General features: G+C 38.5%; 3 protein-coding genes across 3 annotated transcripts in view; 1 reads left to right on the top strand and 2 right to left on the bottom strand.

Annotated features, from left to right (window-relative positions):
- The window catches only part of LOC137240136 (uncharacterized), a 6,269-nt gene extending 101 nt beyond the window's left edge, over nucleotides 1–6,168 (top strand). The window contains exons 1-2 of the mRNA XM_067766079.1: nucleotides 1–1,340; nucleotides 1,645–6,168. The exon at nucleotides 1–1,340 is cut by the window's left edge and continues 101 nt beyond it. Coding sequence (XP_067622180.1) covers nucleotides 2,920–3,825 — 906 coding nt within the window. The 5' untranslated portion in view covers nucleotides 1–1,340; nucleotides 1,645–2,919 and the 3' untranslated portion in view covers nucleotides 3,826–6,168. The remainder of the gene's footprint in view (nucleotides 1,341–1,644) is intronic.
- Nucleotides 6,169–64,320: 58,152 nt separating this feature from the next.
- LOC137241593 (uncharacterized) lies at nucleotides 64,321–65,534 on the bottom strand. The gene is made up of 2 exons (XM_067769145.1): nucleotides 65,010–65,534; nucleotides 64,321–64,953 (listed from the first exon to the last, which is right to left on the bottom strand). The coding sequence occupies exons 1-2, from the start codon at nucleotides 65,532–65,534 to the stop codon at nucleotides 64,321–64,323; spliced, it is 1,158 nt and encodes a 385-aa protein (XP_067625246.1).
- Nucleotides 65,535–91,744: 26,210 nt separating this feature from the next.
- LOC137241592 (uncharacterized) lies at nucleotides 91,745–96,020 on the bottom strand. The gene is made up of 4 exons (XM_067769144.1): nucleotides 95,924–96,020; nucleotides 95,496–95,869; nucleotides 94,823–95,439; nucleotides 91,745–91,823 (listed from the first exon to the last, which is right to left on the bottom strand). Exons 1-4 carry the CDS (start codon nucleotides 96,018–96,020, stop codon nucleotides 91,745–91,747), a joined length of 1,167 nt encoding a protein of 388 aa, XP_067625245.1.
- Between the last annotated feature and the right edge of the window lie 48,159 nt (nucleotides 96,021–144,179).

Genomic DNA, 144,179 nt, shown 5'->3' with positions numbered 1-144,179 from the left:
GAGTCGAGCAATTTGGAGAGTTTCTGATTGGTTGAAACTGCCGTTGTTCGACGCCATGATTTTATTTTGGATGCCATCATTAATTTCGTTGCTAAGCAACGAAGAGAAAACTGCCGAGCTACAGGTTGGCGTTAGCGGCAGTTTTCAGTTTGAAGTCAACCGGCCGACCCATCAGTCGCGAGAAATAAAATCCGCAACCAACAAAGCACAAGCGGTATCATTAGAAACTTGTGAAAAAAAGTAGAACCGCATTGGTGAACTAAAGTATGCAAATAAAGTTTTATTAGAACTAAAAGTCTATAAGTAAAACTAAGAACTAAAAGTTTATAAACATTAAAAATATAAATTCAGTTTTAAATACATGCTAAAAAAAAACAATTTTGATTTCATTTTTTGAATTTGGAAAATAAAACTAAACAAAACTAGGTAAGTGCTGGTGTGCTACGGGCCGTGAGTGCGGAGAACATTTTTGGCGGATCCATAAGATGGATCCTCGATATGGCGACCGTGGGCCGAAGCCCTGTAAATGCGGCGAGTGGCCGGAAGGAGGCAAGCCTCCTAACAGGCGTGGGAATTGAAGAAAAAAAACCCCACTTAAAATTTAAAATTTAAAAAAAAAAAAAAATTTATAATTAACAAAATACACATACATACAAAGTTATAAAATCAAAAAAATATCACAAAAAAAAAGTTTAAAACCAAAAAAAATTTTACAAAAAAATTATAAAACATTAAAAACTATTACAAAAAAATATAAAAATTTGAAAAAGTCTACAAAAAAAAATACAAAATATACAAAAAAATTTAAAAACGTCAAAAATCTACAAAAAAAAACTACAAAAATGTAAAAGCCGTTTACAAAAAAAATTACAAAATATTTAAAAAATCTCTACAAAAAGTATAAAATCAAAAAGTTACAAAAAAAAATTTAAAATAACTACAAAAATTACAAAACTTAAAAATTTTTTACAAAAAATACAAAGACAAAACTATGAATTACCAAACTATTAAAACATGTAAAACATTTAAACATTTTCAACAAAAAAATCTACAATAAAAATTATTAAAACGTTGAGTCCACCAAAAAAAAAAAAAAAAAAAAAAAAATTTTTTTTCAAAAATCAGCACAAATGAAAACTGTACCAAAATTTTTGTAAAACGGCACTAGCCAGGTCACTTATAACGGCACGTAAAATAGCGGCTCGGAAAAAACCACAGATAGCGGCAAATCCATACCAACAAAAAGTGAAGCCACTAAGCAGAAGCAGAAGCAGCAGCCGAACAGTAAGCGCAGCGGCAGACCAGCAGCAGCAAAACAGCAAGCGGTAGGAGCGGCAGTGGTATGCGAAACATTTTTTCATTATATATGTACATTTTATAAGTTACGCTTTTAAATTTTCATCATTATATAAACTAAATTACAAATTTCAAATTTTTATTGAAGAAATAAACATAAACAAAAAAAAAAGGATTTTTATATTATATCAAATTTTCCAACATTCTAAAAAAAATTTTTTTTTCAAAAAATTACTTACCATACTAATTACAAAATTTGTTTCATTAAATTCAAAGTAGTAAATTAAACTAAATTATTTCCTACAAAAAAAAAAAAAAAAACAACAATAATTTTTCACATACATATAGGTATATGCGTAAGCTTCCAGGTAGGCACTGTGGGACAGGGTCGGACAAAAACGGAAAATTTTAAAGCTTTATTCGGTATTTTCAAAAATTGCCATAATTAATAATTAACAATAAAAATTGTTGGTTTTAGTCCCACTCTGCCCTACAGTGGGCTCCATCACAAAAGAATACAAACAAAAATTTAGTTACTTTTTCAAAAGCGGTGCGTCCGCATATAAGCAGTTAAAAATATGATTACAATTTTTCTTTAAAGCGGTGCGTCCGTGTATAACGACATAAATTTTTTTTACATCCCGGTGTGTCCGAGGACATTTATATTACAATTTTGGAAAGATGCGGTGCGCCCGTATCTATAAAAACAAAAACAATACAATTTTGATAAAAGCGGTGCGTCCGTTTAAAGCCTGTACAAAAATATTTGCCATTCTATAATCTTTGCATTTAAATTCAAACAAATTTATAACTTTGCCATACATTTCTGATTCAAAAAATTTTTTTTTCACATTCTGTACAATTAAAAATTCGTACATTTCAATAAATATATTCGTAAACAATCAACATCTTTTAAATTGCATGTGAATCCCAATTCCCATTCCCGTTTTACATGAAAAATTTTCAGCTAATTTCAATCATTGGATTTAGATTTGCGGACAACAAAAACGTAAAGTATTTCTTTAATCTTTCTTTTCATTAACTAATCACTAACTTTAATATTTCAATAAAATTCACTAACTAACGTTTTTGCTATAAGTATTCGCTAACAAATTGTATAATTATAACTATAATCTAAAAGCTTTCAACAATACATACTTCCACAAACTTCTTTTAAAATATTTTCATAAATTTCCTTTAAGAATACTTTCATAATTTTCTTTTGAGCTCAACTCAACTCGTTCCAATTTAATTTCCTTTAAATTTCTATTCAATCTTCATAAACAAATACCACATATCTTGCAACAAAATTTTTTAATATTTCGTCCATTCGTTTCAACACGTATGGACCTAAGAAGCGGAAAGGTTATTTCTAAAAATTCCAATCCAGATTCAAATCCCGAAAATTCAGAGCAAAATTTAGATTCCACAAACTTAGAGCAAGATATAGATTCCAATAACTAAGATTCTGATTCATCTTCGAGTTCATCGTCAACTAATACCTTAACAAGTGAACATAATTATAAATTATCCCTGAGTGCAGACTTTTTAGGTTTTGCTGATCAGCCTGTAACTCCAAATTCTAGTTTCTCTATTCTAACTCCGATTCTTAACGTTACAACCATGGCCACAATCGAGGAGAAAAAATCGTTTATTAGTACTTGTGCCTCGATTATGCGAGACAACTACAGTGGAGACCCGTTAGCACTTGGCTCATTTATAAATAAAGTTGAATTAATGGAAGTATTCTCTACCGAAAATTTAACCCCTACTTTTATTGCATTTTTAAAATCCAAGCTCGAGGGCAAAGCTCGCGAAGCACTACCAACGCATATAGAATCAGTCAGCCAAATTAAAGAAGCGCTATGTAATGAAATTAGGCCAGACAACTCGAAAGTTGTCGCGGGAAAAATTGCAGCCTTAAGAGTAACCAATAACAACTTTTCAGAATTTTCAAAGCAGGTAGAAGAGCTTTCTGACTCGTTAGAGCGATGTCTAATCATTGAAGGTATGACGAAGGCAAAAGCCCATGAGATGGCAGTTGAACAAACCATTAGCGTTTGTAGATTAAATAGTAGGTCAGATATGGTGAAATCAATCCTTGCGTCAACAACCTTCAAAGACTCAAAGGACGTAGTAGCAAAAATGATTATAGAGCGAGATCAGGAAGTTAAAGAGCGGCAAGTGTTAGCGTTTCGGTCACGTCCAATAAGATATAATAATTTCCGTGGGAATTATAGAGGCAACAGTAATTTCAGGTACAACAATAATAGTAATTTTCGATTTAACAATAACGCAAATAGGCAACACAATAATACAAATTTCCGAAATAACAATTATAACAGAGGCAATAATCGCAATTACAATAGAGGCAATAGCAATTCCAACCATAACAATAATAATCGGTCCGGAAATAACAGAAATTCCAATAATCAGGGTTCAAATTCTAGAAATTCAGCCAATGTTCGTTCTTTAAATGCCGAAGCCCCTCAGGCGCGAACACTGAGGGAGCAGGAGCAATTCGACTAAATATTTCTCAGTCAATATATTGTCTAAATTTAAATTTTTCCGATTTCGTCGAAGTCGCTTGTAGCGATTCACATAAAATATGTTCTTTTCTAGTAGATTCACAGGCAGACATTTCATTAATAAAAATTTCCAGTTTGGCAAACGATGTAGAAGTAGACGATAGTAACGTAATAAATATTACAGGCGTAACAACAGACACGGTAACGACAATAGGAACAGTTAATACAAGTATAATCGCATCAAATAAATTTTTTCCTCTGACTCTTCATGTTGTCAACGACAACTTTAATATCCCTTCGGACGGCATAATAGGGAAAGACTTTCTAAAAACGAACAAATGCATAATCAATTATGCTAATGACACAATTACATTCGGACAAGGGACAGAAAAGGTAAATGTTTCAATTTTGCATAGCACTTCAACAAATACTCTTGTAATTCCACCAAGATGCGAAGTTTTTCGTGTTTTTAGTTTGGAAAATTCGACAAGTCCAGTTTTTGTCGATTCTCAGGAACTTAGTAACGGTGTTTTCACAGCAAAATGTATCGTTGATACAAAAAACCCAATAATAAAAGTTATCAACACCACCGACGAGGTCAAGTATGTAAAAGATTTCAATATTCAAACTGAAGACATTAAAAACTTCAATGTCTATCGAATAAATGATACACCTATCGATTCAAAACGTATAGAAGAGCTTAAATCAATTTTGGCAAAACAAATGCCTTCTTACGCTAAAAAGAAATTACTTGATTTATGTTTGAAATATTCTGATATTTTTGCATTAAAAACCGACTTAATGACGCTTAATAATTTCTACGAACAAAAACTTAGACTAACTGACAAAACTCCTGTCTATATTAAAAATTACCGTTTGCCATACACACAACGCGAAGAAATCAATAAACAAGTCGAAAACCTATTACAGAATGATTTAATCGAACCTAGTTTTTCAAATTATAACAGTCCTTTAATTCTGGTACCGAAAAAAGATCCAACAGGCAAAAAGTCGTATCGTATGTGCGTAGATTTCAGAGCAGTCAATAAAAAGCTCATAGCCGACAAATTTCCACTAGCACGCGTTGATGACATACTCGATAATCTTGGCAGAGCCAAATACTTTTCAACTTTAGATCTTTTTTCTGGTTTTCACCACATACCCCTTCACCCTAAATCTAGAGACGTAACTTCTTTCAGTACAGATCGAGGAGCTTTTCGGTGGAAAGTTTTACCTTTCGGGTTAAACATTGCACCAAACTCATTTTCTCGTATGATGTCAATAGCATTTTCAGGCATTTCGCCAAATCAGGCTTTTATGTATATTGACGATGTTATCGTCATTGGTTGTAGTGAGACACACCACCTTAAAAATTTGGAAAAAGTTTTCGAAACCTGTAGAAAGTTTAATTTAAAGCTGAACCCAATCAAATGCAATTTCCTTCGTTCTGAAGTAACTTTTCTAGGCCATAAATGTACGTCAAAAGGTTTGCTGCCAGACGATTCAAAAATAGACGCTATTAAAAGGTATACTAAGCCAAAAGACAAAGATGCGGTTAGGCGATTTGTCGCCTTTGCAAATTATTACAGGCGATTTATACCGAATTTTGCGTCACTGGCAGCGCCTTTAAATCGTTTAAATAGGAAAAAAGTTGAATTTGTTTGGGACGAAGCGTGCGAAAACGCTTTCGAAAAACTAAAACAAGCATTAATGTCTCCTCAACTACTACAATACCCTGACTTCACAAAAGAATTTATAATTACAGTAGATGCTTCTAAGAGTGGGTGTGGCGCTATATTAAGCCAAAAGCACGGTGATAACGATTTACCAATTTGTTTCGCGTCAAAATCTTTTAATAAAGCAGAACAGAAAAAAGCAATTATCGAATTAGAACTCCTAGCAATACATTTCGCTATAAAGCATTTTCGTCCATATGTTTACGGTACAAATTTCACAGTAAAATCTGATCATAGACCACTAGTTTATCTTTTTAACATGAAAGACCCTTCGTCTAAACTTTCTAGAATTCGATTAGAACTATCAGAATATAAATTTACGATTGAATATATAAAAGGAAAATCTAACGTTGTGGCTGATGCTCTTTCACGCATTAGTATAGACGAAATAAAAGAATCTACAAAGCATGTTTTAGCAGTCCAAACGCGATCACAAACCAAACAAAAGGATTTACAAAATAAAGACGATAATTTTACTGATACTTTTTGCGAAACGCCTAAAGTACAAGTTTACGACAAATTTTCATACAATTTTTCAAAAAAGATACCGCGAATAAAGTCGACTATACAATTTAATAAAAATAATGAGATCTCTAATATACAAATTTATGCGCATTTAAAACATAAATATAAATGTAGATGGCAACCCTCTTTAGAAATGTGCAAGATGCAACCATACATCAGATGCACTTGGCATCACTAAAATTGTTAGAGTCGAGCAATTTGGAGAGTTTCTGATTGGTTGAAACTGCCGTTGTTCGACGCCATGATTTTATTTTGGATGCCATCATTAATTTCGTTGCTAAGCAACGAAGAGAAAACTGCCGAGCTACAGGTTGGCGTTAGCGGCAGTTTTCAGTTTGAAGTCAACCGGCCGACCCATCAGTCGCGAGAAATAAAATCCGCAACCAACAAAGCACAAGCGGTATCATTAGAAACTTGTGAAAAAAAGTAGAACCGCATTGGTGAACTAAAGTATGCAAATAAAGTTTTATTAGAACTAAAAGTCTATAAGTAAAACTAAGAACTAAAAGTTTATAAACATTAAAAATATAAATTCAGTTTTAAATACATGCTAAAAAAAAACAATTTTGATTTCATTTTTTGAATTTGGAAAATAAAACTAAACAAAACTAGGTAAGTGCTGGTGTGCTACGGGCCGTGAGTGCGGAGAACATTTTTGGCGGATCCATAAGATGGATCCTCGATATCTGCATGGCGGAACGATACAAGGTGGCCGCATCGAACAGGATTATAACCTTTTTTATTTGATTTGATACATCAACTACCGGCGCGGTACGATTTTGACATTTGTCCATCGAATTTACAAGTAAATGGAATTTTTTTTGTTTGTAGGTATGTCACCATTCTCCCACCTTGTATCGTTCCGCCATGATTGTCTGTCTCATCCTTCATACTAATCGAGCAGTTACTTCTGTGTGAAAGCAAAAAATTTACGATTTCATTAGCAGGTGAAATGAGATCATTAAGTTTCTGTGTGAAAACAGTATAAGGGTCGTTAAATTCTTTTGACCACCGTTTAACAAATGCAAAAACACCTTTGCCTTTATTCACTGTAGCATTAATATGAAGATTGAAACTAAGTTTGGAATCCATCATGACTCCCAAGTCAATAAAATTATTTACAGTTTCTAGACTATAGTTGTTAATTGTATATGAAGCTGGTGGCGAAACTCTCCGAGAAAAACACATGAATTTACATTTTTTGAGATTGAGCGGCATATAATTTACTCTCCGAGAAAAACACATGAATTTACATTTTTTGAGATTGAGCGGCATATAATTTACATTGCACCAGGTAACCAAGTGATTTAAATCCATTTGAAGCAAGGAATGTTCCTCAACCGAGGCACATGATTTGAAAAGTTTTATATCGTCTGCGTACATCAAGATTTTTGAGTATTTAATTGTACCAGATATATCGTTTATGAACAACAAGGACAGAATCGGACCAAGATGGCTGCCCTGAGGAACATCAGAAGAAACATTGATGACCCCAGAAAGTGTATTTTTAAAGATTACTTTTTGCGTACGATAACCAAGATACGAAGAAATCCAACATATAAGACGGGGTTGAAAACCGAGTTGACTGAGCTTATGAATAAGTAATGGGTGTGATACTTTGTCGAAAGCTTTACTGAAATCGGTGTAAATTACATCAGTGTGAAGGCCTTTTCTAAATCCATTAGAAACGTGGGTGGTAAATTCTATTAAATTGGTGATAGGTGATTTGCCATTACAGAACCCATGCTGCGAGCTTGCAATTATGGGGGAAATAGAGAATGTTAGGTGGTAGGTAACAATAGCCTCAAATAACTTTGGGATAGCGGATAACTTTGCTATGCCCCGGTAGTTTTCTATTGAAGACCTGTTTCCATTTTTATGAAGCGGAATAAGAAAAGATTCCTTCCATATTGTTGGGAAAACGCCATAATTGAAAGATAAATTAAATAAATCTGTTAGCGGCTGATAGATGTTTGCAGCACATTTTTTAAGAAAGTGTGTCGGGATCCTGTCGGGGCCGTATGAATATGATACTTTTAAAGTTTTTAAATAAGATAATACATCTTCTGAAGATATAAATGGAGCTCTGATTGAATAACATGAATCAATATGGTATGGGTATTCATTAGATGAAACGTTGGTCTCAATAGAGTAATTTGATTTGAAAAATTCCGCAAAGAAGTCGGCGATCTCTTGATCATCGCTGGAAATATTATCCTGGAATTTCATGGATGATGGAAACCCTTTCACCCTGCGTTTAGAGTTTACGAATCAGTAAAATGCCTTCGGGTTGGAAGTTATATTTCTTTTCATTTTACAAAGATAAGCTTTGTAACACTTTTTGTTCAATTGAAAATACTTGCAGCGTAGAATCGAGTACTGTAAGTAATGGTTATGTAAACCCGTCTTTTTGAACAACTTGAAAGATCGAGAATTTTTATTCTTTAAAATTTTCAGCTCTTTAGTGAACCATACTTGGCTTGTATCGGAATGTACACAAATCCGCTTAGGTACGTATTTTTCAAAAAGACAGTAAATGGTATTGTAAAAGTGAGAAACGCTTTGCTCCACATCAGCATTAAATATTGGCCACACTATTCGAGATAGATCACGATTTAATTTTTTAAAATTGGCCTTCGCAAAGTCGAAGCGATAACTGGAGTTGTATCGTTTATTTCCACTGTTACAAGCATAATTTACAACTTCGTAAACTATTTTGAGGGAAGGGTGGTAAGCATCTTCAGGTTCAATAATGGGTTCGCATCGACTAATGGAATATTTAGATTCATCATCCACAAAGGCTAAATCTAACGCTCTTCCGAATTTATTCGATTGGATGTTGATTTGTTGAAGGCACAGCTCAGACATTCCGTCTAGAAATTCATTGTTGGAAGACTTTGACGAAACTGGTACGATATTAAAGTCAGAGATGCACCATGATATGTGTGGCATATTGAAGTCACCCAAGACAATAATGGAATCGGAAGGCTTTAGCATCGAATTAACAGTTCTTAGCAAGGAAATGTGATGCATATAAACGGACAGTTCAGAAGATGGCGGGATATAACAGATGGCCAAATAAATGTGGATATTTGCTAGTTGTGTGCGTATGCACAAGAACTCAGTTGTATCGGTGGCGGTTACGCAAATCTCTTCAGATGGTATTGAAGAGTGTACAGCAAGCAGAACCCCACCTCCAACCCTGTTCAGACGGTCATTTCGATATATCTGGTAGTCATTACAGAGGATCTCTGAGTTAAAAACATGAGGTTTCAGCCAGGTTTCGGTTAAAGCAATTATATCGTAGCTTGAGTTAAATGATTTTAAAAACAGTTCTGTTAACTTGGTGTTTAAGCCTCTAAAATTTCGGTAAAGTATATCTAAAGCAGATTTTTCGATCAGTTTTTTGACTCAGTGTTACTAACAGGGATCTTTGCTAAGTTTGGAACACTCTTATTCCGCCTATATTCAAATTCCCGCACAAGTGCCCCAGAGGGCCAAAAATCGTTACTCAAGATAGTGTCAAAATGGTCAATAGGTAAATCTAATCTAAAGGAAGATACGTTTCTTTCATAACTAAAATTAAATTTCCGAATTGTTACGTCATGGGTTTTCCTTTTTGAGAAGATATACGATTTCAGATCCTCCTCAGTAGTATCCCTCTCGAATCTTGACACGAATATCGATTTTTTAGGAGGGACTACAACCAACTTCCTAGTTCCAGGCTCAGTCGCCAGAGAACGGTTTGCAGGTTCAGTATTTTTTCTAGCTGCTAGTTTTGTTGGAGGTGCCTTTGATGTTGAAGGCTCTACTGTAAGAGGACTTGGAGATGCTAAGTTTATTAATTCTATCGTGCTAGGTGTAGGAACGATTGGGTTCTGGATGTTTTGAACGGGGTCTAGGGTCAATACGCCAGCCGAGACATCAGTTCGTTTTCGTTTGCTGTCACGACTGTCGCTGTTAGCATTAGCAGCTGAATCGGTAATACATTTGAAAGTTTTAAACAAGTTTTCATAATACTTGAATTTATCCCCTAATGTAGAAAGTTCCTTACCGATTTCGGGGAATGCGTTTCGGGTATGTTTGAAAAGCTTAAAAAGATCCACTTCCGTGGATCTGCATTTCAAGCACGACCAACGCACACCCTTGTTATCGTTGATCGCATCACACACCCTTGCTGTCAAACTAGCGCACCTCATATGAGCAAGCTCATCACAAAGCCAGCACGACACGAAACGCTCGGTATCACCTTTCAATTGGCAGTTAACAAAATTGCAAGACATTATAAGTTAAAGTAAAATTGATTAAACAGACGGAGGCAGTGAAAATAGTTTGGAGATCACAGTAAGAAAATCACTGTTTGAGCAGTTTGAAGATCACTGTATGAGCAGTTTAAGATCGCTATTAACTGACGCTTAACAACACACAATGCAAACAGCTGTGGCAGTGAAAAGAAAATGAAGTAAATGTGCACGAGCAAATAACAATTGAAAACTGAAAATATATCAATGCCAATCAAATGCAACAACAAATATGCAAAGTGACTCGGCAAATATGTATGTATGTATGGATATACACACTTTATCAATTATTTTTAAGATACAATTTATTTTAGTAAAGAAAAGCAGAACTTTAAAATTGCCAATGCAGTACACAACGTGTTTACACTTATTTTAGCACAATAATTATTTAAACAAACAAATTTATTGATTTAAGACAAAATAAGGCACAGTAGAAATCAAAACACAACTTCACAGCTTGACGTTCGCACTTTGTTTGTGTATACAGAAAATCAGACTACATATTAAAATTCATTTCTAAAATCTAGTTAATAGATTAAATGTGAGCAGCCAGTTAAGCAAACACTTTAAAATAAGTAATTAATGCAATATACCAGTAGTCTACAAAAATGTTTGAAAAACACTATTGAGCAAAAGATTTAAGTAATCGAACAGCGATTGAACAGGTGATCGAGGTTGTTTACTATTGAAAGGTTTGTATCAAAAATTCGCCACTTATATGAATTCACAATGTTTCCTCCATTGCCTACCTGTCAAATAATAGCTGAATGGGAGAACGGCTGTCGCGAATTTCCAGCGAATGTAATGTAATATATAATGTATTTATTTATTACGGTTTTCCTAAGCCTAACTTAAATCTATTTTACATGTTTATAATTGTCTTCTGGACTATGCAATCTAGAATAGTTACATCTATGTCCTACCTTGGAGTACTATGGATGGGAGACTTCCAGATCATGCGAACAAAGCGTTGTGATTATGTAGTATGTAGGCATTTTAGGCATGTTAGTAAAGCGCGAAGGCAACATCTGCACGGCGATGCACTGAGTTAATCGAGTGATGCGTTTCAGTATGTGCTTCGGCAGCCTTTTTTGTATGCGCACAAGAGCTTGGAAGTCTTGGCGCTACATAGCAGTATAGTTTCGCTGCAATTCTATCGATGCTATGGAAGTCCGCCTGTCCAGCACTAAATTGGTAGTGTTCTGCTATAATTGTATAATTTTTGTTTAAATTTATTGGAATGACATGATTTAATATCATTAGTTCATTATAGGATTTAAGACCTTTATAATACAGATTCAGTTTTATAAGTCGGCAGATTAAAATCATTTTTATTACGAGTATTTACAGAGTGCACATCTTTTACATATTTTATATTAGTCCTCAAATACGCAGGCAAAGTTCCTTCTATTATGTTTTTAATAAATTTTATGGTATAATAAAAAAGTTGCTGTCTAATGCTAAGCCAATTAAGAGAGCATAGCATGTCTCTGATAGGTGTGTCATACCGTTTTTTGAGAATGAATCTCATAGCGCGGTTCTGTTGCTTTTGTAGCTTGTATATCTGACTATCTCGCAAGATGAAAAATATAGTTGGGCAATAAATAAAATTAGGTTCGATTATAGATCTGTAGACGATGATTTTATACCTTCTATTTAAATATTTGCAGGTTCGTTGTGTGAAATATAACTTTTTCGCTATTTTTCCTACCGTATAATCCACGTGCTCGTTGAAATTCAGCTTATCATCTATTTTTATTCCCAAGTATTTTATAATGCTGACTTTTTCAATTAGTTCGTTATTTATATTTAAGTTTTGTAGCTCACTGTTTTGAAAATTGCGTCTAGATATAACCATAAATTTCGTTTTATTGACATTCACTTTTAGTCTGTTTACGCATAACCAACCATATACGCTGTTAAGATCTTCTTGTAGCTTAGCATATATTTCAGTAATATTGTTCCCACTTATCATCAGCAATGTATCATCAGCAAACAATTTTATTTCACAGTGCTTAATGGAGCTAGTTATATCATTAATATATATATTGAATATTATGGGTGCCAGCACAGACCCTTGAGGTAGAGCAACAGGTACCTCCCTTTTATCCGATACGGACGTTCCAATCACTGTTCTTTGGTATCTGTTAATTAGGAAGTCTTGAAACCATTTTAGTTCTATACCAGAAACGCCAATGCAAGAACGCTCTTTCAGCATTAAGTTTTGGTCGATCGTCTCGAATGCACGCTTTAAATCCAAAAACACAGCTAATATGTGTTTTTTCCTGCTTAAGTCTTCTTTCCAGTTAGCTACAACCAAATTCAAAGCACTTTCACATGAATGTTTCTTTCGAAAACCAGATTGTTGAGGTATAATAATTACATTATCTTCTAAATATTTTACCAGCTGATTTTTTACCACTGTTTCCAAAATTTTTTCATCACATTGTAACGTGCTAATAGGTCTTATCTCCTCAGCTTTGATGGTATTTTTCACTTTTTCTAATGTCACAACTATAGAAGATTTCCATAAACTAGGAACGAGACCTTTATCTAAGCTCTCATTAACAAGTTGAGAATAGAAAAAACCCATATACGTTATGGAATCTTTAACGACTCCTTCCGACACAAGTTTCTTCCCTCCAATTTTATTTTTAAACTTACTTACTATATCAACTATCTCTGAAGTATATACTTTCTGAAACTTAAAAACATTACGGCCATTTTGCTCATCTATAGTACCTTCATTACTAAAAGAAGTAGGAATATTCATGCTAATCTCCAATATACTATCAATGAAATAGTCATTCAAAGACTGCGCTATTTCATTTTCCTCTGTGTAGAGTTGGTCGTTTATTTAAATTTTTTTAATACCATTATTTTCTTTAGCCATGCTTATGGAATTTTTCAAGTTTTTCCACATGACCTTACTATCACCAGCACTATGGTTGATTTTGTTTTCCATGTACTTGGCTTTTTTTATCTTAATTAGCCGTTTATATTGGCGTTTCGCAATATAATATTCACTCCATTCTCCAGTGGATAGGCTGATCTTGTAAAGATTTAGCTTACGTTTATTTAAGTTAGCCAGCTCAAAATCATACCACTTGTTCATAAGTTTGACACTGACTTCTTTAGAGTATGTCAGGGTGCTCACTGCGCTTGATAGCGTATTATATAGGAATGTTGCCTTATTTTCGATGCTCAGATTTTCAAAGTCAGTGTAGTTAAGCTGTCGTAATTCATTAACAAGGCTGTCGCTTGTATAATTTTCCCAGGAAATTATTGTTCTCTTCGTTCTCATCTGAAATAGCTTATGTAATTTGATTTTGAATTTAATCGTTTCATGATCTAAAATCTGAAACTCTTCTAATTTTAAACATGATATAGAGCTACTATCTGTAAATAACAAGTCGATCAATGTTGTTATTGAAACGCATTTACCGTGGAAGCAGTAAGGAAGGCGGTCGGCATGATGTGTTGGTGCACAGTGGCTAGTCATTGTCGGCTGGGGCGGGTCCTTGCCAACCTTACTGTTCCTGCGCCATAAACAGAAAAAAGTTCCTATCATGCCTTTAAAAAAAAGAGCTGTCAAATTCAAAAAAAACCGACAGAAGCGCAGAGACCGACTCAAAACGCTTATAATTCAAACTAAAACAACATCCGGCTGAACCGGATGTCACGGACAGACCGTTAACACTCAAAAAAATTCAAAAATCTAAAATTCAAAAAAAAAAAAAAACTGGCGCAAAAAAAAATTACCGAACCGGACATGACCGGTTACTAACTCTAAAAACCAAATTCAAAAAAAACTGCTGAAATTAAAATAAAATAACCAAAGGGAAAATAAACATAAAGGGCCGAATATATATAGGGGGCGCCGCGGGTGGTGTTGCGACGCCCGGTGCTTGTCCCACCCTCAATAACCATGGCCACCGACGCACCTGTATTTCGGTGGCCCCTTACCTGTGTGCCCTAAGCGCCTTCTAAACAAGTAAGGAAGTCAGCATTCCCATATTGTCAACAAATTTATTCAATGCTCATTATTACTACTAACATAGATTTCTCTTTTGTTTTCTCTTACTTTCTACTACAAGGGTTTTGGAACCTATTTAAGCTTATAAACAAATTTTTTTGAAAAAATTTTATAGCAATCAAAAAGGCTATATATGTACTAAGATAAAAATATACTATATATGTAATGAAAGAAAATCTTTTTTTTTGTAGAACTTTGGTCAAATGCCCTTTTTTCTCCTATTTTTTTTTTACAAATCTATCTTAGGGCTGTACAGTTTGGATACAACTTCTGCTAATTGGGGCCCCCTTACAAAATTAATAGTTGTTGTATTAAAATTACTTTGAGTTTAACTAAACATCAATTCGGTATTACACATAGTATAATGACAGTAATATGTACTATGCGCTGAGAAATTAGTCATAAACGCAACTAGGACTAAACTTGGGGTAAATCCTACATCTCAAAAAATATTGTTTCACAAGCTCAAGCAAAACGTAAGCTTTTAGATTCATGGAAGAATTACCGAAGTCATTCACCTGTTCAGGTAAAACATGAACCTTTTAAACTTATAGTACAATTACTGAAATCGTTTTACTTGTTCAAGTGAAACGTAAACTGTTTTACAAGTAAGTGTTAGGGTTGGTATTGTTTCGGGTTCAGTTCGACTCAGTCACCCAAAAAAAATGTATACAACAAAAAGTTTTGTTTTGCTAACGCAAGCCAACCCGCATTACTTGTTATTTGCGTCTCTTAATATAGAGTTAATGCATTTTACTGATAATGCAACTGAGCTTGAATCACCAATAAAACTTTATTCCTTACCGAAACAATATCAACACTTTTGCTCACTCCAAAATCATATTCGCCACGATGGCATCAATAAAAAAAATGTATTAGTAAAATTTTACCACAACGCAAAGCAGATTTTAATACCTGAAACACCTTTTTCTTTGTTTCACAGGCAGTATAAATTGCACACCCATGACCATTAAAATATGCTTTGTTTTTTTGTTGGTTAAAATTTTTTTCTTGTAGAAAAAAGGCAATTTACTATGACTTAAACATTACATAGATATATACTCGAATATGGTTTTTTTTTCTTTTAATTAACTTTATACCCTTTTTTGCAACACTAAATAGTTACGTTAAATTGATCTCCGTGGTTTTTAGTTATAGGACATAAACTTTACATTACTATCAATCTTGAGTTGTTTTTATGCTTTTTTAATATTAGTGCCTTTAACTACAGGGAATTAATTTTTCCATTTTTCTACCAAATTGCAATCCTATTTACAGTGCAAAGGTATTTAGCACATTGGTCTTTGTGTTTTATATAAACAATTCACTTTTAATTTAGTTGTGGTTACATTAACATTATATAATGTTGCGGAGTCAAAAATATAATTTAAAAAAAAAGGTTAAGGCTACAAATACATAATCTTAGTTCAGTGGAACGAACTCACCGCTTTAACCGCTGATGTTCGTTATCGCAATTGGAATGCCCGCAGGCCTATATTCGCTGTCCTGTGATTGTCATTGTAGCAGGTTTATTGTAGCCCAATCTGGTCGTAGTTGGTAAGGGTTGCGCTAGTATTGTTAGTGCCGGTATGGACGCAGTTAATAAAGATGCGCTAGTAGTGTTATTGCCGGCATGAGCGCGGCTAGTAAGGATGCGGCTGGTATTATTGCCGGTATGAGCGCAGTTAATAAAGGTGCGCTAGTCTTGGGGTCGGTGGAACCGCCTGTTGTTGGTGTTAACCTTAATGGCCTCAAGCCTATGTACGTGGCCCCGCTACGTGCGTTGCAACTGGTGTGGCGGTACGTCTGATGGTTGTTGCGCTCATGGTTGCCCTTATGAAGGAGTTGGGGGAGGTACTACCGATGGTGATGCCCGTGGTAATAGTAGGCACCGTTGGTGGTGGTTGGCGCGGTGGTCCGAGGTGAACAAAAGACCCAGGTGGCGATAAAGCTTCGTGCTGGCCTTTACGCTGGTGGTAGTGTCCTCCTAGGTTAAGATATATTACCACCCAATTCCCTTTTTTTTTATTTCTGCGCAGCATACAATTGCCACTTGAACATGCCTAATGGTTGATAGGTTAAAATGCAGATCTAATTCGGGCGTTGTTTCATTGATGGGAAAATGTTCACGTTGTAAGTCCCTATAATCATCTAAAAACACCATCGGTGAATACGTTTTACCACCATCATCTAATTTGGTGTCGATTTGGCCGGCAACTCGGCGATTTTTCTTGATTTAGTTTCCCTTACCAAATTTTTTCTTTCCTTATGTGTATACGGCGGAAACTCAATCTTCAAAAAAAAGGCCGATTTTTTTCGTAGTGATGGCCGGTCTGTCTTTTTCTTGTTTTTTCGATATCTGTTTATCGCAACTTTCGCCACATCGCTAGGTGTGTTCGCGTGAACACGCTCCCAAGTGGATCGTAGCCGTAGACCGTAGCAGCAGACCGTAACAAACCTGTTTCGCTTTGAAGACCTGACGATGAAGCGAACAGGAAGCCGGATCATCTGTGGGAAGCTATTGCCAGGGATCTCCGACGACAAGCAACGTGGGGCACGACTCACCCCTGAGATAAGAGTCTCAAAGTCCTACTACGAAGCCAGCCGGGCAACATAGGTCTATCAAAAAAAAATGTAAGTCAAGTTGGGAATATTTCTGTTTCCTAGTTAAAAGGGCTTTGCGACAATTAGACATTTGTTATGGAGAACTCGTCAAAACTCCGAAAGATGATTCCTAGTGGGTATCGCTCCCACAGGAATGCAAAATAAAAAAAGTGTAGACATTTTGATATGGAGAACTCGTCAAAACTCCGAAAGGCTAGTCCGACCTAAGTGTGGACTGCCAGGGTGTTCACGGTCCTCGGTGAGTACGCGCGTGAACATCCTATGAGGTCAGTGCTCGGGGAGAATACTGGGCGAGATGTCCCCTACCGCCAAAACGCCCAGACAAAAAAAAGGTCCAATTGGTGGGTATAGAAAAAAAATCAAATTGTAAATTGGCAAAAGAAACGCCCTTGTTGGTTCATTGCGGACGAATATCCGAAGCATGGAAGCGACCTATCAATTTCCCGTTTAGGTCCTCGAGATCATACAATGCATTGCCTATTTTTCGAAGCACGCGACACTTCAGGTATTTGGGTAGGAATTTGGCGTTAATGCCCTGTTTAAAGTTACTTAAGGCAAAGTTTCTTCGGAAAACTTCCTGACCTTCCTTGTAGTTGACTTGTCTAGAGCGCTTGTTATAGGTGGTTACTCCCCTATCCTTAGCCTGATCTAAATTTTTACGGATTTGCTCACGGATATTAGTCAACTTGTCAGTTCTGCTTACTACCGTAACCTGGTCTTCCCGAAGGCTGCCGAGTTTCCCTAAAATGTTGTACGTTGAGGCATGTTGGACCATATTTTGGCCATATAATGCAAAGTATGGAGAACACTGAATCGCCGTATGAAAATCAATTCTCAAAACTGATAAAATCTCGGGTATATGCTTATCCCAATCGGTATGGTCAGGTTTATCTTTCAGGAAAATCCTAATCTTCGAAACAATTTCTCTATTAACGCGCTCGGATGCGTTTGCTTGAGGAGAATATAACCCCGTCCTCACGTGCGTCACCCCGTAATTTGCAAAAAATTGGCTCATTTCCTTCGAGATAAACTGTTTACCATTGCCAATGTGAATAAACTCAGGGACCCCTACAGCTGGAAAAATTTCTGGAGCGAAGTAATTTATAACGTTAACAGTGGTGGCTCTCTGCATGGGCTTTAGCCAAACGTATTTTGAAAAATGGTCTAGTACTATGAAAAGAAATTCATTTCGCCGCATAGATCTCGGATACGGCCCTAGAAAGTTGCAATATAACCGCTGAAATGGCCTTTCGGATTCAAAGGTACTCCCTATAGGTGGTCTCGACTGCTGATTGGTGGGTTTTACCGTTTTGCAGGTGTCACAACGCTGGACGTAGTCTCTGACGTCCTTAGCCTGCTGCGGCCAGAAGTACTTCTGCCTAACACGTTCTAAGGTTTTCTGCCACCCGCCATTGTAACTCCGGTTAGCGTCATGTGCTAATCTCACTGCTTCCTCAGTCAACCCTTTTGGCAACCATAAACGCCACAACGAGTCTTCTTCCCCTTCCAACCCCTTACGAAACTTAACTCTTTTGAAAATTACACCGTCCACAACTCGTAAATCCGGAAGTGATTCCTCGTTTTCAGTGACGGTCCGAATCAAGTCTAAATACTCGTTGCTGCTAAATTCGGGAGAGACTAAATCTATTTCTCCGGGTGTGGTAGTGAAAGACAACTCATCGGCATCAAAACGTGACAGCGCGTCTGGTACTACATTCAGGGTGCCTTTACGATGTTCCATTCTAAAGTCGTATCTTTGCAGTAAGAGTGACCATCTCGCTAACCTCCCGCTTAAGTCTTTCTGTGTCATCAACCACTTGAGACTGGAGTGGTCCGTAATAATCCGAAAAGGTAATCCTTCGACATAGGGTCGGAAGCGCTTCACGCTGATTATGGCTGCAAGACATTCCAGCTCGGTTACTGTATAATTGCGTTGAGCATTATTCAGCTTTTTCGACACGAATGCGATTGGATGCTCAGCGCCCTCATCATCGACCTGGAACAACACTCCGCCAATACCTACTTTGGAAGCGTCGCATTGTATTACGAATTCCCTTGAAAAGTCTGGTTGGGCCAAAACAGGGGCGGAGCTCAAAGCTACTTTTAGCTTTTCGAAGGCCTCTATAGCTTCAGAGGTAAGCTTGAACGGGCCTGCTGACTTACGAAGACAGTCGGTCAAGGGACCTGCCAAGTCAGCCAAATTGGTAATAAACGCCCTGTACCAATTCGCCATGCCCACAAACCTACGCACTTGCCGAGGGGATTTAGGGATCGGGAAGTTTTGCATTGCTTCTACTTTTCCCGGATCCACTTTCAGACACCCGCTGCCTATCAAGTATCCTAAGTAGCGTATTTCCTTCTGACAAAATTTACTTTTTTCCACGTTGATTGTCAGACCTGCGTCTCTCAAACATTGGGCCACTTCCGCTAGCAATTTCAGGTGATCCTCAAAATTAGTGCTACATACCATCAGATCGTCCAGGTAGACAAAGACGTTCTTTCGCAGACGCGAAGGGATTGCCTTGTCCATCAGCCTACTCATAGTCTGCGGTCCATTGCACAGACCAAATGGCATTACTTTGAAGTGGTACAGAGGCCTCCCCGGAACTGCGAATGGTGTTTTTTCCTTAGAGGACTCTGTCAATTTGATCTGTAAGAACGCGTCCTTCAGATCAATGCCACTAATAAAATGCGTATCTTTCAGTCTGCTCAATAAGCCGTTGATATGTGGCAGGGGGTACGAGTCCTTCTTAGTCACCGCGTTGACCTTCCTCGAATCTATGCACAGCCTAACTTTACCTGGTTTCCGGACCAGTACTACAGGACTACACCACGGGGAGTTGGATTCTTCTATAACTCCTAATTCGAGTAACCTGTCTAGTTCTCTAAAAGCTTCTGCTTGCCTCGGTGGCGAAAGAGGTAAATGTTTGCTTTTTATAGGTACAGCATCACCGGTGTCGATGTGATGCTCCACTAATTTGGTTTGTCCTAGGCCTAACTTCTCGTACGAAGGGAACGTCTCGATGACCTTTTGCAATTCTAATTTTTTTGTTGGTGACAATTCGTGCAGGTTAAGTTCTTCTTCCTTCTCAAGTCTAACCTCTAAACACTCTACGCTTGGGAATATTTCGGGAGCTAACGCAAATGCTCTCCAAAAATCTACCCCGAAGTAAGCTTCTTGGAGCAATGAGGGAAAAAGATAAAAACGAATAACCTTTGTGATATTTTTGAAGGTGACTGGTAGGGATACTGAGCCTAAAATTTTTTGCTTGTTGCCGCCCGCGGTATATACGAACGCATGTAAGGGCTGATATTCGAAGCCGTTATCCTCTAAGAATTCTACTCCATTTTTCCCTAAGATGGAGACGTTGGCTCCCGAGTCCAACAACCCTACAAGGAAACTGTCTTTAATTTTAGCTTTAATTAAAGGCCTTTCATCCTCGGTAAGCGTTAACGTGGTGGCTTGCAGCAGTCTACGCTCCTGTACTCTCCTGTGGTATCTCTTCCTACACTCCAAAATATTGTCCGATACCGGATATTGTTCAAAAATGGTATGTCTTATTTGTTTATACCTATGTTCCCTTTCTTCTAGGTTTGGTGAAAGTTGCGTTTGGCAAGCGACATCCCTATGCTGGTGTCGCAGAATTCTAATCGGCTCGCCAATCACGGATGAAGACGTTTGACTCTCGGCTTCAGAACTATTCGAATTGTCAGTACTGTCAGGGAAGGTTATTATTACGTTTGAGGGTTCTTCCGCCAGGGTACTACTGCACCTCGGAAGCTCACCATCTCCATGCAGAGGTTCGCCCTCTGGTTCGGTGCCTGGGGCAACGCCTCGAGCACCGGCTGGTATGGGAGATATGAAGCCGAGCGAGGTTCCCCCATCTTCTCGCTCGGGTACTGGTTTCCCTGCCTACGATGGTCCCTAGGGCATTTAGGAGTAAATACCCCCTTATACCCACATTTGAAACAAAAAGGATTTTTTATGGGTTCCTCACAATATATATAGGAGTGCCCCATTCCCTGGCAATTCCAGCATTGGATTCCCGAATAGTCCGGTCTTCTGCTGCGTCGATATTCCAGCGCCTCTATCTGCGGATCCGTCTCGCCGTCTTCGTTTTCCATCCTCATGTCCGGGGTTGTCACGCGTGCTTCGTTTACATGCCGTCCTGGGTAAGTAGCTCCCAACAGCTTGCTTTCCTTCAGCACTTGTTCACCTCTGCGTGCTACATCCCGTAGATCATGAAGGTTCCTTACATCTGCGTTGAAAAGCATCAGCTTAAGGCTACTGTTGACGTTTCTTTTTATTATGTCAATCAGTAGAAGCTCCGACATTGGCTCTCTTAAGCGCGCGTTGAAGGAGATTATGTCCGTGTGAAACACGTCATAGCACTCACTTGCTTTCTGCTTCCGCATGGAGATCTCCATCATGATCTCGTGGTCAGTTTTCAAAGTGCCAAACTCTCTTTTCAATGAGTAGCACAAAAAGGCATATGTCGCATTAGGGTTTTGTTTTGTGAACAGCCAGTACCATTCTTCGGCCCGCCCTGAAAGAACCAGGTGGAAACTAGCCATTATTTGTTCGTCAGGGCATTGTGTGTGCTCACACAAGGTGTTCAGTTTAAAGAGGAAATCGGCTACGCTCCCAGTGCCGTCAAATGAGATTTTCCACTCCTGCGGTTTTACTGCTGTGCTGCTTTGAGTCGGGTACATTGGTGGTACTCCCGTTGGAAATGGGTTACGGTCCATCCTACTTGCGTTCCTATTTTGCTGATTCGCTTGCTGCGTGGATTCGAGAGCGGCGTTGAGCTGGGCCATATTGGCTCTAATTGAGCCCATCTCTCTCCGCATTTCCTCCTGCGAAGCCTGGAACAGTTGGTGTAGCACGTCCACCCACGAGCCTCCACGAGTGGCTTCGTCCTGCATTCCTAAGGTATTCGCCCGATCACTTCTAGCGTCTCCGAAATTTCCAATCTCCTGATTTGGTGGTAAAGCACCAGCTCCTTCTGGTGCGTAGATCTGCACATTGGGCATTAGCCCCGAGATATCGTGCGCGTTCACGTGACTGGTGCTTACAGGTCCGTCCAGTTTCTCGCGAGGGTCATTCAGGTCCGAGCCCATGTTTATTAACGCGGGGTCTCCATATTGTCCGCCTACTGGGGTGTGCACCACCAAGGGACGCCTGGCCTGAGAGAAGGCCCTTCTATTTTTACTGCCCCGGTTCTGGTTTCCCCGGTAATTCCCTGCACTCCCAAACGGGGTATTCCGGCCCGGTTACCCGAACGACTGGTCGCGCGACATATTAAAAAAAATGGGCAGTTATAGGTCAAAAAACTTTTGCCACGTAAGGCAGTTAAGAATTCAAAAAAAGGTTTGGGTATATAAATTTATACACAACAAAAAAAATAAGTAAAACTTTCAAAAGCTGGAAAAAACAGAAGCGACGAAGCAATTCAAATGTGTCGTGCAATCAATGGGAATGCTGGCATCCCTTCCCGAAGGCACTCGGGCTACAGGCGAGAAAAAAAATTACATAGACTCATTCATACTTGTCCCTAGTGCTCCCAACCGCAGTGCGAGGGGGTCTTAAGGCCCCCCTCCGAGACTGGTTGGGGTCACTAGGGTCACTCCAGGCACACACGGGTTGGTCTCAACACGCCCAGCCGCAACGCAGGGGCAGTCTCCAGAGGCTTGCCCCTGGGACTGGTTGGGGGTGTTGAGATCTCCCGTCCATTCTCGCTGGACACCCCTCCTGCCTCCGCCGCAATGGGTGGAGCGGTTTCGGAATCGCTCCCCCAGTCTGGTGGGACAGGAAGGAGTGCTACTCTGAATCCCAGCTCAACCCGTCACAATCCAGGTGGCACTATGCGTTGCCACCTGAGACGTGGGATGAGCTGGGGTCCTATCAACACATACACACACTCCAGACAACACAAAACAAAACAAATTCGGCAAAAAAAAAAATTTATTGAAAGAAAATTTTTAACATTAAAAAAATTGAAACCCAAGTTAGCGGACATATTATTACCAAACCGACTAACGGGCAACATTCCGGAAACACAAAACCCCACTTACAGAAAAATCAAGTGCGTTTAGCACTGTCTCACTGGGTGAAATAATAAAAAAAAATCCGGAGACTGACGTAAAGTCCGTGGCTCCTTCGGCCACTGCCCCCGATGACCAGCCCGGACAACCTGATCCGTCCAACCATCCCACCGCAACGTAGGTGGCAGCTCTGTGGCTGCTCACTCGGACTGGTGGGATGGTCAACTTCACGGGTTGACCCGACTGACCCTCGCGGTCAGCGCCTTAGTTGCCACGTTGGGCGCCATCTGTTATTGAAACGCATTTACCGTGGAAGCAGTAAGGAAGGCGGTCGGCATGATGTGTTGGTGCACAGTGGCTAGTCATTGTCGGCTGGGGCGGGTCCTTGCCAACCTTACTGTTCCTGCGCCATAAACAGAAAAAAGTTCCTATCATGCCTTTAAAAAAAAGAGCTGTCAAATTCAAAAAAAACCGACAGAAGCGCAGAGATCGACTCAAAACGCTTATAATTCAAACTAAAACAACATCCGGCTGAACCGGATGTCACGGACAGACCGTTAACATTAAAAAAAAATTAAAAAATCTAAAATTCAAAAAAAAAACTGGCGCAAAAAAAAATTACCGAACCGGACATGACCGGTTACTAACTCTAAAAACCAAATTCAAAAAAAACTGCTGAAATTAAAATAAAATAACCAAAGGAAAAATAAACATAAAGGGCCTAATATATATAGGGGGCGCCGCGGGTGGTGTTGCGACGCCCGGTGCTTGTCCCACCCTCAATAACCATGGCCACCGACGCACCTGTATTTCGGTGGCCCCTTACCTGTGTGCCCTAAGCGCCTTCTAAACAAGTAAGGAAGTCAGCATTCCCATATTGTCAACAAATTTATTCAATGATCATTATTACTACTAACATAGATTTCTCTTTTGTTTTCTCTTACTTCCTACTACAAGGGTTTTGGAACCTATTTAAGCTTATAAACAAATTTTTTTGAAAAAATTTTATAACAATCAAAAAGGCTATATATGTACTAAGATAAAAATATACTATATATGTAATGAAAGAAAATCTTTTTTTTTGTAGAACTTTGGTCAAATGCCCTTTTTTCTCCTTTTTTTTTTACAAATCTATCTTAGGGCTGTACAGTTTGGATACAACTTCTGCTAATTGGGGCCCCCTTACAAAATTAATAGTTGTTGTATTAAAATTACTTTGAGTTTAACTAAACATCAATTCGGTATTACACATAGTATAATGACAGTAATATGTACTATGCGCAACTAGGACTAAACTTGGGGTAAATCCTACCCCTCAAAAAATATTGTTTCACAAGCTCAAGCAAAACGTAAGCTTTTAGATTCATGGAAGGTTTACCGAAGTCATTCACCTGTTCAGGCAAAACATGAACCTTTTAAACTTATAGTACAATTACTGAAATCGTTTTACTTGTTCAAGTGAAACGTAAACTGTTTTACAAGTAAGTGTTAGGGTTGGTATTGTTTCGGGTTCAGTTCGACCCAGTCACCCAAAAAAAAAGGTATACAACAAAAAGTTTTGTTTTGCTAACGCAAGCCAACCCGCATTACTTGTTATTTGCGTCTCTTAATATAGAGTTAATGCATTTTACTGATAATGCAACTGAGCTTAAATCACCAATAAAACTTTATTCCTTACCGAAACAATATCAACACTTTTATAAAAAAAAAAAAAATGTAAGGCGCGATAACCTCCGAAGAGATCTAAGGCCGAGCTTCTCTCCCAATTTGCGTCGTGCTCCTCTTGATTTTTCCCTACAAATTGGCCGGACGGGACCTACATGTTTTATGCCGACTCCGAACGGCATCTGCAAGGCAGATGAGTTTTCACTGAGAGCTTTTCATGGCAGAAATACAATCGGAGCGCTTGCCAGACACTGCCGAGGGGCGACCCCGCTTAGAAAAATTTTCTTCTAATTGAAAAATCTTATTTCTAAAATTTTGATGTTGCTTTGCCCGGGAGTTGAACCCAGGGCATACGGTGTGATAGGCGGAGCACGCTACCATCACACCATGGTGGCCGCTCACTCCAAAATCATATTCGCCACGATGGCATCAATAAAAAAAATGTATTAGTAAAATTTTACCACAACGCAAAGCAGATTTTAATACCTGAAACACCTTTTCCTTTGTTTCACAGGCAGTATAAATTGCACACCCATGACCATTAAAATATGCTTTGTTTTTTTGTTGGTTAAAATTTTTTTCTTGTAGAAAAAAGGCAATTTACTATGACTTAAACATTACATAGATATATACTCGAATATGGTTTTTTTTTTCTTTTAATTAGCTTTATACCCTTTTTTGCAACACTAAATAGTTACGTTAAATTGATCTCCGTGGTTTTTAGTTATAGGACATAAACTTTACATTACTATAAATCTTGAGTTGTTTTTATGATTTTTTAATATTAGTGCCTTTAACTACAGGGAATTCATTTTTCCATTTTTCTAACAAATTGCACAATTCCTATTACAGTGCAAAGGTATTTAGCACATTGGTCTTTGTGTTTTATATAAACAATTCACTTTTAATTTAGTTGTGGTTACATTAACATTATATAATGTTGCGGAGTCAAAAATATAATTTAAAAAAAAAGGTTAAGGCTACAAATACATAATCTTAGTTCAGTAGTGGAACGAACTCACCGCTTTAACCGCTGATGTTCGTTATCGCAATTTGAATGCCCGCAGGCCTATATTCGCTGTCCTGTGATTGTCATTGTAGCAGATTTATTGTAGCCCAATCTGGTCGTAGTTGGTAAGGGTTGCGCTAGTAGTGTTAGTGCCGGTATGGACGCAGTTAATAAAGATGCGCTAGTAGTGTTATTGCCGGCATGAGCGCGGCTAGTAAGGATGCGGCTGGTATTATTGCCGGTATGAGCGCAGTTAATAAAGGTGCGCTAGTCTTGGGGTCGGTGGAACCGCCTGTTGGTGGTGTTAACCTTAATGGCCTCAAGCCTATGTACATGGCCCCGCTACGTGCGTTGCAACTGGTGTGGCGGTACGTCTGATGGTTGTTGCGCTCCTGGTTGCGCTTATGAAGGAGTTGGGGGAGGTACTACCGATGGTGATGCCCGTGGTAATAGTAGGCACCGTTGGTGGTGGTTGGCGCGGTGGTCCGAGGTGAACAAAAGACCCAGGTGGCGATAAAGCTTCGTGCTGGCCTTTACGCCGGTGGTAGTGTCCTCCTAGGTTAAGATATATTACCACCCAATTCCCCTTTTTTTATTTCTGCGCAGCATACAATTGCCACTTGAACATGCCTAATGGTTGATAGGTTAAAATGCAGATCTAATTCGGGCGTTGTTTCATTGATGGGAAAATTTTCACGTTGTAAGTCCCAATAGTCATCTAAAAACACCATCGGTGAATACGTTTTACCACATCATCTAATTTGGTGTCGATTTGGCGGCAACTCGGCAATTTTTCTTGATTTAGTTTCCCTTACCAAATTTTTTCTTTCCTTATGTGTATACGGCGGAAACTCAATCTTCAAAAAAAAAGGCCGATTTTTTTCGTAGTGATGACCGGTCTGTCTTTTTCTTGTTTTTTCGATATCTTTTTATCGCAATTTTCGCCACATCGCTAGGTGTGTTCGCGTGAACACGCTCCCAAGTGGATCGTAGCCGTAGACCGTAGCAGCAGACCGTAACAATGTATCTGTCTTATCGCCCTTTCGTGTATAAAAATCTATTTTGTGTTCCATAGCAAAGGATCGAAATAAGTCAACTAACTGTTTACTATAAGTTGTGCTCTTGTAAAGGTTTATATTGAAATCGCCCACGAAGATAATATTATCCTGTGTTACGCAGTTATTATTTAAAATGTCGTATAAGTACGTCGGCCACCGTGGTGTGATGGTAGCGTGCTCCGCCTATCACACCGTATGCCCTGGGTTCAACTCCCGGGCAAAGCAACATCAAAATTTTAGAAATAAGATTTTTCAATTAGAAGAAAATTTTTCTAAGCGGGGTCGCCCCTCGGCAGTGTCTGGCAAGCGCTCCGATTGTATTTCTGCCATGAAAAGCTCTCAGTGAAAATTTATCTGCCTTGCAGATGCCGTTCGGGGTCGGCATAAAACATGTAGGTCCCGTCCGGCCAATTTGTAGGGAAAAATCAAGAGGAGCACGACGCAAATTGGAAGAGAAGCTCGGCCTTAGATCTCTTCGGAGGTTATCGCGCCTTACATTTATTTATTTTTATAAGTACGTTATAAATTCTGCATCACTTGAGCTCGGTGAGTGATATATCAGAGCTATTTGATATTGGGGGAAAATATTTTTAACTTTTAGTATGATACACCAGATGTTCTTGTTTAATGTTCTGTTGTAACTTATTGAGTATTCAATTGTTTCATTTATATATATTAGCACACCGCATGTGTGCCTGCTGTGGGAATTGCACCGTACAAGTTTAGATGTTTGTATCTGTAGCTCTTGATTCGTTATTTCTTCAGTCGAACAAGTCTCCGAAAAAAATATTAAATGTGGTTTATGTACATCTATCAGACGCTCTAGTTCAGCTTTATTGGCGACGATACTACTAATATTTAAATATATACAACTTAGCTCCTCTGGTATTCGTTGTTAAACTCGTGCCTTATTTCTTGGCTGCGAATATTTTTTATACGCAGGACAATCTTTGCTGAAAGCGTAATGGCTAACATCGACGTCAATACCTTTTTTTTAACAAGTTCGCTACAGTTTACACATTTAACAATGTTAGATGTGCACTCTTTGCTTGGAAGAAAGGTTTGTTTTTTGCTCGCGGTTATTAAATGCTTGTGGTTTGGCATCAATCGCCGCATGTCTCAATTACATTGTGAATTCATACAAGTGGCGAATGTTTAAAAAAAAACGTTCACAATAGTAAACAGCCTGGATGACCTGTTGAATAGCTGTTTGATTACTTAAATCATTTACTCAATAGTGTTTTTCAAACATTTTTGTATACGACTGGTACATTGCATAACTTACATATTTTAAAATGTTTGCTAAACTGGTTGCTCATATTTTCTCTATTAACAAGATTTTAAAAATTAATATTAATTTGTAGTCCCATTTCCTGTAGACACCTTTTTTCCATTCGTGACAGCCGTTCTCCCTGTCAGCAATTATTTTACAAGTAGGTATTGCAATGGAGGAATAGAGAGATTTTTCACTTGTATGAATTCACAATGCTCAATTATGTAGTTGGCTCCATGGCTACCACACCGTGTTTTCATTTGGGAACAAAATTGATAGATTAGCCGCGTTCTATTCTAAGCGAGCACGAAAACGCCAAACTAGGTTAAAATTTCCCTGTATGTATTTAACAACACTGGTAACATTTCAGCTTTCAAAATCATCTGTTGTTTATTATTGACGTTTTCTTTGTTTGTTTAAGCGCGAAAATTAAAACATTTTTGTAAAATATCAATATTTGTTGTGTTTTGAACACCTATCTTGGCGCTTTTTTTATATTTTCGTATTATTTCGTATATTTGCGTATTTGCAATACAATATTTTTGAAAACTTACTGACAATAAATAAGAGCAAAATACTGATAAAAAAAAGCAAAATGAGTGCTCCGGAAAACTCTTTGGTAAATTACTAATTAATTAAAGAAATTAGAAAGAAATAAGGTGTAGTAATCTTTCAGATTGAATCTCTTCTCTTGGATGACCAGAGTGAATTGCGTGCCCGTAGGCAGGAAGAAGTTGTCAACGAAATCTTGGATGATGTTCTCGCAAGTTCCAACTCCTCTGAGGAGGAGGCCAAAAATTCTGTATATATGTATATTTGGTACGTGAGCAACAGTTACCTTCAGACAACTAGGTAATTTGTTCGGGGGGGCTCAGTCGGCAGCGCGGTCAGTAGTGCAGGGAGTTGCTACTTTTTTGGTGTCCATAGCCGATGAACACATAAAGTGGCCACAAGGGGCTTATTTGCATGAAAATGCAGAAACATTTTGTGAAAAGAAACGGATGTAATTGGGGCAATCGTTTGCACACACATTGGCATTAAGATACCAAAGAATTGTAAGGGAATGTACTTTAATAGGAAGAAAGCATACAGCATAGTGGTTCAAGCCGGAGTCGATTGTAACAAAAAAATTATTGATATTACCTGTGGTGAACCAGGATCGCTTCACGATTATAGGGTACTACGACGATCCAAACTCTTTGAAGACGCAAATTCGCATTTCATTATAGCAGATTCCGCGTATCCTTCGAACAAGTGGACAGTATCACCGTTCAAAGACTATGGAAATGTGAATGATGCGAAAAGAAACTTTAACGAAATACTTTCATCTACACGAACGGTAGTTGAAAACGCATTTGGTTTGTTGAAAGGCAGATTTCGGAGGCTTTTGATGTTTACAGAGCAAACTGACCTTAAGATGATAACTAATATAATAGTCAGCGTATGCGTTTTGCATAATCTTTGCATTTCTTTTACGACTTGTATGACATGAACGAACAAAGTACAGACACCCTATTCACTACTGAGGATGAAGGAGATGAATCCGGTATTGATGAAGCACTTGACAGGAGGTAAAACCTTTTCAAATGTTTGATACAGCATCATATCATTTAATGTCCTAAGTGGTTATCATGAAAAAAATAAATATACATATTTTACTATCATATATATGTTTGGGTATCATTTAATCCGTTTATATATTGATTACTGGTTCCACAAATTTGTCTTTTAACAAGACTATGGTGGCAGACTAGTGAATAGTTTGGCTTTTTTTTTACGTTATCACCCTACCTGGGACGGGCTCAGGAAACCTTCCCTTTCACAAGTGTCTTTCCATCAAAGGAAATAATTGGTTAAATGATTTAGCTACAACAAGCATGTCATTACTGTACAGCATATCAATCGTATGAAATTTGTATAGGAAAAAATTGAAGTTTGAAATAAATATTTCGATTTCATGTTGACCTATCCTAATAGAAACGTCGTAACTTACAAGTTTTTAATAAGATCATCTCAGGAAGCCGGTTAAAAATGTTGTAACTGAAAAATAAAATTTTTTGACAGAAGAGATATGAATTTAAGAAAAGAAACAAATTAAGTTACATTCACATCTTTTTTACAGAAAATTTTGTTCTGCAATTGCAACCAATTACGTCCTGAGACACGTTCTTGTTAAAAAAAAAGTTTTAAGTTACGACCTTTCTATTAGGATAGGTCGATGTGCTGCATAGTGTCGATATTCCAATTGAAGCTATATAACTTTAACAAATTTGCTTAAAATAAATAACATTTTTTAATATATTTTTTTTAAATTTTTTTTTACTATTTTTCAATATGGCCTTATTTGCCGATAATAATAATAAACGTTTACACAGAACACCTGCGAACAGAAAAATTACAGTTGAAATTTTTATCAAATTTCGTCAATTAAATACTTCTTTTTTATTTCCGATATTTCAAAAAAAACTTGCTTAAATGTTGTAACTGAAGCTTTCAAACGCAATCTCGAAAGCGGTTTTGAAAAAAATCTAAAATTTCACATATTTAGAATTTTTTATTTGGGGTTTTTAGAATTTACTTAAGTAAGCAGCTTTGTAACTCAATCAGTATTACAATAGCAAAAAAAAGCTAAATAAAAAATTAAAAAAAAAAAGCTAAAAGTTTAAGACAACTTTTCAACAGTAGGGGTGGATGTTGGTGGATCAAATAGAAGAAACAACGTTCTGCACAATAAACGGAGACGCCCCCACATGTATGGTAGGAAGCTGTCACAGTTCGACGGATATATAAATCGTGAGCGCAGGACTCGTAAATTGCGTCAACTGGCAGCCGATGGTAACATTGGCATCCGACCACCTGCTATACTTATTTCGCTCGAGCGTACCGCCGACTTTATCGTCACAGAAAAACGCTCTTCCATAAACTTTAAAAAAGGAAAGTGGGACGAATACAAATCCTTTACAGACAACCGCTTTGCTGCCCTCACTATCCCGACTGATGCCCGCCAAGGAGAGCGTGCTTTCCGCAAGGTCGTTGAATCCGCCTCGGCTCGATTTATTCCCGCCGGTAGAATTCCCGAAATTCGTCCTCATTTTCCAGCGGAGGCCGCAAACTTTGCGAGAGAGCGTGACCTTATAAGACAGCTCGATCCCGGCGACCCCCAAATAAGGGATATAAACCAACGTATCCGAATGATTGTGGATGAACAGAAGCGGGTGAAATGGGAGGAGCACCTAAGTGGTTGTAACCTCTCTGCCGGTGTAGGTAAACTTTGGTCCACCGTAAAGTCCCTATAGAATCCGTCTAAGCACAATGACAAAATTGCCATCGCCTTTGGCGATAAAGTGCTGTCGGCTAGCTAGTCTGTCATCAGCATCGCTTCAGAAAACTCCAAAGCACCACCACCGCACTAAATGCCATTAGCACCCAGATAAATTGCAGTTAAAATCAAAACCCCCACCATAGAACAGTACTCGTTGCGCTAGACCTATCAAAAGCTTTTGATACGTTCAACCATGGCACGTTACTGCAACACCTGGAAGGGTCTATCCTTCCCCCATGTCTTAAAAGGTGAACCGCAAATTATCTGGGTGGTCGGCAGGCATCGGCGCAATTTATAATCGAAACATCAAAACCAAGAAGAATTAAACAAGGGGTGCCACAGGGTGATGTCCTATCCTCACTTTCGCTTAATTTCTACATATCTAAGCTACCTTCGCCACCAGAAGGAGTTACTATCGTTGCCTACGCTGATGACTGCACAATAATGGCCACAGGCCCAGGCCCACAGATCGATGAGCTGTGCAACAGAATAAACGGCTACCTCCCTGATCTCTCCAGTTTTTTCGCCTCGCGAAACCTGGCATTATCACCAACTAAATCCTCCGCGACCTTATTTAAAACATGGGCGTCCCAAATGTCAACCATTTTTAACATCCACGTCGATGGCGCTACGCTACCGACTGTCCTATACCCCAAAATCTTGGGTGTGACGTTTGATCAGGATCTACATTTTGGTGAGCATGCAGCCGCAATTGAACCGAAAATCCAGAGCCGTAATAAAATCCTCAAATCCCTTGCCGGCAGTACTTGGGGAAAAGACAAAGAAACGCTCATTACCACATATGAAGCAATTGGCCAGCCGACTGGATGCTACGCGTCCCCTATAAGGTCGCCAAGCCTAAAAACTACACTGGAGGAAGCTACAGGCCTGCCAAAATACTGCTATCAGAACCGCCACGGGCTGTCTCCTTATGTCCCCAGAACACCATCTACATAAGGATGCGAGAATACTCCCCATCAGGGAGAGAAATGAGATGCTAACCAAACAGTTCCTGTTGAACACCTAGAAGCCTGGGCATCCTAACAGACATCTGATTGATGAGCCAACACCGCCTAGGGGCTTAAGGAGTAAACTCCGTAACCATTATGAGGAAATACGGCACCTGAGAACTCAGACGTATGAAGCCAAAAAACACAAGCAGGTCTTAAGCGAACTCTACAAACAGGCGTCGGACCTTTGTGCTAGGAATTACCCGGTGAATCCAGTACTCAACGAACAACACCCAAAACTTGCAGAAGAGGAACGCACACTCCCTAGGGAAACGCGAGTCACTCTAGCTCAACTTCGATCTGGATACTGTAACATGTTAAACTCTTACATATCCAGAATCAACCCCGACATACAAAATGTATGCCCCGCTTGCAACGTGTCCCCACATGACACCAACCATCTCTTTAATTGTAATGTGGAACCAACGCCTCTAACGCTCCTTTCCTTATGGTCCACCCCTGTTGAAACGGCAAGTTTCCTTGGACTCCCGTTAGAGGACATTGATGACAATTTGTGATTGGTCGAACCTATTGGATGGGGCGAAGCACTGCTACAACAACAACAATAGCGTCCACAACCATTTTAGAAAAGAAATCTTTTTGTTGACGAATAAGTTTGGGGGACATTGCTGTGGCAGCGCATTTTTCCAATAAAGCACGTTGTTGTTCCATGCCATATTTTGGTCATGCATAATTGTAATGCTTTATGTATAGCTTTAGTGATAATATGTGCATGCACGCCTTCCTCAGCATATGGCTTAACTTGTTTTATGATTTCACTTGCTTAAAGTACTACTGAAGTGGTGCCATCGCCGACCTGATAAGAGAAACAGTTTTCAATATAACAAAAAACATACTTCAGCATCTTGAGATTTGGCGATGTCGACTAGAGTTTTACGGCTGGATGCACAATATCCAATAGTTTCATAATGTTTGCACCATTATTTGAAATTGTGGCCTTACCACTGCAATCAACAATATGCTTGTCCATACTGCGTGGACCCAATGTAGAGCGTACAGCATCCACAATTGATTGCGGGGCATTGATCTTGGATATGAGTGGCTCATATTCACCCTCAACCGTGCGTACCATTGGTGAGATGGTAAGTGTAAAGGACAAAGCTGTTGTTTTTAATAAATCAGCTGTTGCAGGAATGCAATACAAAGATGACCTGCAAACGAGAAAGATCAATGTAATTGCCAAACAAAACATTAATTTCGAATATCAATACCTAACGTAGCGTGGCGAGGAGTTACCCCGATCTTGTACCACATATTTTGTGGTCACCAATAAACCCCGTTTGATTAGTAATAAATGCACAACCAGCGCTATTTTGATTTTCAGTGATTACGCTTATCGGATTTGGCATCTGATCGGGATCTAAATGGCGTTGGGCTTGATCATACTGTTGCGGCTGTTGATATATACCAGTACCAGGTGCAGGTGGTTGCTAAAGAAAATGATACAAAAATAATCATCAGCAATATTTGAAATATATTAGTTGTATTAGCATACATTATAACTAGGAAGTCCGGGTATTGGGGGTTTACTCGGCATGGGTGACTGTCTGGGCATTGGCGCCTGTCCAGGTTATGTTGGTGGCATCATTTGACCCATGTCACTACCTGGTGTACCTGGTTGTTGTAGAGGATAACCTGGCTGCTGAGGTCGAGGATAACCAAGTGGACCAGGTTGTGGTGGATAGCCCGGATGTTATGGCATTGGCAAATAGCCAGGCTAGGGAGGTTGTTGTTGCTGCTGTCGTGGCATTGCATAGCCCGGTTGCTGTTGTGGTATATACCTTGGCATAACTAGATGTGGTGTCATTGCCCCACCTGGTCCAGTAGATGGGGGCGGCATACCTGGAGGACCATGTTGCTCATGGCCACCAAATGGCGGGTGCATATGGTGTTGAGGTGGACCGGATTGTAACTGCATTAGACCAGACTGTCGTGGTACTGGACCCAGTTGCGGTGGCATTTTCTGTTCACCTGTTTGCTGGTATAGAGATGTAACACCGCCTGCAATTGATGTTGGTGGTGTAGCTGACCAGTTTGAGGAGGACCAGTGTAGAAAAATAACAAAATGTATTTGACAGAAAACTATTTCAAAATATATGTTTGCGTATACTGATTGTTTTGGTGGTGGCTTATGAGGCAAGCCAGGTATAATTGTGCTATTTATAGTCATCTGATTGGGATCACCAGGTAAAAACTGCCCTGGCAATGCCGTTGTTGGAGGCGCTGGCAAATACATGGAAGTTGGCGCATTGGCCCGAGGCTTAGCTGTTTGACCATTGGCATATTGACCAGCTATAAAGTTATTGTTATTATTCGGTAGTTGTTATTGTTGGTGCCGTTCTTGCGCTTGCATGCCAGTTGGTGGTCCATTGGATAATGGTAGAGCATCTTGCTGAGTAGCATTATTTGGAGGAGCACCTGGTAGGTTAGCATTTGTATATGGTGCTTTGGGTTGCGGAGCAGTCGGAGACGGTTGCTTCAATGGAGAGGCCGCTCATAGAATTTGTTAACTGTTGGATGAAGAAAAGAGTAAAAATAAATAATTTACATCGTTTGATTTATTGTTGAAGTTTAATGAGGAAACACTTGTTGCTTCAAATGGATTTGCGAAAAATATATTCAATTATCACACCTATTCAGATTTGTATGAACGTTTTATATTTACCTGCAATAACTATATATATATTCCAAATATTTAATGCTCCAAAATTAGCACAGGTCTGCAGCTAAATTCGCGGAAAAAGTTTTAGGCAACCACAACAACACAATAATTTGTAATTGTATCGCAATCGCACAATGTAACTTAAATTATATCTCTTAACAAAAATTTTCCACCGCCGATATGGAACGCTAAACGCAAGCAAACCACATCTATAACCAAAACAGCCAACCATGTTACATTCATGCATAACGAGCCACGATGGGTGAGGGTACCAAAGCGGCGTGTAGACAATAAGTAGCCTGTAAAAAGTAAAAACAAATGATTTATTATATAAACAGCACAAAATTAAAATTCAATAAATTAATTTATACTCACCTACGTGCACACTCCACATTCAGTTGGAACAACTAAAACATCGACGGGATATAATTTAACACCTGTATGATGAAATTCAAATATCTTCCAAATAGGTAGCTGTTCAAAAAAAATGTATCTACCCCAAAGAAAAGCTTGGGTTGCGGTGTATTTTGTCAGGGTGGGTGTTCCCCACGTTGAGCAGCGCTACAAAATTTTGTAGATTCCTGTTAAACAGGACTCCTTGTCCCGCTCTGGAATCTAAAAGAAAAAGAAATGTATTAAGTTATGTTAAGAAGGGCAAAATAAAAACAAATTCTTCTTACCCGAACGCAGCTAACTTCACGCAGTTTGTTGAAATGTCAAATAAAACAAAATGACAAATAGAGCTTTCGATCCAAAAGGGTGTTACCATATTGAAAGGTTGGGTTTGGAGAGTTCGATGGGAGAAGGTGATTGGTCGGAAGGAATATAATAAGAAACGTTAGGTGAAACGTTCGGCTATGACAAAAGAAAAAAAAATATATAAAAGGAGCAGACAAGAGAAATATAGAGAGAATTGGAATTAAGATTCAGTTTGTGGCGGACGTGAATTTTGATAAAAAGTCAGAATGGTGTGTGGCTAAGAGGTAGCCAAAAGTGCGCGCGCCAATTACCTAGTAAGAAACAAAAAATCATTTTTTTGCAAGTTCCGAACAAATCGGATACGTAAGTTCATCTAATGTCGATAATATACCAGTTTTTTTTGCATCCACGAGAACGGGTTATACCTGTACCGCCTATAAAAGCTCACCGTATTAGGAGTTTCCAATTTACCACAGCTTAGTTGAACACTATAATCCCGACAATCACGGCTATCACACTCCGAATGTGGAAAGGAAAAATTATAAGGGCCGCATTGGGAATAGTTGGCAGTCAGGCGCTGATAGACCGATTTATTTAAAATATTGAACGTTTTGGATTCCATGTAATGTAGCATTAGTGGTGTCAATTTTAGTTAATTTTTGAAATTGTAAAAATTTTATATTATTGCACAGTGGTGTAACTCCTCCAAAATTTGTTAGTAGCGAGGTTTAGTAAAGACAGGTGAGCTGAAAAATACATGTACATATTATCAGCTTAGAGAAACTGCAGGCCTTCTTAAGAGAGCTCTTTTAGGTGGGAAGTCAGGTTCTTTTCGGGGGAATTGCCTCAGAAAAACCCCGTTATTTACACCTTTTGGCGGTGGTACATCGCAATTAAAATCGTTTTAAAGACATATATCTTTGTATGAATGTAACCCCACACTTATGTTTCTAAATAAACTTTATCATTATATTGTTACGTATTTATTTGCAAATCCTTTTATTTGCAACCCTCTGCTAAGTTCGTATCGCTAAACTGTTGAATAAATAACTCCAATATTGAATAATTGAAAAATGGTCTTTATTACAGTACTTCACAATAACACTTATACTTTGCAACGAATAGCAAATGAAACTCTACTATTCAAAATAATTCTGCTATAGCTCGCTAGATAGCGCTTAATCGAAATTAGTGGTGGGATTATTTTCGAATTATATCCGAATAAACGTTATTCGAATAAACGAATAAATTTATTCGTTTCAAATAATCCGGATAATATTTATTCGGATTTTTTATTCGTTTATCCGGATAGTACTATCTTAATTAGCTTAAGCTAGAAATAGTTATCGGGGTCGTTTACAACTGTACTGATCATAGAACTTTGTTTATTAGTAAACAGGTGTGGAAATGGTAATATGGTAGGGATTTTTGTTTCCCATATACATACATATATACATATGTATGTATGTAAGTTGTATGGAAAATGTTTGTTTTGATATCGTTTGGTTTGTATAAACATCTAATTGGTCACCATTAAAAAAATAAGTTTACATGTCATTGTCAACATTTTTTGCGAAGTCTGATGGATCAAAAGTTATTTAAGGTCAATGTTAACTTAATGAAAACTTTTGAAAAAATTTCCTAAAATAAAGTTTGAAGCAATCAATTTTAAACGTAACAAAATTCTAGTGGAATTAGTGACTAGTTTCAAAAACGGCTGTCTGTCTGTTTTTGCCGCTCCTTAAAATTTTGATTGTCCTTGAACGCGTTAAACGCTGTAATATAAATACCCAAATGTGCATATAAGCATATTCTAACATATGTACATGTTGTATTCTTGCAGATTCCTTTGAAATTAGATTCATATACAAGTGCATGTGGGTATCTCTATGTGTATGTATATGTATTCAAGAAAATGCGCAAAGGGTGATATGAAATAAGAATCCCACCTACTTTTACGGTTAGTGTGGGTATTATGTTTGTTTTTTTTATTTAATTTTGTTGATGCTTGGACTAGCTGAGTATTTTTGCTTGCGAATGAAATTCTTTTCTTTTAAATCTTTTGGTTGTTGCAATACTTTTATGTGGGCATACTCGTGTATTCTACCTGCTACTGACTGACCTAACTACTGCTACTGACTGATCACAGTCCTACAACCATAAATACATACGTGTAGGTAATTCTAAAATAAATTTGCATATACATAGATGGAAATATTCAGGCAAACTTTCCCTTCGGTTTTTAGTTGTGGATTTTTAATCGATTATGTATATGTTCTTTGTCTTTCTTTAAATGCCGCGCTTGGAAATTTCGTTAACAATAAATATTAACCAGCATTGTCCTTTTATATCCTTATGTTTAACAAAGTTCTATGATCAGTACAGTTGTAAACGACCCCTATAACTATTTCTAGCTTAAGCCTCAAGCACAACTTTGGTTACGTAAATATATGTAACTAAATAAATGAATATTAACAAAGCAACCCCAAACAAACAAAAATATATGCATATATGCATCTATACACATATAAATATATGTACGTATAAATATATATGCATGCTCATCTGCACAAGCGATGAGCGTAACATAAACGCAGTGTCTTTTATTTTACTATTCGAAGTATCCGGATAGTGCGCACTATCCGGATAGTACTATCCGAATAAAAATTATCCGGATAGTACTATCCGGATAAACGAATAAAAAATCCGAATAAATATTATCCGGATTATTTGAAACGAATAAATTTATTCGTTTATTCGAATAACGTTTATTCGGATATAATTCGAAAATAATCCCACCACTAATATGTATGTATATGGGAAACAAAAATCCCTACCATATTACCATTTCCACACTCGTTTACTAATAAACAAAGTTCTATGATCAGTACAGTTGTAAACGACCCCGATAACTATTTCTAGCTTAAGCCTCAAGCACAACTTTGGTTACGTAAATATATGTAACTAAATAAATGAATATTAACAAAGCAACCCCAAACAAACAAAAATATATGCATATATGCATCTATACACACATAAATATATGTACGTATAAATATATATGCATGCTCATCTGCACAAGCGATGAGCGTAACATAAACGCAATGTCTTTTATTTTACTATTCCAAGTATCCGGATAGTGCGCACTATCCGGATAGTACTATCCGAATAAAAATTATCCGGATAGTACTATCCGGATAAACGAATAAAAAATCCGAATAAATATTATTCGGATTACGAATACCTGGCGAATAAAAGAGTTTATTATTCGGATAATTTTTATTCGGATAGTCCCACCCCTAATCGAAATCTCAAATCAAACTGAATTACTTCTTACTCGCCTGCCCCGCTTTTATAGTTTACGCTGCACACTTCTAGGCTCTTCGATTTCCAGAACTTACTAGTTAGTTTCGGCTACAAAATCGCCAGCCACAACTACGTGCACAAATTATTGCTCTCTCTTGTGACAACTCAGATAAGATATATGCATGTGTTTGTGCATTGCCGCTCCGCTGCTCGTATACGTATATATGTGTAGACGCAATTATTTATTCGTTTATGTAGATATATAATGAATGAATTATTGATGTGAATGTTTGTAGTTTACAGTCTCTCGCCGTATAAGTGAATGCATCTGTGTGTGACATCTTTCGGCTGCCTTATATATGTGTATACATGATTTGATTATTGACGTAAATACTACTTATCGTGGCCTTAGTGATGGTATAACTTAGCGATGCTAATATCCGTGACACTGCCCTCCACCTAAGTCTGATCGTCCCGGTCGATCTAAACGCTGCTAATCTCTCCAAATGAACCACCTTTCTATTTCGTGGTTTCCCAAAGGGTTGTATGCGTTAGATGGAATTACTGATCTTCTTCACAACCTTGTACGGGCCTTCCCAAATGCACCGAAATTTGGCTGGAACACCTTTCCGCCGGTGAGGGTTATATAACAGTACTAAATCTCCCGCCAAGAAACCTTCCGAATTATTTTCCTTGCCGTACCTGTGTTTCATCTTACTACTCATTATCCTGGATCGTTCCCTCGCACTCTGTTGCTCGGCCAATGAAGAACTACTTCGCAGAGCTTGCGCTGGACGGATTTGCTTTGCATAATCAGTATCGTTCCGACGCTTCACAACAGTAGTGTGCCTTGGCTTGAAACAACCCTTGCATTCTTTCTTCGTTTTAGTACGTCCGTTAGGGCTTTTCAATGCCAGTGTCTCGCTCACAGGTACCTTCGGTTTTGATTTGTTTGGCCCATTTGTTCCATCAACCTTTACCTTTGAATTTCGTGGCCTTCTTCGAGTCTTCTCCACCAGTACCCGATTACTGCTGAACCCTTTTTCCAAACTAAAGTCAAGTGGCACATCCTGGTTCTCATAACGCATCACCCTTCTTTGCATATCGATCTTGATGTCATGGTCAACCAAGAAATCCACTCCCAATATAACTTCATCAACAATCTCCGCCACAACAAATTTGTGTAGAACCATGACCTTCCCAATCAATACTTCACATATCACTTCTCCCTGAACTTGGTTATACTCGCCAGTGACCGTACGCAACTTTGCTCCAGGTAACGGTTTTACTCTCCTGTTGACCAAGTCAGATCGGATCAACAAATGAGATGCGCCCATATCTACAGTCAGTACTCGTTCTTTGCCATCCACATTCCATCTGACGGTAAGACTGCTTGATTTCCTTCCAATTTGCGACACAGATATCACAGGACATTCAATAGCCGGGGCCAGTTTTCGTTCTTTACCTTCGGCACGCTCTTGCTCATTTCCGCCAGCTTTGCGTTTACGGCCACCCACATTGTTGGAGCTATTGGAACCGGTGCTGCAATGTCGTGCAATATGACCTGGGTTGCCGCACATGAAACATTTAATCACTCCGGCATTTTTCTGTTGTGATCCCTTCAGTACTTCCAAAATTGTGTCTACCCAATCTGGTCTTTCCACTTCCACACGATGAGATTTGTATGCTGGTTTACTCAATAGTGAGGCCGTTTCCTGAGTCAATGCATGTGATACCGTTTCAGCAAATGTCAGTTTTGGGTTTGCGTATGTAGCTCGCTTCGTTTCCGCGTCTCGTATGCCATTTATAAAACTCTCGATTTTTACCCTCTCGGTGTATTCCACGGGTGCGTCCGCATTTGCGAGATGAGCCAACCTTTCAACATCCGAGGCAAACTCCTGCAAAGTCTCATTCGCTTTTTGGTAGCGGTTTTGCAACTCAATTTGGAATATCTGTTTTCTATGCTCGCTTCCATAATGTCGTTCTACAGCAGCCATAAATGCTTCATAATTGTTCCACTCTCCTTCGGGAATCGTCTTTAGGATTTCCGCTGCTGGCCCATTCAATGCCACGAACAGTGCAATAACTTTATCTGCCGCATTCCAGTTGTTCACTGCTGCGGTCTTCTCAAACTGTAGCTTGAAGACCTGGAAAGGAACAGAACCGTCAAAGGATGGAGTTTTTACCTTCGTATTACTCGCTGAAGCAGCCGGCCGATTAAGTTGCAATTCCTGTATACGACCTCTCAAAGCATCCACCTCGGCTTCAAATTTTTCTTCAAACTGCGTTATTTTCTCGTCTATACGCGCTTCGAGTTTTGATGATATACGCACCTCTTGCTCTTTCAGTTGTGTTTCCATCTTTGATGTAATCTGTGTCGACATTTCTGAAATACGTGTCTCATGTGATTCCAGCTGGGATGCCATATATGTCTTCTGCTCTTCCAGTTGAGATGACATTTGCGATGACATTTCGGATATACGTGTTTCTTGTGCTTCAATCTTTGATGTTATACGTGTCTCTTGGGATTCCATCTGTGATGATAGTTGAGAGGTTATTTCTGTCTTTTGTGATTCCAGTTGGGATGCCAATTGTGACGACATGTTGGTAGATATTTGTGATGACATTTAGGACATTTGTGCCGATATTGCAGCCAACATCATGTTCAGGTCTGTGTTCGCCATTGTCTGCGGTGTTTCATTTTTCTCTTCAATTTTTGCTGTTGTCTCGTCCTCATCAGGATAAAAGACATACTCGTCCACATCAATTCCTTCTACTTCCATTGCCTCTCGTAGCCGTGCCTGAAGTTCGAGTTTAACGCCGCTTGTATTCAATCCACGGCTCTCCAACTCCTTCTTTAGTTGCTGGATCTTCAATTCACTGAACTTTGCCATGTCCTTGTTGTCCTCTGGAATTTATTCAACAATTCCTCTTCTGACACCAATTGTTACGAATTTACTTGCAAATCCTTTTATTTGCAACCCTCTGCTAAGTTCGTATCGCTAAACTGTTGAATAAATAACTCCAATATTGAATAATTGAAAAATGGCCTTTATTACAGTACTTCACAATAACACTTATACTTTGCAACGCATAGCAAGCTTAATAACCAAACTGATTGATAGCTCAAATGAAACTCTACTATTCATAATAATTCTGCTATAGCTCGCTAGATAGCGCTTAATCGAAATCTCAAATCAAACTGAATTACTTCTTACTCACCTGCCCCGCTTTTATAGTTTACGCTGCATACTTCTAGGCTCTTCGATTTGCAGAACTTACTAGTTAGTTTCGGCTAAAAAATCGCCAGCCACAACTATGTGCACAAATTATTGCTCTCTCTTGTGACAACTCAGATAAGATATATGCATGTGTTTGTGCATTGCCGCTCCGCTGCTCGTATACGTACATATGTGTAGACGCAATTATTTATTCGTTTATGTAGATATATAATGATTGAATTATTGATGTGAATGTTTGTAGTTTACAGTCTCTCGCGCATACATAGGCGTATAAGTAAATGCATCTGTGTGTGACATCTTTCGGCTGCCTTATATATGTGTATACATGATTTGATTATTGACGTAAATACTGCTTATCGTGGCCTTAGCATCGCCTTAGTGATGGTATAACTTAGCGATGCTAATATCCGTGACAATATTATTATGTGAAAATCCGAAATGCACAGGTTGAGCTAAGTTTTTTTTTATACGGGGGAGGGGAAGATGATCAAAGCGACGTAGGTATTCGGATGATTGGAGCAGGAGCTGAAGGGAACTGCATGTAAGTATAACCGGAAAAGGTGCGGTTCAAGGAAGGGAGGGCATCCTGTGGGAGAAACTCATGCCAACAACCGTTAAGAACGATCCATAATATGCACCCTTCTCAAGGCGGCAGGTTTAAGAATCGCGACCCGAAGTTCTGAGCTAGCCAGGGTAACCGTCTTGAGAACCAACCAAGGGTGGGTACACATATGCATTCGCGTATCTGTACGTTACATATTTAAATGGCGCCCAACTGAAACAAAAAAAAAAAAAAAAAATTTTTTTTATTCTTTACAAATACAAATAGATATATCGACAAGATAATAGTGCCTTATGATAAAATGGCGCGAAATTTTAAGTTATATAAACGAAATAAGCGCTGTGTTTGAAAATGGCGAGTGATCAAAATTCTTTTTGTGTTGCGCCGAAGATTGAAAATGACGCCCGCGAATGAGAAGTTTCCAAATCGTCATACCATGACGGTGAAAAATACTTCATTTTATAACAGGTCCTCTCATTTTGAAACTAAAAATAAATTTCAATCTTAAAAATATGTTTTTTGGTTCGTTCCTAAGAAGTCATGGAGGATGCGATCCCCTCGCTGGCTAGGTGGCTTGGAGAGGTGATCTTCACAAGATCTAATTGCACCAGTAAAGCAGAGTAACCGTATCACCTGACGGCTACAATAACCCATCGATGGCATAGCACGATATTTTTTTTAAGGCGGCTATATGCATCGCCGTAAACCCAACAAACTATGTGCTTTCGAATAATTTTTTTTTTTAAGAAGTTTCTGTTTTAGAATTCGAAGACCTTATTTTTGAAATTTAATTAAGTAGCTTCGATCGTAAGAATCAATCATGACCGATAGGAAATATTCTTTGTTTGAGCTGCGAAGCATGAAACATGATCTATAAAAGCCCAAACTTTTTTATTTTTGAAGACAAATTTGCATGAGTTTTCTCACAGGAGCGATAGGCTGTGCTCCGATCATTGGTTTTGCCTGGTCCCAACTCAAGTCATCTGAACCCCCCCCACGATATCGATATCGAAAAAAAAAATTTTTTTGTGTGAAATCCGAAATGTTGAATTTTGTTTTTGGAAATCCTATATGAAGGAGTTACCTGTAGTATATTACAACATGCGTTACCAATTAAGATTTGCGAATATGCAGAACGCTAACGCCCCGAACCAAGATGGCCAAAGCGCCAAGGATACAGGATTCATCGACCTATCTGATAGGATTAAAACCAAAGGCAACAATAACAACCCCAATAGGGAGTTGCAGGGGCAACCAAACCAAAATGTTGCTAGCGCCACATCGGAAAACATGACAAAGAACACGGGTACGATGCCCAAACAAACGAATGGAGCCCAAATCACACATTCGGTACTAGTACAGCCACCTACCCTGAACTTTCCACACCCACCACCTAACAATAACAACAACCCTAATTGGAATGCAAGGCTTGATCAGGTTAATTCATGGCAACTACGAAATGAAGCTATGCCAATATTAAAGGACATGGTAGCTGAAACACAGCAGACCCTGTTGGCAGAGATGCGCGAAGGGTTAAAAGAAATTAGGATTGCAACACAGTATTTAGCTATGGAACAGGGAGCTTCAGGACCCGGGTATGGGGCGCGAGATAGAAATAACAAAAAACGAAAGCATGATTCGACTACAGATTCTATAGAAGCTAGGGCTAATGAAAGAGGTCAGTTCGTAGGTAATATTAACCGAAACATCGTTACTAACAACCCAATGCCAACGGCTCAAGCTACCTCCTATACTTTAGCATATCACGAGCCGCCGGATACTCGACACAACCCAACTTCTAGTTTTCAGAGACCCTCTGCTGGGGTGGGGAATTCACACCCAGAAATTGCAAGGTCTTATGATGATAATATTTGATCGGACTTATATTGAAAAGTGGGGGATAAACTTCCAAGGTCATCGCGACTCCATGCCAGTCGAGGACTTTTTATTCCGGTTGGAGTATTTACAGGGTCAGTACCGTTGTTCTTGGGCCGACATACTACGTGATTTCCATCGATTGCTAAGAGGCGAAGCGCGTGAATGGTACTGGTTATATATCCGTACCAATGGCAATGTCGATTGGCCGACTTTGCAATTTGCACTTCGTCGCCAATTTGAATCTCATCGCACCGATTTTGAAATTTTAAGAGAGTTAACCGAAAGAATACAATGACCGGGCGAAACTATAGATGAATATTTTCACGTAGTGGGTACATTGCACTCCCGTCTTAGGAACCCCATTCCGGAGTACGAAATAATCCGCTTGGTAAAATGAAATCTGCGTGAGTCGTAGCTAGAATAGTATACCCTATCATAACACACTCATTAGAGCAACTGAGGCGGGAATGCAATGAGGTTGAACGGTGCTTTCCGCGACGAGAGCGCACAATGGGTAGTAGCTTTGCGACAAAGGACCATCATGTGAACGAAGTGGTCGCGATCGACGATGATGAAGTATTGCCTCCCAGTGACGAGGGTCAAGTCACCGTGGAGGAAATACATCAACGAAGAGGCAAACAAAAAACAGTTATATGTTGGAACAGTGGAGCTGCAGGACATTTCTTCACCGACTGTATGTCGCTTCAACGCAAAATATTTTGTTTCAAGTGCGGTAAACCCGACATTATAACGCCAAGATGGCCTATTTGCAACCCAGCGGGAAACGCAAGGAGGGGCGCGATTATTTCGGGGGAATCGCGCTCCACGAATACCCCGCACGAGTAGACGTAGGAACAAACACCCCAGTTGCCGGTGAAACTACCTTAGAAACTGATGAATCTGAAAATATAGAGAATATTAATAATTGTTACACAGTAATGAGCAATAAACATAATAAAGTTACGAAAGAGAAGAGTCCAACGTATGGCGAACGCTTGAGGAGGTACCTAGAAGCTCGACGGCATATCTTCGCTGAAAGTGCACTTATGGGACGTCGAACTATATCCCGGAAAGAGCAAAAAGCTCGGGATAGATTTCTTAAGCGCAAATCCTTGAGACAACAGGTAACAGCTTCTGTGAAGAATGTGGGCCAGTCGGATCCGCGAGTTTTCGCTGAAGTCGAAATAAATGATGTTCCAAAACGTGGTTTATTAGATACGGGCGCATCAGTGAGCATTCTCGGACGAGGTTGCCGTGAGTTCCTAGAAGAAAAGAATATTAAAACCGAGCGTTATATATCGACTGTGCGAACAGCAAGTGGCCGCGCACACAATGTGTTAGGCAAAGTTTCATTGCCCGTAAAATTTAGAGATTTGAAGCAAAATATAACTTTCTTTATCTGTCCTTATTTAGAGCAGGAGGTGTATCTAGGGGTGGACTTCTGGCGCGCATTCCAATTAGCGCCCGAAATCATATCCGTGAGTGAGATTGACCTAGTCAAATTGGAAAAAGACATGGTCCCGGATGAGGACAGAAGAGAGCGACGCGTATTACATGACCTATCTGCTGAGCAAAGACAACGTCTGGATGAAGTTACGAGCAATTCAGAACCTTCGAGCAGCACGGGCTAGGACGAACTCATCTGGAAAAGCACTCTATAAAATTAGTGGAAAATAGTGGTCCTATTAAGGACCGGCATTATCCTCTATCACCAGCCATGCAAAACATTGTGTACGATGAAATCGACAAGATGTTGGCATTAGGCGTTATTGAAGGGAGTGAAAGCCCATGGAGCAATCGCATAACAGTAGTCCGTAAACCTGGTAAAAATCGTTTTTGCTTAGATGCCAGGAAACTCAACTCTGTGCCGTCAAGGACGCCTATACACTGCAGAACATTGAAGGTATACTTAGCAGGATTGATGACACATATTTTATCAGCAGCGTTCATTTGAAACACGCCTTTTGGCAAATCGATCTGGAAGAGAATAGCAAACAATATACAGCGTTCACGGTACCGGGACGACCTCTGTACCAGTTCGTGACCATGCCATTTGGACTATGCAATGCTGCGCAGAGGTTGTGCCGCCTTATGGACCGCGTGATCCCTCAAAGGCTTAGCGCCAATGTATTTACCTATCTTGATGATTTGCTGATTATAGCACCAGACTTTGAATCGCATCTCAAATATCTGACTGAAGTTGCCAAATGTTTAAATGAAGCCAACCTAACAATAGGCCTACAAAAATCTCAATTTGTTTTTAAGGAGCTACCTTATCTGGGGTTTATCGTAGGCGGCGGTATGTTGAAGGCTGATCCGGAGAAGGTAATGGCCATACAAAATATCCCTATTCCAAAAAACGTAAAACAAGTAAGAAGTTTCTTAGGAGTCGCGGGGTGGTATAGGCGGTTTATTAAGGACTTCGCCGCATTATCCACTCCATTGACAGATATATTAAAGAAAAGCAAGACATTTGAAATGAATGACCAAGCTCTGGAGCCTTTCAGCAACCTGAAAAGAGCTCTTACCAGTGCCCCAGTGCTCAAACATCCGGATTTCACCAAGCGCTTTTGGGTAAAATGCGACGCATCAGATTTTGGTATAGGCGCCGTATTGTTTCGACAAGAAGAAGACGGAGGAGAGAAACCCATAGCATACTTTTTCCAGAAATTTAATGAGTGTCAACGAAAGTATAGTACCACTGAAAAAGAGTGTCTGGCGGCGGTGTTAGCCGTAAAGAAGTTAAGGCCGTATATCGAGCTAATGCCTTTTACGGTAGTGACAGACCATGCTAGCTTAAGATGGGTTATGTCCTTGAAGGATCTGAGCGGAAGGCTGGCCAGCTGGTCTTCTCAGTTACATGCATTTGATTTCGAAATATAACACCGCAAAGGTACTGAAAATGTAGTCGCCGATGCTCTTTCACGATGCATCGAAGAAGTTGCTAGTTCGCCCATATCCAATTTAGATACAGTAGAATTTGATTCGCCAGAATATAAAGAGTTAATAAATACAGTGGAGACGAACACCGACTCGTTACCTGATCTGAAGGTGGAGGATGGACTCCTGTTTAAGAAATCACTGCCAAAGGACATGGAAATGGAAGAAAATACGTGAAAATTGTTTGTCCCGGAAGCGTTAACTTCTACCCTGATTGAAAGCGCGCATTGCGATGAAACGTCTGCACATGTAGGGATGACAAAAACCCTACACCGATTGCGTCGACTCTACTACTGGCCTAACATGATTGTGCAAGTGCGAAACTATATACGAAATTGTCAAATATGCAAAGAAAGCAAACCTAACAACGCGTTAACTAATCCCGGTTTAGGAAACGAGGTGATCACGGTACGACCCTTTCAGAAAATCTATGTGGATTTCTTAGGAAAATATCCGCGATCAAAGCGTGGAAATAGTTTTATACTAATTGTCGTAGATCACTTTTCCAAATTTACTTTCCTTAAGGCAATACGCGAAGTGTCAACAGGCAATGTAATCAAATTTATCACAGAAGAAATTTTTCATAAATTCGGTGTCCCCGAAAGCATACACAGCGACAATGGAAAACAATTTACGTCAAAGAAATTCGCTGAGATGTTAGAAGCATATAAGGTAAAGCACATGAAAACTGCTCATTATTCCCCACAAGCAAACGCAGCTGAACGCGTTAATCAATCCGTCCTAGCTGCAATAAGAGCATATCTCGATAAGGATCATCGAGACTGGGACATGTACTTAACAGAAATTGAATGCGCCTTACGTAGCGCAGTACATTCAGCAACAGGAGTTTCACCCTATTTTGAGTTATTTGGCGTGAATATGTTCACAAACGGCGCTGACTACGCACTGGCGCGGAAACTAAATTCGCTTAAGGACCACGAGCTACTTTTGCTAGATTACAACGACAAATTGCGACTTATGCGTGAAAAGATTAAAGCCAATATGCATAAAGCCTACGAAACGAATGCAAAGCGGTATAATAAAAGAGTTCGTGAGGTTCGATTCAAGCCAGGCCAAGAGGTTTATAAAAGAAACTTTGTACTTAGTAATTTCAAAAACAGTTTCAACTCAAAATTTTGTAAGAAATTCACCCGGTGCCGTATCACGAAAGCCCTCGGCAACAATATGTACATGCTGTAATCTCTCGCCGGGAAAAGTCTTGGGGCATGGCACGCGAACTACCTAAAACAATAGAGTCCGTACGAACTTCCCTGGCAATGAGGGTAAAGTCGACCAGGGAAGGATCGATGGTGTGTTATAAACTTCGTTAAGTAAACATTAGTACCAACAAACTTTTTCTAATTAGCACCATCCCATATCTTATAAAAGTCTATTAAAAGACCCTACGTATCTTTTGTGCGAGCGTAATACACGCAACGTTTTTGGCTAAATGACCAGCTTTAATTCTATATTTTTTTGCAGTAAGCACGGTTTTAACTTGTTCTACCTAGCTGAGAGCTTTATATACGCATACCATACCGACCGCGATTCTAAGGTCCCAACTGTTCACAATCCATCCAAAATTAAGTTTTACATTTACATGAACATTTCTCCAGGAATTAGGCTGGCTATAGGGGCCAGGCCCATAAACAGCATACTAGGCGGGCAGGATAGGTTCTTCAAAATATGTATCGGCCAATTTAAATCCAAAGATTTCACCTTTTCCTGTAAGAAATAACCATAAAGTAAAGAATTCTTTACGACAACAAAATAGATTTTTTTGTTACGCCCGTATACATGCCGAAAGTAAGCTATTCCGTCACGAGCTGTACCTAATGGATCACCGCACGCTTAGAAGGACGTTTCGACAATTGTATGTCATGCGCGGAGCATTCTCGACAGTTTCGGCATCTGGATGCATTCAGTTAGCTGTGGTATTCGCACCTTAAGAGGATGATCGACCTGTAAAGAAGCAAACAGAAGTTAAAGATTTTTTTATGTAAAAGGAGAGTAAATATAAAGTTCACGTTTAAGCTGGGTATCGTCTTCGCGTGGGAGGGGTGATGCAAGTGGCCGAGAAATTACTTGATGTTACGGCTAGGAACAACCATTCTACAGGGTAATCACACCATACTAGAAACCTTTGGTTTACTTCACGTATTAAAAAGGTGAGGTAGAATAGTGTTTGGGCTATTGTAAACCTTTTTCGCGTATGAGGACAATACCAAGCTTCACGATTCGTACATGTAAATGAAGAAAGTGCAATTTGCAGGGTAGGCCCGGTCTAGCACTCTAAGCAGGAGAATGTGTCAGGGTGGGTGTTCCCCACGTTGAGCAGCGCTACAAAATTTTGTAGATTCCTGTTAAACAGGACTCCTTGTCCCGCTCTGGAATCTAAAAGAAAAAGAAATGTATTAAATTATGTTTAGAAGGGCAAAATCAAAACAAATCTACTTACCCAAACGCAGCTAACTTCACGCAGTTTGTTAAAATGTCAAATAAAACAAAATGACAAATAGAGCTTTCGATCCAAAAGGGTGTTACCATATTGAAAGGTTGGGTTTGGAGAGTTCGATGGGAGAAGGGTGACAGATGTATCACGCTATGCGCGCTTATGTGATTGGTCGGAAGGAATATAATAAGAAACGTTAGGTGAAACGTTCGGCTATGTCAAAAGAAAAAAAATCTATAAAAGAAGCAGACAAGAGAAAAGAGAGAGATTGGAATTAAGATTCAGTTTGTGGCGGACGTGAATTTTGATAAAAAGTCCGAATGGTGTGTGGCTAAGAGGTAGCCAAAAGTGAGGGCGCCAATTACCTAGTAAGAAACAAAAAATCATTTTTTTGCAAGTTCCGAACAAATATTATACAAGCAAAATATTTAAAAATATACTCGAACGCCAGAAATACGCGTAATAAAGAAGCGCGATCACGTTAAACGGCCACCAAAAAAAAAAAAATATATATATAACTTAATTATCTGTAATCAACTCCTGTCGGAGGAGCAACAACCAGTAAGTGCGGAGGCGAGGGTAAGGGAAGTGGAATACCCTGGGTCACACGGTAAGAGTTTGGCTTTATTAACAAAGAGCTGCAACAAACAAGTGAGGAGGCGAGCGTAAGGGAAGTGGAATACCCTGAAGGCTCAACATATACGGTAACAAAGTTTATTTCAAAGGATTGCTGGCGAGTACGACCCAAAAGTATTTGGCATAAGCGAGTCCGCACACCCACCCTAAAAATCGGATACGTAAATTCATCCAATGTCGATGATATGCCAGTTTTTTTTGCGTCCACGACAACGGGTTATACCTGTACCGCCTATAAAAGCTCACCGTATTAGGAGTTTCCAATTTACCACAGCTTAGTCGAACACTATAATCCCGACAATCACGGCTATCACACTCCGAATGTGGAAAGGAAAAATTATAAGGGCCGCATTGGGAATAGTTGGCAGTCAGGCGCTGATATAGACCGATTTATTTAAAATATTGAACGTTTTGGATTCCATGTAATGTAGCATTAGTGGTGTCAATTTTTAGATAATTTTTGAAATTGTAAAAATTTTATATTATTGTTAGTAGCGAGGTTTAGTAAAGACAGGTGAGCTGAAAAATACATGAAACTGCAGGCCTTCTTAAGAGAGCTCTTTTAGGTGGGAAGTCAGGTTCTTTTCGGGCGAATTGCCTCAGAAAAACCCCGTTATTTACCCCTTATGGCGGTGGTACATCGCAATTAAAATCGTTTTAAAGACATATATGTTTGTATGAATGTAACCCAAAACTTATGTTTCTAAATAAACTTTATCATTATATTATTATGTGAAAATCCGAAATGCACAGGTTGAGCTAAGTTTTTTTTTATACGGGGGAGGGGAAGATGATCAAAGGGACGTAGGTATTCGGATGATTGGAGCAGGAGCTGAAGGGAACTGCATGTAAGTATAACCGGAAAAGGAGCGGTTCAAGGAAGGGAGGGCATCCTGTGGGAGAAACTCATGCCAACAACCGTTAAGAACGATCCATAATATGCACCCTTCTCAAGGCGGCAGGGTTAAGAATCGCGACCCGAAGTTCTGAGCTAGCCAGGGTAACCGTCTTGAGAACCAACCAAGGGTGGGTACACATATGCATTCGCGTATGTGTACGTGACAATTTTAATGTACAATTAAATGGTTGCATAATTTCTGTTTGCTTTTGCGCTTTTTGAGTGAAGTTGGCTGCGATAGTTCTATATGTCAAAAAATTTCCTTGGAGTATTTTAGACTTCATTCACAATAGAGCAATTTTTTCTATTTTCTACACTACCTCTCAACTCGCTTATTGATTAGCCGACTTCACGAGGAGTAGATAAAATAAGGGAGTTAGTGTTATTGCTTTGAATGTAATTCGATGAAGAAGCGAGTGTTCTTTTAGTGCTCGCTTAGAATAGAACGCGCCTATTAATGGATTTGTGTTTGGCGAGAGCGCTGTCAAAATGCATATTTTTTATAATATTTGTCAATGATGTCACTCCAAACAAAAATGAATAGCTCTAAATATGGGCATTTTTGACATACATTTCAGAGATTTTATAGTTTCAATCATTTAATAAAATGATTGTAGAAAAGTTTTCATTTCTTTAAACTTATTTTACAATAATACGACTAGTTAGAATTTAGTTAAATATAAACAAATCAAAGTAAAATTAACATTTTACTTAAATTAATTAGTCAAATATTGTAACGCATTTAGCTCACATTAAAAACCAAATATTCTTTTGAAATTTGTGCAAATCGGACCTAGGGTATAATAGTTAACATCATGTTGGATATGGTTAATCTTACATATCTGACCTTCCAGGTGCTGTGATCAAAATCGACTGGCTGCATCGGGACTTCATATTTACAAAACCGGTTTTTAGTGATAACTTTTGAATGGGAACTCCTCCCTCGAACTAAATATAATCAATATAGGTTAGGTTGCAAGGGCTGAGCTTGACACTATGGTAACAGCTCACTACTTAGGCCACCAATGGGCCCGTTGTAATACCCTATAGGGTCTCAAAGAGGACCCCCACCCTGCCTAAAGCGGGTCAAACCACTTCGTGGAAATTATATATTTTTCTAGAGCCTTGACTTCATAGCTAGAGACCTCAGCAAGGTCATGTAGAAAAGGTTTACCAAGGATGGCCAACCTATGCCTACTAAGCGCTGGACAATGACAGATGAGGTTCTCGACACTTTCCTCCTCTTCTGTACATGTGCAGCTGCGACAATAGTCGAAGGTCGTTGCCCCCATTCTAGCACCATGCGTGCCTATTAAACAATGCCCTGCTAGAACCTTTATCAGGGACGATAGAACTGATTTGTTTAAAATCAGAAGAGCTCCTGTGCGCCCCTTGTCATATGAGGGCCATATTAGCCTGGATGTTTAACACGATGATATGGCTGACCATAGTCCATTTGCAATTCTCATAGTGCTTGTGTCCCACATTCATACCAGTGTAAAGGCAGATGCCTTTAACCATTCAGCCATATGAATGCCCCGCTGCTCGCTTTGAAATTGGTCTCTAAGTATTGCCTTTGTTGTTATTCCTTTTTTATTCATCATTTTAGGTACATACTAATCTATATGCTGTTTAATCCTAATGGAATTTTTAGTCGCGCTTAAAAGCTTAGTAACAATGGATAGTTACAGCATTGCTTTTTTTATTAGCAGTGCTTCCGCAGTTAGCTATTATAATTATATCAATGTTATCAGATGAGTATGTAACTGAAATGGTGAATAAAGAAGGAATAACAATAAAGGCAATACTTAGAGACCAATTGCAAAGCGAGCAGCGGGGCATTCATATGGCTGAGTGGTTATTTATTTTTATTTTTTTATTTTTTTTATTTATTTTATTTATTTGTTTATTACGGCCAAAACAATCTAATTCATTGTATAGTACAATTTATAAAATTCATAATGGTTTCTTAAAACTATTTCATTAAAAAGAAATGAGTAAATTCATTGTTTAACTTATATTACATTTTATAATAAAGGGTGTGTTTGGATTCCTCGATTGTGTAGTATGAACACAATCATAATTATACCAAACGATTTCTCTCACGATGGAAGAAGACGAAGAGAAATTGTGTTTGAATGTTTATTTCAAATGTCAGGGTTTTTACGCAGGTAATCAACCTAAATGAAAAAAATATACAGAAATGTTATATTTACATTGAATTAGGGTTCACCGCTGTAACTAATTTACAAATTGTAACGTAGCATTACAATAAACCACTTGTACTTATGCTTGTATAGCATAGTCAACAACCACTAATAGCAAACCAATGAAAAAGCACAATAATGGTGCGTTGACTTCTCAACCAGTTTCTATAGCATAGCCAAAAACCACCTGTGTAGCATAGTCAACAACTACTGATAGCAAACGAATGAAAAAGCACAATAATGGTGCGTTGACTTCTCAACCAGTTTGCGGGACCACCCATATAAACATTGAATTTGAATTTTTGCAATTCAGTCCTCGCAGGTGAGCCAGCGGGATTGGTTGTCTTTTTAAAGACAAAATTGCCACTCCGGCTAGCTGGCCGAGTGGAAGGGGGCGCTGTCATGGCGCGGGTCACCCTCCACCAGAGTTGGACGACGCGAGTGGTGTCTTCGGACTATCCTTCCCTCCGTCGCCCACCCTGGTGTTGAGCGGCCCGCTGCCTTAATGACCAAATAACCCCCCTCCCCCGCGGCTCGGACTGAGTGGAAGGGGCGCTGTCATGGCGCGGGTCACCCTTCACCTGGGCTGGACGACGCGAGTGGTGTCTTCGGACTATCCTTCCCTCCGTCGCCCACCTCGGTGTTGAGCGGCCCCTGCCTTAATGACCAAATAATGGGCAATATAATAAATTTGATATTCAGGTTTCTTCCACCTATAACAATTTTGCATACTGTAGATAGTCATTTCTTAAATGATGTACTACCATCGGCAAGTGTAACGCCACACCTAACAGTTTCATATGCACATCCCTTGAAATTCATTATACGTTTCAGATTTGTGCTCGCTACGCTTGTTCGAGCGCCAGAATCAAAATATGTCTGTCCAGGTACACCGAAAAGTTGGACGTTTGCGATCGGGATTTCAGTACCAATCGAAGTGGATAAGGAGTTAAAATTTACTGTGCTAGGCGTTGCTTTGGGTTTTTGTTTGCAATTTGTGCAATTGGCACGCGTTACACCAGGACCATTGCATCCATAGCAAGCAAACTTGGGGTTTAAAGCTACAGATTGTGCTACGTTAGCAGCATGCGTTTCTTTCGCTTCCTCGTTTTTCCTTTTCATACACACATCAATGCTATGACTTTTCTTGCGCCAATAATTACAACGAGCAGAGTTGTTTGAACTAGTGGCGTAGCTGTCGTTTGATGTATTTTGCCTACGTTCTTGCCAGAATAACTCGGTTTCACGGGTTTCTATTTGGTCAGCTTCGGCTGGCACATTTTTTAATTGGGAGAAAAGTGCGCGTATTTACCTAATAAAGATATCCATCGACTCATGTTTCTGCTGCTTGCTATCAAAAATTTCAACGTATATGCGCCACGATAACCTAGGAGGAGCCAATGCTTCATGTAACATTCGTATAACATCATCAAAAGCTTCGGCTTTAGATTTAACCCCACGCCACCATTCTGCTGCATCACCTTCAAGAACCATGGGCATACCGCTAATCGCATCCGCATCGTTTTTTTTTCTACCACCTTAAATGTGGAGATGGCAGCAATAAAATTTGGTGGACCTACGTTCGCCGATAAAACGGGCGGTACAATTAGAAAAGTCGTTCAATATGTTCTGTAGTGAGGGTCGCCAAATTGGAGTTTTTAGAAAATTTTGCAATTCGTTCGCTTCCGCGAATAGGAGTGAAGAAATCACTCGAGCTGTTGGCCACGATTTAAAGGCAGTAAAAGAAAGGAGTTTGCCACGCAAAGTAATGGGCACGCAGTTGGGCGCCAATTTATAATAAAGGGTGTGATTGGATTCCTCGATTGTAGTATGAATTCTTGTACCGTTCAAGTGACCAGTTTTTCACTGTTCGCCTTGTCCCGTACAACAACAATAAAATATATATTGCAGTCCATTGCTTTTTTCCAAGTGACCGGCTTTGCGCCGTTCGCCTTGTAATGGTAGCAATGAATGAATATACAAATTAACATGTATACAAAACATATATATATACAACATACCTCTCGAGCGCACAGTTTATCACAAAGTAAAACATTTACTGTGAAAACATTTTCTGTGTTATGATTTAAGCTTGCATGAAGTGCTTACAAAAGCATTTGCTTACTTGGAATGCTTACACAGTTTGACCATATGAATAATAGTACTAATAAAACAATTAAAAAAATGTTTAAGTTAAACGGTTTTATTGAAAACAATACTTACATGAAGTAATAATAATACTAAAAGCTAGAAAATAATTAGGTAGGTCCTAGGTACTAGTCATCACACACCTCATCAATCGAGGGCGTTGATCAGACAATTAAAATCGTTGGGCGCGTGAAATTTCTAAAAATGTGAGGCGTAGCATAACCTGATTAAGGTTCAGTTGGTCTTATATATGACTATCAATAGAAATTTTACGCCTCCAACGCTTTTATTTAATTGTCTGATCAACGCCCTAGATTGATGAGGAGTGTGATGACTAGTACCTAAGATTATTATTAATACTTCATGTAAACATTATTTTCAATAAAGCCGTTTGACTTAAACATTTTGTTTAATTATTTTATTTTCAATTTTTTAGTCTTTATTTAATTGCCTATTATTTCTCATTCTATTTAGTTCTTTTAGTGACTCATTATTACAAGGACTCTTTCCTGAAAATTTTTTACAATCTAAGTCCTCAATACATAATCCTTCCAAAGACTTTACTCGACTCTGTCCATCCTCCAACTCCAACATATTTTGATGTCACTTCTAAAGGCTGTATGTAATATTTGTTCCAAATATGTGCCACATTGAACATCATAGGTCACTTTCTATTCATGTATGTATTATGTGTTTCAAATATGGACCAAATCGGACCACAAATACGATTTTTTTGAATATCTCGATCTTTGCGCCACCTAGCGGCGATTTTTTTTCATATGTCCCTTTCTCTTCATGTATGTATTTTGTGTTCCAAATATGAGCCAAATCGGACAACAAATACGATTTTGGTGAATATATCGATCCTTGCGCCACCTAGCGGCGCTTTTTCATAGGTCGCTTTCTATTCTTGTATGTATTATGTGTTCCAAATATGAGTCAAATCGGACCACAAATACGATTTTTGGTTAATATCTCGATCCTTGAGCCACCTAGCGGCGATTTTTTCATAGCTCGCTTTCTGTTCTTATATGTATCATGTGTTCCAAATATGAGCCAAATCGGACTACAAATACGGTTTTTGTGAATATCTCGATCCTTGCGCCACCTAGCGGCGATATTTTTCTTATTATTGCATTGTCATCGGGTTGTGAACTATATTCCAAGTTTCAAGCTTGTAGCTTATCGGGAAGTTACTTAAATTTCAATTACAAAATTCGTGCCAGCCAGCCAACCAGCCATCCAGCCAACCAGCCTGTCAAGCCAAGCTAAATAAAACCCTTTAAAAATATAATGGTGACTACACACTACGATACTTATAATGTATTTTGTTGCTACAATACTTAAATTTTTACAATATAGAAATAGTTTTTCTTTAACTTAACAACGTTTTCACAGTCTTTTATCTCTGCTGGTAGTACATTATACATTTTATAGCCTACGTATTCTACGGTCTTTTTTGCGAACTCGGCTCTTACTTTGGGCAGTCTTAAATTTCTGCTACTCCTAGTTCCATAGTTATGGATCTCGTGATTGTACTGTATCCTATCACTAAGATAATTTGGTAACATTCCCTGTGTTATGTAATGTATAAACTTCAAAGAGTAATAAGGGGACTCATGTAACCGTATAAATGCCTTATAAAGTGTGTAAACGTATAAATTTATCTAGTGCGTAAACGAACTGTCAAATTATGTATGAAAAATCATTTACACAACTTGTATAAATTTACGCGCACATTTTACCGTGTAAACGTGATAAACTCAAATGAATGCAACCTTGCAGACATAACAGCTGATAAAAACTATTTGCGTTTGCTAAAAAGTAAATTCAAGCAATGGAGGAGGTAAAATAAAAAATTCTTTTGTAATTTTTACATTTTTATATATAATCTATTGTATTTCAGAACACAAAACAAAAATCCAAACGAAGAAGAGTAAGTCCATCACACCGATGGATAGAATCAGAAAATATGGATTTAATTGAAGCAGTTGCTGACGCAACTAGAGGCCGGCCGGAGTCTTTTGAGATATGTATACAATTGTTTTGAGTGCATTAATTGCTGATAACTAAAAGTAATCTGTTTAAAGTTTAACATATGCGGTAGTCGACTTAACCTGCCCAATATTGCTGCCACCAGCTCGACTAACTTTCAATTTAGCTGCAATATTTACCAGCCTTGGCCAGGAGCAATGTGTCGCATATTTTTTTACATATTTATATGTGATTGTTTATTGCGTATTTTATGCCAACTTGCACTGACCCATCGTTGCTGTTACATGTTTCAACTAAATATCGCCGTTCAGGCTGGGACAGTCTGTTGTATACATATGTACATGTGCATAATTGTGGCCGTATGTATGTACGTTGGTTTTGTGATTCTTTTACTAGGAATCTATGATATACCTACTTTGGCAAAATGATGTAAATACTTATATTCAAATATTTTGTTATTTCAGAAGCCGAAAGCCGAACGGTTCTACACAAGAATAAGATCAATGGCAAGCAGTATAGGACAAATAGAATGGATGTCATTAAAATGCAAAATGAGATACCTCAAGGCATCGTACGTGTCTGCTCTCGATTGGAAGAACAAGACGGGTCTGGTTTGTTGGCCAGTGGTGACGAGTCTAGTGTCACAGCATACATACAAAAAATATGCCCAAATTTCGATATGCTTGCTGATATATTTGGGCAGCGCAAAAATGTAAGCCCGCCGTTTATTTTCGACAGCCAAATTGATACGCAAATGACAATCGACCATTCCTACTCAATTTCCTATGTCACAGACACAGAACCAGAACAGGACTGCGTCTTTGAACCTGTCGCCAGAAGCCAAACTAGTACTCCTGAGCCTCTTTGTCTACAAAGTAGTGTTGATTTAACGCAGCACAAGCAGAACGGAATGTGTAATGCAAAACCGGTCAATACACAACATAGCACTTTTGAGCATAAATTGCCACAAACCAGAACGTTATCACCGATTCAACAACGAAAAAACAAACGGAAAAAAATGCCTACTACTAACACCTTTAACGACCTTCTTCTTATTCAAAAAAAAAAAAAACTGGAGTTAGAAGTTCAAAAACTAGAGCTTGAGAGGGAAAGGGAAAAAAATAAAGTACAACTAAAAGAGCTTGAATTGAAAAATCAAATTGAATTAAGAAAGATGGAACTTGAAATACAAAAAGAAGAGAAATTACAAATTGAAAAATTTAAATTAGAAAGTCAGGAAAGATTGAAGAAGTATGAAATTAATTGTAAGCTTAAGTAGTTTCATTCTTGTATTTTAACCAAGCAGACGGACACACTGCTTATTCTCATAGTGAAGCCCACCGAGACAAAGTTTAGCTATGATACTATGATAGCATAGTTGGGAACAATGCATTAGATTTAAATTTCCACTACCACTAAATTTTTTCATGGTAATGAAAACAATTTGGACTACTACTTAATTTTTTAATGGTAAAAAATTTAATGCTAGTACAGAACGTTACACTAAAATTATAATGGTAGTCGAAAATTTTATTTAAATCTAAAAATTTAGTGGTAGTAGAAATTAAAACCTAATGCATTGTGCTCAACTATCAATAAAAGTCATTTTCTGGCAGCTAGATTCACGACTATTGTTAAAATCCAATACAACATATTTCTCTCAGTGTAACTCCAGTTACACTTCATATTGATCACTCTCATTATTGTTAACTAAACATTTCTTTAGTTCTGAATAAACCACACATTGAATTACATCGTCGTTACTTTTACTCTGCCAACAAATGGTTATGGGCCCAGAGTTCGTGTTTTTTTTTAGTTCGTTGCTCAATTACTTAAATTATACAATTGGAAAAGAACGAAACGAAAATTTGTAATTTAATTAAATAAAAAGCGTTAGTCGCGTTTAATCACAAAAAAAAATAAAAAATATAATAAGATGAGTGCGTCGGGTCTCTACGCGATTGAAAAGTTAAATGAAAATAATTATTCATCTTGGTCCGTCCAGATGAAAAGTGTATTAATTCATAATGAACTTTGGGCGGTAGTTTCTAGAAAGCTAATAAAGGATGAAACGAGTGAGGAATCAAAAGCCGCATATGAAGCCAAAGACGAGAAGGCACTAGCAACAATTATATTGTGCCTGCATGCATCGCAACTCAACTACGTAAAGCATAGCAATTCATCGGCTGAGGCATGGAATACCCTTAAAGATATATACCAACGCAGAGCACCGGCTAGAAAGGTCACCTTGTTCAAAAAACTAATGGCGTTAAAACTGCAGGAAGGTGGCAGTATGTCTGTCCATATAAATGAATTTACTAACATAGTCGAAATGCTTGTCCAGGTTGACACCACTTTGACGGACGAAATTTTGTGCATTATTTTGTTGTCTAGTTTGCCAGAGTCATACGAAAATTTCGTCGTTGCAATTGAGGCACGCGAATCCTTTCCAGCGCTCAGTACATTGAAGGTGAAATTAATTGAAGAAGGTGAGCGACGATTGGAAAAAAGTGATGTTAATCCCAGCAACGGTAATATGGCATATTATGTGGGAAGGTCAAAGAAGTCAAATGAGGAAGCTAGCAATATCAAGAAAAAAGATAAGAAAACTTTAAAATGTTATAACTGCGGGCAGCGTGGCCACTATGCAATTGAATGTAAAAAGAAGAAAAGAGACAGCAGAGATTCAGATAAATCAAAAGATTTCAGGCTATCCATCTTAATTGGAGCAGCAACAGCAAAAAGTTTTAATTTGAAGCGAAGTTCGTGGTGCTTAGACAGTGGAGCACCAACACACATGTGTTGTGAGAGACAGTTTTTCACTTCTTTTTCAGCCACCTCCGAAACGGTTTGGTTAGCCGACAACAACACAGTTGAAGCGAGCGGTCGCGGTGATATACGTATAAAGGTTGGCGCAACAACAATAACAGCAGATAACGTACTTTATGTACCGGAGCTCCAGCATAATTTTTTGTCTGTTAGTCGCATTACATCAGGCAAAAGCAAAGTGCGATTCTCTAATTCTGGTGCGGTTATAACAAACGAAAGTGGATGTGTTTTACTCAAAGCAAATCGAATAAATGACCTTTTCATTTTTGAATGTCAGACGGATAATGACAACAAAAGTTATATGTCGGATAATAAGAATATATGTAATTCCGTAAAAAACAAAGAAAACGATGTGATGAAATGGCATAATCGGTTTGGTCATTTACACATAGCAGCTCTGAAAGAGATGTCGAATATACACATTGTACATGGTCTTAATTTAAGTGAATGCAACAACAGTGATCCATGTAAAACTTGTGCTGAAAGTAAAATATGTGTAAAACCATTTGCGTTGTGCGAGAATAAAGCCGATAGGCTATTAAAAATTATTCACAGCGATGTTTGTGGCCCCATGAGCAAAAAATCATTTGGTGGCTACCAATATTTTGTTACTTTTATAGATGACAAGTCGCGATACATACATGTACGTTTATTAAAGAGTAAAGCGGATGTTTTTGAAGCGTTTAAATCATTCAAAGTAGCTGTAGAGCTTGAAACTGAAAATAATATAAAAATTTTAAGGTCGGATAATGGACGAGAATATGTGAACCAAGCCTTTGATAAGTATTTAACTGAGAATGGCATAAAGCGCCAAACCACCATACCATACACGCCGCAACAAAACGGCGTAGCAGAGCGTGCGAATAGAACCTTGGTGGAAATGGCAAGAAGTATGCTGGTGTATTCGGGATTGGACGAAGCATTTTGGGCGGAAGCCATCACGACGGCAGCATACATACGTAATAGGTCAGTGACAAAAACTTTAGTAGATAAAACACCATTTGAGATATGGTACAAGAGAAGGCCATCAGTGTCACATTTCAGAATCTTCGGCTCACCGGCTATAGCCCTAGATAAAACTGAGAAGCACAAATTTCGACCAAAGGGTAAAGAGATGATTTTTGTTGGCTACTCAGAACAGTCCAAAGCGTATCGTTTAGTTGAAAGAAACACTAAGAAGGTTATCGTTAGCAGAGACGTAGTTTTCCTCGAACATATGATGAAACCGTCGTATAACTTGGTAAGCTGTGAACTTGAACAACAGCAAAAAGCACAACAAGAATGTGAGGAAAAACAGCCGCATTAAGATCAAAAACCAGAACAAACTACAATTGTAGACGAAATTAGTACAGTGAAGGCAGAAGAAAATTGCATAAATGGGAAAGTTGACTTGCGCGATGATGTGTTTGTAAAAAGTGACAACAGAGCTCCGGGAAGGCCTATATTAGAACGCACAGGTAAACCAGGGCGTCCAAGAAAGCGTTATAATACAATAAGTGCTCTAATGCAAAAAGACGGCAAACCAGATACGGTGAGTGAAGCATTAAAAGGCAGAGATGCTGAACAATGGAAAGCATCTATGAATGAGGAGTATAAAGCATTAGTTGCAAACAAAACTTGGTCTCTGGTTGAGCTGCCAGAAGGGCAGAAGGCGATTGGATGTCGTTGGGTTTTTAATGTAAAGAAAATAAAAATGGCGACGTTGAAAGGTTTAAATCACGGTTAGTGGCAAAGGGGTGTAGCCAGGTGGAAGGTGTGAACTTCAGCGAGACATTTTCTCCGGTGGTTCGATACGCCAATATCAGATTGATTATTGCTTTGGCAACAGAATACGAGCTGTACCTTGATCAGATGGACGTGTCTTCAGCATATTTAAATGGCGAACTGAGTGAAACCGTTTACATGCAGCAACCAGAGGGTTTTATTAATGAAGAGTTTCCTCACCATGTGCTCAAGTTACACAAAGCATTGTACGGTTTGAAGCAAAGCGGTCGTGAGTGGAATAAACGCCTCGACGGTGTACTTCGCACAATGGGATTTAAGCCAGGTGAGACCGAACCATGTGTATACACTAAGCATGGAACTAAAACCTATAATATCATTATCGTTTACGTTGATGACATATTGTTTGCAAGCTCTTCCAGACAAGAACTTGATGATATAAAAGCACAAATTTCTGAGCATTTTGAGGTGGTAGATGGTGGCCCTTTAAAACATTTTTTGGGCATAGAAGTTGAGTGAGAAGGCACCAAAGGGGCTATAACTTTGTGTCAACGTCAGTATATTGAATCATTGCTGAAACAGTACGATAGGGAAAGTTGCAGGACAACTTCAACACCATTACCTCCGAACTTCCAAGTACATTGCAAGAGCGCGTCTTGCAGAAAAGCCAATGCTACCAAATACCAGTCGTTAGCGGGTGCCCTCATGTATTTGGGATTATCAACGAGACCGGACATTCTACATTCGGTAACAAAACTATGTCAGCGCAATGTGGATCCTCATAGTGAACATGAAGCAGCATTGAAACATATTTTACGATATTTGAAGCAGACGGCATCTTATAAGCTGCACTATAAAAAATCTGGTACATCAATCGAGGGTTTTGTCGATGCTGATTGGGCTGGTGATAACACCGATCGAAAATCCTTCACTGGGTACGCGTTTGTCGCTGCGAGTTGTGTATTTTCGTGGCAATCGCAAAAACAAAATATCGTTGCTCTGAGTAGCACTGAGGCCGAATATGTGGGGTTATCTACAGCGGCGAAAGAGGCCGAGTATTTACGTAAACTGCTAAGTGAGACAGGCTTTGCACTATCTGAACCATTTACCATCAATTGTGACAACCAAAGCGCGCAGTATCTTGTTCGGAACCCAACATACCACGCAAGAAGCAAACATATTGAAGCTAGATATCACCATATTCGCGGCATGTACAAAGAAAATAAAATAAATTTGAAATACGTTTGTACTAACAATATGATTGCCGATGTATTAACTAAAAACTTAAAGAGAATCAAACATGAACAATTTGTTAGACAAATGGGTATTTACTAACACACATTTTATATTAATCAAATTTTTTATAATTAAATTTATCAAAACAGAGATGTATATTGTATTGAGGAGGCGTGTTAAAATCCAATACAACATATTTCTCTCAGTGTAACTCCAGTTACACTTCATATTGATCACTCTCATTATTGTTAACTAAACATTTCTTTAGTTCTGAATAAACCACACATTGAATTACATCGTCGTTACTTTTACTCTGCTAACAACTATTAATTTACCTGCTTTGTTGAACAAAAAATATGTGAGTAAAATGATTTTGTTTGTTTTTTGGGGTAATATAAATTTTTAGAAAATGAATTACTTAATTATATTTAATCAGATATTAATGGCAACAAATCTGCCTACATCAGCACTTTTATGACAATGTTGTGTAGAATTGCACATACTAATATCCACCTACAAGCAAATTTAACCGACTCATCATTTCGTATCGCAACTCTGAGCTCTTTTAAACTGTTAAAGCGCTCCTTCAATATACCATAACAATGCTCAATTCTTATTCGATATTGGCTAAATTGGCGGTTAAATCCATTTCGCTGATGCGAAGTCATTTCTGTAGAGGTGGATCTGGAGGGGGTTATAACAGTACTTGTTAGTTTATAAGCACTGTCGCCTGCCAGCCATTGTGCACCTGTAAACAAGCTTGAAGCTTGGGTCACTAAACTACAATTGTTGTATATTCTGGCATCGTGGACGCTTCCAGGGAAGCCGAGCACCAAATGACGGATTCGTAGCTTATAGTCGCACACAGCCTGCGCTTTCAATGAATACACATGCTTCCTAGAAAAGTAAGCTTCCGGATCGTCAAGCGGTTTCTCGACTAACTTTATTTCAGTGCCATCAACATAGCCAATACAGTGGGGCAACTCGTCAAAAGTTTCAGCTACTAAGTTTTGACGCTCAGCACTCTCTGGCCAGTACACAAACTGCTGTCTCACCCTGAAAATGGCTTGAAATATTCTGTTCGTCATGTTCTGTATAAAGATTTGGTATTAATTATTATTTTTCAAAAAAAAATTTTAAGTTCTACCTGTATTGCTCCGCCATCGCTAACACCAAACAAACTCGCAATTTTACTTATCGTGGCATCCTCTCCACTTGAGCACAGGCGATATAAAACAACTAAAAGTGGCGTTTCTAGCGAGAACTGCTTGCAAGAGCGCGGACCGTTGAATATTTCGTCGTACTTGATCAAGTCATACAACACTTGGAACGTTGAGCGGCTAACTCGAGCAATTGTTCGAAACCTTCTTTCATCTAAGTCAGGCCATACGTCTTGCAAAAACTGGTGAGATTTAGGGATGGAATGGTGAACAAAGTCACACCCATACCTTATCTCAGTGAAAGCAACCATAGCAAACATGAAATCCTCCCAAATTTCGTCCTCTTTCCTTTTTTTATTCTTTGCAATGAAAATGGTTATTACACAAGCCATCTGGCCAAAAGCACAAATATTACCGTCATTTTCATCAGAAATCTCCAACATCAGCAAGTCACTTACAAGAATATCTTTGTAAAGACGTTTTAGTTTTAATTTTTCACTTAATCTTGGCATTTTTAATTAATAATAATAATGAAATATTTTTTTACAGTAAAACAGCTGATCGACAATTCAGTTTATCAAGAGCATTCTAGGTGCGTTCATATAACAGCGTGTGTAAATGCATATAATTTTACACCTTATAAGTTTATATGCTTTCATGAGTCCCCCTAATAACAGATTAATTTTTTAATACTAAGCCAATTTAACATAGGAAGAATAATAATTTTTGATGTTCTATACGAGCATTTTAGTATCAAACGCATTGCTTTGTTTTGCTGTATTTGGAGCTTATTAATTAACGTGTCATTTGTTAATAGTAGTATTGTTGGGCAATAAATAAAATGCGGTTCTACAATTGATCTATATGCTAATATTTTGTGATTTTGGCTAATATGCTTACATGTTCGATACATATATCCTATTTTCTGTGCAATTTTCTTCTCTAAATGATTCATATGTCTTATGAAACTTAGTGTCTCATCAATTATTACACCTAGGTACTTCATTTGATCTACTCTTTCAATTGCATTGGTTTTTATTTTCAGACTAGATTGGATTAACTTACTATGGTTTATAACGTTGTGGTTCTTATGAAATATCATATACTTAGTTATATCATTATTAAATTTTATCTTTCTGCTGCACAGCCACTTATATAAATTATTTAAGTCTTCTTGTATTTTCAAGACAGCGCAATCTACATTTTTGTCACTAATGCATCATCCGCAAAAAGACTTATTTTACAAATTCTCAAAGAAGTTTGTATATCATTGACGTAAATTATAAACAATATCGGAGCAAGTACTGAACCTTGTGGCAGCCCAATGTTTATTTATTTATTTAAATTAAGTCTACAGTACAGGATACCTTACAGACTAGAATAATGTAAAATAATCTCGCGCAAATGAGAAGAAGTATGTATTGTAATTGATTGTTATAACTTATAGACAAATTAAATTTAGAATTCTTACAAAATCCGATTTTGATAGTGCAAAGTCAAGCTTAGTTGATGAAGAGAACAGAGCATTTAATTCTCTTAGTGCCCGAGCAATAGGCGCATTGCTAGCATATGTTGTTCTAAAGTTTTCCAAATAAAAAGGGTAGAACTTACGAAGATTTCTCTAAGGAATATTAAAACTAATCCGCTCAAGTAACATTGGGCAATCGATAATGCCATTAATAACATTGAAAGCAAAAGAAAGCGAGAGAATTTTCCTTCGTTTTTCCAGCGAATCCAAATTAATTAGCAAACGCCGAGAATCGTAGGGCGGGACAGGCTACTCAAACCTTAAGGAACGTAGAGCGTGTTTTAGAAAGACCTTTTGAACCCATTCAATTCTACTTATCGAGAGTTGATCATATGGTCTCCAAATGAAAACAGCATACTCTAAATGTGATCGAACAAGAGAGGTAAATAGTTGCTTAAACGTATAGGGATCAGAAAACTCCGTGGAGTTGTGACGAATGAAACCGAGAACGGAATACGATTTCGAGAGTATTAAGTTTATGTGGCCGTTGAAAGTAAGCTTAACATCAAATACCACGCCCAAGTCCTTAAACTCTGTTACATTTTGCAGCACATCATTAGCAATCAGATACGATGTATCGAGGATGCTTAGACGCCTGCAATATGTCAAATGGAAACATTTATTTATGTTAAGGGAGAGGCGTGACTTCTCACACCATCTATGAATATTATCCAAATCGGTCTGCAGATGAAAGGCATCTGATGTTTCTCGAACATTCGAAAAAAATTTTTAAATCGTCAGCATAGAGCAAAAATTTTGAGTGCGAAAAGCATTGACTGATGTCATTAATAAAAATTATAAAAAGGAGCGGACCTAGAATGCTTCCTTGAGGAACGCCTGAAGTGGCAACAAAAGGGTTCGAGAGTGCACCATCAATGGTAACTACGCAACTTCTACCGGTTAGGTATGATTTGAGCCAGAATAAAAAAGATGAATGGAATCCAAGGCATACCAATTTATGGAATAGAATAGTATGAGACTTTATCAAACGCCTTTGAAAAATCCGTGTAAATGCAATCAAACTGGACACAATTTATCAATTCAGTACAGAAGAGTTGTTCGATATAATTGTCATAGTTGAAACATGGCTAAACTCTGATTTCTACGACAGTGAGTTTTTCGATACGAAACTTTACGACGTGTTTCGTAAAGACCGTGACGCTGTCAAGACGGGTTGCTTAAGAGGTGGCGGTGTTCTAATTGCGGTGAGAAGAGTATCTCGCGCATATTTCATTTTCATTTCATTTCATTTTTATTGAGCATTTTTCTTTTACCTATCTATTTACATATGTAGCAAAGTTACAATAGCAAAATAAAAATAAAAAAGTTTAACATTATGTTGAACTCGCGAATAATGACTCATTGCTTGATCAATTATGTGTATGCATTAACGGAGCTGAGACAAACAGCTGCTTGTTTCTGATTGCCTCGTACATACCACCAGGGAGTAACGTGGATTTATATAAAGCGCATGTGGATAATGTGACTAGTCTAGCTTTAGATAATTTGGGCGACAACCACTTATGCGTTTTGGGCGATTTTAATCTTAGCAATATTATCTGGAATGGTGATTCTGCAAATTCAAACCTTTTAGCTAACAATATAACTACTCACCACGAATCATTCTGAGTATAAATTTGAAGCAAATTAATGGAATTTTTAATCAACTTAATAAACTCTTAGATCTTATCTTTGTTTCCGAGAATGTGAATTCTGTCGTATCTAAGTGTGTGTCTCCTATATCGAATGAAAGTATTCATCATGCCGCTCTTTAAATTAAGATACTTTTTTACGAATTTTTACTATTATCTCATACTGATACAGTAGCTTTTAATTTCACCTCGTGTGATTATCTAAGTTTAAACAATTCTCTTCTAGAATTCGACTGGGCGGAGCTACTCTCTGGCCTTGACGTTAACAATTGTTTCTCTAAGTTCAAACTATTAATGAATGAATTTTGCCTCAATAATATATCTTTAAAGAGGAAGCGATGTTACAAATCACCATGGGGTAACACGCGCCTGAAACGATTAAAAAATCTCAAAAAAAAGTTTCGTATCTCAGCATATTTTGTTAAATACCGCCATTTTCAGAAGAAATTCAAGTCTCTGAATAACAAGCTGTATAAAATCTATTTAAGTAGTACGGAGAGAAATATTAAATCTAATCCGAAGAAATTTTGGAACTTCGTGAAATCCAAAAAGGCGGCCTCAAGTATTCCCACGTCGGTTGAATGCGATAATAACTTCGCTACTACTCCATATGAAGCAGAAAACCCGTTTGCTGACTTTTTTAAGTCAAATTACGTGTCTGATGTTGGAGAGTCTCCTGATTTCTCTGGCGATATTCCGTCATTTCTTAATTTCGGTGCGCTTCAAATTACCGCTAACGATATTACGGAGGGTTTAGTTTGTCTCAAGTCTTCTTCTCAGACAGATTGTGATGGACTATCAGCAATGCTCCTCAAAAACTGTCCAGCATTAGTTACTCCATTGGAGAATATATTTCATAAATCCCTTTCTTCAGGGACATTTCTGAACGATTGGAAACTAGCTACAATAACACCTCTTTCCAAAAGTGGAAGAAAAAGAAAAAATATATTTTACTGTCAATAAATCCCAATCAACATGGATTTGTGCAGGGTCGTTCAACGGCCTCTAATTTAGCGGTCTTTACCGAATTCTGTATTTCTTCGTTTTCGTCAGGACTCCAGGTTGATTGCATTTACACGGATTTTTCAAAGGCGTTTGATAAAGTCTCTCATATGATTCTAATACATAAATTGGTATGCCTTGGATTCCATTCATCTTTTTTATTCTGGCTCAAATCATACCTAACCGGTAGAAGTTGCGTAAGCCAGATATATTATGTTATTAAGTTACGTAAGCCAGATATATTATGAAAGTAGATACTGAGGGCACTGTTAAAATCACGAGAAACACTCTTATCTAGTGTCACGTTTCATGGTTTTGAACGGCTTGTTTCCGAAAAGAATGAAACGGCTTCACTTTCACATTAGCCGGCCAAAGAGATGGTTGTAGGATACTTTGGAGGTTAGTTGAGGGAATACCCAATTTAAAATTCACACGCCTATGCTTGCCTACTAGGTCATCTTTTTTAAGCAGCGCAAAACAATGGATAGCATTAGTATCGATGTTGGCATGTTTTGCTACATAACTTTTAATGTTATCAGCTGTAACACTAGGCGCAAACGAAGACAAATGTACGCACTTGTTACGAACAGCAACGCTTAGTTCTTTGTTGGCACTCGAACCAATAACAACTACTTGTTTATGCTTTTTGTTCAGGTTATTATTATTTTTTGTCGACTTTACTGCTGTCCAACCAGTGTTGTTGACATTGAATTTAGCTGAATTCGAAGTAGAAGAAGTCGTAGCAGCAGTAGGATCACGAGAGACAAATTCATTGTCGGATGCAGCAACAACTTCAATATCGCTATTATTGTCTTGTTTATCTTGTTTATGCTTTTTGTTCACGTTGGTTTTTTTCGACTTTACTGCTGTCCAACCAGTGTTGTTGGCATTGCAATTAGTTGAATTCGAAGAAGTCGTAGCAGCAGTAGGATCACGAGAAACAAATTCGTTATCGGATGCAGCAACAACTTCAATATCGCTATTTTTGTCGGTAAACTGAGAGAGAGCATCCACACGAATATCAGTAACATTCGGAGTTGAGGGAGTTGAAATCGAAATCAAAGGCACTGGATCACGGTCATCGGCCTTTGTGTTAGATCGTAAGGCTCGCTTCTTATTGTTTTGCACTGCACCTTGTTTAGCTTCGCCATTATCAGCAGCATTGTTGTTTGATTTGCTGGATTGACTTTGTATAGATTTACCGACACTGTTGGTGGCTGCACTTGTAGCGCTTTAGAATGTTTTGGATTTGCTTGTCCACTAAATTCGTTTTGAATATCGATTAAAGAGCGCACTGCATTTCGAAGCTTAAGCAAATAAGCTGAAATAGGCAAATCAATGCACGTATCATATCTGAACAAGATATTTTTGCAACAGTTTATAAGCTTAGCCGAGCTTGTGTTTATATTAGAGCATGAACAACTGATGAAACTGCGTCTCCAATTACCGTCCTATGCTTTCTGTTACTCATGTAACTACGAAACTATTCCAAAGCTTTTCCCTTGATCCCAATTTTATCCATTAACTTCAGCAATTCATTTCGTTTCATTGTTTCAAACGCCCTCTTTAAGTCTAAGAAGCAAGATACTACTACACTGAAAGAAATGGTGCTAGTAAAACAACAAATCGGTTCCGCTGTTCTTGACTAACGGAGATTCGGTGAAATTGATCGAATTATGGTTAATTCGACCAAGTTCTTTGTCAAACGAACAAATTAGTTTAGTCATTTCAACAGAAGAGAAATTGTCGCTCTTAAGTTAACAAAATTCTGTAAAATTGAGAGATTCCTGGTCAATCTAACTGATTTTTCTGTTAACACAACTGATCTTACACGTCATTTCAACGGCGATCAACTGTCAATACATGAGCAAATTGCAAAGATAATTTTACGCTCACTGCGCTCTCTACTTTTTACTTATGACGATGGTGCCACTTGTTAAAAAAAAACACCAAAATAAGAAAACCATCAAATCGAAAAAAACACACAAAATGTTATCAATACAAAACAAAAAACCCTTTTTTGAATTTACTGTGCAAAACTTATGAGATACCGGGACACCTATCTATCGGGTATAATTTTGCAACTTTTCGGGCAAAGCAACATAAAAATTTTAGAAATAAGGTTTTTAAATTAGAAGAAAATTTTTCTAAGCGGGGTCGCCCCTCGGCAGTGTTTGGCAAGCGCTCCGAGTGTACTTGTGCCATGAAAAGCTCTCAGTGAAAACTCATCTGCCTTGCAGATGCCGTTCGGAGTCAGCATAAAACATGTAGGTCCCGTCCGGCCAATTTGTAGGGAAAATCAAGAGGAGCACGGCGCAAATTGGAAGAGAAGCTCGGCCTAAAATCTCTTCGGAGGATATCGCGCCTTACATTTATTTACAACTTTTTTTGGTCATTTGACTACTTAAACGGTCAATTACGAATCAACGATTTGTGCGCAGTTGATTCAACATGTTGTTGCGATGGATAAAAATTGACAGACATTTCGGTTGAATTGACCCGTACTTCGGTTGATTTTACCAGTCTTTTTCTTTCAGTGTACCTTTTTATCAGCAACAGCCTCTTTCCACTCTGCAATTACCATGTTCAATGCTATTTCGCAGGAGTGGCCTTCCCTGAAGCCTGATTGCTCTGGTATGATTATATTATGATCGTCTAGGCATGTTACTAGTTGCTTTTTCACCACTGTTTCATTTCATTTTCATTTCATTTATTCGGAAAAAATACATTAGTACAATAAGACAAATTGTCTTTTGTAGTACAACAAACATAATTCATATAATTCATTTAAATAAATAAATAAAAGATGCTAGAAAACAAGCATATCAAAACAATACTACACTTTAAATTTTTAATTTTTTAAATTTATAATTCATTTAAATAAATAAATAAAAGATGCTAGAAAACAAGCATATCAAAACAATACTACAAACTTTAAATTTTTAATTTTTTAAATTTTAAATTTTGGTTAAATTAGATTAAGATAAGATAAAAATAAAATAAATGCCCAGTTGAGGTTTGTTGACTAGAAAAATAACTGAAAATAATATGTTTGTAGTTGCTTTGGTTTACATTATTCCTAATTGCAGCTGGGATAGAGTTCCAAATACGTACGGTATTGACGAAAAACAGCCTTGTCGAAGCAACGAAGTTAAAGTTAGGCACCACTAGATTACTCGTCCTGGGAGACCTAGTGAATGTCAATTTCTCAAAAAGATATGCTGGTGATTTTGTGACAATTAAGCGGTACAAAAAAATCACACTTCTAGCTTTTTGGTAGTCAAATATGTTACATCCTAATAGCTTGGACCTCCAAGCCGAAATATGATCAAATTTTCGTAACCCGAAAACGTAACGAGTTACATGATTAAAGGCGACCTCAACTTTGTGTGCAGAACATGAGTCCAACTTGTTATAAACGAGCTCTGAATAGTTTATTATTGGCAAAAGAAGCTGTAGGGCCAGTTTTCTTCTAATATGCGGAGGTGTGAAAGGTGCAGATTGCCTAAGATTGCGCAAAGTGGTATACACTTTACCCATGACTGTATTGATGTGGTCTTCACAAGTTAGATTAGAGTTGATAACGAAACCCAAATTTTTAACTCTAGAAACAATTTGTAAAGCCGTGTTTCCAATGTATATTGGTGAGGCAAGGGCATCAACGGACCTATTCTTCGAAATGGGCAAAATGAACGATTTAGTTGCATTAAGGCAGAGACCATTATTATTGGCCCAGCTCTGTACTGACAATAAATCATTATTTACTTTAAGACAGAGGTTGGCTACGTCCGTGAAACTACCAGACAAATATAATTGTATGTCATCTGCATATGCGTGCATTTTCATGTGCTGACAAACCGAAAAGATATCGTTTACGACGATACTGAATAACAAAGGCCCAAGAATGGAACCCTGCGGAACACCTCGGGGTAGGTGTTTGATCCCCGAAATTTCGCAACCAGTATTAACAAGTTGTGATCTTCCTGTTAAGTAACTCTCCATTACCATCAAAGCACTGTAGGAAAATCCAAAATATGTTTTAAGTTTATAAGAAAGTAACGCATGGTCAACAGAATCAAAAGCTTTAGAAAAATCTAATAGACAAAGCAAAGTTAGTTGGTTTTTATCAAAAGGTATGCGTATGTCATCAAGAATTTTAAGTAGTGCCGTTGTACAACTATGTTTGGCTCTAAAGCCCGATTGGTGTGGTGATAAGAGGTTATTTCTAGAAATGTGCAAAATTATTTGCTCTGCTAGCAGCCTTTCAAAAACTTTCGACAGCGCGGGCAATATGCTAATGGGTCGATAATCACGGACCGAGTTCGCAAGCCGTTTCTTCGGGACAGGCCTTACCATAGCACATTTCCACGATTCAGGAAACCGAGAAGTTGTGATGCAATGGTTGATGATGTGTGTGAAGGTACTCAGTATAAATGGTAGAATAATTTTAACAAATTTTATTGGTATACCATCGACCCCGATGGCATTGGATTTAACTTTAAGTAAGCACCTTACCACGTCGCATTCGGATACCGCCCTGAACTCAAAATTTTCTCCACAGTAGCGCCCATAAGCATTTGGAAAAGGCGAAGTAGGATTTACAGCAGGACTACTCACAAACGCATCATTAAGGGTGTCAGCATTTAGTTCGCATACATGCGTGTCCCTTCCATATACTCGCAAGCTCTTTAGATTACGCCAAAGAGTTTTTGGAGGTAGCGAAGGGTTTAGCCTTGAGGCAAAAAATCTACTTTTTTCGTTCCTTATTATCTTAGTAGCGATATTTCTGGCAGCTTTATAGGCAAGCCATGCAACATTACTTTTACTCCTCCTCCACGATTGGTATGCCCTACTACGTGCTTTTATTGCCGCTTGAACTTGGCCATTAAACCACGGACACGAAACATTTCTAGGTCTACTTGAGCGAATAGGCACATGTATGTTAAAGGCATTAACGATTTTGCTGTTAAGGAACTCAAGTTTTTCATCAGCAGAAACTAGTAACCAACAATCACTCCAATTAACACAGGACAAATCAGAACACAAAGCATTATAGTCAAGTAGGCGGTAATCCCTAAAACTAAAGGTACTACCAGTATCACAGCGGTTAAATTGTATATCTAAGGAACAAAAAATAAGATCATGGTCTGATAAAAATGGCATCTGGTCAAATTTTAAAACTATTGAAGGGTCAGAAACAATAAAATAATCCAGAAGACTAGGACAACAATTAACACCAAACCTGGTTGGCACATTGTTATTGACAATACTTAGACCAGCACCAGATACATAATTTAACATACTATTACTATATGAGTCACGAACAAGCAGATTAACATTGAAGTCTCCACAAACTATTAAGCTGTCATAGTCTACAAGGTACCGAGACAACGTAGCAAATAACATATCAGGGCTGTTGGTTTTGTGGGGACTATAAACACAAGATACAAGGACTTTGGTAGACAAATCGTGCACCTCGACAAACAAGTATTCAATGCTCGAATCCACCGACTTGCAAATGAGTTTCACGTTAATGTGACTCCTACATAATTTTTATCGCTAAGTAGGGCATTAATCGGACGCAGCTCGTCAGGTTTCATTGTATTTTTTACTTTTGCCACTGGTATTATGGTGGATATCTTCTAGCAGCTGGCAATGCTACTATTAAACGATTCGTTTAAAATGTCCTTATATAAGTGTGCAATGCAACGTTTATCCAAAACAACAACATCGCATCCAAATATTCTGAAATGTGATACCGCTGGTTTATATCCATTCCAGCATTCATATGGTGTTTTTCCCATAAGTACTTTCGATGGTGACCTGTTTCGTATATATGTTGCTGAATTTACCGCTTCTGCCCAAAATGAATAATGCAATTTCGATTCCTCCAACATGCACCTAGCCATTTCCATTAAAGTTCTGTTTGCTCTTTCTGCTATACCATTTTGTTGTGGTGTATAACAGGTAGTTGATTGATGCTTTATACCATTTTCACGTAGAAAATTGTCAAATTCTTTATTGAAATATTCTTTTCCATTGTCACTACGCAGTGTTTTAATTCTTTGTCCCGTTTCCAATTCTGCTTTTCGCTTGAAATCTTTAAATGTATCCAGAACTTCCGACTTACGTTTCACAAAATATATCGATATATATCTAGAAAAATCATCAATGTATGTAACGAAGTATAATGACTGACCGTGAGATGCAATACGCATTGGTCCACATAAATCGCTATGCACAATATCCAAAATTCCCTTGCTAACTACATTATTGTATACTTAAAATGGCTTACAACTTATCTTGCATAACGCACAAGTCGTACACTTGAAATCCTTTAGTACGTTGATTGTTAGTCCTCTGACCAATTGCTTTCCAGATATTTCCTTCATATCATTTGCATTCAAATGCCCTAAACGTTTGTGCCAAATCACAAAATCTGAATTCTCCTTATTAAACATAGCAACGTTTTCTTTTCTAAAATTAGCAACAAATATTCCATTTGATAAGTTAGCATCAAATATCTTATTCTTATTTTTATCTGCAACTATTGCATAGTTCTCAAAGAAATTTACGCTATGACCACGCTCTATTATCTTACTAACTGATAAGAAATTCGATTTTAATTCAGGTACAAAAATTACGTTTGATAAGCAGATGTCTTTGTCTGCTAATTTAATCTTTACCTTACCAATACCTTTTGCCATGATACTTTCACCAGATGCCAAAATTATTCTTTGTTCGCATTCTTGGAAATAATCAAATATTTGTCTATTATTAGACATATGTGATGACGCACCACTTTCGAGAATCCATCCTGGTTCTTCATCTTTGTAACCATGTGCACTCAAAACAAAATTTTTATTATTTCTGTTAGGACAATTGGCACGAATATGGCCCACCATGCCACATGAAAAGCATTTCCTATCCTGTTTGCTTTTAAAATTTTTTCTTTTATTATTACCATTAGCACCTAATACTTGTTCACCATCTCCAAAATTCTTTTTACCTCCACGTCTTTGCTCTTCTTCTAAAATTTTAATTTTTAGATGATCTAGTTTGGGAAGCTCGTCTCTCGTTTCAATTGCTATAACAAATCCTTCCATATCCTCCGGTAAACTGCATAACAACAGGATACTTAAAATATCATCGGGGACTTCAATATCAATTTCCTTTAAATTATCCACAATCGAACAAAATTCGTTCAATAGCGTCGCATATTTCTTATCCCCTGTGAATTGAAATTTCACCAATTGTTTAAACAAATTTACCTTCCTTCCAGGACCTTTATCCTTGTAAGTCTTTTCTAAATTCTGCCACGCCTCCTTTGCGCTCTTACAATTTCTTATATAAATTAATTCAGAAGACCTTACGCATAAAGTAATGGTAGCTAGAGCCTTTCGATCCAGTTTATGCCATTGCTCCTTTTCAGCAACCGTTGCTTCAGCACTGCATGATAATTCGACTACGTCCCATAAGTCCTGCGTAATTAACAGTCCTTTCATTTGAACTGACCAACTATAAAAATTGTCCCCACATAATTTGTCAATATTTGCGATAGCCGACATTCTTAACGTTGATTAAATTTCCATATAATAATTTTGATTTATCTATTCGCCAATCTATTGTCCTTGATCCTATATGAAAAAGCCCATAACCTTTATTAGGAATTAAGTTCCAATATAGATATTCAGGAAAGATAATATTTAAGTTTGAACAATATGAAGTTTTTTATTTGAATGATGTAAAATAGAAAATTTCTGAAGTAGAAATTTTCAATACCTCAATGAAGATCTATGATCGTTTCGACAAGATCAAAGTATTATTATAGTTGAGTTGAATCAATAATATTTCTAACAAAACGATTCGTTTAAAATGTCCTTATATAGGTGTGCAATGTACACCATAGAGTCCTTGATAACACCCTCTAACAATAGATTTTTACCGCCATATTTGTTTTTAAATGATTTTGTGATGTTCATTACATCTTCTAACTCGATACTGGTGAGCTCAAATGTTGCTAACGAGTTGGTTGTTTCACTTTCATCAACAAGTTCAATTGTTTCAATACTATGTGTTAAATCACGAGCTGATTTATATTTTAAACTAGCAGACCAGGCAAACGTTGTTCTGCCCTAAATTTGGTCTATCTGCATACATCTTAATAAGCTCTTTCCGTCTAACTCCGCCTCGCCCCTCTTATATTTTTCTTAATCTTTTATTCATTCCTCCCTCCGTCTTTTTCGATTCATCTATCTCTATTTGGTCTCACTCTATCTTTTTCTCAGTCTCCTTCTCCTACCCTCTTTTCTCTTCTCTCAAGTTCTTCTCATTCTCCTTTATCTCTTATTACCAGTCCCAGAGGGTGGTCCTAATCCCAGTCCCAGTCCGTCTCTGGTCTAGTGCCCGGAAAAAAGGATCGTAAATACAAATACAGGCAAATTAATACACCAAATTTCAGGCAAATCGAATAGGTCGTACATAGGTACATATATAGGTATGTGGGTATTATTAATTCATGTCTTTATTTCGGCTTCGCATGCTTATTTATCAGTTTTGCCAGGTTGATGCTACTAAATCGAATATTACAATGGAAATTACTTTAAAGCTCTCAGCAATATCTTTCATTTGATATCCATAATACACACACATTGTACAGGTATCCGGGTCGACGTTTTGGCCTATATCTCAAGACCATAGTCACCAATAGGTATGAAAACTACGCTGTAGTAAAGCACTCAGCAACAGCTTTCATTTGATATCCATATTGTATAAACACATTCTAGGGGTGCCCTGGTCCACGTTTTGGCCTATATCTCGAGACCCTAGTCACCAATAGGTATGAAAACTACCCTGTAGTAAAGCACTCAGCAACAGCTTTCATTTGATATCCATATTGTATAAACACATTCTAGGGGTGCCCGGGTCCACGTTTTGGCCTATATCTCGAGACACGAGTCACCCAGGGGTACGAAAAATACTCGGTATCAAAGTACTCATAAACAGATTCCATTTGATATCCATATTGTACAAACACATCCCAGGATTAACCAGGTCCACGTTTTGATCTCAAGACCCTAGCCAGAACGGGATAAAAAGTATCGTATGTCCGTTCCCTGGTTACCTCTCCACCAATTTTCAGCCAAATTGGTTCATCCGTTCTTGAGTTATGCGTAGTGTAACTAACACGACTTTCTTTTATATAGTATTTTTCTAAAAAAAAATATAACTCAAGAATGGCTAAACCCATTTGGGATTTCAAAATCAACTAACCATCGCCTCTCCTTCCTGTATCTTTCCTAAAAATTTCATGGCAATCTTTCTATCCGTTCTCGAGTTATGGAGTGACAATCAAAATGTACACTTCTTTTTATATATATAGATTCAATGATATTCGATTTATTCAAACAATTAGCCTTAGTCTAACATATGAACTTTAATTTACATATTAACTTTAAGTCGTGTATCAATTCATTAGAAATTAGATTTACAAAATATAAAATGAAATTGCTAATTCTTTAAAGTAATTACAAATGAAACTTATTTAATGAAACGGGATAAAATGGTAATTATATGTGTTGATACTTATGTATGGTTGATTGTAGCTGTTGCTGATTAGGATCCCGTGTGGTTACGGGAGATGCTCCGTCTTGTGGATTGTTGATGAAAAAAGAGAAGGAAGTGGAAAAGCGCCCAGCGCTTATATAACCTTTTGGACACTGGAAGCCCGTTCCAATGAGTGGCATGCATTATGTACATATGTGTGATTGATGTGGGGAAAACTGCGGGAACGTGAGTCACCGCAATATTCGTAGACTATTCACATGAGCGTGAGTCATAGAAGGGTGGTTTAAGTGGAGAAACTCATTTAAACATCGCGCCCCTTTGCACCGGTGCAAGGCTGTCCCTTAATCGCTCCAAATCTCTGATCACCCGGTTTAATTGGGTACGCACGTCTACCGATGTTGGCCGCGCTCTGCATGGTAGCTGGGTCGGGGTCGGATCTTCGCCGGCTTGCGGCCGGTATAAGAGCATATGGTGTGGCTCATGACAAATTTTGCAAGTTTCCGGCGACGAGCACTGGCGCGCCAATTACCTAGTAAGAAACAAAAAATCATTTTTTTGCAAGTTCCGAACAAATATTATACAAGCAAAATATTTAAAAATATACTCGAACGCCAGAAATACGCGTAATAAAGAAGCGCGATCACGTTAAACGGCCACCAAATAAAAAAATATATATATATAACTTAATTATCTGTAATCAACTCCTGTCGGAGGAGCAACAACCAGTAAGTGCGGAGGCGAGGTTAAGGGAAGTGGAATACCCTGGGTCACACGGTAAGAGTTTGGCTTTATTAACAAAGAGCTGCAACAAACAAGTGAGGAGGCGAGCGTAAGGGAAGTGGAATACCCTGAAGGCTCAACATATACGGTAACAAAGTTTATTTCAAAGGATTGCTGGCGAGTACGACCCAAAAGTATTTGGCATAAGCGAGTCCGCACACCCACCCTAAAAATCGGATACGTAAATTCATCCAATGTCGATGATATACCAGTTTTTTTTGCGTCCACGACAACGGGTTATACCTGTACCGCCTATAAAAGCTCACCGTATTAGGAGTTTCCAATTTACCACAGCTTAGTCGAACACTATAATCCCGACAATCACGGCTATCACACTCCGAATGTGGAAAGGAAAAATTATAAGGGCCGCATTGGGAATAGTTGGCAGTCAGGCGCTGATATAGACCGATTTATTTAAAATATTGAACGTTTTGGATTCCATGTAATGTAGCATTAGTGGTGTCAATTTTTAGATAATTTTTGAAATTGTAAAAATTTTATATTATTGTTAGTAGCGAGGTTTAGTAAAGACAGGTGAGCTGAAAAATACATGAAACTGCAGGCCTTCTTAAGAGAGCTCTTTTAGGTGGGAAGTCAGGTTCTTTTCGGGCGAATTGCCTCAGAAAAACCCCGTTATTTACCCCTTATGGCGGTGGTACATCGCAATTAAAATCGTTTTAAAGACATATATGTTTGTATGAATGTAACCCAAAACTTATGTTTCTAAATAAACTTTATCATTATATTATTATGTGAAAATCCGAAATGCACAGGTTGAGCTAAGTTTTTTTTTATACGGGGGAGGGGAAGATGATCAAAGGGACGTAGGTATTCGGATGATTGGAGCAGGAGCTGAAGGGAACTGCATGTAAGTATAACCGGAAAAGGAGCGGTTCAAGGAAGGGAGGGCATCCTGTGGGAGAAACTCATGCCAACAACCGTTAAGAACGATCCATAATATGCACCCTTCTCAAGGCGGCAGGGTTAAGAATCGCGACCCGAAGTTCTTAGCTAGCCAGGGTAACCGTCTTGAGAACCAACCAAGGGTGGGTACACATATGCATTCGCGTATGTGTACGTGACAATTTTAATGTACAATTAAATGGTTGCATAATTTCTGTTTTCTTTTGCGCTTTTTGAGTGAAGTTGGCTGCGATAGTTCTATATGTCAAAAAATTTCCTTGGAGTATTTTAGACTTCATTCACAATAGAGCAATTTTTTCTATTTTCTACACTACCTCTCAACTCGCTTATTGATTAGCCGACTTCACGAGGAGTAGATAAAATAAGGGAGTTAGTGTTATTGCTTTGAATGTAATTCGATGAAGAAGCGAGTGTTCTTTTAGTGCTCGCTTAGAATAGAACGCGCCTATTAATGGATTTGTGTTTGGCGAGAGCGCTGTCAAAATGCATATTTTTTATAATATTTGTCAATGATGTCACTCCAAACAAAAATGAATAGCTCTAAATATGGGCATTTTTGACATACATTTCAGAGATTTTATAGTTTCAATCATTTAATAAAATGATTGTAGAAAAGTTTTCATTTCTTTAAACTTATTTTACAATAATACGACTAGTTAGAATTTAGTTAAATATAAACAAATCAAAGTAAAATTAACATTTTACTTAAATTAATTAGTCAAATATTGTAACGCATTTAGCTCACATTAAAAACCAAATATTCTTTTGAAATTTGTGCAAATCGGACCTAGGGTATAATAGTTAACATCATGTTGGATATGGTTAATCTTACATATCTGACCTTCCAGGTGCTGTGATCAAAATCGACTGGCTGCATCGGGACTTCATATTTACAAAACGGGTTTTTAGTGATAACTTTTGAATGGGAACTCCGCCCTCGAACTAAATATAATCAATATAGGTTAGGTTAGGTTGCAAGGGCTGAGCTTGACACTATGGTAACAGATCACTACTTAGGCCACCAATGGGCCCGTTGTAATACCCTATAGGGTCTCAAAGAGGACCCCCACCCTGCCTAAAGCGGGTCAAACCACTTCGTGGAAATTATATATTTTTCTAGAGCCTTGACTTCATAGCTAGAGACCTCAGCAAGGTCATGTAGAAAAGGTTTACCAAGGATGGCCAACCTATGCCTACTAAGCGCTGGACAATGACAGATGAGGTTCTCGACACTTTCCTCCTCTTCTGTACATGTGCAGCTGCGACAATAGTCGAAGGTCGTTGCCCCCATTCTAGCACCATGCGTGCTTATTAAACAATGCCCTGCTAGAACCTTTATCAGGGACGATAGAACTGATTTGTTTAAAATCAGAAGAGCTCCTGTGCGCCCCTTGTCATATGAGGGCCATATTAGCCTGGATGTTTAACACGATGATATGGCTGACCATAGTCCATTTGCAATTCTCATAGTGCTTGTGCTGTGACCCCCCCCCCCCCCCCCCCCCCACCTCCCTGAGGCCACAAGCAGTCGACCAACCAGACGCTTGTCGCTGGGTGGTGGGCCTGTTGGTGGGGGCCAAGGGAGGGGCGGTAGTAGCACTGATGGCCTTCCGGTCAGTACCCCCTCCATGAGAGGTACTGGCCCTCTGACTACTCGGACCGGATAATCTCTCGGCCCTTTTCTGTCTGTCTGCCGCTGCAACAGCGAACCTCTAAGGAGTTCTCTCAGCTAACTTGAGGCCCGGCTGAGCCGTAACCTTAGCGGAGCAAGCTCCTGTCGACTTCTTACTAGGAGAGCCGCCCTCCTTATTATTTTTTAAAATTTCTTTCTCCATACTAAAAACATCCCACGAGTGGCGGAGAAGGGAAAAGGTCCACCCGGACAGAGATCCGCGATGTCCAGGTAAGGCTTAATAACATCGAAGGTCGCACGGTATTCGATGCACTCAGTTAGCGACTGGGCTATTTATGGGCCAGGCTGATCCTCGGCACGGGTCGTATAACACCTTGATCCAGCCCATTAAGGAGGAAGGGAGAGAAAAAGGAAGAGAAAAAAAAGGAAGATATGGTTAAGGGGTGGGAAGAAAGGTTGCCGCTCGAATTAGCCGCCGAAGCGTTACCAGGTGCCACCACGAGGATGCTCCGCCCCTACATGAGGGAGGGAGGGTGTAAAAACACCTACGAGTAGACCATTTGGGGTGACGCCGTTGATTGCACGGCGCAACACCCCCATGAAAGGCACCCAATAAATATAGATATTAGAGAAAAATTGTAAAGTTTACAAACGGCGACTAGGACATGGTTCTTAATTTCACTTCTTCACCAGCTAGCTTCTCGGCAGCTGAGTATTGAACTCGAATCTCCCACATTCATACCAGTGTAAAGGCAGATGTCTTTAACCATTCAGCCATATGAATGCCCCGCTGCTCGCTTTGAAATTGGTCTCTAAGTATTGCCTTTGTTGTTATTCCTTTTTTATTCATCATTTTAGGTACATACTAATCTATATGTTGTTTAATCCTAATGGAATTTTTAGTCGCGCTTAAAAGCTTAGTAACAATGGATAGTTACAGCATTGCTTTTTTTATTAGCAGTGCTTCCGCAGTTAGCTATTATAATTATATCAATGTTATCAGATGAGTATGTAACTGAAATGGTGAATAAAGAAGGAATAACAATAAAGGCAATACTTAGAGACCAATTGCAAAGCGAGCAGCGGGGCATTCATATGGCTGAGTGGTTATTTATTTTTATTTTTTTATTTTTTTTATTTATTTTATTTATTTGTTTATTACGGCCAAAAAAATCTAATTCATTGTATAGTACAATTTATAAAATTCATAATGGTTTCTTAAAACTATTTCATTAAAAAGAAATGAGTAAATTCATTGTTTAACTTATATTACATTTTATAATAAAGGGTGTGTTTGGATTCCTCGATTGTGTAGTATGAACACAATCATAATTATACCAAACGATTTCTCTCACGATGGAAGAAGACGAAGAGAAATTGTGTTTGAATGTTTATTTCAAATGTCAGGGTTTTTACGCAGGTAATCAACCTAAATGAACAAAATATACAGAAATGTTATATTTACATTGAATTAGGGTTCACCGCTGTAACTAATTTACAAATTGTAACGTAGCATTACAATAAACCACTTGTACTTATGCTTGTATAGCATAGTCAACAACCACTAATAGCAAACCAATGAAAAAGCACAATAATGGTGCGTTGACTTCTCAACCAGTTTCTATAGCATAGCCAAAAACCACCTGTGTAGCATAGTCAACAACTACTGATAGCAAACGAATGAAAAAGCACAATAATGGTGCGTTGACTTCTCAACCAGTTTGCGGGACCACCCATATAAACATTGAATTTGAATTTTTGCAATTCAGTCCTCGCAGGTGAGCCAGCGGGATTGGTTGTCTTTTTAAAGACAAAATTGCCACTCCGGCTAGCTGGCCGAGTGGAAGGGGGCGCTGTCATGGCGCGGGTCACCCTCCACCAGAGTTGGACGACGCGAGTGGTGTCTTCGGACTATCCTTCCCTCCGTCGCCCACCCTGGTGTTGAGCGGCCCGCTGCCTTAATGACCAAATAACCCCCCTCCCCCGCGGCTCGGACTGAGTGGAAGGGGCGCTGTCATGGCGCGGGTCACCCTTCACCTGGGCTGGACGACGCGAGTGGTGTCTTCGGACTATCCTTCCCTCCGTCGCCCACCTCGGTGTTGAGCGGCCCCTGCCTTAATGACCAAATAATGGGCAATATAATAAATTTGATATTCAGGTTTCTTCCACCTATAACAATTTTGCATACTGTAGATAGTCATTTCTTAAATGATGTACTACCATCGGCAAGTGTAACGCCACACCTAACAGTTTCATATGCACATCCCTTGAAATTCATTATACGTTTCAGATTTGTGCTCGCTACGCTTGTTCGAGCGCCAGAATCAAAATATGTCTGTCCAGGTACACCGAAAAGTTGGACGTTTGCGATCGGGATTTCAGTACCAATCGAAGTGGATAAGGAGTTAAAATTTACTGTGCTAGGCGTTGCTTTGGGTTTTTGTTTGCAATTTGTGCAATTGGCACGCGTTACACCAGGACCATTGCATCCATAGCAAGCAAACTTGGGGTTTAAAGCTACAGATTGTGCTACGTTAGCAGCATGCGTTTTTTTCGCTTCCTCGTTTTTCCTTTTCATACACACATCAATGCTATGACTTTTCTTGCGCCAATAATTACAACGAGCAGAGTTGTTTGAACTAGTGGCGTAGCTGTCGTTTGATGTATTTTGCCTACGTTCTTGCCAGACTCGGTTTCACGGGCTTCTTTTAGCAACTCATCGAAACTGTTTATTTTCGAACGGTTTACCGTATCATGGATTTGTACCTGCAGTAACCCAAACAAAATATCTATTTAGTCAGCTTCGGCTGGCACATTTTTTAATTGGGAGAAAAGTGCGCGTATTTACCTAATAAAGATATCCATCGACTCATGTTTCTGCTGCTTGCTATCAAAAATTTCAACGTATATGCGCCACGATAACCTAGGAGGAGCCAATGCTTCATGTAACATTCGTATAACATCATCAAAAGCTTCGGCTTTAGATTTAACCCCACGCCACCATTCTGCTGCATCACCTTCAAGAACCATGGGCATACCGCTAATCGCATTCGCATCGTTTTTTTTTTCCACCACTTTAAATGTGGAGATGGCAGCAATAAAATTTGGTGGACCTACGTTCGCCGATAAAACGGGCGGTACAATTAGAAAAGTCGTTCAATATGTTCTGTAGTGAGGGTCGCCAAATTGGAGTTTTTAGAAAATTTTGCAATTCGTTCGCTTCCGCGAATAGGAGTGAAGAAATCACTCGAGATGTTGGCCACGATTTAAAGGCAGTAAAAGAAAGGAGTTTGCCACGCAAAGTAATGGGCACGCAGTTGGGCGCCAATTTATAATAAAGGGTGTGATTGGATTCCTCGATTGTAGTATGAATTCTTGTACCGTTCAAGTGACCAGTTTTTCACTGTTCGCCTTGTCCCGTACAACAACAATAAAATATATATTGCAGTCCATTGCTTTTTTCCAAGTGACCGGCTTTGCGCCGTTCGCCTTGTAATGGTAGCAATGAATGAATATACAAATTAACATGTATACAAAACATATATATATACAACATACCTCTCGAGCGCACAGTTTATCACAAAGTAAAACATTTACTGTGAAAACATTTTCTGTGTTATGATTTAAGCTTGCATGAAGTGCTTACAAAAGCATTTGCTTACTTGGAATGCTTACACAGTTTGACCATATGAATAATAGTACTAATAAAACAATTAAAAAAATGTTTAAGTTAAACGGTTTTATTGAAAACAATACTTACATGAAGTAATAATAATACTAAAAGCTAGAAAATAATTAGGTAGGTCCTAGGTACTAGTCATCACACACCTCATCAATCGAGGGCGTTGATCAGACAATTAAAAGCGTTGGGCGCGTGAAATTTCTAAAAATGTGAGGCGTAGCATAACCTGATTAAGGTTCAGTTGGTCTTATATATGACTATCAATAGAAATTTTACGCCTCCAACGCTTTTATTTAATTGTCTGATCAACGCCCTAGATTGATGAGGAGTGTGATGACTAGTACCTAAGATTATTATTAATACTTCATGTAAACATTATTTTCAGTAAAGCCGTTTGACTTAAACATTTTGTTTAATTATTTTATTTTCAATTTTTTAGTCTTTATTTAATTGCCTATTATTTCTCATTCTATTTAGTTCTTTTAGTGACTCATTATTACAAGGACTCTTTCCTGAAAATTTTTTACAATCTAAGTCCTCAATACAAAATCCTTCCAAAGACTTTACTCGACTCTGTCCATCCTCCAACTCCAACATATTTTGATGTCACTTCTAAAGGCTGTATGTAATATTTGTTCCAAATATGTGCCACATTGAACATCATAGGTCACTTTCTATTCATGTATGTATTATGTGTTTCAAATATGGACCAAATCGGACCACAAATACGATTTTTTTGAATATCTCGATCTTTGCGCCACCTAGCGGCGATTTTTTTTCATATGTCCCTTTCTCTTCATGTATGTATTTTGTGTTCCAAATATGAGCCAAATCGGACAACAAATACGATTTTGGTGAATATATCGATCCTTGCGCCACCTAGCGGCGCTTTTTCATAGGTCGCTTTCTATTCTTGTATGTATTATGTGTTCCAAATATGAGTCAAATCGGACCACAAATACGATTTTTGGTTAATATCTCGATCCTTGAGCCACCTAGCGGCGATTTTTTCATAGCTCGCTTTCTGTTCTTATATGTATCATGTGTTCCAAATATGAGCCAAATCGGACTACAAATACGGTTTTTGTGAATATCTCGATCCTTGCGCCACCTAGCGGCGATATTTTTCTTATTATTGCATTGTCATCGGGTTGTGAACTATATTCCAAGTTTCAAGCTTGTAGCTTATCGGGAAGTTACTTAAATTTCAATTACAAAATTCGTGCCAGCCAGCCAACCAGCCATCCAGCCAACCAGCCTGTCAAGCCAAGCTAAATAAAACCCTTTAAAAATATAATGGTGACTACACACTACGATACTTATAATGTATTTTGTTGCTACAATACTTAAATTTTTACAATATAGAAATAGTTTTTCTTTAACTTAACAACGTTTTCACAGTCTTTTATCTCTGCTGGTAGTACATTATACATTTTATAGCCTACGTATTCTACGGTCTTTTTTGCGAACTCGGCTCTTACTTTGGGCAGTCTTAAATTTCTGCTACTCCTAGTTCCATAGTTATGGATCTCGTGATTGTACTGTATCCTATCACTAAGATAATTTGGTAACATTCCCTGTGTTATGTAATGTATAAACTTCAAAGAGTAATAAGGGGACTCATGTAACCGTATAAATGCCTTATAAAGTGTGTAAACGTATAAATTTATCTAGTGCGTAAACGAACTGTCAAATTATGTATGAAAAATCATTTACACAATTTGTATAAATTTACGCGCACATTTTACCGTGTAAACGTGATAAACTCAAAGGAATGCAACCTTGCAGACATAACAGCTGATAAAAACTATTTGCGTTTGCTAAAAAGTAAATTCAAGCAATGGAGGAGGTAAAATAAAAAATTCTTTTGTAATTTTTACATTTTTATATATAATCTATTGTATTTCAGAACACAAAACAAAAATCCAAACGAAGAAGAGTAAGTCCATCACACCGATGGATAGAATCAGAAAATATGGATTTAATTGAAGCAGTTGCTGACGCAACTAGAGGCCGGCCGGAGTCTTTTGAGATATGTATACAATTGTTTTGAGTGCATTAATTGCTGATAACTAAAAGTAATCTGTTTAAAGTTTAACATATGCGGTAGTCGACTTAACCTGCCCAATATTGCTGCCACCAGCTCGACTAACTTTCAATTTAGCTGCAATATTTACCAGCCTTGGCCAGGAGCAATGTGTCGCATATTTTTTTACATATTTATATGTGATTGTTTATTGCGTATTTTATGCCAACTTGCACTGACCCATCGTTGCTGTTACATGTTTCAACTAAATATCGCCGTTCAGGCTGGGACAGTCTGTTGTATACATATGTACATGTGCATAATTGTGGCCGTATGTATGTACGTTGGTTTTGTGATTCTTTTACTAGGAATCTATGATATACCTACTTTGGCAAAATGATGTAAATACTTATATTCAAATATTTTGTTATTTCAGAAGCCGAAAGCCGAACGGTTCTACACAAGAATAAGATCAATGGCAAGCAGTATAGGACAAATAGAATGGATGTCATTAAAATGCAAAATGAGATACCTCAAGGCATCGTACGTGTCTGCTCTCGATTGGAAGAACAAGACGGGTCTGGTTTGTTGGCCAGTGGTGACGAGTCTAGTGTCACAGCATACATACAAAAAATATGCCCAAATTTCGATATGCTTGCTGATATATTTGGGCAGCGCAAAAATGTAAGCCCGCCGTTTATTTTCGACAGCCAAATTGATACGCAAATGACAATCGACCATTCCTACTCAATTTCCTATGTCACAGACACAGAACCAGAACAGGACTGCGTCTTTGAACCTGTCGCCAGAAGCCAAACTAGTACTCCTGAGCCTCTTTGTCTACAAAGTAGTGTTGATTTAACGCAGCACAAGCAGAACGGAATGTGTAATGCAAAACCGGTCAATACACAACATAGCACTTTTGAGCATAAATTGCCACAAACCAGAACGTTATCACCGATTCAACAACGAAAAAACAAACGGAAAAAAATGCCTACTACTAACACCTTTAACGACCTTCTTCTTATTCAAAAAAAAAAAAACTGGAGTTAGAAGTTCAAAAACTAGAGCTTGAGAGGGAAAGGGAAAAAAATAAAGTACAACTAAAAGAGCTTGAATTGAAAAATCAAATTGAATTAAGAAAGATGGAACTTGAAATACAAAAAGAAGAGAAATTACAAATTGAAAAATTTAAATTAGAAAGTCAGGAAAGATTGAAGAAGTATGAAATTAATTGTAAGCTTAAGTAGTTTCATTCTTGTATTTTAACCAAGCAGACGGACACACTGCTTATTCTCATAGTGAAGCCCACCGAGACAAAGTTTAGCTATGATACTATGATAGCATAGTTGGGAACAATGCATTAGATTTAAATTTCCATTACCACTAAATTTTTTCATGGTAATGAAAACAATTTGGACTACTACTTAATTTTTTAATGGTAAAAAATTTAATGCTAGTACAGAACGTTACACTAAAATTATAATGGTAGTCGAAAATTTTATTTAAATCCAAAAATTTAGTGGTAGTAGAAATTAAAACCTAATGCATTGTGCTCAACTATCAATAAAAGTCATTTTCTGGCAGCTAGATTCACGACTATTGTTAAAATCCAATACAACATATTTCTCTCAGTGTAACTCCAGTTACACTTCATATTGATCACTCTCATTATTGTTAACTAAACATTTCTTTAGTTCTGAATAAACCACACATTGAATTACATCGTCGTTACTTTTACTCTGCCAACAAATGGTTATGGGCCCAGAGTTCGTGTTTTTTTTTAGTTCGTTGCTCAATTACTTAAATTATACAATTGGAAAAGAACGAAACGAAAATTTGTAATTTAATTAAATAAAAAGCGTTAGTCGCGTTTAATCACAAAAAAAAATAAAAAATATAATAAGATGAGTGCGTCGGGTCTCTACGCGATTGAAAAGTTAAATGAAAATAATTATTCATCTTGGTCCGTCCAGATGAAAAGTGTATTAATTCATAATGAACTTTGGGCGGTAGTTTCTGGAAAGCTAATAAAGGATGAAACGAGTGAGGAATCAAAAACCGCATATGAAGCCAAAGACGAGAAGGCACTAGCAACAATTATATTGTGCCTGCATGCATCGCAACTCAACTACGTAAAGCATAGCAATTCATCGGCTGAGGCATGGAATACCCTTAAAGATATATACCAACGCAGAGCACCGGCTAGAAAGGTCACCTTGTTCAAAAAACTAATGGCGTTAAAACTGCAGGAAGGTGGCAGTATGTCTGTCCATATAAATGAATTTACTAACATAGTCGAAATGCTTGTCCAGGTTGACACCACTTTGACGGACGAAATTTTGTGCATTATTTTGTTGTCTAGTTTGCCAGAGTCATACGAAAATTTCGTCGTTGCAATTGAGGCACGCGAATCCTTTCCAGCGCTCAGTACATTGAAGGTGAAATTAATTGAAGAAGGTGAGCGACGATTGGAAAAAAGTGATGTTAATCCCAGCAACGGTAATATGGCATATTATGTGGGAAGGTCAAAGAAGTCAAATGAGGAAGCTAGCAATATCAAGAAAAAAGATAAGAAAACTTTAAAATGTTATAACTGCGGGCAGCGTGGCCACTATGCAATTGAATGTAAAAAGAAGAAAAGAGACAGCAGAGATTCAGATAAATCAAAAGATTTCAGGCTATCCATCTTAATTGGAGCAGCAACAGCAAAAAGTTTTAATTTGAAGCGAAGTTCGTGGTGCTTAGACAGTGGAGCACCAACACACATGTGTTGTGAGAGACAGTTTTTCACTTCTTTTTCAGCCACCTCCGAAACGGTTTGGTTAGCCGACAACAACACAGTTGAAGCGAGCGGTCGCGGTGATATACGTATAAAGGTTGGCGCAACAACAATAACAGCAGATAACGTACTTTATGTACCGGAGCTCCAGCATAATTTTTTGTCTGTTAGTCGCATTACATCAGGCAAAAGCAAAGTGCGATTCTCTAATTCTGGTGCGGTTATAACAAACGAAAGTGGATGCGTTTTACTCAAAGCAAATCGAATAAATGACCTTTTCATTTTTGAATGTCAGACGGATAATGACAACAAAAGTTATATGTCGGATAATAAGAATATATGTAATTCCGTAAAAAACAAAGAAAACGATGTGATGAAATGGCATAATCGGTTTGGTCATTTACACATAGCAGCTCTGAAAGAGATGTCGAATATACACATTGTACATGGTCTTAATTTAAGTGAATGCAACAACAGTGATCCATGTAAAACTTGTGCTGAAAGTCAAATATGTGTAAAACCATTTGCGTTGTGCGAGAATAAAGCCGATAGGCTATTAAAAATTATTCACAGCGATGTTTGTGGCCCCATGAGCAAAAAATCATTTGGTGGCTACCAATATTTTGTTACTTTTATAGATGACAAGTCGCGATACATACATGTACGTTTATTAAAGAGTAAAGCGGATGTTTTTGAAGCGTTTAAATCATTCAAAGTAGCTGTAGAGCTTGAAACTGAAAATAATATAAAAATTTTAAGGTCGGATAATGGACGAGAATATGTGAACCAAGCCTTTGATAAGTATTTAACTGAGAATGGCATAAAGCGCCAAACCACCATACCATACACGCCGCAACAAAACGGCGTAGCAGAGCGTGCGAATAGAACCTTGGTGGAAATGGCAAGAAGTATGCTGGTGTATTCGGGATTGGACGAAGCATTTTGGGCGGAAGCCATCACGACGGCAGCATACATACGTAATAGGTCAGTGACAAAAACTTTAGTAGATAAAACACCATTTGAGATATGGTACAAGAGAAGGCCATCAGTGTCACATTTCAGAATCTTCGGCTCACCGGCTATAGCCCTAGATAAAACTGAGAAGCACAAATTTCGACCAAAGGGTAAAGAGATGATTTTTGTTGGCTACTCAGAACAGTCCAAAGCGTATCGTTTAGTTGAAAGAAACACTAAGAAGGTTATCGTTAGCAGAGACGTAGTTTTCCTCGAACATATGATGAAACCGTCGTATAACTTGGTAAGCTGTGAACTTGAACAACAGCAAAAAGCACAACAAGAATGTGAGGAAAAACAGCCGCATTAAGATCAAAAACCAGAACAAACTACAATTGTAGACGAAATTAGTACAGTGAAGGCAGAAGAAAATTGCATAAATGGGAAAGTTGACTTGCGCGATGATGTGTTTGTAAAAAGTGACAACAGAGCTCCGGGAAGGCCTATATTAGAACGCACAGGTAAACCAGGGCGTCCAAGAAAGCGTTATAATACAATAAGTGCTCTAATGCAAAAAGACGGCAAACCAGATACGGTGAGTGAAGCATTAAAAGGCAGAGATGCTGAACAATGGAAAGCATCTATGAATGAGGAGTATAAAGCATTAGTTGCAAACAAAACTTGGTCTCTGGTTGAGCTGCCAGAAGGGCAGAAGGCGATTGGATGTCGTTGGGTTTTTAATGTAAAGAAAATAAAAATGGCGACGTTGAAAGGTTTAAATCACGGTTAGTGGCAAAGGGGTGTAGCCAGGTGGAAGGTGTGAACTTCAGCGAGACATTTTCTCCGGTGGTTCGATACGCCAATATCAGATTGATTATTGCTTTGGCAACAGAATACGAGCTGTACCTTGATCAGATGGACGTGTCTTCAGCATATTTAAATGGCGAACTGAGTGAAACCGTTTACATGCAGCAACCAGAGGGTTTTATTAATGAAGAGTTTCCTCACCATGTGCTCAAGTTACACAAAGCATTGTACGGTTTGAAGCAAAGCGGTCGTGAGTGGAATAAACGCCTCGACGGTGTACTTCGCACAATGGGATTTAAGCCAGGTGAGACCGAACCATGTGTATACACTAAGCATGGAACTAAAACCTATAATATCATTACCGTTTACGTTGATGACATATTGTTTGCAAGCTCTTCCAGACAAGAACTTGATGATATAAAAGCACAAATTTCTGAGCATTTTGAGGTGGTAGATGGTGGCCCTTTAAAACATTTTTTGGGCATAGAAGTTGAGTAAGAAGGCACCAAAGGGGCTATAACTTTGTGTCAACGTCAGTATATTGAATCATTGCTGAAACAGTACGATAGGGAAAGTTGCAGGACAACTTCAACACCATTACCTCCGAACTTCCAAGTACATTGCAAGAGCGCGTCTTGCAGAAAAGCCAATGCTACCAAATACCAGTCGTTAGCGGGTGCCCTCATGTATTTGGGATTATCAACGAGACCGGACATTCTACATTCGGTAACAAAACTATGTCAGCGCAATGTGGATCCTCATAGTGAACATGAAGCAGCATTGAAACATATTTTACGATATTTGAAGCAGACGGCATCTTATAAGCTGCACTATAAAAAATCTGGTACATCAATCGAGGGTTTTGTCGATGCTGATTGGGCTGGTGATAACACCGATCGAAAATCCTTCACTGGGTACGCGTTTGTCGCTGCGAGTTGTGTATTTTCGTGGCAATCGCAAAAACAAAATATCGTTGCTCTGAGTAGCAGTGAGGCCGAATATGTGGGGTTATCTACAGCGGCGAAAGAGGCCGAGTATTTACGTAAACTGCTAAGTGAGACAGGCTTTGCACTATCTGAACCATTTACCATCAATTGTGACAACCAAAGCGCGCAGTATCTTGTTCGGAACCCAACATACCACGCAAGAAGCAAACATATTGAAGCTAGATATCACCACATTCGCGGCATGTACAAAGAAAATAAAATAAATTTGAAATACGTTTGTACTAACAATATGATTGCCGATGTATTAACTAAAAACTTAAAAAGAATCAAACATGAACAATTTGTTAGACAAATGGGTATTTACTAACACACATTTTATATTAATCAAATTTTTTATAATTAAATTTATCAAAACAGAGATGTATATTGTATTGAGGAGGCGTGTTAAAATCCAATACAACATATTTCTCTCAGTGTAACTCCAGTTACACTTCATATTGATCACTCTCATTATTGTTAACTAAACATTTCTTTAGTTCTGAATAAACCACACATTGAATTATATCGTCGTTACTTTTACTCTGCTAACAACTATTAATTTACCTGCTTTGTTGAACAAAAAATATGTGAGTAAAATGATTTTGTTTGTTTTTTGGGGTAATATAAATTTTTAGAAAATGAATTACTTAATTATATTTAATCAGATATTAATGGCAACAAATCTGCCTACATCAGCACTTTTTAAAGACACTAAAAATTTCAGTGCAATCGTATTTTTGTTTAATGAAATTTTACATCTTCAGTTCTTTAATTTAAATTTTTTTTTTATTACAAAATAAAAGCGAATTCAAATGTAATGGATTATAAAAATTAATAAATATGAATAATTACAAAATGGATTGTTGAGTTTTCCAAACATATAACAAAAATTAATGTGTGTGTGTGATTTTGTAGAGAGAGTGAGGGGAAAGAATAAAAATTAGAACAGGAATAGGAATAAGGATAGGATAAGAAACAGAGGCAGTGGAAAAGACGGAGATAAAAATTGGTGGGAGGATGAAAATTGGGGAGATGAAGAGGAAGAAGAACAAGAGAGTAAGTGGAAGGAATAAAAAGGGAAGGAGAGAGGTTGGTATTGTTATAGGTGTAGAGAGAGGGATAAGGATAGAAATGTGTAGTTCTGTTAATGTGATGCGTGTATAAAAGTTAGAATAGCACGCCGTTTTGTTTCCCCCACGCTGCTAGACCAATGAGATGAAGAGGAAGAAGAACAAGAGAGTAAGTGGAAGGAATAAAAAGGGAAGGAGAGAGGTTGGTATGGTTATAGGTGTAGAGAGAGGGATAAGGATAGAAATGTGTAGTTCTGTTAATGTGATGCGTGCATAAAAGTTAGAATAGCACGCCGTTTTGCTTCACCCTCGCTGCTAGACCAATTTGGTGTTTCAGGCCCTCTTCATCCTCGCCACCAATATCACCCTCAGTTATGTCGGTTATGTCAATGTTATCGTCTTTTTGCTGTATGACAATGTTGTGTAGAATTGCACATACTAATATCCACCTACAAGCAAATTTAACCGACTCATCATTTCGTATCGCAACTCTGAGCTCTTTTAAACTGTTAAAGCGCTCCTTCAATATACCATAACAATGCTCAATTCTTATTCGATATTGGCTAAATTGGCGGTTAAATCCATTTCGCTGATGCGAAGTCATTTCTGTAGAGGTGGATCTGGAGGGGGTTATAACAGTACTTGTTAGTTTATAAGCACTGTCGCCTGCCAGCCATTGTGCACCTGTAAACAAGCTTGAAGCTTCGGTCACTAAATTACAATTGTATATTCTGGCATCGTGGACGCTTCCAGGGAAGCCGAGCACCAAATGACGGATTCGTAGCTTATAGTCGCACACAGCCTGCGCTTTCAATGAATACACATGCTTCCTAGAAAAGTAAGCTTCCGGATCGTCAAGCGGTTTCTCGACTAACTTTATTTCAGTGCCATCAACATAGCCAATACAGTGGGGCAACTCGTCAAAAGTTTCAGCTACTAAGTTTTGACGCTCAGCACTGTCTGGCCAGTACACAAACTGCTGTCTCACCCTGAAAATGGCTTGAAATATTCTGTTCGTCATGTTCTGTATAAAGATTTGGTATTAATTATTATTTTTCAAAAAAAAATTTTAAGTTCTACCTGTATTGCTCCGCCATCGCTAACACCAAACAAACTCGCAATTTTACTTATCGTGGCATCCTCTCCACTTGAGCACAGGCGATATAAAACAACTAAAAGTGGCGTTTCTAACGAGAACTGCTTGCAAGAGCGCGGACCGTTGAATATTTCGTCGTACTTGATCAAGTCATACAACACTTGGAACGTTGAGCGGCTAACTCGAGCAATTGTTCGAAACCTTCTTTCATCTAAGTCAGGCCATACGTCTTGCAAAAAATGGTGAGATTTAGTGATGGAATGGTGAACAAAGTCACACCCATACCTTATCTCAGTGAACGCAACCATAGCAAACATGAAATCCTCCCAAATTTCGTCCTCTTTCCTTTTTTTATTCTCTGCAATGAAAATGGTTATTACACAAGCCATCTGGCCAAAAGCACAAATATTACCGTCATTTTCATCAGAAATCTCCAACATCAGCAAGTCACTTACAAGAATATCTTTGTAAAGACGTTTTAGTTTTAATTTTTCACTTAATCTTGGCATTTTTAATTAATAATAATAATGAAATATTTTTTTACAGTAAAACAGCTGATCGACAATTCAGTTTATCAAGAGCATTCTAGGTGCGTTCATATAACAGCGTGTGTAAATGCATATAATTTTACACCTTATAAGTTTATATGCTTTCATGAGTCCCCCTAATAACAGATTAATTTTTTAATACTAAGCCAATTTAACATAGGAAGAATAATAATTTTTGATGTTCTATACGAGCATTTTAGTATCAAACGCATTGCTTTGTTTTGCTGTATTTGGAGCTTATTAATTAACGTGTCATTTGTTAATAGTAGTATTGTTGGGCAGTAAATAAAATGCGGTTCTACAATTGATCTATATGCTAATATTTTGTTATTTTGGCTAATATGCTTACATGTTCGATACATATATCCTATTTTCTGTGCAATTTTCTTCTCTAAATGATTCATATGTCTTATGAAACTTAGTGTCTCATCAATTATTACACCTAGGTACTTCATTTGATCTACTCTTTCAATTGCATTGGTTTTTATTTTCAGACTAGATTGGATTAACTTACTATGGTTTATAACGTTGTGGTTCTTATGAAATATCATATACTTAGTTATATCATTATTAAATTTTATCTTTCTGCTGCACAGCCACTTATATAAATTATTTAAGTCTTCTTGTATTTTCAAGACAGCGCAATCTACATTTTTGTCACTAATGCATCATCCGCAAAAAGACTTATTTTACAAATTCTCAAAGAAGTTTGTATATCATTGATGTAAATTATAAACAATATCGGAGCAAGTACTGAACCTTGTGGCAGCCCAATGTTTATTTATTTATTTAAATTAAGTCTACAGGATACCTTACAGACTAGAATAATGTAAAATAATCTCGCGCAAATGAGAAGAAGTATGTATTGTAATTGATTGTTATAACTTATAGACAAATTGAATTTAGAATTCTTACAAAATCCGATTTTGATAGTGCAAAGTCAAGCTTAGTTGATGAAGAGAACAGAGCATTTAATTCTCTTAGTGCCCGAGCAATAGGCGCATTGCTAGCATATATTGTTCTAAAGTTTTCCAAATAAAAAGGGTAGAACTTACGAAGATTTCTCTGAGGAATATTAAAACTAATCCGCTCAAGTAACATTGGGCAATCGATAATGCCATTAATAACATTGAAAGCAAAAGAAAGCGAGAGAATTTTCCTTCGTTTTTCCAGCGAATCCAAATTAATTAGCAAACGCCGAGAATCGTAGGGCGGGACAGGCTACTCAAACCTTAAGGAACGTAGAGCGTGTTTTAGAAATACCTTTTGAACCCGTTCAATTCTACTTATCGAGAGTTGATCATATGGTCTCCAAATGAAAACAGCATACTCTAAATGTGATCGAACAAGAGAGGTAAATAGTTGCTTAAACGTATAGGGATCAGAAAACTCCGTGGAGTTGCGACGAATGAAACCGAGAACGGAATACGATTTTGAGAGTATTAAGTTTATGTGGCCGTTGAAAGTAAGCTTAACATCAAATACCACGCCCAAGTCCTTAAACTCTGTTACATTTTGCAGCACATCATTAGCAATCAGATACGATGTATCGAGGATGCTTAGACGCCTGCAATATGTCAAATGGAAACATTTATTTATGTTAAGGGAGAGGCGTGACTTCTCACACCATCTATGAAGATTATCCAAATCGGTCTGCAGATGAAAGGCATCTGATGTGTCTCGAACATTCGAAAAAAATTTTTAAATCGTCAGCATAGAGCAAAAATTTTGAGTGCGAAAAGCATTGACTGATGTCATTAATAAAAATTATAAAAAGGAGCGGACCTAGAATGCTTCCTTGAGGAACGCCTGAAGTGGCAACAAAAGGGTTCGAGAGTGCACCATCAATGGTAACTACGCAACTTCTACCGGTTAGGTATGATTTGAGCCAGAATAAAAAAGATGAATGGAATCCAAGGCATACCAATTTATGGAATAGAATAGTATGAGACTTTATCAAACGCCTTTGAAAAATCCGTGTAAATGCAATCAAACTGGACACAATTTATCAATTCAGTACAGAAGAGTTGTTCGATATAATTGTCATAGTTGAAACATGGCTAAACTCTGATTTCTACGACAGTGAGTTTTTCGATACGCAACTTTACGACGTGTTTCGTAAAGACCGTGACGCTGTCAAGACGGGTTGCTTAAGAGGTGGCGGTGTTCTAATTGCGGTGAGAAGAGTATCTCGCGCATATTTCATTTTCATTTCATTTCATTTTTATTGAGCATTTTTCTTTTACCTATCTATTTACATATGTAGCAAAGTTACAATAGCAAAATAAAAATAAAAAAGTTTAACATTATGTTGAACTCGCGAATAATGACTCATTGCTTGATCAATTATGTGTATGCATTAACGGAGCTGAGACAAACAGCTGCTTGTTTCTGATTGCCTCGTACATACCACCAAGGAGTAACGTGGATTTATATAAAGCGCATGTGGATAATGTGACTAGTCTAGCTTTAGATAATTTGGGCGACAACCACTTATGCGTTTTGGGCGATTTTAATCTTAGCAATATTATCTGGAATGGTGATTCTGCAAATTCAAACCTTTTAGCTAACAATATAACTACTCACCACGAATCATTCTGAGTATAAATTTGAAGCAAATTAATGGAATTTTTAATCAACTTAATAAACTCTTAGATCTTATCTTTGTTTCCGAGAATGTGAATTCTGTCGTATCTAAGTGTGTGTCTCCTATATCGAATGAAAGTATTCATCATGCCGCTCTTTAAATTAAGATACTTTTTTACGAATTTTTACTATTATCTCATACTGATACAGTAGCTTTTAATTTCACCTCGTGTGATTATCTAAGTTTAAACAATTCTCTTCTAGAATTCGACTGGGCGGAGCTACTCTCTGGCCTTGACGTTAACAATTGTTTCTCTAAGTTCAAACTATTAATGAATGAATTTTGCCTCAATAATATATCTTTAAAGAGGAAGCGATGTTACAAATCACCATGGGGTAACACGCGCCTGAAACGATTAAAAAATCTCAAAAAAAAGTTTCGTATCTCAGCATATTTTGTTAAATACCGCCATTTTCAGAAGAAATTCAAGTCTCTGAATAACAAGCTGTATAAAATCTATTTAAGTAGTACGGAGAGAAATATTAAATCTAATCCGAAGAAATTTTGGAACTTCGTGAAATCCAAAAAGGCGGCCTCAAGTATTCCCACGTCGGTTGAGTGCGATAATAACTTCGCTACTACTCCATATGAAGCAGCAAACCCGTTTGCTGACTTTTTTAAGTCAAATTACGTGTCTGATGTTGGAGAGTCTCCTGATTTCTCTGGCGATATTCCGTCATTTCTTAATTTCGGTGCGCTTCAAATTACCGCTAACGATATTACGGAGGGTTTAGTTTGTCTCAAGTCTTCTTCTCAGACAGATTGTGATGGACTATCAGCAATGCTCCTCAAAAACTGTCCAGCATTAGTTACTCCATTGGAGAATATATTTCATAAATCCCTTTCTTCAGGGACATTTCTGAACGATTGGAAACTAGCTACAATAACACCTCTTTCCAAAAGTGGAAGAAAAAGCCACGTTCGGAACTATCGGCCAATATCCAAGCTCTCAAGCATCTCGAAGTTGCTTGAATTGATTGTTAAAGAAAAAATATATTTTACTGTCAAGGCTATGATAAATCCCAATCAACATGGATTTGTGCAGGGTCGTTCAACGGCCTCTAATTTAGCGGTCTTTACCGAATTCTGTATTTCTTCGTTTTCGTCAGGACTCCAGGTTGATTGCATTTACACGGATTTTTCAAAGGCGTTTGATAAAGTCTCTCATATGATTCTAATACATAAATTGGTATGCCTTGGATTCCATTCATCTTTTTTATTCTGGCTCAAATCATACCTAACCGGTAGAACTTGCGTAAGCCAGATATATTATGTTATTAAGTTACGTAAGCCAGATATATTATGAAAGTAGATACTGAGGGCACTGTTAAAATCACGAGAAACACTCTTATCTAGTGTCACGTTTCATGGTTTTGAACGGCTTGTTTCCGAAAAGAATGAAACGGCTTCACTTTCACATTAGCCGGCCAAAGAGATGGTTGTAGGATACTTTGGAGGTTAGTTGAGGGAATACCCAATTTAAAATTCACACGCCTATGCTTGCCTACTAGGTCATCTTTTTTAAGCAGCGCAAAACAATGGATAGCATTAGTATCGATGTTGGCATGTTTTGCTACATAACTTTTAATGTTATCAGCTGTAACACTAGGCGCAAACGAAGACAAATGTACGCACTTGTTACGAACAGCAATGCTTAGTTCTTTGTTGGCACTCGAACCAATAACAACTACTTGTTTATGCTTTTTGTTCAGGTTATTATTATTTTTTGTCGACTTTACTGCTGTCCAACCAGTGTTGTTGACATTGAATTTAGCTGAATTCGAAGTAGAAGAAATCGTAGCAGCAGTAGGATCACGAGAGACAAATTCATTGTCGGATGCAGCAACAACTTCAATATCGCTATTATTGTCTTGTTTATCTTGTTTATGCTTTTTGTTCACGTTGGTTTTTTTCGACTTTACTGCTGTCCAACCAGTGTTGTTGGCATTGCAATTAGTTGAATTAGAAGAAGTCGTAGCAGCAGTAGGATCACGAGAAACAAATTCGTTATCGGATGCAGCAACAACTTCAATATCGCTATTTTTGTCGGTAAACTGAGAGAGAGCATCCACACGAATATCAGTAACATTCGGAGTTGAGGGAGTTGAAATCGAAATCAAAGGCACTGGATCACGGTCATCGGCCTTTGTGTTAGATCGTAAGGCTCGCTTCTTATTGTTTTGCACTGCACCTTGTTTAGCTTCGCCATTATCAGCAGCATTGTTGTTTGATTTGCTGGATTGACTTTGTATAGATTTACCGACACTGTTGGTGGCTGCACTTGTAGCGCTTTAGAATGTTTTAGATTTGCTTGTCCACTAAATTCGTTTTGAATATCGATTAAAGAGCGCACTGCATTTCGAAGCTTAAGCAAATAAGCTGAAATAGGCAAATCAATGCACGTATCACATCTGAACAAGATATTTTTGCAACAGTTTATAAGCTTAGCCGAGCTTGTGTTTATATTAGAGCATGAACAACTGATGAAACTGCGTCTCCAATTACCGTCCTATGCTTTCTGTTACTCATGTAACTACGAAACTATTCCAAAGCTTTTCCCTTGATCCCAATTTTATCCATTAACTTCAGCAATTCATTTCGTTTCATTGTTTCAAACGCCCTCTTTAAGTCTAAGAAGCAAGATACTACTACACTGAAAGAAATGGTGCTAGTAAAACAACAAATCGGTTCCGCTGTTCTTGACTAACGGAGATTCGGTGAAATTGATCGAATTATGGTTAATTCGACCAAGTTCTTTGTCAAACGAACAAATTAGTTTAGTCATTTCAACAGAAGAGAAATTGTCGCTCTTAAGTTAACAAAATTCTGTAAAATTGAGAGATTCCTGGTCAATCTAACTGATTTTTCTGTTAACACAACTGATCTTACACGTCATTTCAACGGCGATCAACTGTCAATACATGAGCAAATTGCAAAGATAATTTTACGCTCACTGCGCTCTCTACTTTTTACTTATGACGATGGTGCCACTTGTTAAAAAAAAACACCAAAATAAGAAAACCATCAAACACACAAAATGTTATCAATACAAAACAAAAAACCCTTTTTTGAATTTACTGTGCAAAACTTATGAGATACCGGGACACCTATCTATCGGGTATAATTTTGCAACTTTTCGGGCAAAGCAACATAAAAATTTTAGAAATAAGGTTTTTAAATTAGAAGAAAATTTTTCTAAGCGGGGTCGCCCCTCGGCAGTGTTTGGCAAGCGCTCCGAGTGTACTTGTGCCATGAAAAGCTCTCAGTGAAAACTCATCTGCCTTGCAGATGCCGTTCGGAGTCAGCATAAAACATGTAGGTCCCGTCCGGCCAATTTGTAGGGAAAATCAAGAGGAGCACGGCGCAAATTGGAAGAGAAGCTCGGCCTAAAATCTCTTCGGAGGATATCGCGCCTTACATTTATTTACAACTTTTTTTGGTCATTTGACTACTTAAACGGTCAATTACGAATCAACGATTTGTGCGCAGTTGATTCAACATGTTGTTGCGATGGATAAAAATTGACAGACATTTCGGTTGAATTGACCCGTACTTCGGTTGATTTTACCAGTCTTTTTCTTTCAGTGTACCTTTTTATCAGCAACAGCCTCTTTCCACTCTGCAATTACCATGTTCAATGCTATTTCGCAGGAGTGGCCTTCCCTGAAGCCTGATTGCTCTGGTATGATTATATTATGATCGTCTAGGCATGTTACTAGTTGCTTTTTCACCACTGTTTCATTTCATTTTCATTTCATTTATTCGGAAAAAATACATTAGTACAATAAGACAAATTATGTTTTGTAGTACAACAAACATAATTCATATAATTCATTTAAATAAATAAATAAAAGATGCTAGAAAACAAGCATATCAAAACAATACTACACTTTAAATTTTAAATTTTTTAAATTTATAATTCATTTAAATAAATAAATAAAAGATGCTAGAAAACAAGCATATCAAAACAATACTACAAACTTTAAATTTTTAATTTTTTAAATTTTAAATTTTGGTTAAATTAGATTAAGATAGGATAAAAATAAAATAAATGCCCAGTTGAGGTTTGTTGACTAGAAAAATAACTGAAAATAATATGTTTGTAGTTGCTTTGGTTTACATTATTCCTAATTGCAGCTGGGATAGAGTTCCAAATACGTACGGTATTGACGAAAAACAGCCTTGTCGAAGCAACGAAGTTAAAGTTAGGCACCACTAGATTACTCGTCCTGGGAGACCTAGTGAATGTCAATTTCTCAAAAAGATATGCTGGTGATTTTGTGACAATTAAGCGGTACAAAAAAATCACACTTCTAGCTTTTTGGTAGTCAAATATGTTACATCCTAATAGCTTGGACCTCCAAGCCGAAATATGATCAAATTTTCGTAACCCGAAAACGTAACGAGTTACATGATTAAAGGCGACCTCAACTTTGTGTGCAGAACATGAGTCCAACTTGTTATAAACGAGCTCTGAATAGTTTATTATTGGCAAAAGAAGCTGTAGGGCCAGTTTTCTTCTAATATGCGGAGGTGTGAAAGGTGCAGATTGCCTAAGATTGCGCAAAGTGGTATACACTTTACCCATGACTGTATTGATGTGGTCTTCACAAGTTAGATTAGAGTTGATAACGAAACCCAAATTTTTAACTCTAGAAACAATTTGTAAAGCCGTGTTTCCAATGTATATTGGTGAGGCAAGGGCATCAACGGACCTATTCTTCGAAATGGGCAAAATGAACGATTTAGTTGCATTAAGGCAGAGACCATTATTATTGGCCCAGCTCTGTACTGACAATAAATCATTATTTACTTTAAGACAGAGGTTGGCTACGTCCGTGAAACTACCAGACAAATATAATTGTATGTCATCTGCATATGCGTGCATTTTCATGTGCTGACAAACCGAAAAGATATCGTTTACGACGATACTGAATAACAAAGGCCCAAGAATGGAACCCTGCGGAACACCTCGGGGTAGGTGTTTGATCCCCGAAATTTCGCAACCAGTATTAACAAGTTGTGATCTTCCTGTTAAGTAACTCTCCATTACCATCAAAGCACTGTAGGAAAATCCAAAATATGTTTTAAGTTTATAAGAAAGTAACGCATGGTCAACAGAATCAAAAGCTTTAGAAAAATCTAATAGACAAAGCAAAGTTAGTTGGTTTTTATCAAAAGGTATGCGTATGTCATCAAGAATTTTAAGTAGTGCCGTTGTACAACTATGTTTGGCTCTAAAGCCCGATTGGTGTGGTGATAAGAGGTTATTTCTAGAAATGTGCAAAATTATTTGCTCTGCTAGCAGCCTTTCAAAAACTTTCGACAGCGCGGGCAATATGCTAATGGGTCGATAATCACGGACCGAGTTCGCAAGCCGTTTCTTCGGGACAGGCCTTACCATAGCACATTTCCACGATTCAGGAAACCGAGAAGTTGTGATGCAATGGTTGATGATGTGTGTGAAGGTACTCAGTATAAATGGTAGAATAATTTTAACAAATTTTATTGGTATACCATCGACCCCGATGGCATTGGATTTAACTTTAAGTAAGCACCTTACCACGTCGCATTCGGATACCGCCCTGAACTCAAAATTTTCTCCACAGTAGCGCCCATAAGCATTTGGAAAAGGCGAAGTAGGATTTACAGCAGGACTACTCACAAACGCATCATTAAGGGTGTCAGCATTTAGTTCGCATACATGCGTGTCCCTTCCATATACTGGCAAGCTCTTTAGATTACGCCAAAGAGTTTTTGGAGGTAGCGAAGGGTTTAGCCTTGAGGCAAAAAATCTACTTTTTTCGTTTCTTATTATCTTAGTAGCGATATTTCTGGCAGCTTTATAGGCAAGCCATGCAACATTACTTTTACTCCTCCTCCACGATTGGTATGCCCTACTACGTGCTTTTATTGCCGCTTGAACTTGGCCATTAAACCACGGACACGAAACATTTCTAGGTCTACTTGAGCGAATAGGCACATGTATGTTAAAGGCATTAACGATTTTGCTGTTAAGGAACTCAAGTTTTTCATCAGCAGAAACTAGTAACCAACAATCACTCCAATTAACACAGGACAAATCAGAACACAAAGCATTATAGTCAAGTAGGCGGTAATCCCTAAAACTAAAGGTACTACCAGTATCACAGCGGTTAAATTGTATATCTAAGGAACAAAAAATAAGATCATGGTCTGATAAAAATGGCATCTGGTCAAATTTTAAAACTATTGAAGGGTCAGAAACAATAAAATAATCCAGAAGACTAGGACAACAATTAACACCAAACCTGGTTGGCACATTGTTATTGACAACACTTAGACCAGCACCAGATACATAATTTAACATACTATTACTATATGAGTCACGAACAAGCAGATTAACATTGAAGTCTCCACAAACTATTAAGCTGTCATAGTCTACAAGGTACCGAGACAACGTAGCAAATAACATATCAGGGCTGTTGGTTTTGTGGGGACTATAAACACAAGATACAAGGACTTTGGTAGACAAATCGTGCACCTCGACAAACAAGTATTCAATGCTCGAATCCACCGACTTGCAAATGAGTTTCACGTTAATGTGACTCCTACATAATTTTTATCGCTAAGTAGGGCATTAATCGGACGCAGCTCGTCAGGTTTCATTGTATTTTTTACTTTTGCCACTGGTATTATGGTGGATATCTTCTAGCAGCTGGCAATGCTACTATTAAACGTATTAGGAATTAAGTTCCAATATAGATATTCAGGAAAGATAATATTTAAGTTTGAACAATATGAAGTTTTTTATTTGAATGATGTAAAATAGAAAATTTCTGAAGTAGAAATTTTCAATACCTCAATGAAGATCTATGATCGTTTCGACAAGATCAAAGTATTATTATAGTTGAGTTGAATCAATAATATTTCTAACAAACTTCCACTCAACTCAAATATATGTATAAATATGCTTATACATTTAAATTTAACATATTACAACATTTCTTATGTTTCTCTTTAGTCAAACATTTTGTAAACAAATCTGCAACATTTTCAGCTGTTTGTACATATTCAATCGAAATCTCATTGGCCTCGAATTTTTCCCGTATATAGTGATATTTGATATCGATGTGTTTGCTTCGCTTATGAGTTGTTGGATTCTTGACTAAAAATTCTGCACCTTGATTATCACATTTGATTAATGTAGGTTTGTTACATAAATTCTGCAAACCGATTTCGCGCAACACATTTCTCATAAATATAACCTCTCTTGTACCCTGGAACATTGCAATGTATTCAGCTTCCATTGAACTTAAAGAAATCGAATTTTGTCTTTTTGCCTCCCATGCCACATGACCATTTGCCATAAATATTACGTATCCGCTATATGACCTCCTATCAATTGGATTTGAACCCCAATCTGCATCTGTAAAACATAAAAATGCATTTTCGGATTTTTTGTATTTAATTGTAAAATCTTGTGTTGCTTTAAGATATCGTAGAACATGTTTTGCTGCAATAAAATGATCTTTATGAGGATGTGCATTGAATTGAGATAACTTGGATAATGTGTGTGTTATATCAGGTCGTGATATAATGGCTAAATACATTAACCCTCCTATTAATGACTGATATCTCCTTACATCAATCATATCAGAACAATTCTCTTTGCAACACTTGTCTAAAACTACTCCGCTTGCAAACGGTGTTGATGCTGTTTTGCAATCTGCCATGCTCCACGTTTTTAGCAAGTCTTTTATATATTTCTTTTGATGTAATAAAATATCTCCACGTTCTTCTCGATCTATTTCCATTCCTAGAAAATATGATACTGTCCCACGATTTACCACATCCAATTCTTTATTCAACTCGTTAAAAATCCATTTAATTGATTCTTCTAAAGAGCACGCAATCAATATGTCATCCACATAAACAGCAATTATATTCATTTCATTTCCTTTTTTCATAATATATAAACAATTATCCGATTTACACCTCAAAAATCCTATCTTTTCTAGTATTTCATTAAGTCTTCTATTCCATTCTCTTCCTGCTTGCTTTAAACCATAAAGTGATTTCTTTAATTTACATACTTTATTTGGAAATTGCGCACCTTTAAACATCTCGGGTTGTTTCATATAAACTTCTTCATTTAATTGTCCATTCAAATATGCTGACGTTATATCAACGTGATATATCAATAAACTATATTGCACCGCTAACGATAGTAACATTCTTATAGTAGAATGACGAATTACGGGTGCATATGTATCAATATAATCAATATTATACTTTTGGCTACACCCTTTTGCTACCAAACGAGCTTTAAGTTTCTCTATACTACCATCAGCTCTACGCTTAGTAACAAACACCCATTTACTTCCAATAACATTTTTACCTTTCGGCTTATCCACAAGCTCCCAAGTCTTATTCTTACATAATGCATCATATTATTTTTGCATCGCCTTCTTCCACTCTTCTGCATTCCTTTTATTCATTGCCTCTTTCACTGTCAATGGATCTCTTTCCATGGCTGTTATCTCATTCACTTGAGGCAATTCCTCGGTTTTGTAAATCTTTCTTGGTCTTCCAGGTAAACCATTTCTTTCCAGTTGTGGTCTCCCTCGCTTTCTTTTTAAACCTTTATTGACTTCTACGGAAACATTATTGTCGTTATCGCAACTATCTGCTACTTGTTCATCTGCAACAGAAACATTATCATTTAACGGGTTATGACCATCATTACTTGAATTAGTCGGATCTCTCTTTGCTAATTCAAAAGTAAATATATCGCAATCATTACATTTAGATATACTATCTTCACAACCATCCTCCTTATTTATAGTTGCCTTGCTTTGAAATGAGTTTTCGAAAAATGTTACATCTCTAGAAGTTACAATTTGTTTTGTTTTCTCATTGTACAATCTGTATCCTTTACTTCTACTTGAATACCCAACAAAAATCGTTTTCTCACCTTTAGGTTTTAACTTATTTTTATTTTTACGTTTATCCAAAACAACAACATCGCATCCAAATATTCTGAAATGTGATACCGCTGGTTTATATCCATTCCAGCATTCATATGGTGTTTTTCCCATAAGTACTTTCGATGGTGACCTGTTTCGTATATATGTTGCTGAATTTACCGCTTCTGCCCAAAATGAATAATGCAATTTCGATTCCTCCAACATGCACCTAGCCATTTCCATTAAAGTTCTGTTTGCTCTTTCTGCTATACCATTTTGTTGTGGTGTATAACAGGTAGTTGATTGATGCTTTATACCATTTTCACGTAGAAAATTGTCAAATTCTTTATTGAAATATTCTTTTCCATTGTCACTACGCAGTGTTTTAATTCTTTGTCCCGTTTCCAATTCTGCTTTTCGCTTGAAATCTTTAAATGTATCCAGAACTTCCGACTTACGTTTCACAAAATATATCGATATATATCTAGAAAAATCATCAATGTATGTAACGAAGTATAATGACTGACCGTGAGATGCAATACGCATTGGTCCACATAAATCGCTATGCACAATATCCAAAATTCCCTTGCTAACTACATTATTGTATACTTAAAATGGCTTACAACTTATCTTGCATAACGCACAAGTCGTACACTTGAAATCCTTTAGTACGTTGATTGTTAGTCCTCTGACCAATTGCTTTCCAGATATTTCCTTCATATCATTTGCATTCAAATGCCCTAAACGTTTGTGCCAAATCACAAAATCTGAATTCTCCTTATTAAACATAGCAACGTTTTCTTTTCTAAAATTAGCAACAAATATTCCATTTGATAAGTTAGCATCAAATATCTTATTCTTATTTTTATCTGCAACTATTGCATAGTTCTCAAAGAAATTTACGCTATGACCACGCTCTATTATCTTACTAACTGATAAGAAATTCGATTTTAATTCAGGTACAAAAATTACGTTTGATAAGCAGATGTCTTTGTCTGCTAATTTAATCTTTACCTTACCAATACCTTTTGCCATGATACTTTCACCAGATGCCAAAATTATTCTTTGTTCGCATTCTTGGAAATAATCAAATATTTGTCTATTATTAGACATATGTGATGACGCACCACTTTCGAGAATCCATCCTGGTTCTTCATCTTTGTAACCATGTGCACTCAAAACAAAATTTTTATTATTTCTGTTAGGACAATTGGCACGAATATGGCCCACCATGCCACATGAAAAGCATTTCCTATCCTGTTTGCTTTTAAAATTTTTTCTTTTATTATTACCATTAGCACCTAATACTTGTTCACCATCTCCAAAATTCTTTTTACCTCCACGTCTTTGCTCTTCTTCTAAAATTTTAATTTTTAGATGATCTAGTTTGGGAAGCTCGTCTCTCGTTTCAATTGCTATAACAAATCCTTCCATATCCTCCGGTAAACTGCATAACAACAGGATACTTAAAATATCATCGGGGACTTCAATATCAATTTCCTTTAAATTATCCACAATCGAACAAAATTCGTTCAATAGCGTCGCATATTTCTTATCCCCTGTGAATTGAAATTTCACCAATTGTTTAAACAAATTTACCTTCCTTCCAGGACCTTTATCCTTGTAAGTCTTTTCTAAATTCTGCCACGCCTCCTTTGCGCTCTTACAATTTCTTATATAAATTAATTCAGAAGACCTTACGCATAAAGTAATGGTAGCTAGAGCCTTTCGATCCAGTTTATGCCATTGCTCCTTTTCAGCAACCGTTGCTTCAGCACTGCATGATAATTCGACTACGTCCCATAAGTCCTGCGTAATTAACAGTCCTTTCATTTGAACTGACCAACTATAAAAATTGTCCCCACATAATTTGTCAATATTTGCGATAGCCGACATTCTTAACGTTGATTAAATTTCCATATAATAATTTTGATTTATCTATTCGCCAATCTATTGTCCTTGATCCTATATGAAAAAGCCCATAACCTTTATTAGGAATTAAGTTCCAATATAGATATTCAGGAAAGATAATATTTAAGTTTGAACAATATGAAGTTTTTTATTTGAATGATGTAAAATAGAAAATTTCTGAAGTAGAAATTTTCAATACCTCAATGAAGATCTATGATCGTTTCGACAAGATCAAAGTATTATTATAGTTGAGTTGAATCAATAATATTTCTAACAAAACGATTCGTTTAAAATGTCCTTATATAGGTGTGCAATGTACACCATAGAGTCCTTGATAACACCCTCTAACAATAGATTTTTACCGCCATATTTGTTTTTAAATGATTTTGTGATGTTCATTACATCTTCTAACTCGATACTGGTGAGCTCAAATGTTGCTAACGAGTTGGTTGTTTCACTTTCATCAACAAGTTCAATTGTTTCAATACTATGTGTTAAATCACGAGCTGATTTATATTTTAAACTAGCAGACCAGGCAAACGTTGTTCTGCCCTAAATTTGGTCTATCTGCATACATCTTAATAAGCTCTTTCCGTCTAACTCCGCCTCGCCCCTCTTATATTTTTCTTAATCTTTTATTCATTCCTCCCTCCGTCTTTTTCGATTCATCTATCTCTATTTGGTCTCACTCTATCTTTTTCTCAGTCTCCTTCTCCTACCCTCTTTTCTCTTCTCTCAAGTTCTTCTCATTCTCCTTTATCTCTTATTACCAGTCCCAGAGGGTGGTCCTAATCCCAGTCCCAGTCCGTCTCTGGTCTAGTGCCCGGAAAAAAGGATCGTAAATACAAATACAGGCAAATTAATACACCAAATTTCAGGCAAATCGAATAGGTCGTACATAGGTACATATATAGGTATGTGGGTATTATTAATTCATGTCTTTATTTCGGCTTCGCATGCTTATTTATCAGTTTTGCCAGGTTGATGCTACTAAATCGAATATTACAATGGAAATTACTTTAAAGCTCTCAGCAATATCTTTCATTTGATATCCATAATACACATACATTGTACAGGTATCCGGGTCGACGTTTTGGCCTATATCTCAAGACCATAGTCACCAATAGGTATGAAAACTACGCTGTAGTAAAGCACTCAGCAACAGCTTTCATTTGATATCCATATTGTATAAACACATTCTAGGGGTGCCCTGGTCCACGTTTTGGCCTATATCTCGAGACCCTAGTCACCAATAGGTATGAAAACTACCCTGTAGTAAAGCACTCAGCAACAGCTTTCATTTGATATCCATATTGTATAAACACATTCTAGGGGTGCCCGGGTCCACGTTTTGGCCTATATCTCGAGACACGAGTCACCCAGGGGTACGAAAAATACTCGGTATCAAAGTACTCATAAACAGATTCCATTTGATATCCATATTGTACAAACACATCCCAGGATTAACCAGGTCCACGTTTTGATCTCAAGACCCTAGCCAGAACGGGATAAAAAGTATCGTATGTCCGTTCCCTGGTTACAAGCTACCTCTCCACCAATTTTCAGCCAAATTGGTTCATCCGTTCTTGAGTTATGCGTAGTGTAACTAACACGACTTTCTTTTATATAGTATTTTTCTAAAAAAAAATATAACTCAAGAATGGCTAAACCCATTTGGGATTTCAAAATCAACTAACCATCACCTCTCCTTCCTGTATCTTTCCTAAAAATTTCATGGCAATCTTTCTATCCGTTCTCGAGTTATGGAGTGACAATCAAAATGTACACTTCTTTTTATATATATAGATTCAATGATATTCGATTTATTCAAACAATTAGCCTTAGTCTAACATATGAACTTTAATTTACTTATTAACTTTAAGTCGTGTATCAATTCATTAGAAATTAGATTTACAAAATATAAAATGAAATTGCTAATTCTTTAAAGTAATTACAAATGAAACTTATTTAATGAAACGGGATAAAATGGTAATTATATGTGTTGATACTTATGTATGGTTGATTGTAGCTGTTGCTGATTAGGATCCCGTGTGGTTACGGGAGATGCTCCGTCTTGTGGATTGTTGATGAAAAAAGAGAAGGAAGTGGAAAAGCTCCCAGCGCTTATATAACCTTTTGGACACTGGAAGCCCGTTCCAATGAGTTGTCAAATAGTGACGAGTGCATGCAGGCATGCATTATGTACATATGTGTGATTGATGTGGGGAAAACTGCGGGAACGTGAGTCACCGCAATATTCGTAGACTATTCACATGAGCGTGAGTCATAGAAGGGTGGTTTAAGTGGAGAAACTCATTTAAACATCGCGCCCCTTTGCACCGGTGCAAGGCTGTCCCTTAATCGCTCCAAATCTCTGATCACCCGGTTTAATTGGGTACGCACGTCTACCGATGTTGGCCGCGCTCTGCATGGTAGCTGGGTCGGGGTCGGATCTTCGCCGGCTTGCGGCCGGTATAAGAGCATATGGTGTGGCTCATGACAAATTTTGCAAGTTTCCGGCGACGAGCACTGGCGTACATTGTTCAAGCGCCAGAATCAAAATATGTCTGTCCAGGTACACCGAAAAGTTGGACGTTTGCGATCGTGATTTCAGTACCAATCGAAGTGGATAAGGAGTTAAAATTGACTGTGCTAGGCTTTGCTTTGGGTTTTTGTTTGCAATCTGTGCAATTGGCACGCGTTACACCAGGACCATTGCGTCCATAGCAAGCAAACTTGGAGTTTAAAGCTACAGATTGTGCTACGATAGCAGCATGCGTTTCTTTCGCTTCCCCGTTTTTCCTTTTCATACACACATCAATGCTATGACTTTTCTTGTGCCAATAATTACAACGAGAGTTGTTTGAACTAGTGGCGTAGCTGTCGTTTGATGTATTTTGCCTACGTTCTTGCAAGAATAACTCGGCTTCACGGGCTTCTTTTAGCAACTCATCGAAACTGTTTATTTTCGAACGGTTTACCGTATCATGGATTTGTACGTGCAGTAACCCAAACAAAATATCTATTTGGTCAGCTTCGGCTGGCACATTATTTAATTGGGAGAAAAATGCGCGTATTTACCTAATAAAGATATCCGTCGACTCATGTTTCTGCTGCTTGCTATCAAAAATTTCAACGTATATGCGCCACGATAACCTAGGAGGAGCGAATGCTTCATTTAACATTCGTATAACATCATCAGAAGCTTCGGCTTTTGATTTAACCCAACGCCACCATTTGTTGTTGTTGTTGTTGTTGTAGCGATAAGGTTGCTCCCCGAAGGCTTTGGGGAGTGTTATCGATGTGATGGTCCTTTGCCGGATACAGATCCGGTACGCTCCGGTACCACAGCACCATTAAGGTACTAGCCCGACCATCTCGGGAACGATTTATGTGGCCACATTAAACCTTCAGGCCATCCCCTCCCTCCCCACCCCAAGTTCCATGAGGAGCTTGGGGTCGCCAGAGCCTCGTCTGTTAGTGAAACAGGATTCGCCGCGGATAGGTGAGGTTGACAATTGGGTTTGGAGAAGCTATATATTGCGCTGGCAACCTGAAGGGTTGCGCTACACACCCCTTGAATCTGGTATTTTAGTCGCCTCTTACGACAAGCATACCTACCGCGGGTATATTCTGACCCCCTTACCCGCTGGGGGAAACGCCACCATTCTGCTGCATCACCTTCAAGGACCATGGGCATACCGCTAATCGCATCCGCATCGTTTTTTTTTTCCACCACCTTAAATGTGGAGATGGCAGCAATAAAATTTTGTGGAACTACGTTCGCCGCTAAAACGGGCGGTACAATAGAAAAGTCGTTCAATATGTTCTGCAGTGAGGGTCGCCAAATTGGAGTTTTTAGAAAATTTCGCAATTCGTTCGCTTCCGCGAATAGGAGTGAAGAAGTCACTTGAGAGGTTGGCCACGATTTAAAGGCAGTAAAAGAAAGGAGTTTGCCACGCAAAATAATGGGAACGCAGTTGGGCGCCAATTTATAATAAAGGGTGTGATTGGATTCCTCGATTGTGTAGTATTAATTCTTGTACCGTTCAAGTGACCAGTTTTTCACTGTTCGCCTTGTCCCGTACAACAACAATAAAATATACATTGCAGTCCACAGCTATTTTCCAAGTGACCGGCTTTGCGCCGTTCGCCTTGTAATGGTAGCAATGAATGAATATACAAATTAACATGTATACAAAACATATATATATATATATATATATATATATATATATATATATATAATATACCTCTCGAGCGCACAGTTTATCACAAAGTAAAACATTTACTGTGAAAACATTTTCTGTGTTATGATTTAAGCTTGCATGAAGTGCTTACAAAAGCTTACTTGGAATGCTTACACAGTTTGACCATATGAATAATAGTACTAATAAAACAATTAAAAAAAATGTTTAAGTTAAACGGTTTTATTGAAAACAATACTTACATGAAGTAATAATAATACTAAAAGCTAGAAAATAATTAGGTAGGTCCTAGGTACTAGTCATCACACTTCTCATCAATTTAGGGCGTTGATCAGACAATTAAATGCGTTGGGCGCGTGAAATTTCTAAAAATGTGAGGCGTAGCATAACCTGATTAAGGTTCAGTTCGTCTTATGTATGACTATCAATAGAAATTTGACGCCTCCAACGCTTTTATTTAATTGTCTGATCAACGCCCTAGATTGATGAGGAGTGTGATGACTAGTACCTAAGACTTACCTAATTATTTTCTAGCTTTTAGTATTATTATTATTTCATGTATTATTTTCAATAAAACCGTTTGACTTAAACATTTTTTTAAATTATTTTATTTTCAGTTTTTTAGTCTTTATTTAATTGCCTATTATTTCTCATTCTATTTAGTTCTTTTAGAGACTCATTATTACAAAGACTCTTTCCTGACAATTTTTTACAATCTAAGTCCTCAATACATAATCCTTCCAAAGACTTTACTGGCCTCTGCGCCACGTATGCGTGTCCCTCCTCCAACTCCAAAATATTTTGATGTCACTTCTAAAGGCTTCATATGTTCCAAATATGTGCCACATCGGACATCATAGGTCACTTTCTATTCATGTATGTATTATGTGTTCCAAATATGGACCAAATCGGACCACAAACACGATTTTTTTGAATATCTCGATCTTTGCGCCACCTAGCGGCGATTTTTTTCATATGTCCCTTTCTCTTCATGTATGTATTTTGTGTTCCAAATATGAGCCAAATCGGACCACAAATACGATTTTTGGTTAATATCTCGATCCATGAGCCACCTAGCGGCGATTTTTTTCATAGCTCGCTTTCTGTCCTTATATGTATCATGTGTTCCAAATATGAGCCAAATTGGACTACAAATACGGTTTTTGTGAATATTTCGATCCTTGCGGCGATATTTTTCTTATTATTGCATTGTCATCGGGTTGTGAACTATATTCCAAGTTTCAAGCTTGTAGCTTATCGGGAAGTTACTTAAATTTCAATTACAAAATTCGTGCCAGCCAGCGGTTTCGACACGTTTTGGCACGAACCAGAATAGAAGTAGGAATAATGAAGACAAACAAAAAACCGCTGTGGTGGCTGAATGGTTATAGCAGCGGAGCCTAAACGTTGCCGATGAAGGAATTTAGCAGTTCCCGAAATGGATCTATACAACGAGCTTTGGCAGTTGTCTTAATTTTTTCTTTCTTCTATTCTAATTTAAAAATTTTTTCAATTAAGAAAAAATTTATCATAACAATAATAATGATAAAAAAATTATTGTTAGGCCTTGAGCTCGATTCGAACCCGCGATCTTTTTTCACTTATTTTACTTTTTGCTGCTTGTGCCGATGAGCTGCCAAATTTGCCGGTTGCCGAAAATGATGTATGAGTATGTGTTCAGCGAGTGATCGCTGTCAAAACTAAGGCCAATGTTGTTTATTTGCGTAAGGAATTAGACGGAAATGTTTGCGTTGCCAATTTGCTGATTCAAATTTGGCTCGCAAGCACCAATGTCAAATCACGAGCTGATTTATATTTTAAATTCAATGGTATTAGATTTATTCAAGCAATTGGCCTTATGAACTTTAATTTACTTATTAACTTTAAGTCGTGTATCAATTCATTAGAAATTAGATTTACAAAATATAAAATGAAATTGCTACTTCTTTAAAGTAATTACAAATGAAACTTATTTAATGAAAAGGGATAAAATGGGAATTATATGTGTTGATACTTATGTATGGTTGATTGTAGTTGTTGCTGATTAGGATCCCGTGTGGTTACGGGAGATGCTCCGTCGTGTGGATTGTTGATGAAAAAGGAGAAGGAAGTGGAAAAGCGACAAGCGCTTATATAACCTTTCGGACACTGGAAGCCCGTTCCAATGAGTTGTCAAATAGTGACGAGTGCATGCAGGGATGCATTATGCACATATGTGTGATTGATGTGGGGAAAACTGCGGGAACGTGAGTCACCACAATACTCGTAGACTCTTCACATGAGCGTAAGTCATAGAAGAGTGGTTTAAGTGGAGAAACTCACTTAAACACTATCATTGCTTTGGATTATGCTCTGAGCAAAATATCAATTCAAGACATTAGCTATATCATTGCTATTTTCTAGACATTCACCGTCAAATACTATTTTTTTAATATGCTCTTTATTGTCTGCAAATTCCACAGCATCTTTCAAATATTTCCACATGGATTTCATATTTCCCTTATTAATAATCACTTGATTTTCCATGTATTTCTTCTTTTTAAGTATTACAGTTTTTTTTATTTATTTTTTTATCGGCATTATAATCATCCCAATGACCTGTGCTAATCGCAATTTTATATAATTCAAATTTTCTTTTATGTAGTACTGTTAGTTCACGGTCGTACCACTTATTTCGCAATTGTATATAGATCCTCTTCTTGTATGTCAACGTTTGCATGGCTTCAGACAAGATATCATTCAAAGCCTGAACCCTATTTTCCATTACTATATTAGATATAGAACTTATATCACATATCCGCAGCAGATTTATCAGGTTCTCCGCGCTGTAGTTCTCCCAACAGAGGGCATTAGCATATTTTCTCATTCTGCAATATTTTTTAGTAGGTATTTCAAAGCAGATTGTCTCATGATCAGATATTTTATATTCGCTGGCCCATTCAATTTTGATCTGGTCATTATTGGCAAATAGTAGGTAAATTTTTGTTTGCTCCGTTACTCTCGTATTAAAATCAATTTTTTGCATCATGGCCATTTGTGCAAGCACACTTGTAAGCTGGTTAGAGTACGTGGATGGTATATTCATGTTTATATTAAAGTCGCCAATAATTAGATTATTATCCGAATCTTTAGGGTGCTCCGTGATGATCTCATTTAAATATTTAACAAAATCTGCATCGCTGCTACTAGGTGAGTGATATATTACTCCAAATTGCCACTTTAGAGCGCATTTTTTTAATTTTTATCATAATACACCACATGTTCATGTCGAAAGACTTATTGCATACAACGTTGAATTCAACCTGTTCATGTATGTAAAATAACATACCACCCGTGTGCCTACTATGTGAATCACAATGGAATTTATATGTAGAAATATTTAACTCGGAGTAAATTATATTATCTGTTGTACAAGTTTCGGAGCATACTACTAAGGCTGATTCTTTAACTTCGATAAGACCTTCGAATTCTACTTTATTTGATTAGTATTGTATAATATTTAGATATATGCACAGCAGGATAGAGCCTTTCTTATTACGTGTAGTATACGCTTTAGTTTTCCGTGATATAGTCACATTATATTTGGTTTGTTGCTAGTATCCCATATGTTTTTCCTAACATTGAGCTTCTGCTGATATACAGGGCACAATCTGTCCATAGCATCGTGGTTTAAATATAGTCCCATATTCAGATCTTTGTTTGCTCTAAAGCAGTTGATACATTTATTAATTGCTGTCTCATTGCATTCTTTGGAAATATGTGCGCCGTTCCTTTACAGTCTTTAGCTTTATGATTGAAGCCTTTGCACTTAAAACAACACAAATCCTGCACTGCATCGTAGACTTTGCATCGTTCCCATCCTACATTAAGCCTTTTCTCAGCTAATATCTTGTAACGACGCCCTAAACTCAATCACACCACATTAAACATACATCAGCTGTTCATGTTCTGATTCACCGAACACACTCGCACGGGCTAATGCAACCCGGGGCGGGAGTGGCTCGGTCATTATCTTCTGGAGTAAAAAGGAAACAGGTGGTTTTGGTAAATCGACTTGAAATTAATAATTTTCGGTATATCACTTCAAGTAAAGATTCAAGTATTGTACTAAAATTGTTTTGCAAAATACCTCTTGCGTAAGAGCAAGACATCATCACCAACTTTCATTTGTATTACGCTTTATTTCGAAATAATAAAAATAAGATTAATAAAAATATGACTCTGTGCAATAAAGTGATTTTGAACTGTGCCGACTTTTAATTTGAGAATAGATTCTGCAAGCAGAGTGGCGCCGTGGGAAGATCGTTCAACATCAGGCGTCCATTGAGACATTACACCCCTTAATGCGTATGCGTAGAGCTTACATGGTGGCCGTGCCATCGGGCCATACCGGGTGGTGCACAAAATGTCGGATTTGCCTTTACGTGTATACATTTTGAAACGCGATTAATTTGGTGAAAAATAAACCAAATTTACCAACAAGGTCAACATCGTGGTGTCAGTAACGCTAACACGTTTCTGGCTACAATGCAAGAACATTTTTCAACATCATCGTAATCTATTCACCCAATCCTCATCTGTAACTCTGGTATAGCAACGTGTAAACGAAACGTATACGCGTGTAAAAAAAAAAACACGGCTATAATTAATCTTGTTTCAAATTTTGCTAATTTCCTTCGAGATTTTTCTTTTCGAACACGAGTTCCTTACAAATATCTTATTAAGTCCTTGCAAGTTCCAAAGTTTCTAAGTTTTTGCATTTGGTATCCGTCCTGGTATTAATTAGGCCATAAATTAATCAAATTTGAAAATTTCGACTTCATATTCTTTGTAATTAATAAATTTCATTTTTCCAGATTAATATCCGCTGTGGCACTCCTTACAAATTCTTTATTAATTCCGTACTAATAAGGCGTAAAACTAGCCTTATTAAACCATACTTAATAAATCAATACAATGTGAGATTTTTTTTTATATAAAACGGTGGTTCCGTGAAAAACCAATTGAAATTTTTTTTTTTTAATAAAGCGGAGCATCCGTGAAAATATATGAATTTTTTTGAATAAAGCGATGCGTCCGTGAAAATATATGAATTTTTTTTGAACAAAGCGGTGCGTCCGTGAATATAAATGGATTTTTGAACAGTTTACCACAATTTTGAGATTTTTACCAATTCATACTTATGAGCTATTTTAAATTCAATTACTTCTTACAGATTTTTCATACAATTATATTTCCGTTGCAATTAATTCTGCCAATAAATTTTTAAATATTTCGTTAGCGACAATTCACTGTAAATCAATTCCCCTTTTCCTAAAATTTGTTTTCATTTTTTCCTCAACATTTCAGCTTCAATTATAAATTCCTACATTAAATAAGTGCTTCATTAATTTCACAGTAGTTCAAACTAAATTCTTTTGCTCTTCTTATAACTAAATATGTACAACTTTAGAAATGGGAAGCGAGTTCACAAAACTTCAGATTCAGAATCCGATTCCGATAAATTAGCTTCAAGCTCCGAAAGTTTAACTTCATCTTCGACCAAAACAGTCACAAAACAGGAAAATTAATTATCTTGGTCAGCAGATTTCACAGGCTTCGAAAATTCTTCCGACAAAAAATTAACTTCAACTTCTTCTAATTTAGAATCGGATCTTGACGATCCAATTAGTACAAACGTTGCCTCACCTTCTTCTAACCTGGCTTCAGATCTTAACGATCAAATCATGGCAACACTTGAGGAAAAGAAATATTTCATTAACATGTGTACTACAGCGGTGATCCTCTAGCAGGTGAGACCTTTATAGACAAAATTGAATTAATTGAAGGGTTCGCTAGTGCAAATTTAACTAACACGTTTATAGCATTTTTAAAATCAAAACATTTTTAAAATCAAACTCTTAACGATTTTCTCTGTTCGTCTGTTACCAAAAAATTCTATGATCAGAGCAAATATATTGGAAATTTTAATTCTCTGATTTTTTGTAAATAAGTTATGATGATTCATTGTAAATTGACATGCCCCATTAAGTAAGGTCTTAGGAGGCAATTATTCAATAGAGTGTTTGGTGCAGGTGTAAAGCACTTGCATCAATTTATTTTTACTTTTTTCAACTTGTGGTTCAAATGCCGCTCGTTGTTTTATTATTTATTATATTGGTACCATGAACCAGCAGGAAGGTGCCCATTTTTCCCAAAACAGCCGATTTTACCAGGCCATCAGAAAAAGGGAACAACATATCTGCTCGAATAATATTACCACAAATTCCCCACCTTCAACTAACTTTCGAATATCGAATTTCCATGGTGTCATCTTCCTCACCTGCAGACAATTCATGTTACCGTCTTACTCCTTTGCATACAATCTGATACAATTTTATAAATATCGAATTTACTCATTTCCATATTGTCTTGTCATCTTCCTCATCTGCATACAATTTGATTTTTTCCTCTTCCTCCCTAACGCCCCTTCAGCCTATTATTGAAATCATATGGTATGTGGTTAAGTGCCTTATTCTGAGTGCACAACTTTTATAAACTCTGAGTTCGACTACCGCGTCGACTCCATATATCTATTTATTTTTGTATTTTTTCTGCTTTGGTGGTTGAAAATCAATCAAAAATCAATAAAAAAGTTTCTTTTAATAAGCTACAGAAGAAGGCAGAAAATTTGAAAAAGAGCCCGATTCACCAGGCCATCATAAAAATGTGTAGGGTTACTGGATAATATAAATTGCATTTGGCATCTCTAATGAATGCTGCTAAGTAAAAAGTACTATACGAACCATAGAGGATAATAGGGCTATCTCCTTTGTACAACATATAAATATGTTTCCAAGTTAGAAATTATATATATGTCCCACGCATTCACTCACCACTCACCACTCACTAGATTGAAACTCATGCTTATAATAGCCTGTTAGGCCATTAAACGTTACAAGCTATTGTGGCACAGCTGTGTAGGCAACTAAATTTATGTAGGATTTCGTAGGTTCGAAGCCCGCTCCAGTTAGCTTTATTTTTTTTTTTTTGCTGAAATTAGAAAAATGCTGATAATGCGCCATAAAAGCAAAATTTTGCCGATAAGCGCGTTTTCTTACAATGCAATATCAAAGCAAAATTTTTTGCAAGATATAATAATGTGCTAAAACGATTTGACAAAATCAAAAGCTAACCAAATTCAAACAATTGTTGAATTACTTTCAATTGTTAGAAATTATTCTGGCTAACGCCGATAATGATTCAAGCCAAAATTCTCTTGCAAGAGCTGTGGCTTGATGGAACTGACAGGGACGAACAGGTGAAACCCCTCCGCCTCGCAAAGTGGACGCAGTTCGCACATAATCTCCACGCCATAACAGGGATTCAAATTCCTCGTTGGGTCAATTACTCCCCTGACCAACACACGGAGCTGCATGGCTTTTGCGACGCATCGGAGAAAGCTTACTGCGCCAGCATCTATGTCCGAACGACGGTTGGGCAAAACACAACCTCTCATCTCCTGGTCTCTAAAAGCAAAGTGGCACCTCTAAAATGCACTAGCTTGCCACGGCTGGAATTGTGTGGAGCTCTGCTCCTAGCGAAGCTAGTCTCCGTCGTTCAATCCCAACTCAATCTCAGTCCGCATACCTTGACGCTGTGGTCAGACTCCGAAATAGTGCTCGCATGGCTAGAAAAGCCCCCCTACACATGGAGAACCTTCGTAGCAAATCGAACCGCGCAAATAATCGATCTGGTTGGAAACGCCACTTGGCGACATGTACGCAGTTCCGAAAACCCCGCCGACATGGGCACACGAGGATGTAAACCTCTTGATTTCGCAGCTTCCTCCCTGTGGTGGAAAGGCCCAGAATGGCTCATCAGTCCCCCGGAATCATGGCCCAAAGACTTGCGCCGCCCCTCCGTAAGTCCACCCGAAGTCCGCCGAATCGAAGCATTACATGCCAGCGAAGAAGAAACCGACATTCTGGATCGATTTTCCTCGTTTCCGCGTGCCCTGAGAGTTTTAACTCACGTGTTGCGCTTCATACGCACCCTTAAAACCCGCGCGGGCCACATACCAACTCCCCCGTTAACCTTTACTCACCACGACTTCCGAAACACGAAACTCAAGCTAATCGCCTTAACTCAGTCGCGATATTTCCCCAAGGAAAAGGCATCGTTGTTAGCCTCGAAGCCTATAGATAAACGGAGCCCCCTTCTCACCCTTAATCCATATTTGGATGAAGATGGATTGCTCCGAGTCCGCGGTCGCCTAGTTGACTCAACACTAACCTACAACGAAAGCCACCCCATTATTATCCCGGAAAAATCCCGATATGCTGCACTTTTCCTACGCTTCCTGCATGAACTTTTCTTGCACGCCGAAGTCCGTCTCCTGCAGCAAACGATTAGACAAGAACTTTACATTCCTCGGCTCAAGCCACTCATCAAAAAATGCATTTTTCAATGTAAAACATGCACCGTCCACAAGCAGCAAATGCGCTCCCAAATAATGGCAGCCTTGCCACCCGCACGATGCACTTTCGCTCCCCCCTTCACCACAACGGGTGTTGATTTTGCTGGCCCTTTTTTGATAAAAGCATCCATGCTAAGATCGCCTACCCTCGTGAAAGGTTACGTGACCGTTTTTGTTTGCTTCACGACAAAAGCGGTACACCTTGAGCTGTGCTCAAATCTCACCTCTGAGTCCTTTCTGGCTGCGTTTGCCCGTTTTGTTGGACGTCGAGGCTATCCCGCAACTGTGATGAGCGATAATGGCACAACCTTTGTAGGTGCCAAACGAGCTACGGAAAAGGAATTTGTGACCTTCTCCAACGAAGTATCCCAAGAAGTCGTCAAAAAATACGCCGCTCAAGGCATAAAATGGAAGTGTATACCCCCCAGCGCTCCTCATATGGGCGGCTTATGGGAAGCTGCGGTCAAAAGTTTTAAAACACACCTCAAGAAGTCAGTCGGATCTCACAAATTCACTTTCGAGGAATTTACCACCCTTCTAATACATTGGTAATTTCAAAAGGTCAAAAATTTTATATCTCTTGTCGTGAAATTTGCATTGCGGTGATAAATCGTTCTTTAAGTCGTCAACTCGCTCTCTCTCTCTCAGGCTCTCTCCCTCACTCTCAGGCTCTCTCCCTCGCTTGCTCACTTTATGTTAGGTGTCCCTCAAAGAAGCCAATCAAAAAGCCCCACAATGAGTGACGACGAAAAATCCCAAGGCAGTTCCAAAGATCAACGCCAAACGCGCCAAACCACAAAAAAAAAATTAAGCAAATGTTCACGGCAAACAAATTCATCTCGGAAACGGATAATTTCACGGACTACTGTGCTCGATTCAGGTCCACTCCTATTAACGAAAACACGGAATCGTCCCTGAAAATTAAATATACCAATATTGATAGGTTTTGGGACCGGGTCCAAACCTCCCATGACGCGGTATTAGATACAGATGATTTAGATCTCCCAGATGATTTCAAACCGGTCGCGTTTAATAAATACCGGTCATGTCTAATTATCTATGAGGACACAAAAGCCCAGATAGGGGACCAACTTATGTTGCTCCAACAAGCAAATATTCCCATAGCCGCCCCCACCGCATCACTTCCCAGAGATGGAACAGGTTTCGGCTTAAAAATCCCGGCTTGTGATACAGAAGTATTTTATGGGGGTTATGAATAATGGCCGTCATTTCGTGACATGTTCACGGCGGTCTCTATTAACCACCCAAAACTCACAAAAGCCCAGAAATTATACCACCTCCGGTATAAAACACAAGGCAAAGCCGGCGAAATTTTGAACTGGCGTGGTGGGAAGCCCTAAGGTCGCGCTATGAAAATCGCAGGTTTCTGGTTGACAACCAAATAAAAACACTTATGAATTTAAAACCAATCCCCATTGAAAATAGCGAGGATATACAGAAATTGCAATCATCCGTAAATAATTGCCTCCAAATCCTTGCCACCCAGCAAGTTTCAACAGAAAGTTGGGATCCAATCCTCATTTATCTGGTTACCTCTAAACTTCCGGAGAACACGGTAACCCTGTGGGAACAGTCTCTAACCTCCCGGAAAGATCTCCCCAACTGGTCCCAAATGAACCAATTTCTGACTACTCGTTATGAGGTGGTAGAAAGAATAGACCAATGGCGCCCCTCTAAACCCACATCGGCCCCCGCTAGCACAAGCTACTCTAAACAAAATAATTATGCATTCAGAGGCAACAATCTAGAAAAATCCAATCCGAGGATTCAATCCCATGCTACAGAACACTGCACAATGTACAAATGTGCATATTGCAAAACCTCCGAGCACCCCTGTGCAGCTGTGCAAAATTCGCGAGAATGCCAGCATGATCAGAACAAGTTCGTGAGAGAATCACATGTGCTTTAATTGCCTATCCCAATCCCACGTTCTAAGAGATTGCAAAAGCACATTCAAGTGTGTTCACTGCCGACAACGGCACAACTCAGCTCTCCATGATGATGCGACCTCTAGCACATCATCAACACACAGAATGCATAAAGCCACAGCCCAAGTAGCAACTACCACCCCACTGATGTCAGTCACCCAACTCCCCACTCTCCGGAAGACAACCGCGATCAACCCACCTGTTCAAAAAATGCCCACGTACAATCTTTCTACTCGGACAATGAAAGTAAAGTACTACTCCCGAAGGCAGTCGTCTCTGTAGAACACCGAGGTGAACTCTTCAAACTCAGAGCCCTAATTGACCAAGGGTCAGAACGGAGCTTTATCTCCTCCAAAGCTCAAATAAAACTGCGTCTACCATGCCGAGCATCTAATTTCGAAATATCAGGCATGGGTGGAAGAGTGGTTCAAACATCGAACAAACTATGCGCTCTAACTCTAGTCTCGAACGATTTAATCACAAGGATCCAAGCACAAGCTATTGTCCTACCCCAGTTAACCAAGGTGTTACCCAAATTTAATCCCACCCAAGGACAGCGTGAAAAATGGGTGCATCTAACCCTTGCAGATGAAAACTGCCACTCTCCATCCCAGATTGACTTAGTCATTGGCAATGACCTTATCCCGCAGATCATGCTAGAAGGTGTTGAAAAAATCTCCCCGAACCTACTAGCGCAAAACACCATATTTGGATGGATCCTTAGTGGTCAAGTCCCTAGCAAAGTAATTTCGTTCTCAACCCAGGTGGAGGAAGTATCGAACTCCCTCGATTCGCAGCTCAGAAAATTCTGGGAACTGGAAGAAGTATCCAACCCCAAGTGTCTTAATGTTGAAGACACTATATGCGAAGAATTGTACCAGTCCACCACCACTCGCAGAGATGACGGTCGCTATGTAGTTCGACTCCCCTTTAGACGCAGTTTCCCAGAACAGGTAGCCTTAGGTAGATCCCGAACCTCAGCTCTCCAGCAATTTCTTAGCATGGAGAGAAATCTTCTCAAAAAAGGCGAACTTAAATCCCAATATGACCAAGTCTTATTAGAATATCTCACCCTAGGTTATATGGAAGAAACCACTTCCTATGAAAAATGCTCAGACAACAAATACTTGTCGTTCTACCTACCCCATCACGCGGTTATAAAGCCCGAAAAAAGAACTACCAAGGTACGTGTGGTCTTTAATGGATCAAAGAAATCAACTTCCGGTAATTCTCTGAATGATGTTCTCTATACCGGTCCCACCCTACAACCCGATTTGATGCTATTAATACTCAAGTGGCGCACGTACCCATTTGTTTTCAACGGCGATGTAGAAAAAATGTACCGCCAAATTCTCTTACATGAGGAGGACCAAGATTACCAAAAAATTATTTTTCGCTCAGCCCCAAATGGTCCAATTCAAGATTTTAAGCTTAAAACCGTCAAATTCGGTCTTAATTGCGCTCCCTATCTGGCAATACGTACCTTGCACGAGCTCTCTAAAGACGTCAATAAGACCATCCCTACAGAATCTCAGATATTAAAAGACGAGACATACGTAGACGACATACTTTCTGGCGGGCACTCCATCCTCTCAGCTGCAGAGTCCCTCTCGCAAGTCAGGCAAGCCCTTACGTCAGCAGGCTTCCCCCTTAGAAAAATCACGGCAAACCATCCTGAAATAATTGAAACTGGTCCCACAGAAGACTTGCTGGATTCCCAGTTTCTCGAATTCGAAAAGGAAAGTACGACGAAAACGCTAGGGATTCAATGGAATGCCATAAAGGACTCATTTTCGTACACCGTTGAATCCATCCCAGTAACCACCGTGAGCACAAAGCGACAAATTCTCTCTTCCGTCGCAAAACTTTTCGACCCCGCAGGATGGCTAACGCCGATAATGATTCAAGCCAAAATTCTCTTGCAAGAGCTGTGGCTTGATGGAACTGACAGGGACGAACAGGTGAAACCCCTCCGCCTCGCAAAGTGGACGCAGTTCGCACATAATCTCCACGCCATAACAGGGATTCAAATTCCTCGTTGGGTCAATTACTCCCCTGACCAACACACGGAGCTGCATGGCTTTTGCGACGCATCGGAGAAAGCTTACTGCGCCAGCATCTATGTCCGAACGACGGTTGGGCAAAACACAACCTCTCATCTCCTGGTCTCTAAAAGCAAAGTGGCACCTCTAAAATCCACTAGCTTGCCACGGCTGGAATTGTGTGGAGCTCTGCTCCTAGCGAAGCTAGTCTCCGTCGTTCAATCCCAACTCAATCTCAGTCCGCATACCTTGACGCTGTGGTCAGACTCCGAAATAGTGCTCGCATGGCTAGAAAAGCCTCCCAACACTTGGAGAACCTTCGTAGCAAATCGAACCGCGCAAATAATCGATCTGGTTGGAAACGCCACTTGGCGACATGTACGCAGTTCCGAAAACCCCGCCGACATGGGCACACGAGGATGTAAACCTCTTGATTTGGCAGCTTCCTCCCTGTGGTGGAAAGGCCCAGAATGGCTCATCAGTCCCCCGGAATCATGGCCCAAAGACTTGCGCCGCCCCTCCGTAAGTCCACCCGAAGTCCGCCGAATCGAAGCATTACATGCCAGCGAAGAAGAACCCGACATTCTGGATCGATTTTCCTCGTTTCCGCGTGCCCTGAGAGTTTTAACTCACGTGTTGCGCTTCATAAATAAAATAAATGTAAGGCGCGATAACCTCCGAAGAGATCTAAGGCCGAGCTTCTCTTCCAATTTGCGTCGTGCTCCTCTTGATTTTTCCCTACAAATTGGCCGGACGGGACCTACATGTTTTATGCCGACTCCGAACGGCATCTGCAAGGCAGATGAGTTTTCACTGAGAGCTTTTCATGGCAGAAATACAATCGGAGCGCTTGCCAGACACTGCCGAGGGGCGACCCCGCTTAGAAAAATTTTCTTCTAATTGAAAAATCTTATTTCTAAAATTTTGATGTTGCTTTGCCCGGGAGTTGAACCCAGGGCATACGGTGTGATAGGCGGAGCACGCTACCATCACACCACGGTGGCCACCTTCATACGCACCCTTAAAACCCGCGCGGGCCACATACCAACTCCCCCGTTAACCCTTACTCACGACGACTTCCGAAACACGAAACTCAAGCTAATCGCCTTAACTCAGTCGCGATATTTCCCCAAGGAAAAGGCATCGTTGTTAGCCTCGAAGCCTATAGATAAACGGAGCCCCCTTCTCACCCTTAATCCATATTTGGATGAAGATGGATTGCTCCGAGTCCGCGGTCGCCTAGTTGACTCAACACTAACCTACAACGAAAGCCACCCCATTATTATCCCGGAAAAATCCCGATATGCTGCACTTTTCCTACGCTTCCTGCATGAACTTTTCTTGCACGCCGAAGTCCGTCTCCTGCAGCAAACGATTAGACAAGAACTTTACATTCCTCGGCTCAAGCCACTCATCAAAAAATGCATTTTTCAATGTAAAACATGCACCGTCCACAAGCAGCAAATGCGCTCCCAAATAATGGCAGCCTTGCCACCCGCACGATGCACTTTCGCTCCCCCCTTCACCACAACGGGTGTTGATTTTGCTGGCCCTTTTTTGATAAAAGCATCCATGCTAAGATCGCCTACCCTCGTGAAAGGTTACGTGGCCGTTTTTGTTTGCTTCACGACAAAAGCGGTACACCTTGAGCTGTGCTCAAATCTCACCTCTGAGGCCTTTCTGGCTGCGTTTGCCCGTTTTGTTGGACGTCGAGGCTATCCCGCAACTGTGATGAGCGATAATGGCACAACCTTTGTAGGTGCCAAACGAGCTACGGAAAAGGAATTTGTGACTTTCTCCAACGAAGTATCCCAAGAAGTCGTCAAAAAATACGCCGCTCAAGGCATAAAATGGAAGTGTATACCCCCCAGCGCTCCTCATATGGGCGGCTTATGGGAAGCTGCGGTCAAAAGTTTTAAAACACACCTCAAGAAGTCAGTCGGATCTCACAAATTCACTTTCGAGGAATTTACCACCCTGCTAATACAGTTCTCAAAGCTAAAAAGGGCATTTCAAGACTATCGAAAGCTGGCATTGTAATAGGCGAACATATAAAATAGCAAATGTCGCTAAAATATGCAAGCATTATTCCTAACTTCCATACCCGCCTTCGCCTCATCAACAAGCACAAAAAACAAACCAGAGACAAAATCTTAAATTTTGATTTGGTGTCGATTCTTATTACCAACACATTCAAACATTTCGTCCGGCCTCATACATATAGGCCAAAACTAACACAACGTTAGATTTTGGCGGGGAAATCTTACATTCCCGCCTACGTCTCATCATCAAAATCACAAACATAAGAGGAAGAACAAAAAATCGAAGTCAGACAAAATTTTTTTTTCTACTTGGTTCCGCTTACTAACACATTCAAAGTTTATGTCTGGCCTCGTACATATGGGCCAAAACTACTACAACCTAAGAGAAAAACTTCCAGTCCCGCCTACTACACCTTGTCCAAAAGCAAACTTATAAAATTGATTTTTTCAAAGACATTGTGAAAAAATCCAATTTCCAAATCTTCAAAGTGTAAGAAGAAAGGAGAATCATTGGGCAAGAAACATTTTTATATTACCAGGCACTCATAAAAATTTGGGCGTGTGTGAAATGTATGAAAATAGTTTTTTGGCTTTCGTACGCACATATGCTATTCCTTTTACGCATGAGGCTATACCATACAAAACTTCATATTTCCATTTCTGTTCTGATATTTCGAAGTTTCGAATGAGGAGAAAAAAATCTTCTTTTTCCTCGACGCCTTCACCTGACCAACAAACAAATTAGCAAAAGCGAAATTTTTTTTTAAGGTCGTTCGCACTTGCTCTGGCACTTGCAAGCGCAAAGTATAGAGTTGGGTCGTTTCGTTCTGAACTTGTTCAATTGACCGGGTCTCTCAACTGAACAAGTGAACTAGATCTTCGATTTCAGTTCTACTTGTTCTTTTAATTCGTTTTATCTAATATTATTCTTTCTCTCTCCTCGTTCACAAACATTGTAAATTCATACATACATACGTAGAAATTCACAGTGAGCACGAATGTCGATGATGCCACTTATGCGATATGTGTGTATATATTAATGAAAAACATCTTTTGTAAGAAACTAATTATTACATTCATTAAACTTGAAAAGTTCATATTTACAATTTGTGCCTGTACTCTTTCAACTTCCTGGATCTTCCGAAATTTGTAACGTTTTTTGAAGTTAATTATACATATGTATATATATTAACTTATTTATTCATAACACATTTAAATATACCAACACAAAGCATTGCTGCATACACACCCCCTCTATACTTGTTGACTTATTTCGTGGGTCTGAGGGGCAGTGAACAAATTTGCTTGAAAGAAAGGAACAGATAAACAAAAAGAACCAAAGAACCGAATCTCTGAAATGACCGAAAAAGCGCACCTCTAGCAATGTATTTGTAATTATACATGGTCAGTTGATAAGGTCAGAATAAGGTAATCAAAGATTTGAAACGCAAATAGTCAAAAAGGAAAAAAATTGCCAAAAATCGGCGGAATTTTCTATGAACTTGACATTTGCACTTTGTTAGGGTAGAATTAAAAGAGCTATATTTCTGTATATTTGAAATAATATTTCACAGAAAAAATTATATAATTAACAAATATAATAAGCAAAATGACATCGACTTTTCGGCTTTGGCCTATCGAAAATTCATAATGAGATTTTCCAACAAAAAAAAAAACCAAAAAAGGTTTATTTAGGCTCGAACCTGAAGTACTTGCTGCCTTAAACGAGTGCCTAACACGTGCGCCAATCTTAAAATAATTTTCGTGTTGTCTTATCTGCTACTTAGACCGTATATACGAATTTGCATGCCATAAGGCTATTTTCAACCCCCCATTTACCATTGAAATTAAGCTTATTTTAAATTTCTAAATTATATTAATTAAATTCAAATTCATATTAAATTATAAAACAAGCAAATATATTGCTACAAGTAATAAAATTTAAATTTAATTAATCCTACTAAATACCTATATTCCCACAAAGAAATCATCTTAAGAGAAAATTCAGAGAATTTATACAGCTGAAACTGTTGACAGAGAATTTTCTGCTGTTAACTGGTTAACATTGAAATTGGATTTTGTGTGGTGAAGTAAAAGACGTGTTCACATGCAAAAAAGTTGGAATCTAGCAAAAACGCCTTCTCATTGTGTTTAAATTCTCTGGCAATACCAAGACAAGTAACTTCAGTCAATAAAATTAAAGTAGCTATACGTAGTAGGATCAAACCAGACAACTCGAAAGTTGTAGCAGGGAAACTTGCAGCGTTGCACGTTAACAATAATAATTGTACAGATTTTGCCAAAAAAGTTGAAGAATTAGCTGACTCACTTTAGTGGTCTCTTATTATTGAAGGGATCACTCAAGCGAAAGCTCATGAAATGGCAGTCGAGCAAACGGTTGACGTGTGTCGTTTAAACGCAAAACCCAATTTAGTTAAAACTATTTTAGCCTCAACGGCATTTACAGATCCGAAAGACGTGGTAGCAAAACTAATTATAGAACAAAACAACGAAGTAACAGAGCGTCAGGTTTTAGCTTTCCGATGGCGTGGTAACAATACATTCAGAAATTCACGTGGTAGTTATCGTGGTTTTTACCCAAATCATAGCTATACTGGTTATAGAAATAATAGTTCATTCTCATACAATAGCAACCGTAACGGTAACAGTGGTCAGCGATATCGACATGACAATAGAAATAGGTACCAAAATAGTAACAATAGCAATACACGTTCAAACGCAAATTCAAATTCAAATCCAAATAATAGTAACAATAGAAGCAACAATTCAAGATCGTCAAACGGTAGAGGTAGAAACGCCAACATACGTGCTTTAAACGCCCCTCAGTAGCGAACACTGAGGGAGGACGAACTAAGCGAGTAAGTGAATTTCCTTCACCAGTAGGCATATACTGTTTAAATTTAAATTATTCAGGTTTCATATAATTACAACTTAACGGGTCACAAAAATTTTGTTCTCTCTTAGTAGACACTCAAGCAGACATTTCTTTAATAAAAATATCATGTCTAGACAGTAATATTTTATTAAATACAAACGACATTAGCTGTGTTTTTTTTTACTTCTATATACGTTTACGCTTAAACTTTATATGGAATGCTAAGCGACAAACTTTAAATAAATTCAATTATTATAACCCGGTGTTAACCTCATGAATTCTTAAATATAAGTATAAACTGAACACACCATTAAACAAACATACATTAAATACACCTCTGAAATTGCTGCGCATAAAATTTGTCCTACTAAATTTCAATACGCATTATACTCAGATGTAACTGAAATATGGTTTTTGTTTCACCCTATACACTAATTCTATGTATTCTATAAGTGTCCACAATTCATCGCAACTGATTCAGCTATATGTTATACCCTATGGCCATCAGAGGGTTGTGTCTCCGCTTTTCGGTATACCCTGTGCTGTTATGTTTGTTATTTAACCACTGCCGCTAGATGGGTCTCCTAAGCATTATCTAAGCGAGGATAGGCGTTTTTTTCGCGCGCAAACGAAACGTATACGCGTGTAAAAAAAAAACACGGCTATTATTAACAATACCGGTGTCACTTCAAATTCAGTTTCGACTTTAGGTAAAATTACCGTAAATTTAAAATTTTCAAACATTTCTCTTAAACATACTTTACACGTAGTAAATGAAGACTTTAATATTCCATCCGATGGCATATTGGGTAAAGATTTTCTGAAAATTAACAAATGCATTATTAATTATGAAAGAAACAGAATTTCCTTTTGGGTATGTAATGAAAAAGTTGCGATACCAATCCTGCATGGAACAGAAAGCGACAGTTGTATCCATTGTGGATAAGTACAAGTGTGTTGACTTCTTTCTGACAGGTACTCGCTAAGTTATCATATCGGGAAAATCTGGGTTACCTTTTATGTATCGGTTGAAAACGGTCAATTAAGGCTCCATACTGATACTTAGCATAGACTTGACTTGACTTGAGAACTGTCACTTACAGTTCTGTTAAATGAACACTGCATGTAACTGATTACTCAAAACTTGGCAACACTTAACTTGACTCAGAAGTCAGTTGAATTTTGATTTTCTATGTAAGTTCTAAGTGACGTTTACATTTTGAGATGTCATTTGTTTGTTTCCATTTCATTTTGTCATACAAATTGACATTTATTTAAAAATAAATTTCAACGCTGATTACGATGCCAGATTGTATGCGCCAAGTGGAGTATAATCGTGGCTAAGTTGCCAAGTTTACTCCAAGTCAAGTCAAATCTATGCTAAGTATCAGTAATGGGGGCTTAAAGCGGCAATTACCCACCGACGTGTGCCGTACGTACGGACGTTTGTCGTACGAAACACGTTTGACCGAACCCTCAAGCCCGTACGAATCAATGTGTGCGTTTGTGTACATGTACATAACATATTTGTGTGTGTATTGTTTACAGATAAGCACTGTTGCCATTGCCCATTTTGCAGGTATGCTTATGGAAACATCAACTTTTTCCAATTTAATTTTTGATGTTGTAAAAGGCTGGAATTAATATTAAATAAATACAAATTGATTACATATTTATAATCTGCGCCTATTTCGAATTATTTTCACAATTTTCAAACTTTAATTAGGTCTTTTTGCATAAAACTGCAAACTGTCAAAAATTAGCGCACAAAACTTTACTAGGCAACTCTGTCTAGTGAGAGAGCGATCAGCTGACACGTTCTTAAGGAAAAAATCAAAATTGTTTTGATTTTTACGTTCCGGGCTACGTACGTACGGGCGTTGCACGTTGGTGAGTTTTCGTTTACATTGCACACTCATAAGATAGGTCGTGTCAGCTGACACGTTTTTGGTACGTACGTTCGTGAGTAACTGCCGCATTAGGGTTCTGTGCAGGGACGTAAAAGATTTAAACAGGGTTTATGTAGTCACAAAAGTGTTGCTCCTGTTCAACAGAATTTCAATTTTTTTCATGGGGAAAATTGTTCAGTTCAGAGTTATTGACTTTCATTAAAAATTTAATTTATTTAACAAGGTTACTTCTCTAAGTGTAAAAAGCATAGAAAACGTAGAGTTTTTCAAATTATTGTGAAAAACTTTTTAAACTCAACAACAAAGTATATCGGTAAAATATTTTCTGGGATTTCTGTACCCAATTTCATTATATTTGTGTAATAAAAGAATCTGGTAACAGAATTTTTAAACGAAAAAACAACAATGTTATTGCATAAAAACGTATCTAATAGTTAAACTTTCATTCATTCATATTTTTGTCCGGTTCTTTGGTTTTCTTCCACTCACAGCACCGTTTCACAGTGACAGAAATTAAGGCGGATATACAGAGACGCTTGGGTTGTGTTGCATCGATCTGAAGCCTTGGCAGGCCCATAATATAAAAATGAGACTCCTTGCCATTTTCTTCGCTTTGAAGCGTTGAGAGTTGTAAATCCACCTTTGAGAATTCCCCAACCTTTGGAGTCCTTTCACATTCAACAAACTTTGTTTGGCAAAATATAGGAGCTTCCATAAATTTAACTCATCTGTCGGGCGAAGCATCAAAAGATTTACATAAACGATTTGGTTGCGTGCCTACGCTTTGACGACGCCATATGAAAAAAAATCAAACGCCTTGCGTTATCTTTGCTTTGAAGCGACAAAAGCGTTTATATAATTTTGCTTTATGTGTTTGTGTAAACTGCCATAGAAGTGAAAATTTTCCTCAGGGAAACATGTTACACGCTTTTTATTATATGTTAGGTTTCTCTAAACCTTTTTGGCTCTAATTTAAATAAATTTTGCTTTCGGTATGTTTCCGCATTGTTGGAGGCTACAAATCTTCTATTATTTATATTTCCGCGGAAATATATACTATTTCATATGTTAAAACTACAAAGTTTTATTAAACTATCAAATGCAACTCAGCTTAAAGTACTCTTAGTTACCAAAAATGCAACTCTAGACCTGAGATTTGCATCAGGTGAGCGAGGCTGTTTATAATTTTGACATTTATCGCTTAGTTGACACACTGGTACTATACACAATGGTTGTATCATTCCTCCCAGATGTGAAATATTCAGACTTTTTGATTTAGGAGATTCACCCGAGCCACTTGTCGTGGACTCGCAGGAAATTGGAAAAGGCGTTTTCACAGCTAGGTGCATTGTTAATTCCGGTAACCCAATAATTAAAGTCATAAACACCACGGATGAAGTCAAGTAACAGAAACAGTATTCGGACAGAAAACTTTCAAACTACAATGTTTATACAATTAACAAGACAGAAACAGAGGACAAACGTACGAAAAAACTGACTTCAATTTTAAAAAATCAAATACCTCAACATGCTCATAGTAAATTAATTGACCTTTGCATATAATATGCTGATATTTTCGCTCTTGACACGGACAAAATGACTTTAAACAAATTCTACGAGCAAAAATTAAGATTGACAGACAACGAACCCGGTATTTGTTAAAAACTATCGATTGCCATACTCTCAACGCGAAGAAATAAATCGCCAAGTAAATAAACTGTTAGACAACGATTTGATTGGACCTAGTTACTCTAATTAAAATAGTTCTTTGATTGTATTCCCAAAGAAAGATACTAAGGGTCAAAAAGCTTATTGTATGTGCGTAGATTTTCGCGCAGTAAACAAGAAACTCATTGCTGATAAATTTCCAATAGCTAGAGTGGACGATATTTTAGATAATCTCGGTAGAGCAAAATATTTTTCCACATTAGATCTTTTTTCTGGATTTCATCAAATACCCTTGCATCCTGATTCACGTGACATTACTTCTTTCAGCACTGACCGAGGTGCATTTGGATGGAAAATTCTTCCATTCGGCTTAAATATTGCACCAAATTCATTCTCACGAATGATGACAATAGCTTTTTCGGGTATACCACCCAATTTTTGTACGTCGACGATATTATCGTCATAGGTTGTAGTGAAGCACACCATATTAAAAACCTTTCTTCAAAAGTTATTAATACTTGTAGTTCTTCCGCTCTCAAACTTAACCCAAATAAATGCAACTTTTTACGACCAGAAGTTACATTTTAGCTCACAAATGTTCAGCCAAAGTTTTGTTGCCAGACGACTCGAAAATAAGCGCAACTAAAAAGTATACAAAACCTACTGATAAAGACGCAGTACGACGATTCGTCGCGTTTGAAAACTATTACAGAAGGTTTATATAAAATTTTGCGTCTCTGGCAGCGCCTCTAAATCGATTAAGTAGAAAAAGAGTTGAATTCGTTTGGATGTTGAGTGCGAAAGGGCATTTTTATCTTTGAAAGCAGCAATACTTTCACCAAAATTACTTCAATACCCAGATTTTACAAAACAATTCATTATTACCGTTGATGCTTCAACAACTGGATGTGGCGCTATTTTGGGTCAAGAACAACAAGGCACTGACTTACCAATTTATTTCGCTTCTAAAGCATTTAATGAAGCCGAACAGAAAAAAACAATAATAGAATTGGAACTTTTAGTTATTTACTTAGCAATCAAGCAATTTCGACCATACGTTTATGGCACACATATTATTGTAAAGTCAGATCACAGGCCTCTAGTATACCTTTTCAATATGAAATACCCATCTTCAAAACTTTCAAGAATTAGGTTAGAATTAGCAGAATACAACTTTACTATAGTTTATAAAGGGTAAATCAAACGTTGGCGCTGATGCACTATCACGCGTTACAATCGATGAGATTAAAGAATCGAACAAATAGATTTTAGCAGTACAGACAAGATCAGTGACGAAACGGCAAAATGATGAAAACCTTCTTAGAAAAACAGACAAAAACGACGAAAAACAACTCACTTTACACGGTTATGACAAATTTTCATTTAATTATTCGAAAAAAGTTCCGCGTATAAGAACCACAATTTTTTAAGATGATAAAAGTAAAATTTCTAAAATCTATATAAGTAACCATATGCGACGTAAAAAGATCGAACAACTTAATATAGAGATTGGTAATGAAATAACAAACTTAGGAGAGTTCGTTTCGAAGTTACAAACGGTAGCTAACAATCACCATATTAACAAAGTTGAATGACCAAAAGATGATCTATTTGTCAAATATTGTACAATTTTAAATTTAAAACAATGCGGAAATAAAATTATAAAAACGTTAGAAATACTACTACAGACCCATTAGAACCTATAACAGACGACAATACAAAAATCAAAATCATGATAATTTATCATAATGACCCTATATCAGGCGGTGTTAAAAAGCTTAACGCAAAAATTCGTACTAAATACTGTAACGATTTTACTGAAATTCCGCTTCTTCCAAATCTTCTACTAACGTTCGAATCACTAAACTGTTGAATAAATAACTCCATTATCCAATAATGCAAAATGGCATTTATTAAATTACTAATTATAACTAAAGATGTACGTGTATAGCTCTCATATGCGCGTGTATTTGTGAGCGACACTTCCACAATTATAATTGCATACTTCTGGGGGCATCTCAGATAAGATATCTGCATGTGTTTGTGCGTTGCTTCTCCGCAGCGTGTACGTATATATGTGTAGACATAACGATTGAATTATTGATGTGCATACAAGTCACTGCTAAGCATCGGCTTAGAGATGATAGTATCCCTTAGTGCTGCTAATATTCGTTACACTGCCCTCCACCTAAGTCTGATCGTCCCGACAATCAAAGGCAAAGAAGACAAATCTCTCGATCTAAACGCTGCCAGCCTTTCCAAATGGACCACTTTCATTTTGATTCGTGGTTTGCCAATGGTTTGTATGCGGTACACTACATCGTTGATCCGTTTTACATCTTTGTGTGGGTCTTCCCAATTACACTGCAATTTCGGGGACAAACCTTTTTTTCGTTGTGGGTTGTATAACAGCACCAAATCTCCTTCCTGAAACACTTCCGAATTAATTGCTTTGTCGTATCTGGCTTTCATCTTGTCACTCATAATCTTTGCCCGTTGCCTTACCAGATCGTGTATCTCTCTCAGCTCTTCTTCCAAGACACCAGTCGATTTCTTGACATTTCTCTCCGCATTGGCATCTATTACATACTTCAAATCAGCTGGCAGTCGAAGGTCATTGCCAAAAATTAGCTTTGCGGGAGTTTGGCCCGTTGTCTCATGCACTGCCGATCGGTAAGCCATCAAGAATAATAATATGTATGTACCCACTCCTTATGGTTCTTGTCTACTACTTTCCTTAAATGCTCCTCCAATGTTCTATTGAAACGTTCCACCATACCATCGGACTGAGGATGCAATGCTGTTGTCCGTGTTTTTCGAATGCCCAACTTCTTACACATTTCTTGGAACACAGCTGATTAAAAATTCCTGCCTTGGTCAGAATGTAACTCCATTGGTACACCATACCTTGCTACCCAATCGTTTGTAACCTCTTCTGCTACTGTTTCCGCTTCTTGGTTTGGGATTGGGTATACCTCTGGCCATTTACTGAAATAATCCATAACCACCAGTACATATTTGTTTCCGCGGTTGCTAATGGGAAATGGACCGGCGACATCCATGACGGTCCTTTCAAATGGTGTACTTGAGTTGTATTGCTTCATCTGGCCATGACTTCGGGTTTTGGGCCCTTTCGCTCTGCTGCAAACCTCGCAGTTTGCAATCCGCTCAGTGACCGACTGCCGGCAACCAACCCAATAGAATCTCTGTTTAATCTTCTCGAGCGTCTTCGTGATTCCAAGATGACCTCCGCTTGGACCGTTATGCAGCTCGCTGAACACGTCAGGAATCCTCTTTCTGGGAACAACTATCAGTTTCTTCTTGCATTTACCATTCTCACTCTCCCATACTCGATGCAAGCAACCGGATATCAACTCTAAACTGTTCCACTGTGCCCAATATGACTTCGCAATGGGACTCTCTGATGACATCTCCTCTCTGTTTGGTCTTTCGTTTCGTTCAGCCCTTGCATAACATGTGACAGATCTGTATCTTCTAGCTGACACTTTCTTAGTTATTCCTTGTGCCATTCATCCGTGCACGTTCCAGTCATTAGCCGGACATATATAATGTCTTCTTTAGCCTCGGCCTTTAAACAGTGCTGGCATTCCAAACAACATGGTCTTCGTGACATTGCATCAGCATTTCCATGGGTATTACCTTTTCGATGCTCAATGGAAAAGTCATAGCTTTGTAGTCGCTCGAACCACCGTGCCAATTATCTTTCCGGATTACGAAACTGCAGAAGCCATTTCAACGCTGCGTTATCTGTCCTGACGCGAATCGCTGGCCGTATAGGTATTTGTGAAAATGTTTAATGTACTCTACCAATGCTAACAGTTCTCTCCGTGTAACGAAGTAGTTCCTCTCTGGTTTTCCAATTGAACGGCTGTAATATGCAACTACTGTCGATCGACCAGTTGTGATAAAACGCCTCCTATAGCATAGCCACTCGCATCTCTATCTAGAATAAACGTTGCTGCTGGAATCGGATATGCCAACATTGGGGCAGTGCACAAACGCTCCTTCGATGTTGGGAAAGTCACTTCTTGCTCCTTCATCCATTCAAACGCTTTATTTTTTCTTGTAAGCTCATGGAGGAAAAGTTTGGTACAAATCGGCGGTAATATGTGCACAGCCCAAGGAAACTTCTCAATTAATGCAGTTTCAGTGGTCTTGGCCAATCCTTTACTGCCTCTATCTTTTCATTCGCAGTACAGATGCCTTCTGTCGTTACCTTGTAACCCAAATAATTTACTTCCTTTTTAAACAGCGAACACTTTTTGGGACTTAATTTCAGAACAGCTATTCTTTGGAAAACCTCTTCCAAGTTCTTCAGATGTTCTTCGAAGTTCTTTCCCAATACGATGATGTCGTCTAGGTACACTAAGCATGTTTTCCAATGTACTCCTTTCAGTACCTGATCCATGAGTCTTTCAAAAGTAGCTGGTGCATTACATAGTCCAAAAGGCATTACTGTAAATTGCCAAAGACCATCTCCGACGCTGAAGGCTGTTTTCTTTTTGTCGTCCTCCTTCACTTCCACTTGCCAATAGCCGATTTTCAAGTCCAGTGTGGAAAACCATTTCGTACCAGAGAGCGAGTCCAGAGTGTCGTCAATTCTTGGCAATGGGTAGCTATACTTTTTCGTTACGTCATTCAACTTCCGGTACTCCACGCAAAATCTCATTTTTCCATCCTTCTTCTTTAAAAGTACTACCGGTGAGCTCCATGGACTAGCTGATGGTTCGATGACGCCGCTGTCGCTCATTTCTTGTACGATTTGACTCACAATTTCCCGCTTCGCCAGTGGAACACTACGAGGAGCTTGACGTATCGGCCTCGCGTCTCCAGTGTCAATTTGATGATTCACAACATTGGTGCGGCCTAGTTTGGAACCATCCTGGTCAAATATGTTTGCGTACTTTAGGAGCAGTTGCTTTGCCTTATTCTGCTTATCTTCCTCTAGCCCCTCCGTCCATGGCGTGATGTCATTTGAAAGATAAGTATTACTATATGAAACTACTTCAGCCTCTTGGCATCTTCCCAATATTTCTCCTTTTGTCAGTTTGAGTGGTGACTTGAACTCATTGAGTACTCTTACCGGAATACGTCCATCTTGTTTTGTCATAGCCAGGGTTTTTCCTACTATGTTCGGTGCTGATTTGTTTGCTGCTTCGACAACCCACAATTTGTTTGCCCCACAATCTCCATCAACCTTTGCCCAGATGACTGCATCTGACTTTGGTGGTATTTGCTGACTCTCTTCCACCAGCACTCGTTTACTGCTATAGCCTCTCTCGTAGCCGAAGTTAAGTGGCACATCCATGTTCTTATATCGCATCGTCTTGCTTTGCGTATCGATCTTGATGTCTTGGTCGATTAATAAGTCTACTCCAATTATGATTTCATCAACAATCTCTGCCACTATAAAATTGTGTAGCACCGTGACGTTCCCAATTGCTACTTTTCCAATTACCTGGGTGTCCCGTGGCTGTACGTAATTTTGCTCCAAGCAATAAATCTAAATCTGATCGAATCATGGAATGAGATGCACCCGTATCTACAGTCAGTAAACGTTCCTTTCTATCCACATGTCCTCCGACAGTAAGATTGCTTGACCTTCTTCCAATTTGCGAGATAGAGATTATGAGGCATTCAATTTAGGGAGCCAGCTGTCGCCCCTTGCGGATGATTCGCTTTAGTTTAACGATTGGGTGGATTTGGAGATTTGCTCATCTCCTTCAGCTCTGCGTTTACGGCAACCCACATTGCTGGAACTGTTAGGATTGGTACTGCAATAACGTGCAATGTGCCCTGGCTTTCCACATTTAAAGCATTTGACGCCACCATCGTTTTTCTGCTGCGTTCCTTTTAATGCTTCCAAAATTGTGTCTACCCAGTCTGGCCTTTCCACATCCACGCGATGAGCTTTGTATGCGGGCTTACTCAAAAGTGAGGCTGTTTCCTGAGTCAGTGCATGGGATATCGTTTCAGCAAATGTTTGCTTTGGGCTTTCGTATGTAGCTCGCTTTGTTTCGTCGTCCCGTATGCCATTTATAAAACTCTGAATCTTTACCCTTTCAGCGTATTCCACAGGTGCGTCCGCATTTTCAAGATGAGCCAATCTTTCAATGTCTGAAGCAAACTCCTGCGAAGTCTCGTTAGATTTTTGGTAGCGGTTTTGCAATTCTATTTGGTAGATTTGTTTCCTATGTTCGCTTCCGTAACGTCGTTTTACAGCAGCCATCAATTCTTCATAGTTGTTCCGCTCTCCTTCGGATATCGTCTGTCGGATTTCGGCTGCTGGCCCCTTCAATGCTACGAATAGAGCTGCCACTTTATCTTCAGCATTCTAGTTGTTCACGGCTGCGGTCTTCTCAAACTGTAGCTTAAAGACCTGGAAAGGAACAGAGCCGTCAAAAGATGGAGTTTTTACCTTGTTGTTGTTGTAGCAGTGCTTCGTCCCACCTAACAGCCGCGACCGATTACAAATTGTCATCAATATCCTCTAACGGGAGTCCAAGGAAACTTGCTGTTTCAACAGGGGTGGACCATAAGGAAAGGGGTGTTAGAGGTGTTGGTTCCACATTACAATTAAAGAGATGGTTGGTGTCATGTGGGGACACATCGCAAGCGGGGCATACATTTTGTATGTCGGGGTTGATTCTGGATATGTAAGAGTTTAACCTGTTACAGTATCCAGAACGAAGTTGAGCAAGAGTGATATGCGTTTCCCTGGGGAGTATGCGTTCCTCTTGCGCGAGTTTTGGATACTTTTCTTTGAGTACTGGATTCACCGGGCAATTCCCGACATAAAGGTCCGAAGCCTGTTTGTGGAGTTCACCAAGGACCTGCTTGTGTTTTTTCGCTTCATACGGCTGGGTTCTCAGGTGCCGTATTTCCTCAAAATGCTTACGAACATGACTTCTTAAGCCCCTAGGCGGTGCTGGTTCATCAATCAGATGTCTATTGGGATGCTCAGGATTCTGCGTATTCAAGGCTTGGCGACCATATGGGTGAAGCGTAGCACGTAATAGGCTGGCTAATTGCTTTGTATGTAGTCATGAGCGTTTTTTATCTTTTCCCCAGGTACTGCCAGCGATGGATTTAAGGATTTTGTTACGGCCCTGAATTCTCGGAACAATTGCGGCCGCATGCTCACCAAAACGTAGATCCTGATCAAACGTCACACCCAAGATTTTGGGGTGTAGGACAGTCGGTAGCGTAGTGCCATCGACGTGGATGTTCAAAATGGTCGACATTTGGGACGTCCATGTTGTAAATAAGGTCGCGGAAGATTTAGTCGGTGATAATGCCAGGTTTCGCGAGGCGAAAAAACTGGAGAGATCAGGAAGGTAGCAGTTTATTTTATCGCATAGCTCATCGATCTGTGGGCCTGGGCCTGTGGCCATTATTGTGCAGTCATCGGTGTAGGAAACGATTGTGACTCTTTCCGGTGGTGAAGGTAGCTTAGATATGTAGAAATTAAACAAAAGTAGGGATAGGACACCACCCCTTGTTTAATTCTCCTTGGTTTTGATGTTCCGTTTCTAAATTGCACCGATGCCTGCTGAAAACCCAGATAATTTGCGGTCCACCCTTTAAGACATGGGGGAAGGGTAGACCCTTCCAGGTCTTGCAGTAACGAGCCATGGTTGATAGGTCTAGCGCTACGAGTACTGTTATATGGTGGGGGTTTTGATTTAAACCGCAATTTATCTGGGTGCTAATGGCATTTAGCGCGGTGGTAGTGCTATGGACTTTTCTGAAGCCATGCTGATGAGAGGCTAGCTGCAAATTTGCTTGGAAATAAGGGAGCAAAATGGCTTCAAGCGTCTTTGCTACTGGCGATAGGAGAGATATCGGACGATACTACTCTCCTATGTTAGCTGGTTTACCAGGCTTTAGTAGCGGGACCACCTTGGCCATTTTCTATTTCTCGGGTAGGACAAAGGTGGAAAGAGACAGGTTGAAGACATGCGCTAAATATTTGAAACCCTCTTTCCCTAGGCTTTTAAGCATCGGCATGGCTATGCCGTCTGGGCCCACTGCTTTGGATGGTTTAGCGCGACCAATGGCGTCCTCAACCTCTTTAGCGGTGATGGTGATTGGTGACGTGCTGAATTTGTGTTTATGTGCGTGTCTGTTGGCCCTCCGTCTATCTTTTTCGACCGTAGAATGCATTATATGATGTCTGCAGAAAGCGCTCGCGCATTTTTTCGCATCCGACAGCACTTTGTCGCCAAAGGCGATGGAAACTTTGTCTTTGTGCACAGTCGGATTGGGTCAACAGGTGGCAGGAGGGATGTAGATATTGATGATTTCTAGGTTTGCAACGCCTGACCGGACAGATAGGCCTTGGTATTCTAAGACATTGTCCCTGCGGTCGATGCCAGGATCAAATATATAATATTGCACAGAGTGATGTATGATAAACGCGAGGCCGCCACCATTTCCGCTCTCGCGATCTTTTCTGTGGACATTATACCCAGAGCAGTTCTGCAGTGCAGATCTTGCTGTGAGTTTAGTCTCTTGAATCGCAGCAATGCGGATGTTGTGCCGCTTCATGAAATCAACTATCTCCGTAATCTTCCCAGTTAGTCCATTTCAGTTTAACTGCAGAATTCTGAAGTGCATAGGGGGAGACGTCGCTACCCTGGGGGTAAGTGACGGTTGCCTACGCCTGGGTTGAGGAAGGCCAGGACGCAATTGCTGTTGTGGCCCTGGGACTGGGCGTCCTTGGGCAAGCATTGGGGTACCCGGATGATTTGGGTTTGCGACCTGGCAACATGGCGCGATGAAACCCGTCGGGGGGTTGCCGTCGCGGAGACCAGAACATCTAGGAAATTGGCACCACCCAAGGCAGGAGCTGCATTGGGCGGATGTCGCAAACATGTATATTCTGTGCTGGAAAACGGTGCAAACGGAGGTAGGGACTAAGAGTCTGTTTCCCTGACCTACACGTTTGCTGCCGGAAAAGAGGGGGGAGAAGACGGGGCAGGGGCTGATGCTCAGCATTGCTACCGACTCTACTGCGATGATAGTAGTTATGAGTGGTAGCAGCTGTTTGAGTTGTTGGCGCCGTGGGGCGCGAGCAGCAGCGGGTACTTGTTGTGGCTTGCTGAGCAGCGGGGCTGCTGTAAGGTAGTGGGGGGCGCTTAGGCGTAGACTACGGGACGCCGTTGGGCGTGAACAGCAAGGAGCCACAAAAGATTTATAAAATTTACGTGGACGTCGGGTTTTGGGATCAAGCCCAGAACAACCTGTCCGATGCAATCATTCTTTACACGAGACACACTGAACAGAGTATGACCGTCCTAAAAAGATTCTTTTCCGGCAGATGCAGAAAAAACATTTCTCAGGACCGGGGTCAGGAGACAGACCCAGATTGCATTCGATACCTTCCTGGAGCAAGAGAATATGGAGCAGTCCTGCTGC

The sequence above is a fragment of the Eurosta solidaginis genome, chromosome 2 (assembly GCF_040869045.1).
Source record: "Eurosta solidaginis isolate ZX-2024a chromosome 2, ASM4086904v1, whole genome shotgun sequence".
Classification (NCBI taxonomy): Eukaryota; Metazoa; Arthropoda; class Insecta; order Diptera; family Tephritidae; genus Eurosta; species Eurosta solidaginis.
Note: the sequence above shows the minus strand (reverse complement) of the source record. Positions and strands in the feature narration are given on the sequence as shown.

Coding starts and splice junctions, on each gene's coding strand:
- LOC137241593 (XM_067769145.1), bottom strand. CDS start 65,534: ATGCCAAGATTAAGTGAAAAATTAAAACTAAAACGTCTTTACAAAGAT. Junction 64,954..65,009: donor GCGATGGCGGAGCAATACAG/GTAGAACTTAAA, acceptor ATCTTTATACAG/AACATGACGAACAGAATATT.
- LOC137241592 (XM_067769144.1), bottom strand. CDS start 96,020: ATGCCAAGATTAAGTGAAAAATTAAAACTAAAACGTCTTTACAAAGAT. Junction 95,440..95,495: donor GCGATGGCGGAGCAATACAG/GTAGAACTTAAA, acceptor ATCTTTATACAG/AACATGACGAACAGAATATT. Junction 91,824..94,822: donor CTACACAACATTGTCATACA/GCAAAAAGACGA, acceptor CATATGTTCGAG/GAAAACTACGTCTCTGCTAA.